The following is a 108886-nucleotide window of genomic DNA, read 5'->3' as shown; positions in this document are numbered from 1 at the left end:
TCGCAATAACACAGGTAAAGGATGGCAAAGCGGCAGGCCCTGATAATATACAAGCAGAACTACTCAAACTAATGGACAACGAATCAATAGCAATAATCGCAAAGATATTCAACAACATATTCAACTCTGGAGAAATACCAACAGAATGGCTAAAATCTGAGTTTGTTGCACATCCAAAGAGTGATATATCTCGTAGTTGTACCTTCTTCTCCAAACACCATTTTCACAGATGCCACCGAATATTCTTCTCAGGATCCTTTGTTCAAAATATAAGCAGGATATTTTCATCTGCCTTGGAAATGGTCCATGTCTCCGACCCATTTGTCAACACTGGTTGTATTGACTCAGTCTCATTCTGGGTTTAAAAATGGCAAAACGAATAAGTGGTGCAGCCACTTGCCGTTGGAATCTGCCCTTCTGTAAATGTTTACCAAACCAAGTTTTTCTTCTTCTTCTTCTTCTTCCCACTTTATAAATAGGCAAATGCCTGTTTTACTTCGGTATTTAGCCTCAATTAATGTTGTCTGACCATCTTTTCCTCGGTCGTCCCAATGATCTTCTTCCATTTGGCGATTTGTGTCTTGCTATTCGTACTATTCTATTTTCTGTAATTCTTTTGATGTGTTAATTCCATTCCACTTTTCTTCTTTTGGTCTACGCGTTTATTTCCTCTATACCACATCTCGCCCGAATTTCCTTATTTCTTACTCTGTATCTTAGTAGAGTTTGGTTTGTTATTTTTCGTAAGACTTTCATTTCTGTTGTTTCCAGTAGTCTTTGTGTTTTTGCCGTATCTGCTCTTGTTTCCGCTGTGTACGTTATTATCGGTCTTATTGTTGATTTATATATCCTGGTTTTCGTTTCCGTTGTGAGGTATTTGTTTCTCCAGATTGTGTTGTTGAGACATCCTGCTGCTCGTTTTTGTACTTCCTCTTCCACTTTTTCGTAGCTTGACAGTTTTATTTCCAAGTATTCAGTTTCCATCACTTGTTCTATTATTTTGTTATTTACGACTAGTTTATATCGTCTCGGTTCCTATGATATCACTATCGCTTCAATCGCCATGTGGTTCAAAAACCAAGTTTTTGAACCACATTTTTTGATGGACTTCAAATGACACCAACTTCTTCGGAGCAACGAATTAATTGAGTAAAGGCCGCGATATATATTTCAATGGGTTTGTCTGGAAGAACACAGAATATAAAAGACACGTAATGCCCATTTAATCAGCTACGGATGGTAAATAATTGCAAGAAAAGTTTTGAAGCATATTAAAATGTACCATCCATGTAATATGCCTCTGCTTTCGTCGAGTAACGTAAATTCTCAGGAATACCATAAATATTATTTTGTGGCGAATCGTTATGTAACACAAATGCAACACAGCAGAAGAGGAAATCTCGCTTCAGGGGTCAGGCAAGGATGCGTCTTATCTCCGACGCTTTTCAACGTGTACTCACAGGTCATATTCAGAAAAGCCTTATGAGAAAGACAATAGGGAATAAGAATTTATGGAGAAATCGTAGACACCATGAGATTTGCAGATGACACGGTAATTATGACTGAGAGTATAGAAGAACTACAAACTTTACTAGATGCAATAAATAGTGAATGCATTCAAATGGGACTTGACATCAACACAGATAAGACCAAATTTATGATAGTATCAAGGAATCCAATAAATAATGAACAACTAACCCTTGGTGGATACCAAATAGAGAGAGTGACAAAATATAAATATCTAGGAGCTTACATCAACACAGAATTAGATCTAGACCAAGAGATCACGGTACTAATAGAAATGGCAAGGGCAGCGTTCTTAAAATTCAAGCAATTGTTCTGTGACAAAAATCGGAATACTGCGCTGAGACTGAGGTTTTTGAATGTTACGTCTGGTTCCAACTATTGTACGGGGTAGAAACATGGAGATTAAAAGCGCAAACTTGAACTTTGGATATACCGGAGAATGTTGAGAATTCCATGGATTGCCAGGGTCACCAATGAGGAAGTGCTGAGAAGTGTGGGTTGAGACAAAAAATTGTTGAGAACAATAAAAGTACGCAAAATTGCATACCTTGGACACATACTGAGAAATGATAAATATAGTCATCTGCAGGTCACCATGCAGGGTAGAGTCGATGGCAAAAAGGGAATAGGTAGAAAGAGGAAGTCATGGCTGCGAAATATTCGAGACTGGACAAACATGACTGTAGACGAATTATTCCACGTTCCACTTTTCCACAAAAGACAGAGAAACTTTTAGAAATGTAGTAGCCAACCTCCGTTAATGGAGACGGCATGTAAGAAGAAGAAGATGAGTTTGTAAAAATGTACGGGGGTATTTATGCTAATTGGTGATGAGTTTACGTGTACAAACAATGATGAGGCACGTGTATTAAGACAAGACAGGCTATTTGCGTAATATCAAGAGATTGTTGGTTAAAATAATAATTTTAATTAACAATTTAGTATAAAACCAGCTTAAATGTAGCGTGTTTTTTGTTTTTTTTTAATCTTCTTCTATAATAATAGAGTATCTTAGAAAGAAATAGAGTTTCTTTCTGTAGTTTTCAATGAATTCATCTGACTCTTATATTAATCTACAAGATCTATTACAAACGTCTTTAGTTCATTATATTTTATATCATCTTAAACTGCTCTAAGGTAACCTTGGTAGCTATAGGAAAGAATAATTTCTATTTATAACTAAAACTTGAATATGCAAAATTTCTAATTCCCGACTATCTTATTATACAATTTATGACAAGAAATTCAGAAAATACCAAATAATTTTGTTAATAAATTATTTTATATTAATATTAATTTTCTAATAGTTTTTGGCTCTCAGTCTCGACGCATTCCATTGACCTTGTAAAAAACTATTGTTAACCCTGGATTGCTCGCATAGCGTGGAATACACGTGTGTCCCATGATAAATTAGGTCTAAAATATACATATATTCAATTGCCGTTTTAATATTAAACAAAGTTTGTTTTTATGAAATATTTATTACATAACCTTATATTTTGTTAAAAGAAGATAAATACATTTTAAAAATTAAAGTTGTAGCCAGATTCCCTCCCCTTTACCAGCGAAGACATATCAAAGGCTCTTAAAGACGTTAAGCCAGCAAAAGCACCAGGATTTGATAATATTCACCCTGAATTCCTAATAAATTGTGGCAAGTATACAAAAGTTTGGCTGGCTCGAAATATTCCACAAGAACTGAAGCGCTCTAAGATAATAGCCATACTAAAGCCAGGTAAACCCGCCGACAACCTAAAAAATTACAGACCAATTACGCTTCTCTCTGCCATCTACAAGCTATTAGAGAGGCTTGTATATAATAGAATCAGTACAGAACTGTTCCAGGTGATCCCAGTCGAACAAGCGGGTTTTCGACCAGAACGAAGCTGTGCAGACCAGGTAATGTCACTTACCACCTACATCGAAGCGGGTTTCCAAAGAAGACTTAAAACTTCAGCGGCATTTATTGATCTCTCGGCAGCTTACGATACAGTATGGAGAGAGGGCCTTATATACAAGATTCTCCATGCAATCCCCTGTAAACCAATAGCACGCCTAATAGATAGCAAGCTCAACGACCGAATGTTTCAAGTAGTGATGAGCACAGATATCAGCCCACCAAAGAAACTTAAGAATGGCCTACCACAGGGGTCAGTGCTCTCTTCACTACTATTTAGCTTATACCTAGCAGATATGCCGTAAACACAGTCAAGAAAGTTCAGATACGCCGATGACTGGGCCCTCACTACACGATGCAGAATATTAGAAACTTCTGAAGAAGTTCTAACGGCAGACTTATATAAATTGGGCAAGTTAGTTGCTTTCACCTGAACAATAAACTTGCTGGAAAGGAACTCAACATACGGTTTAAAAATACCACACTTACAACAAAACACCGAAGTACCTGGGCGTAATACTAGACAGAACGCTATCATTTAAAGAGCATTTAACAAAAACTGCCCAAAAGTTGAGTACAAGAAATAACATTATACAGAAGCTCTGCGGTACCACCTGGTTCACCTTGGTACCTGGTACCTCCGCTCTACTGCCTTAGCCCTTGTTTTATAGCCCAGCACTATAAGGATAATAGCTTGTACAATTAAATCAACTCCCACCTAATGGCTTCCAGTATTAAGTCACATTCTACCTCCACATTTACGACGAGTCGACGCACTTACACGTGAATACAAAAAGATCATGAACAATATAAACCTGCCTATCCACCAAGATACCGAGGATGCACGAAATACCCGTCTCCGTTCTAGAAAACCACGAATGAAAACAGCAAGAATGATACATGAGGAGTTCAACATCACGAATTCATAGTCCCAAGAATGGAACGATTGGCAAAATAACATGCCCTGCATTACCTACAAGCCACCAGGTTTTAATCTTCCACGCAAAACATGGTCCACTCTAAATAGGATCCGAACCAGACATGGCAGATGTGCATACATGCTACATAAATGGGGAAAGAACCCTTCTCCTCAATGTGACTGTGGGGAGAATCAAACCATCGACCACATTATTGAAGAGTGTCCCTCAAGATCCTACAATGGTAGCCCTGAAGACTGCCTGTTTGCAACTTCAGAGTCAATTGATTATATAAATACACTTGATGTTTGTTTGTAACTATTTAAAGTTTGTCAAATACCTATATTACTAGTGTTTGTGTATTTGTTCTAAATGTGTTGTAATTGCCATACGATAAATAAGTAGCTAGATCATTCTTCTGTTGCTCATTTTAAGCAGACGACCGGTGACTCTTTCTGATATTCTTTCCGGATCCAATGATTGCAGAGTAAACAACAATCCCGTGCCCTTTCGTCTCTTTTTCGAGGACATATGTAGCATTGACCATTTCCTCGTTGAGATGTAGTTGTTGGCCCTCTTTGGTTGAGATGTAGTTGTTTCTGTAAAAGTCAAAGCTTCATCCAGGTCTTTGTTTCCTCGAAACACAAGAAGTGCAAAATCTCTTTCTAATCTGTGGCTTCATCGGATCCAAAGGTAAGCTGCGTAAAAAATCGCGCCGTATAACATTCAGGTTTAACTTATTCATTCGGAATAGCACTAAGGCATTTATTCCTGCTATATTTATAATATCAAAGAAAATAGTTAAGGGTCATTTTCTACTGTTCTGGCAACATTGTAAGAACCACACATTTGATCATCAACATCGTCCATAAACTAGGAATGAATATAGTCCACTACCGGTTGTTGGTTTGTTGGCAGTATCCTTGTCTATGCTGCCATCTGTATGGCTTGTGGATAGGACAAGAATATTTTTCTTCTTCCTTGTGACCAAAGATACAAGCGTGCAGTCTTTATGAAATGCAAACTGACTACTGAAGCCTAGTCTTTTGGTGGTATTCATGAATTATATCGGTATCTACTGCTTGTTTTTCTTCACGGTTCTGAGCATAGTTATCTTAAGTTCATTCTTTATTTGTATTGCTAGGGAGAACCTAAAAAACCAATTGTCCATAGCTATATTACGGTATGTTCCTCCTATAGAACTTACGGGACACTTGACAACATTCGATGACCTATTCGATAGTCGAAATTGGCCTTCTGGTTGAGGTTCACAAGGTTCACAATAAACTTGTTATTTAAGTCAACTAATGCCAAGACATTGATGCAGTACTTAGCACAAAAAACCAAACAAAACAAAACAGGAACACACCCAATTTTTCTTTTTTGTCCCATAACTTTTTTTCACGGGGTACAGGTGTAGGTATTTCTTTACAGAAAAAAACCTTTATCCTTCTTCTTCTTAATGACGTTTAATAAAAGTATTTAGGATTTACAATATTCCAGATACCACTTTTTAAAATTAGTCACTCACACCATTGTTTTGCCATTTTTTCTATTTCTTTCGAAATTGTCGAGAATGAAGTTTACTGCACGACGCGTAGCGAAGTGCATTAATCAATCAATTGAGGAAAAGTCACTTTACTTTCATGCTATACAAATGATTTTTCCACCTCCCTCAAATAACAAGAAATTTTTAATTTAAATGATTTCTTTTTCTTTAAATTTAAAGCTTTCTCATCCGGATTATCTACAAGAAGATCTTCAATTGTTAAAAAATATTTTAATTGCAAACTCTTATCCTCCAGATATGCTACATAGGATGCTTTTTTCTAATAGTGTTAATATAAATAAATTAACACCATTTTTTGCTAAATCTCAGAACATTGTATCCAACAATCAGAACATCTATTATCATTCACTACCTTTTATACCATCATTAACACCTAAATTAATACAAACACTAAAGGTTATTGACAATATAAAAGTAGCAACAAAGAACTATTTTATCAAAACTATTTTATCTTTATATTCCAAAACTAAGTATCCTATAGACAAATTAGATAAAACAAATGTCGTATACATCATTAGTTGTACTTAGTGTGAAGCTGAGTATTTTGGTGAGACCGGAAGAAATCTTTCAAATCACATTATTTCTCATAAAAGTGATTGCAGAATTAAAAAACCATCTTGTGCTTTGGCAGAGCATGTAATCGATAAAGACCGTATTATGGATTTTGATAACATTAAAATCTTGTGTAGTGAATGTAATAAATTCAAAAGGACTTTTTTGGAAATGGTTTGTATTAGCAAAAGTGATTATAATTTAAACAAAAGATCAGAAATTCAAAATATAAGTAAAATTTATAATTATATTTTTTCTTTGTAGTTTATATATGAAACCTGTAAAATATCACATTTTGATTTAATTTTCCATATATTTGTTACATTTTTTCAGACATCTATCAATGGTGAATAAATCTTCTTCTTTTTTGTTATTAAACAAAAAAGAATTTATAAATAAAATTTTATTTTTGGCAATATAATTGTCAAATATTTTAAGTTGGCATTTATGACGTTGAGGCTTATTTGTAATTGGTCGCTATTCTAACTTATTTATAAATTCAATTGTTTTTGTGTTACGAAACTTTTTCATAAATTATATTAAAATTTCAGAGAAACATTTATTAGATAAGAACATTTTTATATTAATTCTTTTTAAAATATGTTAGCAGCAAATATAAATTAAGGATCACTCGAAGAGTGGTGGGTTTTTCGGTCAAAAGGTGGAGATAAAAGACAAAGAAGGTGGCTACTTCGTTATTATAAGTGTGTTACCTTAAAAAGACATGTAGCAGTCAATGATATTAAATATGTAAAGAAGCTTACGACAATGGACAATGTAAGATTATGTTGTATAAACAATTAGTTGAAACTAAATACAGTTTACAAATTAACTCAAACTTACCACAGCAAAAGACCATGTGGTAATTGTACATGTATATAAAAATTATGTAAAAGAAAACCTAAGTAAACAAAATTAAACCAAAAAAAAACATTAATTTGTAGAGAACTAAAAAGATCATAAGATGCACTTCCAACAGTCTATTATTAGTTAAATTTAATTTTAACTTTAGGTATCATTATTAAATTGATTAAGATTAAAATATTTAAAAATAGAATGAGGTTACAACTCTTCTTAGCTGCTGCCGGTTAAATGGAAGCAACAAGTAGAATCCACGCCAAACAACGAGAAAAGACAGTGACCTTGAGGTCAAAATATGACAGAACAGCAAGGCGAATTATCAACCCCTATTGCAATAGAGCGGTAAATTTAAAGAATATGATAGATTTGGGTGACAAACCTGTCAGTAAAAACCAAAAAATAAAAGAAAAAGGGGGTTAAGATCACCATTTTTCTCCCAGTGATTGGTCAAGAGAGACAATGAACAAACAAGTGAGGTCAATCCAAAATTTCATATATTAAAATAGTCTACGTTGTGGGTGGATAGCCAGCTACAGGTGAAGATTGATTCAGTGAAGATTGACTCAGTTCCAAATGTTATGAACCTTGGACTGTTGGAAGTTGGAAGTTGAAAGTAGAATCACCTCCATGTTAAAAATTTAATAGCTTTTGATCAGAGTCTCCTAGTGGCAAAATCTAAAACAGCTTTTAAATATGAAGAGTGCATCTTTCGTACGTAATTTTTGCATATTGCCGTAAATAACAAAAATCATTAAAAATAGAAAAATTTGGAGAAACGTATCTTAAAATTCGTCTTATAGTATTTTACAGTAGACCATTTTAACACTTTGGCTACTGGCTATAAATTTAAAGTTTTTTGTCAGAAACTGAAACTATGTTTTGGTGAAATTCACAATATTTAATACCAAAAACATGTAAACATGAATATTTATGTATTTTTTGGAAAAACAAAAACATGTGTAAAGACCCTGTCAAAAAATGGTAGACACAGTTTGTAACAGAAATAAACGCGTAATTATCTTATTAGAAACTGTGTGTAACATTTTTGCACACAATGTTCATTTTTTTGCTTGACAGTAAAAAAGCAGTTGGTATACAAGAACTTCTCATAGCATGCTAGACAAGATATTTTAACACGTTTTGTTTCTTTTATAGCAACGTTACGTCCATTTGTATCACTTTTAATTTTATAACATCTGGTACAACGACCTCTCTGTTCCACTTCGGAAAGGTTGTGATTTATTTCTTGATTAACAAGACGACCATCCAAATTTTTAATCTGAAGATTTTGACCACAACAAAATTTCTGAGACGATTTCTTCTCTGAATTTAGTGACTTATTTTTCTGTTTTTTATAGCCTTGTATGCAGTGTGTGCATTTATAATAGATGTGTAAGCATAACTTCTATTGAGACTATCCTATATCATTTAATACCACTCCTTTATGTTGGTACATCCCACGGTTCGTAGACTTACTACGGTTGCCTCTTCCGACTGGGGTGGGGATGCTTGAGTTACGTCACCAGAGTACACAAGAATACAAAACCCATTTATTCGCGATTGAAACTGAATGTAGAGGCAGGTCGATTGCAGTGTTGATTGGTTGAAGGGGAAGAATTACGTCACGAAAGTACAGTTTCGGTCTTAATCTTCATTGGTTAGGCGGAAGAGGCAACCGTAGTAAGTCTACGAACTGTGGGTACATCCACTATTTCAGGCACAGACTCTGTAGTGAGAAACATGACATCTCTTTTGTGTTTCCATTTTTCAATTATGACTTTACTGTTGCTCTGTCTCATAACTAATTAACCCCTTTTTAATTTAGCTTCACTTACTACTTTCGGATTATGCTTCCTGTTTTTCTTAGTGTGCCTATTAAATATGTACCTTTGTTCAGAAGTTCTTGTGCTAAATTCACGCTAGTGTAATAATTATCTATACAGAAAACGCAAACTGAATGTAAACGTGGTTCCATAAGCTGTAGCACCACTTTTTTACCAATTAGCTTTTCATTAGGTGTTTGCTCTTTTCCCGTATAAATTTTAAAATTGTATGTGTAACCTTTCACTCCACATAATTTAAATAATTTTATACCGTATTTGTGGCGCTATCTGAGGCCATTTCGTTGTTTTAGAAGTGCAAATTGGACAAAAGAAGCTCAAACTTTATCTTGGACATATATTGATGCAAAAATAATATTTTAAAGTGGGTTTACGATTCAACCCCATCCAAATTTAAAAAAAGATTAAAGAAAACAAAAGGTTCGGCTTGATTTGTGTTTCTCCATTGTCCCAATAATGTCGCTTTTGTTAATGTTTCATTTGTAACTCCTAATATTATTTTCTGTTCAGCATATCTGTTGGTTTCCTCGGCAATAATTGATAGTATTTCGTGTCAATAAATAATTTACAAAAATGAATCGGGTGATCTCCTTCCCTCTGTGCAAAAAAAACTTTGAGAGAATCCTGAATTTTCCGTTAAAGTAAATGTCTTCAAATTACCTACAAAATTGTAAACAAAACTCAAAACTATAAAAGTGAATACTAATTTATATATACCTTATATTACCTGCACAATCATTCCAAATGACATTAGGATAATTATTAGTATTATTTAAAAAATTATCAGGTTCAGAATTGTTGTTGAGAGATTCTAGAGAGATCAGATTTGAAATCTAACACTTGCCCATCACTGTTAATTTCTAAATTATGAGGAAGAAAAGCACGAATCATGATAATTTGGATCATCTATCGAATCATCATCATCTTCACTAATAAAGTCATACTCCATTTCACTCAAATTCTGCGCTATTTCAAGTACTTCAGCATCACTTAATTTTTTTTTTGTCATTTTACTAATTTTAGAAACGTAAACACACAAGAGTAATGTTGTACAAATTAATATAGTGATTCCCGCCTACAAGTTAGTAATTATGCCATCTGCTGAAGAAGTCTTAAACTGCTCCGCCAGAATTTAAAAAAATCGGTAGGAGCCTAGATGCGCATATAAAAGCATCAGAACTGTGTTGAACAAACGTACACAGAGCTTGAAACTTTACCACTTCATGTGACCAAATTTGGTACACGCAGTTTCTGGTAAATATCAACTGTGTACCAGAAATGGTACACGCAGTAGCCAAAGTGTTAAGGGTAATTATTTTTCGTTCTATTTAGTGTACCATCTAACGTATATCTAACACTGCCTAGAAACGAGTTATAGAACCATTTTTGCAAGAAATGAGAACAATTGCCCAATAGGATTTATAAATATATTAGTGATTTTGTTCATCACCCTAATATAAATTATAAGCAATTTAAATTTTTTTCTTAATAAGAATATTTTAATCATGAAAAAACACACGAAAGTTAGTGAAAAAGGATTATCAGATACATTATTTATTTTTTAAATAACTTATAACATTTATTAATAAAAATCCCTATAACAAAACTCAATTACAAGAAGTAAATTCAATTTGCTAAAATCTTTTAATCAGTTCGTTTTTAGATGAACATTTCTTTAATCATTCAAAGTACGTCGTTTATTTAAATTGGCTCTTCTAGGAATACCATAGGTCAATGAATATTTTTGAAGAAAAAAATACACGGATATTTTAAAATATTTTATTAAAAAACTAGTAGGACCTGTTAAATCAATATCAATAACATTAATATGCATACAGATATCGGACGAGTCTGTAATAATCAATTAAAATAATAAGAATACTTCAGTTTACTAATAAACACCAATCAGTGATGACGAATTTTCATACAATTGTGTTTTGTGCAGTTGTATATTGTTTTTTGAACTGTTTCGTAATAGAAGCGCGTAAGTTTGGTCTTGTGTTGTTTTATTATCAATAATATTGAGTTAAAGCTATTTTCTTGTGGCATTTTTAAGTAATTACTATTTTAATGGGAATACGACTTTACAATGATATTGCTTATATTGCTGTGTTGCGTTCCTGGGACGACTTTTTTGTAAGATAGTTCATTAATCGTAGCATATAATTTGTGTTTAAAAAGACAACCATATGACATAATTATAGTAAAATTCTTCTGTTAGTGATTCCATAGTGAATCATGGAGATAAAACAAAAAAAAAACCTCATAATACTATTCCGACGTAGTAAGTATTTGGTGTTACATTTAGTTTACTCTCAATAAACATAAAATTCTGAATTTCTAGATAGATCTATATATTTATTTTCTTAGATAGATCTATATAGATCCTAGAGCATACATAATAAGTAATACGAGAAAAATAACAATACTACTACTATCGGTTTACAGCGTTCTCCGACGCTTTCCGACTCCTAACCGTAATTCTTCTCTATTTAACCATAGGCCTGGAGGGATTTCTCTTTTCTCTAGTTCTTTTTCAATTCCCTCTCTCTAGTTTCTTCTCGGCCTTCCTCTTTTTCTTCTTCCTTGTGGTGTCCACGTCAAAATCTGTTTCGGAATTCTGTCAACTTGCATTCTCTGTACATGGCCGTACCATATTAACTGTTTTGCTTTTATGTTATCAACTATTGTATGCTTGACTTCCATCATTTCTCGTATTCTCTTATTTGGTATCCGATCTCTTCTTGATTTGCCTGCTGCTCTTCTCCAGAAGTCCATTTCTGTTGCTAGTAAAAGTTTCTCTGTTCTTTGTTTCATTGGCCAAACTTCACTGCCATATGTGATTACACTTTTAAGTATGGTGTTGTATATGATTTGTTTGTTCGCTTTAGATATTGTTTGGTCCCACAGAATGCCATTCATCATGGATATGGCTTGTCTACCCTGTATGTTTCTGTCTTTTATAGCAGCATCGAGTGTTCCATTTTGAGTTATCTTCATACCCAGGTACTTGTATTTATCACAGTGTCTAATTTCTACCCCATCGTCTAATATAATGGACTGCTTTATACCTCCAATACACATGGTTTCAGTTTTCTTAATGTTGACTTCGGGACTCCATTTGTTATATTCTTCTATTAGCTTCCGAGTCATGTTACTCAAGTCGTCATGATCCTGAGCAATCAGTATTTGATCATCAGCGAAACATAAGGTGTACCGTGTAGTCTCGTCATCGAGAGGGATTACATTTTCTTTTCCACAGCTTGAGTGCTTGTTCCAGATAAATTTTGAAAAGGGTAGGCGAAATTGAGCAACCCTGCTTTAGACCTTTCGTGACCTTAAATCTCTCAGATATCATTGATCCAGTTTTAATTTTTGCAGTCGTTCCATTATACAGACTTTGGACTGCTTTGATAAGACCATGCTTAATGTTGGTTTGCTGTAGGGTTGATCATAGTTTACTGAGGGGTACACTGGCATATGTTTTTTGTAAGTCTACGTACACCAGGTGAACTTCTTTATTAACGGCTGTTTTTTTCTCAATAACTTGCGTAATAGAGTACAAGCGGTCTACTGTGGATCGCCCAGCTCTAAAACCAGCTTGCTCCTCTGCTTCGTAATCTCTATAGTTATTTTCTATTTTGTTCTTAATAAGTTTCCTATACATCCTACTTATTGTGCCGTTTGCAGCAATTCCTCTGTAATTTTCACACTGATCCTTGCTGTCCTTTTTGTGGATAGTTGACATGATAGATAATTTCCATTCTTTTGGTAATTCGACCCCATTTAAGCAGTCTTGAAAGAGTTTTCTTAACTGTTCCCGGAGTTTGTCTGTGCCGGCTTTCACTAATTCTGCAGGGATGTCACCAGGACCAGGGGATTTTCCAATTTTGAGGATTTGGTTATTTCTTCCATCTCTGATTTACTTATTTGTAATGGTGATGAATTTATACGTATACCTATCGTGTTATCTATGTTAGTAAATTCTGGTTTTTGTTGTGTTAGTAATTTTTTGAAATATTCTTCCCATTTTTCTGTTGTTCTTGGTGATATAACGTCTTTTTTCTTATTATTTCTCATACTTTTAATCAATCTCCAACTCTCTGTGCTTCTTCTACCTCCTACGTAGGTGTTGATCTTTTGGCAGTTCTGTTCCCACAATTTGTTCTTTTTTTTAAATTATCTTTTTTCTTAGTTTGGCTTGTGCTTCTTTGTAAATTGTTTTAACGTTCTCTGCTTTTGATGTTAATAATGTTTGGTATTTCCCACGTTTATCTCTAATTTCCTTTTCTATTTCTTCATCCGACCAGTACGGTTTTATTCCTTTGTGGTTTTCGTCACATTTCCCCAGTGCTTCTTCTGTTGCTAAATGAATCGACCCTTTGATGTGTTCATAGTGTTCTTCGGTATTTTCAAAACCCATTTCTAATTTTTGGTCTAATTTTGGAAAAATAACAATACCATACATAAAAGGATTATCAGAAAAACTTAGAAGGATAGAAGTGGAAATTGAAATGTCAATAAACTTACTTTAACCTTTAATTGTGGCTTATTCCCATTAAAATAGTAGTTAATAATATTGAGCATAACAATTTAAAAAATATATATTTATTAAGCCTTTCTAGATCTAAATAATTTGCATAAAATCTCTTTATAAGCTTTATGCAAAACGAGCAAATTTTTAGGAAACAAATACATATCTGAGGAGTTATAGCTTTCCTTACTGAAACATACATCTGAATTTTGCAGTTAACAGATACTGCCGATACGAGAAATTTGTTTGGATTCTTCAGGTATACGAAATTAGGACTCTTTTTTTTCATTATCTCTTGTACTGGATGCCTAATTTTGTAACGATTGGCAAAATTTTGTGGTTCTTAGTTCGAGTATTTCCAAATCCTTTAACTTGAATTAATTTTATTTGATTACTTTTATTCGACACAGTATAAAGTTTTTAAACCCTGCAGGATCTTCTTACATATTTGATCATAACTTTATTATAAACATTGGAACTAAGAGATAATCGTTTATTTGTACATTTAAAGAGCACGTTGCTTCGTTTCAAATCGTTTCTTTGAATATCTGATAAGTTTAGCCGCGTTAGTAATAGAGTTTTGATTTTGAAAACAATCTGAGTTTTTTTTTATTTAAACAAATATACCCACACCAACCACTAAGGGTTATTAGCGGGGGGACATACACAAACAGCAAGATACATATTGTTACATAAAAAAATATTTTTTACAATCTGGTATATAGTTCAGTCATTTTAAGATAACTTATAAAGACTGTAAATTTGACGTTAGTATACTTTTTAAATTATCACTAAAGGCACACGCGATTCTTTCGTTCTGGTACACTGGACACTCAACAATTATATGTTTCACTGACAACTGAGTGTTGCACTTGGTACACATCGGAGCAGCCTCCTGGTTGAAGATATGCTTGTGTGTAAGGAAAGTATGTCCTATTCGGAGTCGGTTGATGATGACTTGGTCTTTTCTATTATTTGGTAAGATGAGTTTGGTTCCTACTTGACTTAGACATGGCCATTAACTCTTTATGTGTTAACTATTTATTGTTGAGAACTTGATTTTTAGTCAATTTCGTCAGTAGAAGAAGGACTGTTGAGAAGCAGTTTCTTCTTTAATCTGGTGATATTGTTTTTTAAAGTTTTATTTTGTATTTGAGAATATATAAATTTTAAAATTTCTTTTATTTCTTGTCTTTCATTTAAATAATTTTTAACAATGCGTTCAGGATGTTTTGAGTGAAGGGAATTTGCCAGAAAATCACATATTTCATGAAAAGTAAGTGTAAAGGAAGGGTTTCTATTTTCAATTTTTTGTTTAATTTGATTTAGAATAATTGGAATATCTTCTTGCGTTTTAGGCTTTTTCTTAAGTTTTTGAGTATCGGGAGGAGGTAGGTCATTTTTAAGAATTTCAGGAGAGGACATTTGTCTTTTAGTTGCAGGAGTAATTTCAGTGGTTTTTCTATCGCTTTCAATTACTAAAGAATTTTCTTGGAATATTTTTGGTTGATTCAAGATTTGTAATTCATTGTTTGTTTGTGAGGAAGTGGTTTGGTCCTTTGTAGCTGATGCGTGATTTTGTATGGTATTGGGTTCTGGTTCCATTCGAAAATATACCCTCACTAAGTGTTACAACAGTTAAAAATACTCTTAAACATTTTCAAACTTCGGGATGTGTAAACAGTTGTAAAAAGTGTCATGAAGGTAATGAACCACGTGTTAGACCTGTCGATGAGGATCGTCAAAACAGGGATATTAATATTTGTGCTTTTGTGAAAGCTAGTGAACCCTGCAATAGTGTACAAATTGCTAGGTAAGTTAACGTGAATACTCGAACTGTCCAGCGAGTTCTCAAAATGAAATGTTTAATAAACTTTCAAAAACAAACATGACTTGTAAAAAAATAAATATTAAACATTGTTTATTAAACTCAGTGTTTCTAGGTATACATGTTTTGAGCCACTAAGTATTTGGGTAAAAACCCGTTAAATGTTATTATTTTAAATTTTAAATTTAAACTAATAATGTCATATCAGTTTCACATCCGGAACAATCTATATGGCACCATTCTTTGCAGACAACGCACTGTATCCACTTCTCTTCTTTTCTGTCTTCCAAAAATTCTCCATCGCAATAGAAACAAGTAGCATCTTCTTCTTTAGAATTGTCTGCTGCAATATCTATCATGTCATCACCGGAAGAATCGTCTTTGAAACTTACTGATTCGGATTCTGAAGGGGAATCTTGAAATATTTTCCTCTTCTTTGTCTTACGTAGATGCTGGTAACTACAGGATGGTTGTTGGTGATCTAATGATTTCATTAGTACTTTCCGCTTTACTGTTTTGGCTTGTTTTGAAGAAGAATTTATTAAAGTTTCTAAAGCGTTTTTGTATGGAGACGAGGTAATAATCGCTGCTTTTCCAGGTGCCCTACCCCTTCGAAGTCCTGTCTGTTTTTGAAAGGTTGGCACCAGCGTAATATTTTCGGGTCCAACAAATTCATTTTCATCTACACTATTGTCGGCAATATTTTCAACTACTGCATATTGTTCTTTTTCAGTATTTTCTTGTTCTGCAGTAAGGAAATTGTTTTCGTTAAAGACATGGTGATTTATAGGAAATATTCCGGTCTTTCTGAAGCCATTAACGGCAATTGTCTCAGTTTGCACCTTAAGATACGCCTTTCCAAATAGTTCAGCAATGTCATAATGTGTAATTGGTCTTTGAGTTGACCTTAAAAATAATCTCAAAATCTCACTATAATGGGTTTTTAAGTATACCATTAACGTTTTAACTAAGGGCTACATGTAATGGGTAGAATGAGGGGGCAAGCACACTATGTCAACAAAATTCTCCCTTGCCAAATTTATCATTTTTAAATTTCGACAATGTGTATGGTGTCTGTCTAACACTAGCAATACTGGATCGTTTTGTGATGGTTTCACTTTTTCAATAAAATGTAAGAACCACTGTGTAAACATATGGGTTTGAATCCATCCACTTGGATGACACACAATTTTTGAACCAGGAGGAGCACCATTTTCCAATAAAAAATTGTGGTTTTTTCTGGTAAAAATCAGATGTGGTGGAACAAAAGTTCCTCCGGCACTCATACACGAGACTGCTGTAACTCAAGAACCTCCTTCTGCAGAAGTTAATGCTCCTACCTGCTTCGAACCTCTAAGAGCAAGAACGTATTGGACTTTAGACTGAACAATATTTATTACAGTCTCATCCACGTTGAATACTCTATCAGCTGAATAATTATGATTTTCAAATACTGCCTCCAAAATATCAAAAAAATGATTCACGTTTTCCTTATTCAAGCCTTTGGCTGAATGGACATTCTAGTTGGCTTTCTAATAGAAATTCTATCCTTGTGTCGTTTCAGGAATAAATTCATTTTCTTCTGGCACCTGTCTTTTCTTTTGAAACTAGATTGGGTTTTTTATTAACAGTAGCCAGCTGATAAGCCACACTTTTAACATCATTTTTTGTTAACCAGTAAAACTTTTTTTCTGTTAAAAGTAGATAGTCTACCAACTGATTTTCTAAGTTTTGTGGTAGGGCTGCAGATCGTCCTAATTTTGTTTCAACAACCTGAACTGGTATAGCATTCATCTTAGCTGATAGACGAAATAATGTAGTGCATGGAACATTGAATATATCTGCGGCTTTTTTGTATCCCATCTCCTGACTTCGCACAGCTTGGATGGCACGAACCATATCTTCTTTTCTCCAGTTTTTACGACCCATGGTATTACTCTAAAAAAATATTATTAATTAATTTGGGCAGTATTTATTAATAGAAATCCTATGTATATTTGCTTCTTAAAATCTTCAAAAATTAAGTTTACCTAATATGGAATATTCTATCATAGGGACAGTATAGTATTTCATATAAGGTACATGGCCATCTTTTTTTTCGTTGGCCAAATTAAAGTATTTGCAACAGGTTAATGTTCAGTATTGCAAATTGCAATATAGGAAAATTAAACTTTCTAAACATGCAAAACATAATCAGATATTTCTATGCTTATTTTAAGTATGTGTATCAAAATGTAGAATACATACCTTAAATAATTTTCGAGCTGGCGCTCGATAAAAACAAATTAATATAACTACGAAATTACACCTGTTACTTTCAACGGTTTAACGATGACTGTCTACCTATACTACCTATAGGCACGACAAGCACCGGCTACACGCTGGTGATGTCGTTCCAGTGTTGCCACTTTTAGTTTGTTCAACCTTAGGATATTCCATAATGTGGACATATTCCATATTTGGTACACTTCCCCTAAGTATTATTTTTTATTGTATAAATATTTTTCTACATCAAATTTCTTATTATTATATAGCTCTATGATGTCATTTATTATCAAACCATATATGGTTTCGTATGCATTCCGTCTACATTGGTATAAATCCATAAAATCCATAAATGCTCTCGGATGGATTCAATCTTATTTTAGTTATACCGTTTTTAGAAAAATTATTATTTGGCTCATCTAAATATGTTAACTGTATTTCTGGTGATGGAGAAGTAAGTGAAGACGAATTAGGTTCAGATTCAGATAATGAGTATATTTCTAATGAACAAAGGAATTTAGATGAAATAAACCTATTTGCTCTGATATACAGGGTGGTCCTTAAGTAATTGTACAAAAAGAAACAGTAGATTCTACACTTTAAAATATTACGATTTAAGCTAAATTGCTTTAATAAAATGTTGATATTAAGAAAGATACAGGGTGTTAAAGTGCAAATTAAAAATTTTATTTTTGGCTATAACTTTCATGTTTGTAAACATTTATGCATAAAAATTTACAACTGGGTACTTTTAAATATGAGAAATTATAATTTGATGCACACTTTGATGTAGCGGATAGAGGGAGCCACATATGCTACATATGTGGCATAAATTTGCACTTAACTTTTTTGCTCTTTGAGTGAACTGTATTTGTGATACAAAATATTAAAGATACATTATTTCAACAAAAAAAAGGTATACCTGTTAATAACTTTTAAACTCAATAGTTTTCGAGATAATCGCATTTTACAAATCAGCTGCATATTTCTGAGTTAAGGCAATTACCCCAGGCAACGAAGGAAAAATAGACAAAAACATTAATAAATCTAAATTTTGGTATAAAATACCAATAACTAAAGTTAATAGTTAACGAAATATTAAATAAAATAAATATATCTGCAGGATAATTAATAATAGGATATGACAAAAACAGAATAATAGGATTTTACATCAAACATTTTATATTTTATGTTAAATTAAAGTCGTAATCAAAACATTTTGTTTACAAACCAAATTAAGAAATAGTTAAACTAAATTACGAAACTTTTTGTTAAAGTAAGTGTTCGATATGTCTACCATTTTCATTAATTCATTTGTCAATATATTCCATAAAAATCATCTCATATTAAATAGCATCATTGGTTCTAAAGAAACTGTTGAAGTATTTATTTCTTCCCATATTTGGTTGCAAATGTTTATGGCATTCTTATAGACACGTTGTTTTAATACGCCCCATACACCAAAATCAAGCGGATTAAATTCTGGGCTACGTGGTGGCTATAATGTATAATGGACGAATCTATATCCAAATCTTATAGTATATTATGTCGCAAAGGTTAAATAATGTATTAAACTGTGATGTATCTCATTCATTGGTTACTTATATACACTCATATAAGCTTACGAGTAACTATAATTACATATCGAACAAATGGACTATTATGATAATGATGATAATATTATGAACTAACGAACTAATATTATGCTGAACTAAATTGCCTGTTTGTTTACTATATTTATAACAATATCGGTTATTAGGCCAACGATGATGTTTTTGTAAAAATGCTGAGTCTTTAAGGTAAGATTTGTAGCAAAAGTATTATGAAACAAGACACGTGTGTTATTTCATACCTGTGCTTTAGTTTCCATTTGTCATAATAAAAATGGGTAAACAACAATTTACGTAATGAATAATAAGTATTATTTTGGGTTTTTTTATAAATTAAATAATTATATCAATATCTCACCACATTGCCAAGGAATATGACTGCCACGTCCAATCCAACGTTTAGAAAAGGTATATTTAACTATGTTCTCAACGCCTTCTCTCTAGAATGTGGTGGTGTACCATCTTACATAAACCATATATTTTGGTTTTTCAGCATTTTACAATAGGGAAAAAGTAATACAACGCTAGTAGGTATAGAAATTTAAGAAGCGATAGAAAAGGGAAATTGTATACATGATGACGGCCAGCGTCTGAATACGGACACGGCACCTAAAGAAGAAGATGAAGAATATTTTCTCCAATAAGACATTTTTCAGCCATTTTGTAATGTTACATTATCATCTTTGAGTTGTTTTAATAAGAATAAACTATGAATTATGCTTATCTACAGGTATTGAGTGCTTTACCGCACATTTTATCACAACTAAGAATTATGAGGCAGCTGACTTATAAAATGCGATTATCTCGAAAACGGTTAAATTTTGAGGTTACTAACAAGTATACCTTTTCTTTGTAAAAATATCGTATGTTTAATATTTTTTAACACAAATAGAGGTAACTTTAAGAGCAAAAAAGTTAAGCGCAAATCTATGCCACACCTGTGGCATATGTGGCGCCATCTATCAGTAACATTAATTTATGTATAAAATTATAATTTATCCTACTTAAAAGCGTCCAATTATAAATTTTTGTCCAAAAATATTTACAAACGTAAAAGTTATAGCGAAAAATAGAATCTGTATCTTTCTTAATATCAACATTTTATTAAAGCAAGTTGGCTTAAATCGTAATATTTTAAAGTGCAGAATCTATGGTTTCTGTTTGTACAATTACTTTAGGACCACCCTGTATATAGAATTGTCAACAAAAAAAAAAGAAATCTGAAATTTTTTTTTGGAAATCAGGCCATTTGAAGCATTTTAATAAAAGTGATTAGGCATTTTAAGGCGTTGTAGAGCTGCCAGAATGGATCCTTGAGTTAGAAACTCCTGCAGATTTTTTCTTGCTTTTTTTTCCAAAACAATTAATATCCATGATTGTTAAACAACCAAACATAAAAACTCTGCAGCATAACATAAACAAACCTGCCAATATTACCGAAAACGAAATGGAGCAATTCATAGGAATTGTATATCTATGTCATTGACGAAATTACCATCATCGAGACTTTACTGAAATACAACTGTAGGTCAACCACGAGTATTTGAATCTATGACCTGCAATAGATGGAAAATTATAAAGAAATACCTTTATTTAGTAATAATAGTAACTCCGTTCCTATTAGTAATCCAGGCCATGATAAACTGTTCAAAATTCGACCTCTATTAGAAAAGATTAAACAACGCCTTTTACTGGTTCCCAAGGGGGAACATCTAGCTGTTGACGAACAAATTATCCCTACGAAATACCGACACCACCCCAAACAATATAATCCGGCAAAACCTCACAAGTAGGAATAAAAAATCAAGTACTTAGTAGTGTATCAAGTTTTAGTTATGACTTTGATATTTTTGCTGGTGAGCAAAGCAATACTTTTCCAAATGGAGCGCCTGATTTGGGAGTCACTAGACTGGCAGAGACAATGCCGAAGAACGTTAATGATAAAATATTTTTCGATAACAGGTCTAATCGCCCAAAATTACAGGTTTATCTTACAAAAAATGAATTGTTGTCTTTAGGTAGAGTTCGATTAAACCGTTTTTCAAATTCAGGAATACCATCCGAAAATGAACTAAAGAAAAAAGACGTGGTTTCATTGTAGAAGAAAAGGTTGCCCTTGTTGAAGACGTAAACATAAGTCTATTAACTTGGTTCGATAATAAGCTAATAAATATGTTATTAACTTACGTTGGTAGTGAACCTAGAACCACAAAATGTAGGTACTTCCGAAAAAAAAAACGTACAAAGAGATTCCATGCCCTCAAGCTGTTGAAGTTTATAATCAGCTAATGGGAGGAGTGGAGTTATTAGACTCGATACTGTAGCTTTACAAAATCCATCTAAGATCAAGAAAATGGTATAAACAAATATGTTTCCATATATTGGATCTATGTGTTGTGAACGTATGGATATTCTGGCGTAGAAAAAATAAACAAACTTGGTATATGCCATTATTTGACTTCAAACAAGCCGTTTCTGAACATTCATGGAAATCTGCGAAGTCACTACTAAGAAAGAGAGGTCGTTTAGTAGGATAAAATGGGACTCAATCGTCTAGTCATCAAGGAACTCCAACGTCTAGTCATCAAGGAACTCCACCTGCGCTATCCAATGGAACAACCCCAACACCAACAAAAAGAACAAGAAAAACTCCTGCGGGATATTAAGAGACACCGTTAAATTCTGTACATATGGACAACATTGGACACATGGCAGAATGGCAAAAATATCGCCAACAGTGTCAAATATGTATAAAAAAACTTACACCAAATGTAAAGTATTTTTATGTTATAATGAAAAACAAAAACGAATTATCTATCGCAATTTCATAACTAATGTATTTTTGTATGTCAACATTTTATTAAAATATGTTCGTATAATGCGTGCGAAATCACATCTGGGTTTTCAAAAAATGTTCCAGTTTATAGTTGTTGCGTATGAAACCATATATGGGTTTACAAAAAAAAAACTGTATATAGGACTAAACAAATATTTTAAATGTACTAATTCTTTTTGTATGTCTTAATAAAAATCATAATACATAAAAATATTTTTTATTTCATGTTTGCAATAATTCATGCAATAATTGCTATACATTGCAAATAATAAATGCTTCAACGATATAGTTTGGACTTTCTTGTTCATTAACGTGATAACCTTGAATTTTATATGATTTTGATGTAAAAGGTTTATAAAATACAATAATTCGTTTTGGCTTTATTTGTTTATAGAACGTGGAACAACATGTACTACGCCCAATGGAGAACCGGCGACGTGCACATCAGTTTATGAGTGTATTCATTTTTTGAGAGCAATAAGAAGTCGCAATCCATCACAATTAAACTTTGTGAAAAAGTCACAATGCGGTAACGATACAGAACCTTTGGTTTGCTGTGGTGCCGCTATCGATTTCTCAACTGCTAGAAATCCATATCCAGACCCAGATACGAGAATACTTCGGTCTGTTTTTACTAGAAGCTCAGCTATTCCTGATAGACAGAGCTGTGGTTTTCAGGTAAGTAATCATTAAATTTACTTGATAAAATAAAGGTTAATATCTTAAATGTATCGTTGACTATTTTTATTGGGAATTAACCTCAATTTTAGTTTCAAATATGTTTATTTTGACGTTTTGATTTCCACTTGGGAAATTCTTCTCGAAATCAATATTATAAATCTAGATTTTTAAACAAATCCATAGAAAACATCTAGGGGAGTTAGGTCGGGGAAACTTACTCGCAATAAATTCTTTTTCGTCCAATCCATTACCTAGGAAACCGTTCATTAAGGTATCGCCTTACGTTTATGCTATAACGCAGAAATGCGCCATCTTGTTGGAAAAACAAATCATTTTTTGAGTAATTGTTATCATTTTCGATTATATACCTCAAAATGAAATTATTTGTACCTGCCATTAACGTTACAACTGCTTCTCCGATCAAATTTTGTTTTAAAAAGATTGGCTCAACACTACGATCTCCATAAATTTCTGCAAGTATGTTTAATTTCAATGGCTATTGGGTATATCTTTCGTTGAAACCTTTTACGTAAAGGATTTTCGTCAGGTCAATAACAGTGATTGTGTCTATTTATAGAACCATTTTAAAAAAGAACATGGTATATAGAACAATCATGCAAAATTTCTTTGCGAAATAAATATTTTTCCTCTGAGGAAGATATAAATAAAGCACTGAAGAAATCCAAAAACAATAAAGCACCAGGACCAGGGAACATAAAAATGGAACTGCTGAAATATGGAGGCGCAAGGATAGTATCCTTTATACGAATGTTGTTCAATAAAATCGAAGCAGGAGAGAAGATTCCCGATGAGTGGAATTTATCATACATGTCCTCCATTTTCAGAAAAGGTGACAAAAGGTCACCAAATAACTACAGAGGGATCAGTGTAATACCTTCAATAGCAAGAATCTTTTCATCAGTTATAAACGAAAAACTAGAACAACACATGGACCATTATAGCGAAGAACAAGCCGGATTCCGAACAGCCAGATCATGTTTAGATAATATATTCATTATGAGACAGGTGATTGAAAAGAACAAAGAAAAAAACATTGAAACACATATGACCTTTATCGACTTAGAGAAAGCATACGATAGCGTGCCCAGGAAACAACTATGGGAAGCAATGAGAAGAATGCGCGTTAGAGAGTTTGTGACAGCAATAAGAAGTCGCAATCCATCACAAATAAGCTTTGTGAAAAGGTCACAATGCGGTTACGACACAGAACCTTTGGTTTGCTGCGGTTCTGCTACTGATTTCTCCACTACTAGAAATCCACCTCCGAAACGACCGAGACCAATGGGAAGAATACTTTCATCTGTTTTTAGCAGAAGCTCAGCTATTCCCGACAGAAAAGAGTGTCGTATGCAGGTAGGCAATTTATATATTTACTCGATAAACATGTCAACCATAGGCAAAAATTTTATTCCATATTCAGAACGCTGCATGTTGTTCCAGATAAGTGCGCACGCTCTAGATATAAATATAATTCAGGTTTATACTCCCACATCTGAGAGTACTGATGAAGAAGTTGAAGTGTTTTACGAACAATTAGACGAAATCATAAAAAACCTAAGACATAACCATAGTAATGGGGGATTTTAACTCCAAAGTAGGCAAAGGCGAAGTAAGTGAAGTAGTTGGCAAGTATGGGTTGGGAACAAGAAATGAGCGAGGTGATCGACTAATACAGTTTTGCCAGGAGAAAAACTTAATTATCACTAATACTTGGTTTAAGTTACCAATAAGAAGATTGTACACTTGGAGGTCATCACAGGACAGGACTGGGTACATCGTTAGAAATCAGATAAACTTTATAACAATTAACAAACGATTCCCTAACGCAATAATGTTAGCCAAAACATATCCTGGAGCTAATATAAACTCTGATTATAATCCTCTTGTAGCCCAATTACGAGTCAGATTAAAAACTTTAATCCAGAAACAGAATAACAATAGATTAAAGTCAAGCTTACAAATAGCATTAATAGTAATGTTGCTTTAACAATCAATACTAATGATATTGACAGAGACTGGATCAACTTAAGGGACGCTATATGCAACGGCGCGAAAGAAGTCATTGGTGACTACGAGCGGAAGAAGAAGAACGAATGGATAACAGATGAAATATTACACCTTATGGACAGAAGGAGGGAAAATAAGAATAATCCCGAACAATATAAAGAAATGGATAGAACTGTCAGCAGAAAGATAAAAGAATCCAAAGAGAAATGGTTACAAGAAAAATATCAAGAGATAGAAGAGCTAGGACGAAGACATGATAGTTTTAATATGCATAAAAAAATCAAGGAGTTTACTTATACTTACAAGAAAAAATAGTTTGGTAGGTTAGTAGACGAGAACAACAAACTTGTTGTAGATAAAGAAGAACAGTTACAGACTTGGGCAAATTACATAAAAGATTTGTTTACGGATTATCGTCATATTTCTATGAACACACTTGATCTGAATGGACCAAAAATATTAAAAAGTGAGATGATAAAAGCTATAGATCAAAAGAAAGATGGAAAAGCAACAGGATGCGATGAAATACCAGTCAAATTTTTAAAAGTTTCTAACGAGAACAACCTGAATGTAGTATTAGAACTGTTTAATAAGATATATGATACTTGTGAAATTCCATCGGACTGGTTGAAATCTAAATTTGTGCCCCTTCCCAAGAAATCGAATTCTAAGACGTGTAGTGAATATCGCCTTATAAGTTTAATGAGTCACACCCTCTTAAAGTATTTTTGCGGATTCCAATCCAGAATACGAGCAAAATTAGAACACAGCATAAGTACAACACAGTTTGGTTTTAGATGCGGTTTTGGAACTCGAGAGCCGCTCTTTGCAATACAAGTCTTGATTAAAAATGTCTGGATCAACACAAAGATGTTTACGCCTGTTTTATCGACTATGAGAAAGCATTCAATACTATCAAACATGACAAAGTCATAGAACTATTACATCTTACAGGACTTGACACTACTACGGACATCCAGATTAAAAAAAAACTATATTGGAATCAAACAGCCCACATGAAGAATGGACATATGATGAGTGAAAACGTAACCATTTCGAGAGGGGTTAGACAGGGCTGTATTCTTTCGCCACTGCTTTTCAACCTGTACACGGAACAAATATTTCTAGAGGCACTGGAAGAGTACAACGAGGGCATCAAGATTAATGGCGTACCAATAAGTAATTTTCGATATGCAGATGATACTGTTATACTGGCCGATAACATCGAAGATTTACAGATGATGCTAAATAGAGTAAATACTACCGGCAACCAATTTGGACTGAAGATCAATAGAAAGACAACTAAATTTATGGTGATCAGTAAAAAGAACATTCAACATATCGACCCGAATATTGAAGCCGAACACAGAGGTATTAAGACGAATGGGTAAAGAGGTGGAATTGTTAACAACTGTTAAAAGGAGGAAAGCGTCATACCTGGGCCATGTGTTCCGTAATGATAAGTACAGTCTGCTACAGCTTATCGTATAAGGCAAGATTGAAGGTAGAAGAGGTTTGGGCAGAAAGAAGAAATCCTGGCTGATAAACTTGCGAGAATGGTCTCAAATACCGATACTGTTATACTGGCCTATAACATCGAAGATTTACAGATGATGCTAAATAGAGTAAATACTACCGGCAACCAATTTGGATTGAAGATCAATAGAAAGACAACTAAATTTATGGTGATCAGTAAAAAGAACATTCAACATATCGACCTGAATATTGAAGCCGAACACAGAGGTATTAAGACGAATGGGTAAAGAGGTGGAATTGTTAACAACTGTTAAAAGGAGGAAAGCGTCATACCTGGGCCATGTGTTCCGTAATGATAAGTGCAGTCTGCTACAGCTTATCGTATAAGGCAAGATTGAAGGTAGAAGCGGTTTGGGCAGAAAGAAGAAATCCTGGCTGATAAACTTGCGAGAATGGTTTCAAATACCAGAAGCCGCGAACATAATACATGCGGCACAAAACAGAGAAACCTATCGTTTGATGGTCGCCAACCTTCGGTAGAAGGCAGCACATAAAGAAGAAGACTTGATAAACAAAAGTTTACAATTTTAAATGTAAAATTTACTCTTTTTATTGGGGATTAACCACAATTTTACACAATATCGTGTCGATAGCCGTAGAATACAGTTTTAATATTTCTTTTGGTGCGAATTTAACAGTGTAAGCTACTATGTCATTTTGAGAATTTGTCTAATAAGTGCAAATTTAGTGCTAATTAGGTCCATAATTTGATATTCCAAAAAATCTAGTTATGGAAGAAGTCGCTATGGTTGGCCAATAACCCATTAACCTGGCGTTACATATATGTAAGGTTTTTAGACCCATACAAATTTTTTTTGTGCGACCTTAGGCTATTAGCAGGAAGATGGTGTGACCGGTCAGTTGTCAAAATCTAGTTCTGTCGTTAGAAGTAAGCTGTGTGTAATAACTTTGAATATATTGTTTGTTTTATGTGATTTATTGTTGGTGCATATGGCTAATTCGATGGAAACTGAAGTACGATTTGAGTAAGTATTATAAAACCAATTTCTTTTTTACTTATGTAACATTATATACGTATTTGTTTAACTTCTAGTTCTGTTTACATGTGAGGTTAGGTATTTTCCAAAACGAATGTTAATATTCGCGCTACAAATATGTAACGCTAGGTTATTATGAAGCCAAAAATGTTTACAGTACCTATAGATTCTTTATTGACAATTCTGTTCTCATTTTTGTTTTAATTTTAGAAGGTATTAGGCCCTTCAGGAAACGTTAGAATTGGCATACGTTAATTATGCAGATATTCATAGAACTACCGGAAAGTCATGTTTTGACAGACGAAGATTCTACAAACAAGGATACTGAACGAACTGTAGATAAATTAATTATCAGGTCGGCAATTGAGAGCACAAGTCAAAATTAAATTCCCACATTCAACAAGAATTTTTTCCGCTTTACCTTAGATAAACCAACTTGCAGTATTTCTGATTGATAAACTGATCCATAACAAATCCCCGCCTTGTTTTGAGATACAAATTTTCTTTTTTTTTAACCAAAAAAAAAATATTATTTTCTCTCAACACAAAATTTTGCTTTTGTAGTCATTTTATCCTATCCTAAATTTTTATTACTCCATCTTAAAATCTATACTATTTTTATTCATGGTATTTGTACACATCCTGGATATTGTAAACTCCTCGTATCTTTTCTGATTCTACATGTCTAAGAACATAGCTGTTTATTCCATTTTCATTTTGTATGATGTATGGACCCTCGAAAATAGGCATTAGCTTTGCACACACGTCCCCCGTGAGATTTGATACTCGTAACGCCCTTACAAACACCTTTTCTCCCTTCTGGAAAGTCACTGGTCTTCGTTTTCTATTCTGGATTTGCCTTTGGAGATATTTTTCATTACTGCGCTGCAGCCGCCTTCGAACAGTTTCCAATACTATTTGATACTCTCTCTGCTCCGGTTCTTCCCATGGCCGTACTGGCATAATACCCTTCATGACATATTCCGGCGTCTCTTTTGTCACCGTACTTGGAGTGGTGTTCAAGTAGTTTTCGATTTCTGCCACTTTCCTATCCCATCGTCGATGTTGTCCAACGGCAGCAATGCGGAGGAATTTTGTAGTCTCTTGTATAAAACGTTCTGACGGATTACTTTTAGGATGTCGGATGCTGACAAAATTTGTCCCTATTCCCCTGTCTTGCAACTGTCTCTTGAATCGGTCACTCCGGAAATACGTAGCATTGTCTAAAAGAATTTTCCTTGGTGTTCCTACGGTGTCTATAAAATTGTCATCTTTCTCATAATTTCTTCCCCCTTTGTCGTACGACATGTGTATAGCTTTACATATTTCGAAAAAATATCTACCATCACCAAAATATGTTTGTTCCTCTGCGTGGTCATTATCAGATCACTTAACATATCTATTGCTACAATGTCTAATTTTTGGTGGGATACAATATTTTTAGCCACATTTTCATTTCGGAAATTTCTGCTTTTATATTTTTGACATGTTTCACATCTTTGGGTAACTTCTTTTGCAATCCGGTAATCTTTTCTTTTATAATTATAAAATAGGTGTTGAGGTCCTCAGAGTTCCACAGCAAACTCTGCAGCTATCTACTTAATTCAATAGCTACTTTACTGTGGACTGTCCAAGTTTCTCATTTTTTTTTTTTTTTTATTTATTTATTTTTTTTTTTTTTTTTTTTTTATTATTTATTTCTTATATTTTTTTATTTATTTTTTCATTTTCTTTTTTTTTTTTTATTATTTTTTTTTTTTTTTTTTTTTTTTTTTTCTAACAAATTACAAAGAATTACTTACTCTATATTTACATTTACAATTTGAGTTTAATATCTAAAACATGTTTATACAATAATCTATATAAAACCTCATTGTTTTCTAATGTTAATAAATAATTTAAATTAATGGGATGGTGGACATCGGTAAAAGAATACAGCGAATTTAAAAAATTATTAATCTTATTAGATATAAGAGAACAGTCCAAAATCTTATGTTGTAGGTTACCTATCTGACCACAAGTACATTGTGGACTATCAGCTAGGTTCATTTTAAACATATATGATGGTGTAAGACAGTGGTTAAATCTCATTCTGCATATAGTTCTTGTCATATCCTTTGTCGACTCCATTTTAGAAAACCAAGATTTATCCGTAATATAGTTTCTAATTGCTTTGTAATGGTTTCCTGTATTTATATTCTCATTAATATACCTTTCTTTCCATTCTTTCTTAAGCTCTTTGTATATGTCTGATTCTATATCTCTAGACGTACAAAGATAATGAGTTAATACTCCTTGTGTAACCGCGTTTTTTGCCAATTCATCTACTATTTCATTTCCAGTTATTCCACAGTGGCTTTTAATCCATGCCAACTTAACAGTTTTGCCTTGTTGCTGAAGTTCTTTAATTTTATTTATTATATATAATTCAATGTAATTTACTTTTGATTTAGGATTTTTATGGCACCAATTTTACTTAAAGAACTTTTGCTGTCACTATAAATTATAAACTTTGAATGATTTATATTAGATAAATATTTTAGTGCTTCCACTATAGCTATTAATTCAGCTGTGTATATACTCATGATGGAATTGAGTTTAAACATTTTACTGTTTTTATTATTGTTATCCCAGTATGCACATCCCACACCTTCGATACTTTTGGATGCATCTGTATATATCATATAATAACCTTTGAACAATTGTGAACTGTCAGATATAAACATTAATTTTCTTAAAGATAAAGGTAAATTGCTGTAATCCCTTAAGAAGTATACCTGAACTTGTTCCAGTGTATTAAAGTCAATATTGTAATTTGGGTTTAAGTCATATTTATATAGTTGTTTATCATATATTGTCATTTTTAAATAGAAATCTACTATATTTAGAGTTTTCTTTTTTATCCAATATTTTTCTGTTAAGTCTGCTAAGAACAGCTGGTGTATTTTGGATATTAAACTTGACTTTTTCTCGTACAATCTAACTAAAAGTCTGACGCCAAGTTTTTTTCGTCTTATATCCATTGGCATTTCACAGCATTCGACTTGTAGGTTACTAATGGGTGTACTTCTTAGGGCTCCTATACACAATCTAAGGCATTTATTAACGATTTTGTCTATTTTATTTAAATGACACTGTGATGCGTCACTGTATAATATTGATCCATAGTCGATAATAGCTCTTATATTATTTTTAAATAATAACAAAGAAATATTTGGATCTGCTCCCCACCGTAAGTGTGACACGAATCGAAGAAGATTTATTCCCTTTTCTGTTTTTTTAACTATGTTGTCTATATGTTCTTTCCAGAGAAGCTGTCTATCAAGAGTAATACCCAAATATTTAACATAACTTTGCACTGGATAGTAGACATTGTTTATTAAGATGTATTTGAGTATCTCTTTTCGTTTTCTTGTAAAAATACATAATTTAGTTTTGGAATCAGATATATTTAGTCCATGTAATTTACTCCATGTTTTAATATGTTTGACTCCTTCTTCAATGGATTTGACTGCATTTTCTATTTTAATATGTTCTTTATAAATGACTATATCATCGGCAAATTGTAAAATTCTTGTGGAGTTTAAATTTTTTGCTAGATCAGCAGTATAAATTAAATATAACAACGGGCTTAATATTCCTCCTTGAGGTAAACCATCCATCGCTAACCTTGTACCAATTGTGTACCATTTACCGATACATAAATTTTTCTACAGTCATATAGTTTTATTATTTTTTGACAGAAACATTCGGGAAGACCTATTTGTGTCATTTTGTTATATAGTATACTTAAATTAACGTTGTCGTATGCTGATTCAACATCTAATAAAAGAGCTGTTACTGAAGAATTTGACGTAAACGCTAAATTTATGTCTGTTACCAAGTGGCTCACTGCTTCCACAGTAGAATGATTTTTTCGAAATCCAAATTGTGTTTGTGATATTTTATTATTTTTTTCTAACCATCTTCCGAGTCTAAGTTTTATCATTCTTTCCAGTGTTTTTATTATGCAAGAGCTTAATGAAATACCTCTATAAGATTCTGCCGAATCAGAATTTCGATTTGGTTTAAGAATAGGAATCACCCGGTACTCTCTCCAACTATCTGGAATATCTTCTGATTGCCATATTTGATTAAAAATTTTTAATAGTGTTTCTTTTCCTTTTTGATGTAAATTTGCCAACATAATATAATGTATATTATCTATTCCCGGAGAAGTGTTTTTCTTGTTCTTAAGACTTATTTCTAATTCGTATAAACTAAATGGCACTGAAAGTGGATGATTAGAGTTTTTCCTTTCCATTACATTAATTTTTGAAAATATATTATCTGGACATAATTTTCTCAAAAACTCCTCAACCCATTCTCCTTCGGTCACTGGATTTATTTGTGGTTTAAAGATGTTATTTAAACGTTTGACTTGATTCCACATATTTTTTATTGGTGTATTTTTGTTTAAAGTTTCACAAAAATTTTTCCATGCATTACGCTTACTCCTTAATATAACTTTCTTGGTTTCTGCTACACATTTATTATAATTTATATAATTTTGTATATTGGACTGTAACTTAAACTTGCGCAAAGCAAGTTGTTGTTCTTGAATAACCTTTTTACAATTGTCATTCCACCAAGTTTTCCTAAATCGTGGACTAGTCCCTGTTCTTTTCTCCGGTATACATATTTTACAATATTCGTTTAATTTATTTAAAAATTGTTGGTAATTTAAATTATTATCGAGTTCCATGAAATTATCAGTGATAGAAGAGAAAAGAGACCAGTCGGCTTTATTTATATTCCATTGGAATTTTGTATTTACACATTCAGCTTTATTAACATCAATATTTGACTTTATAACAATAGCAAAATGATTGGATCCCAAAGTATTGTCCACAACATCCCAATCGAAACAATGACTAATATTTGCTGAGCATATTGTAAGGTCTATTGCCGATTTATTAATACTGTTAGGTCTACGCAGCAAAGTTTCTTTGCCATTATTTAAAAGTACGAGATTACAGTCCTCAATAGCTTCTAACAGATTTTTTCCTATAGTGTCTACAGTACTACAACCCCAAACATAATTGTGGCTATTAAAATCACCACCAATTATAAAAGGCTTCTCCATACTATTAAAAAACTTTTTCCATTCATTTACTGTAATTTTGAGATTTGGTTTTACATAAATAGAATAAATGTTAATCTTTTTACCGGTTTTAATTTTAATCGATATGCTATTACACATTACGTCATTGATTGGATGAAAAGTAGGACTATTATAAAAATTAATTTTTTTTTTCAATAGTATGGCCACACCACCATATCCATCATCCCTATCGTTCCTAAAGATATTATAACCCGTAAAGTTAATAAAGTTACTTTTTTTTAACCATGTTTCTGATATAAGTCCTATATCTATTTTATTGTCATACAAAATTTTTTCTAAATAACCCTTATTTGTTTTAATTGACCGCGCATTCCATTGAAGAAATGATATGTTAGCCATCACGATTTAATAATAATTGTGAAATATTGTTTTTCAGTAACAGCAATGTTTTTTCGTCTAAATTGTGATTAATCTGATTTAAAGTTGTTGAAATAAAGTTTACTATAATTTCTCCTATATTACTTTGATTATCGTTTTGTATCTGTGTTTTATTATAATAATTAGGGTTGTTAAAATTATAACAAGGTTGACTTTGTACTTTTGGTGTTTGCAAGATTTTTCTGTGCGCTTCCTTTATTTCTTTGTCTACATTACTAGAATCAATACTATTTGATCGTTTTCGTTTATAGATTGTATATTTATTGGAAGTACTTTCTTGTTCTTTACTTACTGTTGAATAATATTTTCTATATTTATTATTAGCTTCGTAATATGTTATATTTTCAGTATTCATAATCTTTTTAATATACTCCTGTTTTTCTCTTTCCATACAATTTGCTCCCTTGTCAGTAGGGCTATGTTTTCCTTTGCACAATACACAAAATAAATTATTCGGATTGGTACAATTTGATTTATTATGTTCTTCACCGCATCTTTCACACCTATCTTTTCCCTTACATTGAGCACGTATATGCCCAAATCTCAAGCACTTTAAACATTGTAACATTCTGGGTGTGTAATTTTCAACCTCGTATATCATTTTTTCTATTACTACGGTTGTAGGTATAGACTGACCTTTAAACGTTACTATTACAGTTCCAGTTTTTACATAAATGGTAGATCCATTTTCTTGTACCACTTTCCGCATTATTCTTTTTACATGTAAGACTTCAAACCTCATTCCAAACCTAGGTTGAATTAATGATAACAAATCATCCTCCTCTATCTCTTTATCTACAGACTTTATAACTCCTTTCCTTTGTGTAAAAAACGTTGGAATATATGCCTCGTACTGTTTGCTTTTTAAATTTTCAGATTCAATTAATTTATTAGCACTAGCAAAATTATTGAGTTCTACCTTAATTTTATTCCTACCAACTACCGTAATTTGTGTGATATTATTTTCAATTTCAGGTACTGAACGTAAAATTAATCGGGCCGTGCCTATCCTGTGTAATTTGCCGATATTACCGTTTTTATTTTCTATATGTACTATATATGGTGCATTATCTCCTAATTTATATCTATTATTTAATCTTAAATTTATAACTTTATTTAAATTTGGATTACCTGATCTATCTGTTACCTGATCTGTTGTTACCTTTACATCATTCACCCTAATATTTCTATTCCTTTTCAATTCCTCAATTTCCATCATCCTATCTTCCCCCAATTCTATATAAAACTTCCCTCCATCTGGAGGCTTCGGCGGAATCTCCTCCATGTCTATTTTTTACTTCCTTCTCTTCGAGTTGCTTCTGCTACGTTGCAGATTCAACCGTTGATCCTAGATGAATTTGATTCTAACACTGTTTTTGCCTAATAAAAACTAATTAACTCGAATAGGATGTTGATTTTACTACTATTAACTATTTACACTTTCAGAATTTAAGAAATAATCGTTTAAATATTTAAATTTTAAGGAGAAACTTTGAAATGCTTCTATACTTCTTCTTCTTCGTTTGTTTTTGGGTTTCGATTATATAATCATTTACCCAGTACATGTAAGGTTATGCTCGTCTTGCTCTAGGCAATGCACAACCAGGGATAAATTTCTACTTCTGTTTACTTTACTGCTAATTGACAACTGGGTGATACTGAAAGATCAGCTTTTTCATTTGTTTATCTTCTTCATTTAAGGTTACTTTTTACTGCTAATTGACAACTGGGTGATACTGAAAGATGAGCTTCTCCATTTATTTATTTTCTTCATTTAAGGTTACTGTTTACTGCTAATTGACAACTGGGTGATACTGACAGATCAGCTTTTCCATTATTTGTTTATCTTCTTCATTTAAGGTTACTGTTTACTGCTAATTGACAACTGGGTGATACTGAAAGATTAGCTTTTCCATTTGTTTATCTTCTTCATTTAAGGTTAGATTAGACTTTTCTCGTTTGGGGGTAGCTTCCAAACATTGTCACATTAGGTATATGGGTAATGCTACCTTCGGTTAGGATTAAGGATTTTAAGGACGTATATTTTTGTATGTTAGGATATTTCCAGTATTTTCTAGATTTATTTTGTTATTTTGACAAGTATAAAAAAAAATTTTTATAGATCGATTTGAAAAAATTTGATGAATTTAATAATTATTTTTATAACTTTCTCAGAGGGTTTATATAGAATACTATGTAAAGATATTGGACTCTCTATTCCTGCTTTTATTAGTTCTAAATACAGATCCATATTTTTGTGTTTGTTTATGGGACATTCAAAGAAGATATGGATCACTGTTCCAATGGTTCCGCATTCACATATCGGTGTTTCCGTTTTACCTATTTTGTAGAGATAGCAAGGAGTTTTGCAATGTCCACTACGTAAACGATTAATATTTGTTATGGTATTTCTGCCCATATACCCACATTTGGCATACCATGGTTTTATGGGGAAATCACACTGCAATCTGCAATAGTTTGGATCTTTATGTTTAATTTGGGAATGCCATTCATTGTAAAACTGTGTTAAAATGTCTTTTTTTGTAACGCAAAAGATATCTGTACTAACATTTTTTATATTATATGGTACTCTTAATTCTCTCCCAATATTCGCCAGCCTATCAGCTACCTCATTACCTTTAATCCCCTGATGTCCAGGTACCCATTCTATTCCTATCGAGAATCCCATATTATTAGCTTCTACCAATAGTTTTTTGGTCATTATGGTTACGTAATCCATTTGATCCCATTTGAGACTGGAAATTTTGGATAAAGCACTTTTTGAATCCGCAAAGATAACTGCTTTCATGATCCCCTTCTCAATGCACACAGAGATAGCTTTATATATAGCTATCATTTCAGTTGTACAGATTTGTGTGTAATTATGGAGCCTTGATGAAAATTTGTAATTAATCTGTGGTATATAAATTCCAAATCCAGATTGGTTTGTTTGTGGGTCGATAGATCCATCTGTATATACATAGGTATGATTACTATATATTCCACCATATTTTGCTAAAAACATTTCATTAGATTCAATTTCATATTTTTCATATTCTAGGCTATTAATTGTAATAGGATACAAAAGAATTTTTCTTTCTACTTCATATATGGGATTAATTTTGTATCGGATTATATTTTTTGATTTTTTGAGTATGTCCGTATATGCTAATGAGTAGTCTGGTATAGCTTTATTCTTCCAAAATTGGTTATTTGCGTTTATAGCTTCATTTAACTTATTTAAACTTCTTATTACTATGTTATTTTTTTCAGACATTTGTTTCAATATATACTTATGAGCCAATATTTCCCTTCTAACTTTTAGTGTGGATACTGAACATTCCGCTTGTAATATTAAAATTGGTGTAGAACGTAGACAACCTGTTATAATCCTTAAGGCCACATTTTGTACTTGTTCCAACTTCATCATCAGACTTTTACTGCAAGGATTTAAAAGATTGGCTGCATAATCTAAATGAGATCTTACTATCCCTTTGTATAAGCTTAAAAGAATGTTTGGGTCAGATCCCCATTTTGTACCACAAATTGCTCTCATAACATTAATTCCTTTGTTTGCTTTAGCTATCATATCATTTATTTGAATTGTCATATTCAAGTTACACTGTAGATGGAACCCCAGATACTTTATTTCATTTTTCCATGGGATTTCCATGTTTTGGTACATAAGGTGGGGGAAGTTATAAGCTTGAGCTCTTTTTCTAAATATTATTGCTTTTGATTTATGTGCTGAGATTTTAAAGTTGTGTGTTTCAAACCACTCCTGTAATTTTTGTAAGTAAGTATTTAAGCAATTAATTGATTTATATATATATCTGACCCTTGTACCAGAATTACAAAATCATCTGCATATTGGAAGCACTCCATTTCAGGTTTGATTAAATCATGTAAAGACTTAGAGTACAAATTAAACAATATTGGACTGAGAGGAGACCCTTGTGGCAATCCAGTTGATGCTTGGATTGGGCCTAGTATATTGTTTGATTTATCTTTAATATAAATATTTCTATTGAGCAAGAATTGCATAATTAGGTTTGTATAGGTTGTTGGAATACCATACTTTATTAGATATTTATATAGCAAAAACGTATTGACAGTATCATATGCCCTACTAATATCCAAAAAAATTGCGATTGTATTTAAATTTTTACTAAATCCTGTTCTAATATAATTTATTGTTAAAGCTAAATTATCGTTACACCCTTTATTTCTTCTAAATCCTAACTGTTTTGGATTCAATATACAATTTTTTTCAATTATTTGTTCAATTCTTAATTTAATTATATTTTGGAGTATTTTGCCCACACATGACTCTAGGGCAATATTTCTATAGTTGTCTGCACATAATGGATCTTTATAGGGTTTTAAGAAAGGAATAACAAGAGTGTTTTTCCATTCTTGTGGAAATCCAGCTTTTCTGTTCATTATTTGATTAAATATTATTGACAGTGATTCTAATGCTACCTGAGGAAGTCTGTCAATCATACTATATGTTATTAGATCTAAGCCAGTAGCCTTATCCTTTTTTTTAATGACACTTATTATTTCCTCTCTGGAAATGTCCTCCACATTGTCATTGGATTGGATAACAGTAAATTCTTCTATACACTTCTATACACTTTGCTTCTATACACTTTGACAGTTGTTTGACGTTTTTGTTGATTGTTTTGTATTTGCGACAAAACTCCCGCAAATTTTTGTATGGATGCATCAGTTCGTAGTATGAAAGGCAAATTGTATATGGGATGATATATTTTCGTTCCTTTCGAGAATTCCTCTTTTAAAATTTGAGAAGCTTTCTCTTGTTCTTCTTTCCAATTCCATTTAACACCCTCATTCAATAATTTGATCAGAGGAATTTCCTTCTGGCTTAAATCAGGAATTAGTTTTTTAAAATAGTTGATCGTCCCGAGAAAACCTCTCAATGTTTTTAAATTCGTTGGTCTTGGGTATTCATCTATGAGTTTTACCCGGTCATCGGCTAAACTAACTGTTTGTGTGTCCAATTTAAATCCCAAATATATTACTTCTTTTTGAAACAATTGACATTTTTCAATATTCAGTTTTAATCCGGCCTTGTCCAATTCTCCCAAAATAATCTTTGTGTTCCAAATGACTTGATGTATCTGGTGAAAAAATGAGTAAGTCGTCGATGTAGTGCACTATGAAATCTTCATATTTATTTAATATTGTATGGAGAGCTCTTACCAATGCTGTACACGCACTTACTACTTTAAATCGGTATACAATGCCATCGATTGAGAAAGCGGTGTAATTTCTACATCTTTCTGCTAACGGTATTAACCAAAAACTATGTTTCAAATCAATTTTAGAAAACATGTGTGTTCCCGTAATTCTCCCAAAAATAGCTTCGATGTTGAGAGGTGATTCATATTGAGATACCGTGTGTTGATTTATATTCCGGGCATCCAAACAGAGCCTCAATTCTCCACTGCTTTTTTTCACAATCACGATTGGGTTGATGTACGGCGAGTCACATCTCTCTATGATTTGATCTTTTAACATTTTGTTAATTTCTCCTTTCACCTCCTGTCGGTATTTATATGGGATCGGATAAGTCTTTAACCTCAAATAAATGTTCATACTTTTTGGCTACTCTGTTTTCTTCATTTATTAAATCTTCATACTTTCTCAATATTACACGCAATTCCTTTTCCTTTTCTTCTCCACATATCAATTTTCTTTCTTTTTCCTCAATTTCTTTACACATATTTATTTTGTATTCTGCCTCCTCCATTTCGCAGACTTCTTCAAATACCACCGTTTCAATTGTACCTTTTTCGTCTTCTTTTGTTAATCTTTCTTCTTTTTCTTCTTCTGGGCTCATCTCTTCTTTTGAGGAAACCCACTCTTCACTTTCTTTTGCCAATCTCCTCTTTCTTCTCTGTCCTTGCTTCATTGCCAAATTCATTTCCACCGTTTGTTCTTTGTCTAAATCATTTTTCCGTTTCTCATTTTCCTTTTCCATTTCCTTACTATCCTGTTCTTCTTCTTTTTCCTCTGTGATTTTCATCGTGTTATTTTTGAAATCTATCACCACATGTTTTTCTGCCAATTTATCCACTCCTACGATCATATCATGCGACATGTTTGGCATCACAACACATTGTAGTGCATAAAATTTCTTATCCAATTGTACTTTTATTCGTTTTCCTTCATTTATCGTTGCCAAAGTCCGTTTATTTGCGCCCACTAAATTTACCTTGGGAATTTTGTAAATCAAATTCGTTAAATTACCTTCCTCTATTAGTTTTCTGTTGATCAGTGTAATTTTCGATCCAGTATCAATCATAATTTTAATCGGTGTCTCGTTGATAAAACCATCTACAAATTTCAGATTTGCTCCACTTATTTTGTCCTTATTTTCTGCCAATTTAATAAATTCCTTCGGGTGACAAAAAATTCCTGTTTGTTTCTTTGTCTTTAGTGAGCGCCTTCGTGAAAATACGCTTGCTGTTCTTGTTCGCTTCTACTTCTGTCGCTTTGTCTCTCATCCTCATATTCCTCTATGTGTGTGTTGTTGACCGCTCTTCTATTTTCTCTTGGTCTCTCGGGCCCGTATCGGTTTCCGCGATTTTCTGGTTCATTCGTTCTATTATTATTTCGGTTTTCCTGATATGTGCGAGTGTTGTTTCTATTCTGGTTCTCTCGATATCTGTTTTCGTTCCATTGCCGATTTCTTTGTTCATAGTTTACTCTTCCCTTGTGTATACTTTCGTTTTCCCTCCTCGGGACAAATTCTCTTTTTGTGTACTCTCTCCTAAAGTTTTGTCCTCTATCTCTATAGTCTTGATTTTCTCGTTGTCTATAATTTTCTTGCGTTTTCCTCATTTTTCTTTCTCTTAATTTTGCTTCTCGTATTTGTAAGAATTGACATAAACTGTCAATATCTTTGCAAGTTTGTAGAGTTATGTAATCTTCTAAGGTATCTTCAAAATGTCTGGCTATTAGTTCCACTAGCTGTTCGGACGAATAGTTGTAATGTAAGTGTCTTGCATTGTTGTATAGTTGTAGGGCATATGTTTTTTCTGATATACTTATACTGTCCTGGTATCTCCCATTTTGTAATTCCTTGTTTATCTCTATCTGTTGTATTTTCCCCCAGAAATAATTCAGAAATTTTTGTTCAAATGTTTGCCAATTTTGCAATTCTTCTTCTTTGCTATCAAACCATAAACTTGCCTCATCTTTAAGATGGTTCCTTATCGTTTCCTTTGCTGTTTCAAAATTACCGATATGTCGTACTTTCTTTTTTAAATTGTTGATGAAAATTACTGGGTGTAATTTTTTTACGTCCCCGCCAAACTGTATTTTTATGTCACCCGGACTTTGGATGAGTACTTCTCTCCTGTCTCCCGTCTCTCGTTGTTTTCTGATATCCTCAATTTGTTTTTCTATTTCTTTCTTGTCTTCTTGTAACGCCATTTCAAATTTTGTTTCTAACTGTTCTAATTCCTTTTTCTGTACAGTCTTAATATCTTTCATTTTAGTTTCTATTTCTTCTCTCTGCATCTCTAGTTTCCTCTCTGTTTCTTCTCTGACTTTTTCTAAACAGACTTTTACCTCATTTTCATATTTGTCCAAACACTTTTCCATTTTCCTATCATTTTCTTCTAATTTTTGTTCATAGTTTTCCAAACGCTGCTTTATATTTCTGTTATTTAGTTCTATTACTTGCCTTGTTTCCCGTTGGTTTTCTTCCATTGTCTGTTTTGTTTCATCCATTTTTAGTGATGTTTCTTGTTGGTTTTTCTCTATTGTTTGTGTCTGTATTTGCATCATTGCTAATAATTTTTCCAGCATCCCTGTTTCTTTTCTTTCCTCCATTATTGTAGCATTTCCTTCATTATCCGATCCTTCATCAATAATTGTTTCCTCTTCTATCTTATCCTCTTTCCTTTCTTGCGTTTTGCTTTGACTCCTTGTGGTCGACATGTATTTAAGTTTTATCCCCGCCTGATATAAAATTCGAAAATACCCGGTCTGCTGTATATAAACAAATTTTTCTTTCCCCAAATATTATCAATTTTTCACATAAATTTTAAATTCATCAAAAATTAAATCAATCAAAAATAGAATAAATGTAAAATTGTACCTAGATAAAATAACTTAAATAATATTTCATAAATTTTCAAATAGATATATCAAATTCTTTCCGACGGGCAAATAAATTCTCTCAATCACCTGTTTTCCGTTTCTGATCCTTCAAATTCACAACTAGAGATACTTTTAAGCCCCACGTTGGCTCGCCATGTTGTTGTGATCTGCTTTATGATGTCTTATTATTGATTAAGACTAATTTAATTAATCCAATTATTTAATTAATTAATTCACTAATTTATGCAGAGTCATTCAAATCAATTACTATTAAAAATTCTCAGGGCGCCTTCTTAATTTTACTTTATATATCTCTTCTAGTGGGTTCAGTATCTCCTAGTTGCTCATAATCGGGATAGAACAGGAAACGGAACTAACATTAAAACAACATAAATATGCACACAAATTATTATTTATTTTCAATAAGCAATACGATGAATATTAATAAATAACTTTTGTGGGCAATTATCTTTTCCAACAAACTTCTATACTCTAAATTTAATTTTAATTACAAACTATCTATTGATCTGTTTTATAATAATATCTACAAAAAAAATGACCATATAAAAATATAATTTATTCACAAAAAATTAACTCTTTGAAACTTGGAATCTTAGTTCGTATGCTTATATTTGATTTTATCTTTAGAATATCTTAAAGTTTTCTTTCATTCAAATTATTTGACTGACCTTTATTTTTTTTACACCAATGATGTCTCCTCTCCATCAAACCACAGTTCCTTCCTTGATTGATTATGTCCGGCTACCATCAAATCTTTCCCGTTCTCAGCATCGATCCAAACCGCATACCAGCAAACTACTCCTCCGAAAACACAAGCCCAAGCCTCTTTTGACCGGTACTCTTTATTCACAAATTCTCCTTTCTTTCTCAATTATATCTCGTGGACTATGCAGACTCAAAAGAGGCATTAATCTTCTCGATTTTGATCTGCTCTCAGCTTCCACCTTTTTCACTAACAAACGAAAACACTGGTACTCAGATTGACTACACGAAAAACACGTCTTCTCTTCTGGTCTGCCAGTAACATAATAATCTTTTCAATCTCTTCAGACAACCTTCTTAACTCTCTCATTTCCACCATTCCTTTTTAACCAATCATAAGCATTCATCTTCCCCACTTATTTTCGATTTAGAAAATTTCCAACATGATATTTAAAACAAATAAACTACTTTCACTCAAATTACTTTTCAGAAACCATTAACAATTTTACCTTTTTCAACGGAAATAAGTTTCCAAATTCTTGTTATCTCATATCTAAATCTAATTCTTATTTACTTTCGAAAAATGTCCATCGCAAAATACAATTACAAAGTTTATTCCTTAAATATATAATTATACGGGTTCCATTGTCCTTTCACTATTCACTCAGTCTTTCAAGGAAAAACTCGTCCGGGTACCGTCACGGAACAATGTCTTCTCTTATTCTAACTATTACAAAATAACTACAGGGTTGTATTTTAACTTATATGCCCGCGGTATATTAAAATAATAAAAAAAACTCTTTATTCTATTTCTGATTGATAAACTGATCCATAACAATATATATATATATATATATATATATATATATATATATATATATATATATATATATATATATATATATATATATATATATATATATATATATATATATATATGTATATATATATATGTATATATATATATATATACATGGCTCTTAGATGCAGCTATAAAAAATTATTGGATTTTGTACAAAAACCACAAAACTAACTAAGTCAGAGTTTGGCAGAACTATAGTACAAGCTTACCTACAAATATACCAAAATCATCCTAAAGGAGGTGGAATGCTATCTATTTTAAGGTCCAGTATCTCCTAACTACCATTACTGACAAGAAGCAGAGCCGTTGTGATGGAGAAGATGTTCTTTAATTACGAGAACTATGTGCAAGAAATATGATATTGGCATTTGTTTTAAATGTACAGTAGTTTATATTTCATATAAACTGTCTTTAAGACTTTTATGACAAAAGACTATTTTATGACAGGCTGAACTAATTTCTTCCAACATTTTCTTTATTTGTCCCAAATCGTCTGCAATCAAGACGATATCGTCTGCGTAGCTTAGGTGGTGTAGCATCTCTCCGTCCACATTTATTCCTTTGTTACCCCATTCGAGGGTTTTGATCGCTTTTTCTAGAGTCGATATGAAAAGTTTAGGTGACAACTTATCACCTTGTCGGATACCTCTTTGGATTTTTGGAACAAAAAATCCTCTGTTTAATACCAGCGAAAAATAAAGTAAAGTTGATGCCGATTGAGCGTATGGGATGCTACTTGTAGTTGTTCTAAAAGCTGATGTTTGTAGAGTGAGATTTAATCTAGAAGGCTGTTTTTGGTATTTTTCTGAGCTTGATTGTTCATAAATCCAATATGCTTTCTGCACATATCGTGGTCTGATGTATATTCTTTCCCGCAGTTGCGGCATTTGACCTTATTTTGCATTTTGTTTGGAAGCGGATAGTTTATAGTGTAATGATTCTGAGCACATTTCATACATCGAGATGCTCTATAGCAATTGCTGGTGCTATGTCCAAATGCTTGACTGTGAAAGCGTTGAGTAGCTTTTGCAGGATTGCTATAGGCACCCCCACGTACCTACTCTTTTGTTTTATATTTCTGTTATCTTCCCAACTTCCTTGATATCCTGAGTTTTCGGAACTTGGAGAAGGTATAAAAATCCTATTTTATTGACTTCATTTTGTTTCATGGCTGTAATTTGTGCTGGAATTCTGGAGTATTTAAGTTCACTCTCCATTTTTTGAATATCCATTCCTGGAGGTGGTCGCATAACTATATTTTTTGTGACTTCTTCTTTCCTAGAACATGTCGCACTAATAATACAATAGTGTCGCAACTCAAAATGTTTCGGAATTGACATAACACTATATTTACACGTAAAATTCAATTCCCTATAAGTCAATAAAACTGTCGTTTTAATAGTGCAATAAATGAGTAAGAGACGGCGCCATAAGACGGTATTCATAACTGACCGACTGTCGTCACCCTCCTCACAATATCGCGCCATCTTTAGTAACGTCCAACAGTGATCGGGAACGCACGTGTTGTTTTGCTTATCATTTCGAGTTTCCACGGTATTGCTGAATCAGGTATGTAATTTTCATAGCTATATTTCGAGTTATTACACTATTACTGGTTTACACCAGCACTTTTTAAATTATTATTTTTACTAACGACACTATTATTGGTTCAATTCATTATTTTTGACATTCTACATTAGTGTTAAATTATCACTTTAAATCTGTTTTGTTGTTGTTTGTAAAATATTTATTAATCATTATCTATTTGTCGTTTACCGGATAGAGTAATAACTCATTTAAAATATGTAGCAGTGTTAATAAGAAAGTTTACCAACAACTTTATTTTATAAATTTAGAGTTACTACACTCTTTGTGACATTCTTGCATCAATTACCTTTATACTTGATCCATTTTTAGGTGTTTAATACCTGAGTCGTGGGCGATTACTTGTTGCTATGACAACAAATACTAAGGATTGCGAGCAGGAAACCTCTTCACCGTCGTTATTGTCACTGGAGAGTACAAATAATGAACCTGGTGCCCAAATAGAAAACAGAGACTTTGGGAAAGTACAACCATCACCTATACCTTCTCCATTTACGAGTCATCAATTACTTAAAGAAATTGACGTAAACAGTAAAACAGAGAATGATTGAGAGTTGTACTCTATAATATATAAAAAAAAAATTATACAGGCTAATTCTAGTAGAGAACTGGACTTTATATTTTATTCTAGTAATTGTTGTGGGCAGCAAAAAAATTAATACGTCCTTACAGCATATGCGTACGCAGTACAGAAAATGAATGTCAAAAGCATAATCCATAAATTTCTGATTTGCGGTCACTCTCAAAACGAGGGTGACAATGTACATAGCGTCATAGAAAAGCAAGTAAAGCTATTCATAAAATCTGGTCCAGTGTATAACCCACAACAATATATGGCATTAATTCAGACGGCTAAAAAGACAGGCAAACCGTATAACGTGACTGAAATGACTAATGAAAAATTTTACAATCAGAAATTACTTCAAGAAGAGTAGGGTAACAATTTTAATGTTAATGAGGAGAAAGACAAAATAAAATGGCATGCCATTAAGGTGTTTCGTGTTAAAAACGAACATCCATTTACTTTATTTTATAGGACTCTTACAAAGATGAATACTACCGAAAAGTTTTCGTACGTAGCTTACGACGAACTGAAAATCAGACTTCGTTATTTGCTAATGGTTTGACACGAGGGTACACAAGCGAGATACCTTTAACTCAAAATAAGAAAAGGAATTACTTGACAAAAATGTAATATCCAGGAGTTATCGTGAAAGTTGCTATAAGGCTTTGATCGATTAAACATTAAAATTGTATTTAATTGTAACCAGTAATAATTTATTTTTAGACTGATTCAAACTAAGTTAAAATAATTTGTTTTTTTACGTATGTCTTTTTAATTGACTACAAATTACTTAAATATGACTAGATTTCGTGTTCTTTTTTTGAAAGGTTTATTTTGTTAAATATATAGATTAAGTACAAAATGTTCAAGAATATTGTGTTTTGTTATCTGTATCTGAAATCATTTGATTATAATATAAACTTAATTGAAAACAGTCTTGATTTATTTATTAATATCAAAAACAAGAGCTCTAGGTAATTGTTATCGTGTAATACAATCTTTTTAGATCCAATGTTAACAAATACCAAGAATTAGTTCCCGAAAATTGTTGTTCAAGTCCAAAAACTAACGTAAACCCCAGAAAAAAATAATAATTCAAATTGTAGTAACACAAAATATTTCATAAATAATGTCATAACTAAAAATAATATTTCATTTCGTTTTGCTTAGAGCAATACAGTGTTATAAAATTTTTTTAAATTACTTCACTGTCAGCATTTTTATTTAGCTAAGAATACAAAGAAACTTCCTTTAATATTAATTAGAAACATATTACGCAATAATTTTTTTTACCTGCAATGGAAAATGATAAATAAGTTTTTTGTTGATTCTGAAAAATCATCTTTTTTGAGTTACGACACTATTTTATTATTAGTGCGATGTATGAAAATTAGCTATTTGCTTACTTAAATCATCATTAAGTGTGTAATCCTCCATCGTTTTGTAAATATTCTGGTTTGGTTTCTACCGTAGGGACAGTTTGGAAGTTGTGTGTGTGTGTGTGTGTGTGTGTGTGTGTGTGTGTGTGTGTGTGTGTGTGTGTGTGTGTGTGTGTGTGTGTGTGTGTGTGTGTGTGTGTGTGTGTGTGTGTGTGTGTGTGTGTGTGTGTGTGTGTGTGTGTGTGTGTGTGTGTGTGTGTGTGTGTGTGTGTGTGTGTGTGTGTGTGTGTGTGTGTGTGTGTGTGTGTGTGTGTGTGTGTGTGTGTGTGTGTGTGTGTGTGTGTGTGTGTGTGTGTGTGTGTGTGTGTGTGTGTGTGTGTGTGTGTGTGTGTGTGTGTGTGTGTGTGTGTGTGTGTGTGTGTGTGTGTGTGTGTGTGTGTGTGTGTGTGTGTGTGTGTGTGTGTGTGTGTGTGTGTGTGTGTGTGTGTGTGTGTGTGTGTGTGTGTGTGTGTGTGTGTGTGTGTGTGTGTGTGTGTGTGTGTGTGTGTGTGTGTGTGTGTGTGTGTGTGTGTGTGTGTGTGTGTGTGTGTGTGTGTGTGTGTGTGTGTGTGTGTGTGTGTGTGTGTGTGTGTGTGTGTGTGTGTGTGTGTGTGTGTGTGTGTGTGTGTGTGTGTGTGTGTGTGTGTGTGTGTGTGTGTGTGTGTGTGTGTGTGTGTGTGTGTGTGTGTGTGTGTGTGTGTGTGTGTGTGTGTGTGTGTGTGTGTGTGTGTGTGTGTGTGTGTGTGTGTGTGTGTGTGTGTGTGTGTGTGTGTGTGTGTGTGTGTGTGTGTGTGTGTGTGTGTGTGTGTGTGTGTGTGTGTGTGTGTGTGTGTGTGTGTGTGTGTGTGTGTGTGTGTGTGTGTGTGTGTGTGTGTGTGTGTGTGTGTGTGTGTGTGTGTGTGTGTGTGTGTGTGTGTGTGTGTGTGTGTGTGTGTGTGTGTGTGTGTGTGTGTGTGTGTGTGTGTGTGTGTGTGTGTGTGTGTGTGTGTGTGTGTGTGTGTGTGTGTGTGTGTGTGTGTGTGTGTGTGTGTGTGTGTGTGTGTGTGTGTGTGTGTGTGTGTGTGTGTGTGTGTGTGTGTGTGTGTGTGTGTGTGTGTGTGTGTGTGTGTGTGTGTGTGTGTGTGTGTGTGTGTGTGTGTGTGTGTGTGTGTGTGTGTGTGTGTGTGTGTGTGTGTGTGTGTGTGTGTGTGTGTGTGTGTGTGTGTGTGTGTGTGTGTGTGTGTGTGTGTGTGTGTGTGTGTGTGTGTGTGTGTGTGTGTGTGTGTGTGTGTGTGTGTGTGTGTGTGTGTGTGTGTGTGTGTGTGTGTGTGTGTGTGTGTGTGTGTGTGTGTGTGTGTGTGTGTGTGTGTGTGTGTGTGTGTGTGTGTGTGTGTGTGTGTGTGTGTGTGTGTGTGTGTGTGTGTGTGTGTGTGTGTGTGTGTGTGTGTGTGTGTGTGTGTGTGTGTGTGTGTGTGTGTGTGTGTGTGTGTGTGTGTGTGTGTGTGTGTGTGTGTGTGTGTGTGTGTGTGTGTGTGTGTGTAGATAGTGGATGGCATTAGAACTTGTCTATTTGCCACAGAATAAGAGTTTGGAAGTTATTATGCTCTAGTACGTATCTGATAATTCTTATTAGATTATCATATTGTCCAATTTGTTCCTGCATAGGAGGAACTCTTTCCTTCTTATTTTCAGTTCTTGAGCTTCTTTCCTCAGTTGGCATGTTTGTTAGTACCTGGTAACGGACACTTGTAACTCTCTAGGAGCTGTTTTCCGCTCTTTCTCTGGTGTCAATAATATTTTTCTTAAAATTGCGTCTGCTGCACTTCATTGGCTGACAAAGTTGTTCCACCATCTCTACTATGCGATGTTGGTACATGATTTCTCTTATTACTTGAAGTTCATTATGTTCTTATGTATTTTCGTCCCCTGAGATGGTTTCCTTGTCTTGTGTGGGTCTACCTCTAGACGAGGTGGGTTTAATTCATCTTTGTTCATTGTAAACTAGCTTCCTAAGTATGGAAAAATCTTTTCTAATTTGGTTGGAACCGGAATTTCTTCTGCTTTCGTGTTTAATATTACAAATATCATAAATATACAACTTTAATCACCAAATTTAAAATCTTAAATCACGTTAATAAGCAAAAATTTTTTTGAATTCAATTACAAATCACAGTTGGTTTATTTTATTTAATGACGCATACACGTAAATATTAACATGTAAGTATATACAATAAAACTATAATTTTTTTAAGAGTGAGATTTGATTCCAATCACTAGACGAAATTAGCAGTATTAAGAAGCGTCCACAGGCCACATTAGTCCACATCCTACGCATCGGATTTTACCTGAGTTGATCCTATTGTGTATACAAGAGTCTCTCAATAAACTACCGAAGTACACAGGGTCGCACTTCAGAAAGTTTTTTATTTAATATATTTCATTGGTAGCTGTGTAATACACGATTATAAAAATTTATTAAATTATTTCGTATGGTATTTTCAGGTTGTTCAAGTGAATATACTTGATAATTGAACAATTTTTAACATGAAGAAAGTGGTTTTTTTGTTCTACGTGAATAATTGTAGTATATGGATATAAATTTAGAAAGGTACTTTCCTTCACACTTTTTACAGGCTTAGGACTGTCAGCAAAAAACTGGCGTGTTTAAAAGTTTTTGCTCTTCCTAATCGGATATCGTTAAAAATGTACAGTAATAATAGTTCTATTTACAGTATATACATACAAACGAAAAATATATACAAGTTAAGATTTACAAAAAAAAAATATCCAAAATAACCAAAATATATTTATGAATTCCTAAATACCTAATTTTGTTTCGCTGTCGCTATCCTCTTCAAGATTAATAACAATTGGTTTAATTATGTGATTGAAAGTAACATATGAATTTTCTACGTTCATTACATGGCGTACTGAATTTTTCCAACTTTCTGGGGAGATAATCATCAACACATTTCCTTATTAATTCGACTACACTACCACTTAAAGTCGGAGAAACATTTTGTGACCTAACATTTGACTTTAGTTGGTGCCACATATGCTCTATGGGAGTAAATAAACAATAGTAGGGCGGCAGCCGTAACACTGTATGCCCCATGTCCTCGGACAATGGGTCACAAACATATACTTTTTTAATAGAAAATGATTTTAACACTTCTAACAGTTCATTTTTTAAATTCAAAATATATATCGTTTTCTAACAGGTAGTTTAGAATTTCAATTTTCGTGTTATTTGCACTTGGAGACTTATATAATTGACGACTGTGGCAACTTGCATCAATTTTTACACCACACATTTCCAATGTTCCAACATTTATAATATCCATTATCTTATACTTATTTATCCGTAGGCCTAAAAATATAGCTACACCTCCAAATCTACGATCTTGACGATATTTTCTAATAATTTGGTATCCCTTATAAACAATGTTGTGTTTTGTCTTATAACATGTTTCAGATAAAATTGCAATGTCAATAGCATTCGAATACAGAAATTGTTTAAAAGATTGTGCATTAGATACAGTAGAACGACTATTCCATTGAATTATATTTAAATTATTTGAACTGTTATGATCCATTGGATGTGGATAAATTTTCCAATAGATTTGAAATATGTTTTTTAATTAAATTTTGATCAGTGTCTATATAATCTTTGCAATTTAAAACATCAGAGAGAAAGCTGAATATTATATTAGTAGAATTACCTTCTATTTATCTTCCTTCTACTTATTCTAATACCTTCAACTATTTTTTCTTTATGTCTCATGAACTGTAAGGATTTGGTAAGATTGACGAACTGGCTGTACTTTTCTCAACTCTTTCATTATCAATATAATCGCTCTCATTCAGTTTTCTTTTTTTAAAAGATTCAGAACTGCTACTTGATGTGGAATTTCTTCTCACAACTCTCGGTTTAGAGATACTGCACACTGAAGGTACATTAACATTTTTGGAAGGTAGCGGAGGAAAACTACTAGAATCATTAGCTAGCAACGAAAATCTATTATTAGTTAATATGTTTGAATAGTAATTTGGATTGCTTTGAACTTTTTCAGCTTCCTGAAACGAGATATTTTTTGTTGCCATAATTTCCTTAATTTTACGTTGTTTAATATATTCTGAGCATTCTCTTGATAGTGCCGAATATTGCTGACCACAGTATAAACATTTAGTTCCCACAGAGCAGTCCTTATTATTATGATTTTCACCATAGTTTTTACAACGCTCTTTCCCATTACATTGTTGTGTCATATGTCCATATCTTAAGCATTTCTGACACTGTATAACAGGATATATGTACGGTTCCACTGGAAAAATGCAACTATTAATTATGACTTCTTTTGGTAAAGAAGCTCCGATAAATGTTATACATACAAATTGTCTAGGTACTAGTTTTGTTTCATTTGTTTCTGTAGTGACTCTACGATTTAGTCGTTTTATTTCTTTAATATTACTATTTGGATTCTCACTTTTAAGTTTTTCCAGTAGATATGTTTCGGTAAACCCTGTATCAATTGAACGTATTAAACCTCGACGTTCCACAAAAAACCGTGGTATATAAGCAATTAAATTGTTGGCTTCTAAAAAGTCGCCACTTACAATGTTATTAGCGGAAGAAACATTATTTAAAATTACCTTAATTTTATTCCTACCAATAGATTTAATTTCAGTAATAATATTTTTAAAATTATTTGTATGTAAATAATGTCCAACTCTTATCGGATGTAATTTACCGATATCGATAGACTCTACATACACAACGTATTGGCATTGTTTAAATAGGACTAGTTAGACAATCCTTATGGAACAAACGTTTGATTTTTATTCTGCCGTCATATGGCGGCCTCTAGTCATAAATTTAAAAAACTATTAACAGAAACTTAATTCTCAGCAGGATTCTATTCGAGTATATTTTTACCTGTCTAGTAACTGATGCAAACCTGTACACGGGTGTCAGATTGTGAAGAAAATATAAGACTTTAATAAAATGCTTATTGTTATTATTAGACTTCGGCAAATATGCATATTGCATATTTTGCATATTGTGCATATTTTATGCAAATATTTCATATTTTGGCATATTTGTATAAAAGTTTGCATAAAGTGCATAAAAGTTCAGATTTTTATACTGTATTTGAAAATTTTTAAACATACCAATTTATTTCAATTCTTGTATAAAATTTTGTAGTCATTTTAATCAAGAAATGATCTAAGTACGTAATCTCTACAGGTACAAAACATTTACAATTTCAAAGAAGATCAATTTAAGTAGCCCTCAACATTCTTAGAAAGTCTCGGCCACTGAGGCATTCAGTTATTGGATAATCGCTAAGGGTTCGCTCATTTGCATTTTATGATCTAATCCCCAAATCTATCTACAATTTATTTATTGTATCTTAACAGCAGGTAAACGGCTAATAGTTTTGTTCCTAATTTAGGGATTTTCCAAAATCTCCCAGTTTATTGAATTAGGTACCTAAACATTTCTAATTTGATGCTCAGATTTGTAAATCATTTTTGTTTTGATATTCAAAGCGTAAACACTCGTTGTGCGTAACAAAAAGGAAGATTGTGATTTTATAATGCCTAAAACAACCAGTGCTTCAACTTGGATTAAACATTATAAAGAGCTGTCTATGGATATGGGAAAAATCTACTGTTCAGTCTGTGGCAAAATTGTAAGTATCTAATATTTTCTATTAAATATCTAATATTTCATACATACAGGGTGTTTCCAAATGACACTTACAACGTTTGACTGTAGATACTTCTCGAAAAATTGAACAAAACGATATAGTTAATGAGGGGTCAAACTTATTTACTTTTCGAGATACAGGGTGTTAAAATTAAAAAAAAAATAAATTCTTTTAGTTAATAACAACAATAATAAACGTATTTACTTGAAATTTAGTACTCGTAGGTTGTTTTTAAATGAAAAATAGCTTCCTTTAGTGGGAAAAAATTGTCCATGGTACAATACAATGGTGTGTATTTAGAAAAATTTTTCACCTTTACTTTTTTTTATGAAGTCAGCTATTCTAAAACACAATTATTTTTATTGTAATTGAATTAACAAAAAAAAAACTTTTGTTGAATTTTAAAATAAGTTATATGATGTACTAATGGTTAGTAACAAAAACTAATTTGTGGATTAATATTGCATTTAAAACACTTAGCGAGTGTTTTTTTTCCAAACCAGTTATTTGATTAACCAAAAACACCTTGTATATTTTTATATTTTAAAGGTTGGGTTAAAATAAAGGTTTCTATTTTTATTTATAGATAGCATGTGAGAAGAAATTTCAGATAGACCAACATGTGAGAACTGCTTCACACATTGCAAAAAAAGGAAAAATAGGAGGAAAACATCAAACTTCAATGGCTAAATGTTTCCAATCTACTTCAAAAAAATTAGATGAGCAAGAAACTTTTAATGAAGACTTGTGTCGCGCATTAGTGTCTGCAAACATACCGCTTTCAAAATTAGCAAATGTAAATTTTAGTTCGTTTCTAAAAAAATTTTGCAAACTTAATGTTCCAAGTGATCGGTCTCTAAGAAGAAATAATGTGAACGGGCTATACTCGTCGGTGTTAATTAATATTAAGAAAGAAATTGCAGATAATTATTTTTACATATCTGTAGACGAAACCACTGATTCCTCAGGAAAGTATATTGCACATTTATTGATTGGTGTTCTTAAAGAAGCCTTCGGCAAGCTGAACCATATTTTCAAATCGTCTGATATACCAATATGCCTTAAAAGAAAAACGTTTAATCAGTGTGTTTTGCCAGTGTTAACTTACGGTGCCGAAACGTTGACCATGACAAGGAGAACAGTTCAAAAGATCCGTGTGTGTCAAAGGGCGATGGAGCGTGCTATGTTGGGCGTTTCACTACGAGACAAGATCCCAAATCGCCAGCTACGACAAAGAACAGGAGTGGCTGATGCAGTAGAGAGAGTAGCAACACTGAAATGGAACTGGGCAGGTCACGTGGCTCGAATGACAGATAATAGATGGACAAAGCGGATACTGGAATGGAGACCAAGAGATGATGCCTACCGAAGCAGAGGTCGTCCACCAACACGTTGGACTGACGATCTAAAACGTTGTCATAGGAATTGGATGCAAGAGGCACAAGATCGAAATATATGGAAAATTATGAGGGAGATCTATGTCCAGCAGTGGATAAGCGAAGATTGAATGATGATGATGATGTTCTTAAAGAAGATACCTTACCAAAATCTCATCTTATTTCATGCCAGCAACTTGAGAAAACAAATGCTTTAACAATTTCGCGTTTTATATAAGAAACATTAGCAACTTTTTTTCTTCCGACAACTATTCCTTCTAATAAATTACTGCTTATTTTATCGGATGGTGCTCCTTATATGGTGAAAGCAGGACAAAATTTAAAAATATTTTTCCCAGATTTAATACATGTTACTTGTGTAGCGCATGGATTAAACAGAGTTGCAGAGGAAATACGAAAAAAGTTTCCTCTTGTAAATACCATGATATCCAGTGTCAAAAAAGTATTTCTTAAATCTCCTATAAGAATTCAACTTTATAAAGAAATGCTACCTAACATTCCTCTTCCACCACAACCTATTTTAACGCGATGGGGAACATGGTTAGAAGCAGCTAATTTTTATGCAGATCATTTTGTTAAAATAAAGAACATAATTGATACGTTAACAGATGAAAGTTCCCAATCTCTTTTGGATTCTAAACAAACTTTTCAGAGTAACTTGCTTCAACAAGAACTTTCATTTATAAAATCAAATTTTAGTTTTGTTCAAAAAACAATTACTCAGTTAGAATCACCAAAACTGTCATTGTTCGAAAGTACAGCATTAATAAAAGAATTTGCGTCATGTTGTCGGAACGTTAGAGGTAATATTGGAAAAGATATTTTAAAAAAATTTGAAGCTACTATGGAAAAAAATAAAGGTTACCATATTCTTTCTGAAGTAGTCAGTGTTCTAGCTGGAAATATTTCGGAAACAATTAATTTAGAACCAAATGTTTTGGTTAGTTTGAAAAATGCTCCCGTTACATCAGTTGATGTTGAACGAAGTTTTTCCATATATAAATATATGTACTCAGACAGAAGCCACAAGTTTTTGTTAGAAAATTTTGAACACCACTTGGTCATTTATTGTTACCATAATTCTAAATAAGTTTATTCATACTTAAAAATGATGTAGTTACTTAAAATAAATGTAAATCTTAATGAATAGTAGGAAATATTTAGTTATGTACACTTTTTTTTTTAAATAAAATTGTTACTATTTTACGATTTTTTTATTTATTTGTATGCATATTTTGTAAAATATTTGCATATTTTTGGGTAAACACGTGCATATTTATGCGCATATTTTCTACATTTTTATTTGCATATTTGCCGAAGTCTAGTTATTATCGTTGTATGCGTCTTGTGAAAGATAACTTGACTATTTCGAGCGAATATTTCAAATTGTTTTTCTACTTTGAGACTTGATAAATCTAAACCGGTTAGTAATCTATTTAAATGAAGCAGTTAAATGCTGCCTTTTTTTTAATTTTTATTAGTTTACCAGATATTTAATTTGGTTATACGATTTGTTAGAAAAGGATTAAATATTTAATTGAAATAGACTCGACTGCTATCGTCTTAGAACACTCATGCGGAGGTTTATTTTTTAGTCAAGACTTGAGTTTTATCATTGTTTAAAAAAATTCTTTTTAAACAATGGTTTTATGTATGTTTTGAGAAAATTAAATTTTCAATCTTTTATTCTTTAAAATGACGTTTGAAAATATAGTAAATTTATGGGTATGGTTTTTTGATAATGATTTTGAAACAAATAAACAGATCGATATGCCACAACAAGAGGCACCACATATTTAGGGACAAATTAATCTATGTGTTGGGATAAAAGGAATAATAATTAACAAAACTTTAATAAATGGTACCCTTTATTTTATTTATTTATGTATTTTATAATATACACACCATTTTTGTATTTCTGTTTACATAAATGAGAATGTTTTTTTCAATCAACTCGCCCGATCTGACTGTTTATGCAAAAATTAAATTCGCTTTATTTTAATAGTTAGATAACACTTATCAAAATTCTAATATCTACACCATAGACAATATTAACAAAATAATAATTCAAGGTAAAAAAACAAAACAAAATTGTTTACATTAATAGTTATAGAAATTGATTGTAACATTGTTTTCATGAACTAAAATAAGCAATGTATGAGTTGGATCTATGTATGAACCAGCAATACTAGTTTAAAAATATTAGATCGATGTTTGTGGCTTTGGTGCAGTTTGTACAGATTTTGTCCTAATCTTAACCAGTCTCATTTTTTAGTGCTGTTATGCGAGTTTTCAGAAGATTAATCCGTATTCGAGATGCATGTAATCTCCTTTAAAGTGTGTGATAATTATGAAATCTTTTTTTCTTGACCAATGGTGATAACGGCATATCTAAAAAGCTCATCAACAAAATCGTCAAGTTCAGAATTATCACTGTGCGAAACAGTATTGGCACTGGTTGATGGTTGTTTTTCTATTGAATACGTATGAAAAACGCGTGGTGTCGTTAACGAACCTTCCTCTTCTACCTCACTATATTTTTTTGGTATAGCAGTATTGGGTAAATATTTTGCATTTAGATATTTTTTTGCATTTGCATTTGGTCAAAATGCTTACTGCATAGATTTTTTTTTAAATCGAGTAGCTCCAGACTTTCCAATGCAGCATTACCTACAACAATATTATTATTAACACAACTGAAAAAAAGCAATTTAAGTTCTGTATTCAAAATATAGATAACTTGGCAGTTATGCCAATATATGTTTATATCTATATATATATATATATATATATATATATATATATATATATATATATATATATATATATATATATATATTATATAAGAGTAAGAAAAAAAATTTTTAGATAGGAAAAAAAAAGAAATTAATTACTATTTAAATGGGAATAAGCCACAATTAAAGGTTAAAATACGTTTATTGACGTTTCAATTTCCACTTCGGAAATCGTTTTCAAACATGTTTGTTTTTTAGAACGATTTCCGAAGTGGAAATTGAAACGTCAATAAACGTATTTTAACCTTTAATTGTGGCTTATTCCCATTTAAATAGTAATTAATTTAAAATGCCACAAGAAAATAGCTTCAGAACAATATTAGGAAAAAAAAGATTCCATATCACTACCAAAAACAAATTTTTGATAGTCCTATGGGATTTAGTCATGGATGATGTTATCAGTGATTGTTTCAACAATTACACTTTTTTCATTCCTTTTATTAAAAGATATGTAGATGATTTAGTTTTGGCACTTCCTAAACACAAAATTAATGAAATAGTCAACATTTTCAACAATAATAATCAACATATACAATTTACAGTTGAGGAAGAGGTAGATGATTCTCTAGTTCCTTAGAGAAGGTTTTAAGTCCAGTGCTTTATACAGGTTGGTGAATTGTTTGCAGTCGGTAAGTTTGGTATGGTTGATTCGTGGTCTTCTAATAGTCGATGCTTCTCTTCTAGTTATGAAGTCTAGGGAGAGATGACCAATAAAAGATTGAAGTTTATGAAAAGTTGTTTTGCTCTTTTGCTATAAGTTTTGTCAAGTATCCTCTACTGACTTTTTAAAAACGAATTTCGAGATTCGTTAGCTAGTTGAATTGGGGTGACTTCAGTCACCCCATGGTTGGTAGCTTCTTTGGCAAAATTATATGCTGTTTTATTACCAGTAGTTCCGGTGTGAGAAGGCAGCCATATGAGAGAGACTTACATCGTAAGCAGAGAGATTTTGGTATATGTCATGAATGTTTTGAACTAATAGGTGGTCAGTGAAAATTGTATTGACTAAATGGATATATGAAAGTTAATCTGAACAAATGGCAATATATCTGTTTTGATGGGAGATGCATTTAAAAGCCAACAGAATACTATATAGTTCACCTGTGCAAACGTTGCATATTAAGTGTAACCGAGATGATCTTACAAGTTCATGTTTAGTGGTTACTGCGCAACCAATACCAGTGGTAGTTTTAGAAGCATCTGTATAGAGAATTAAAGTCTAAAAATGCTTTTTTTATAAGAAGGTTAGAAGATTCAAGTTTGTTAAAAATGGTGAGTGAGGTATATATTCAAGGGAGATCTTTAGCCCAGAGGGGAAGTAAAGTTAGAGGAAATGAACTAGTCTGAAAAAGGTCAATATTTTGTGGACAAATTAATTGAGGTATAGGTTTTATGATAAGGTGTTGGTTATTGTTAGTGGACGAAGACGCCATTGTGGCAATTAGGGAATGAACGGGATTAATTGGATTTGCGGATGTTGATGCAGCATACGAAAGTAGAAGTGATTATCGTCTTAGGGTAGGAGAAAGTTCATTAGATTCACGGTATACACTCTCAATAGGACTAAAGCGAAAAGCGCTCAGACCTAGAAGTAGTTTTATCGGCACCCCATTAAAGATGACTGAGGGTTTTAAAAATGTTCAACCTTTTAAAACAATTGATTTTAAGTTCAGAGATTTGATTCTTTCAATTTAATCTGGAGTCAAACCTAAAACCGAGAATTTTACATTAATTAACAACAGAAAGTAGAGAATTGTTAAATAAAATTTTGGTTAAGGGAGTGAAAATTCTTCTGGAAAATTTTACTAATTTGGTTTTGTTCTCAGTGAGTGATAATCCTAGTTCGTTAGATCTATCTTGAAGTAGATTTACTACACTTTGTATAAGTTTATATGAGGTTGGGACCTCACCAGGGTTGAGTTACCAGTGGATATGATAACATTTGCCATGTTATTATATCCACTGGTAGCTTTAACATCCTAATATATAAGACTAAATAATGTAAACTAAATTGTAACATATAACTTTTAACGGGTTTTTACTAATGTTCACCTAGATACTGATGATGGAATATAGATTCCGAAAACCTTTTGTCTTCATGACATAGCCCATTTGGGTTTTTTAATTTATATACCTTTTATAATGGATTTTAACAAAAAATTTTTTTTATAATGATTTTTCTTTTATATTAGTATAGATTAGGGCAAGATCTTTCATTAACGATTGTCCGCGGGATGTCAGTGGTAAATTTACTGGCTTCATTTAGAGGGTCGCTGGTGCCTAAGGAATTTTCGAGAAATTTTTCAAGATAATTCTAGAAAACCCTAATTTTTGTGTTTTTATAGGATTTGAGTGCAGCTTTTAGTTCGAAATAGTTTATAGAAGAGTTCGGATAATTGGTATCTTGTGAAACTAAGGATGAATAAGGAAAGGGTGAAGGAAGAAAAGAGTATATATGGTTAGGTCCAGATTTGTTCCAAAACTTTTATTTTATCAAGTATAACCTTTTGATTAAAAAAGGGATTGGATATTTTAAGGTTATTTTTTATTAACAATTTTTTTTCAAACTAGACTTGGGCTAGTATTTGAAGTACATAAAGTTTTCTTACTTAATTAAATATCGTATCTAAATTTGGCAAAAGATGAAGTAAAAATATACATAGAGTAGGAAACTCATGATATATGCCTATTGATCATCTGATGTTCCGTATTTCTTAGGGACTGTTCGATTAGTGAATGCGGGATGGAAGGAGATACATTTTAAATAAGGATTCTTTTGGTCGCAGAAAGAAGCCTGCAGATAAAGATGACGGTGAAATTAATTATGACGTTCGGTGTATTAGTTGATCAACGATGTCGGTAGAAGTGAGGAAAATGTAGATTCGATTATTCGAAATGCGAGATTTAAAAGTAATATTTTTTGGATAAACTATTTTACCAATTTCTTTAATATATTCAAATAAAACAGTATTCAAAATGCAGTGCATGACAATAACTTGTCCCCTCTTAGAAAACGAACGGGAAGGAGGTCTAGAGACTGCGGCAACGACATATGATTTTGGGTTGAAACTGGAGTTGTTTTGTGTAAATGTAAATATTTAATTGCTGTTCATGATGTGTAGTTCTGGTTACCCAGACCGTAACACAATACCTAAACGTGAGTACCTAAAGGACCCTCTCCCAAACTGGAAAGAAAGAAAAAAAGGATCTCACCTATTTCTTGGGATTTTCACTGGTTTTCTTTAATTAAACCAATATAGCCACAATTAAATTCGACTATTGAAATATAAAACCAAATTTAATACTCGTTTTCTTATCACATTGTGATTAAAGAACTTTGCTTCGTATTGTTAACTCGTCGATGAATTAATTTATCTGTTTTACACTGTTTAAATCTTTAAAATCCATTAGGAACTTTAAAAAGGGTGTTTAACCTTTGACAGTTATTTGATGTTTTTTGAATCGATTATTTGAAGCTTTATTTATAAACTTCAACATTTTATTAAACTTATTATTAAAAAAACGGTTTGCAAAAGTGCTTTTTAGCTTCTAAACATTTATACTACTTTTGATATTTTTCATGTCATACGGCTGTACGTAGGTTCAACGAAAAGCTGGCATAAAAACACAATTAAAAAAAAACAGAACTTTCTATAACCACTAACAAGAAACAAGCTGAGATATTGCAGCGGACAGATCTCCCTTGCATTTTTCTGTGGCGATATTTTACGAGTACCATTATTTTAATGTTTCAAAACTAATTTACTTCTTCACTGTGTATGCTATTGATAAATCGAATTATAAAAATTAGATATTCTTTTACAATGTTCAATTTTCAGCTCTTAATGTTAATAAACAATGAAAATATTTGCAATTTCTTAAACAAGAAAAAAAAAATGCTATTTGATTTCCTCTGGGCTATAGAAGGTTTTGGTTTTTTTTTAATGTTTTTTTATTAGCTTTATATTGAGCCTACATACAAGTGTATGACATAAAGAAGTCAAACTTATTAGAAATTTTTATGTGCTAAAAATTTGTTACTCTTCAAACTGATTTTTAAAAACAAATTTATTATATTCTTGATGTTTTTTTTTTAATAATTTAAAACGAAGCCATAAAAAATCGATTGCTATTTACAAAATATCCCTAGAGTGACTATTTGGACAAGTACAGTTGTTTAAATAATCGGTCTCCTGGATAAACAAATTGAATAACTCATAAACTGTATGGTTGTTCTATATGACATTTAGCACACTTTAAAAACTCATTAACTGCCATAATTTTAAATAGTTGTATTACATATCGTTATGCAAAAAGAAAGTTATTAACATTTATAAATTATACTTTAAAAATCAGGGTTTTTAAATTATCTCGGCCAATTCTTTATGTATTTTAATTATAAAAATATCAATATTAGAGAACATTTTATGATCTATAACTTTTATTTTAACGTTTTATGCGCATAAACTTTTTTCACTTTTTACGATTGTTAAAAAAAAAGCAAAGCAAAATTAGCTAAAGTCTTCACATAATTGTCATCAGCTACCCCTCATATACCTTTTAGAGACTTTAAATATCTGTTTAAGATTTTTTCAGCTTTTTTAGATTTGTAGATCATAAAAAGTAATGTAACTTTTGAGAGTATCCAAATTAAAATACAAGAAACTATTAATCGAAATAGTTGCAAAAAACCTTATTTTTGCAGTTATTTATAAATTAAAATAACTCTTTTTTGTGCGAAAACATATAACATAGCTCCTTGAAATTATGGAAATTAATAAGTTATTACAGTGCGCTAAATATCAATCAGAGCAAATAGTTTATAGGTTATTTAATCTGTTTATAAACATTTCTATCTTTGATATTGTTTATGCCACAAACTTATATATAGGCTAATGAAAAACTGATGAAAAACACACTTTCTAAAAAAAAAAGAATCTTCTATGACCATTACGAGGCAAGAGAGCATTTTATATTTAAAACCAAAGCATTTTATTCTTAAAATCATACTTCCATTGTCTATTAACAGTAAGAGCTGAAAATTGAAGGGACTCTTAATGAAGATCTGAATTGTGCGATGAAGCTTACAGATGGCATATGCGGTAAAGAAGTAAAAATTGATAACCCGTTAAAATGATGGTATTCGTAAAATACCTCTTCGGAAAAGTAGAATGGAGAACCATCTGAGCTCCGTTTTTTTTAGATTATGAACTTTTTTAAAATAAATCGCGCTTGTAAAATTTGCAATATCTTGGCTTCTGTGGCACGTAAAACATAATTTTTTTTTAACTGGGGTAGCTCAACAAAAAGTTGTTTAAATAATCCCTTTTCATGATAAACAAATAGTCACTATTTTTATTAGTTACATTATGTACCATTATGCAAAAACAAAGTTATTAAAATTTATAAATTTCTGCAAAATCAAGGGTTTTTTGCAACTATTTTGGTGAATTCTTTATATATTTTAATTTAGAAACTCACAAAAGGAAGAACATTTTGAGATCTACAATTTTTATTTTAACTGTTTTTCTCTAAACTGGATAAAAAACGTTTTATAAGCAAAAGAATGACCTCTCACTTTTTAAAATTGTTTAAACAAAAACAAACCAAAATACCTGTATGTCTTCACAGATTTATTATTAACTAACCCTCGTATATCTTTTAGAACCTTCAAATATCTTTATAAGATTTTTACGTGTAATCAATGATTTTTTTACAGATGGACTGGTGTATAAATTAGTTCTCCGATAAAGATGAACTCATTTCTACTTTTCAATACAATAACTAAAAATAGGTAGCTAAAGAAATACATATTTAAATATCTAATACTTTGTTTATGTTTATTAACTTGATATTTATTCACTAATTTGTTTTTCCGAAGTTTATTATATCATAATTATAATACCAACGAAAACGTAAAATTCAAATGATGAATGAAAAAAAAAACATTTTTTTAAGTTAATTACGTAACGGAAACGGTGTAAAATAAAAGAATATAAAAAAAGTTTCTATTTACTTACCAGAGTGTAATATCCATGTTTGACAAGCCGAAAGATTTTTTGTCGGAAATCTGAACATTCTTAAACCATGAATTTTATATGGTGATATACCACATTTGTAATAACAACAAATATTTCCAGCCATCTGTAAAAAACCATTTATTTATTATGGAAGTAACATTATTTTAATTTAAAATCACTTTTTTCAAATATTATCGAATGTATGTATTATCCGCTAAAATTTATTTCTAAATACCTAATTTGTTCATTTCTCATACAAATGTTTTTTGTTTTAAACACATAGAATTAAAATGTTTTACTTACCTCCGACCAAATTTTTGTAATACACTTCCAAATAAAATAAAATATTTAAATTCTTTAAACTTATTTAGATATAGGAAGATTTAGAAGCCACAGTACGTTTACGTATAATTTTAGTTGACACGATATTTACTAGTTGATAGTAATACATCTATTTTAAATCAATACCTTAACTGATTCGTGGTCTGTTTTTTATAACATTTTTATTTGTAAGCAAACCTGTTGCTACTATGTCAGTGAAGTATTGCAACGCTGGTGAATTTCAGTGTATCAAAAGTGGACGTTTAGTTTAGTCCTTAACTTTTTCACATAGCACCATCTAGTATAATGTATATCAAACAAACAATGGTATATTAAAATCTATTGAGACAGAAAGAGTGGTGACATCTAGTGACTGTCTCAATTAGAATCAAACAAATTTATACATTGCGTTGGCTAACTAGTTCTATTTAAACAATGGTATTGGCCAGTATCACATAACCAGTATCGTATGTTTTTATCGTAATGTTTTCTGATAAGACTCGGATCATTATCATTTTTATAATCGTTTGTTATTGGAAACGACTCACCAGATAATGATATAGTTATTCCACCAGGATCATCAACCTCCTTTCTAACTACTTCTATTTCACAAAATAAACTTTGTCTTCACCACTATACTTATCGTAAATACGTCTACTCTCGTTAAAAGCTTAGACGGAACTGCTATGTGAATTTTATTAAAGAATTTTCTACGTATATCTCTGCTATTTTAGTTGATTTCCATCCTCCGTGTCTTTTCAAGTTGGTTATAGTACCACCACTATCAGCTAGTAAAGTGGCTGAGCTCCTTCGTCGATAGTGCCCGGTGCATTCTTTTTGATGCGGCAATTTAAGAAATTCAGCAATAGTGCAGGCGATTTTTCCAAAATTGTGAATATCAGTAGGTTGTACACCTTCCAATTTTGTAATATACAAATAATCTACGATGCGGTATGTTTGCTTGACGTAATGACAAATATTTTCTGTATAAAGAAATGTTATTTTCTCCAATAACAAAAAGGTTTCATGTTCGTTTTAGAATTAGGAATTTTACTCACTAACATGGTTATCTTATCATCTAAACTCATCTCATCTCAACTCACTGCAAAGACCAATTATTAATGCAACCTAAAATTTACAAAAATTTTTAGAAGATTTTATGTTCATTTATATTTTATTTTGAAGATTTTATTTTCAGTTTCTGATAAAAATTTATCTATTTCTTCTTTATTCAATATTTTAGATTTTTTTGGTTTGTAGCCGATGAATATTTATTTAAGGAAAGCAATAACTTTTGGATAGCGGCTTATATCTATATTATTATTAATGTTAAGGTTGATCTGCATTCTCGATTAATTTGTTTCTGATCCTAGAGATGGCTCTACTGCAGCATGCTGCTGTGGTAAATTTTTCAATTTAATTGTAAATTTCTACATGTTGACTCTGTAATATTTTCAAACCCTAACATAAATTGCAGTTTTCTATCATTATATCCATTAGCTAAGTTTTCAAGTTGTGTAAACAGTAATTTTATCAAATACGCTATAACATAAATGCTTACTAGTAGACCAAGTAAGCAAAGATATCTTTAACAACATCTTTATGTATAATACATTACTGCTCTGCTGTGTCAGTCGGAATATAATATACCAAATAAATCATATTATCTAACCAATTTTATCAACAAAGAAATTATGTAGGTACTTGCGGCTATATCTGTGAATATCGTATTACCATTAAATTCGTACATCATATTATATTACATTTTTGTTGATAGTTAAAAATTAAATGATCTGGTATTATGTAATATTTTAGTGGGAAATATCAGAAATGTTATGCGAACATGTCTTCCTTTTGGTCTGTTTATTGTTGTCTATTACTATCTCAGTCTTTATGGGTTAATAAATTTTGCTATGTCTTCCTCTTCGTTAATATTTCTATTTCTTATTTCGTGCTTCATTAGTCTTTTATATTCTCCTTGTTCTGGTTTTATTGGTCTGTTTATTGTTATAATTTTTCTTCTAATACTACTTACTTTTTCTTCATCTTTTTTCGTAAGACACATTACTTCCGCTCCGTATGCTATCATCGGTCTAATTGCTGCTCTATATATTTTTGTCTTTACTCCTTTAAATTAAACTAAAACCCAAATTTTGGGGACTCAAAATGGAGGTAGCATAAAAAAATTCAAAACCACCCCTCAGACAAATTCTGGGTACGCCACTGGTTATGCAAGGAACACTATTGTTTATAAATACTAAAATAAGTAACTAAAAATGCCTAAGTAGGTTTTTAAAACTAAATAGGTTTTTTATAGGTATATTACTTATAGACAGTAAATTTTATGATATCGTACATTCAAAATAAAAGTTGCAGTATCTACTATTCTGTAACTCTGTAAGTTTCAGCATGACCGGTTCAAAATTCAAACCGACAACATTCCTATTAAATTTTGTTATAATCTGCCAAAGCGTTGTACAAAGTAATTGATATGGCAACCCTGTTAGTATGACGTTTCGTTTGAAGCGTTTGGAAGCCAGACGTAATGCTATCTATCGATGATAATTACTACCATTGCTTCAGATGGAGCCATCTCCTACATTACAATTTGAAGGCGGCAGTTCAAGACATAATTCTTGTTTAACGAGATTTTTCATATGTTTAGGAAAAAATATTTAACGTTTTATTGCAAATATTTTTCACTTTTACTGTTTTATATTTGTTATTAAAAATTTTTTCAGTTTCTTACCGGTAACTTTATTATAAGCCAAAACATATTATTTTTTCCTATTTGGACAAAACCGTAAATTCAAAAATTTTCAAAAAATTCGTAAGTATTTCTTATAATTATATCTTGATGCTGTAAAAAAATTCACAAAATCCTATGTTTGGTTTTCCCGCTTTATACTTGGAAAAAAGTAGTTTTTTTGAGTTTTTTCAAAAACGAAAACATGAAGTTTGCTTAAAAGTTGTCAAAATACTTCTAGTTATCACATATACCTTCTCAAATTTTTTTAAATTTTTTGAATTTAGGGTTTGTCTTTTGGGGGGTGCAGATCAACCTTAAGTCTGGACTTAGGTATCGAGTAATTGCTCCAAAGACTTAATGGCTTCAAGATATTAGATTTTTCCATTAGATATGCAAAAACGACTTCTTCATTTATAGTATGTACATTTTATCATTGCTCCATTTTTGAAATAAATCGTAGACCAATTCATAGACTTTACCGGCAATAATTCACGAATAGCGGCTTTAGCAGTTTTCATAATCTCATCTGGAATCATTTTGGCTTCACTTTCACTGCTGATTTTCACTTCTTGGAATTGAAAAACGAAAAACAGTGAAAACACAGGACTCTTAAATGACAAGCGTTGTCATAATAAATTACAAGGTTGATGATATTGTCAAAGACCTTACCTAGCTATCCAAAATCGTCCCGAAAGTAGCTACTTTCGGTACGAGTTGTGTAAAATGGTCCATCGATTTAATAAATCATACCGATAGTTTTATTTTCGGAACGGGTGCAGAAAAATATGAATTATCCATTTATATAAAATATTTTTTAAATATTTCATTTAAATTACTTAGATAATACCATTGATTATAAACCACCCATATCATTGTGGGTGGTTTATATACAATGATAATACTTTATGTTCTGAAATAATTTATTATTCAGATCTATTCAATTTTTTTTATTTTTAAAGCCTGGTAATTTATTTGTATCACAATAGTACGTATAATTTTAGGAATCTGATCAAAATAAAAAGCTACAAGGCTTTATTCATGGAGGGCAAGAGACAGAGATAAATGAATTTCCTTGGATGGTGTTACTGGGTTACAGAAACAAATATGGAAGAACAAACTGGAATTGTGGAAGTACACTTATTAGTCACAGATATGTCTTGACAGCAGCACATTGTGTATCTGTCAACGCTGAAAGAATTGTTGGAAAACTGTAAGTATAACTTTATGTAGCTTATGGATCATTTATCATACGATATTAAAAGATAACATACATAAAAAATATAACAATAGGTAAAAAACAAAAAAATTGTTCATTCCACTATCCAATTAGTGGATGCTGGCGACAATTCTGGCATATTCCTTTCGGTCTTGTGTGGCTCTAAAGAGTGCATGGGCATCGAGGTTTGTCCAATCCCTTATGTTTTTAAGCCATGAGTATTTCTTTCTTCCGATGCCCCGTTTTCCTTCTATCCTCCCTTCCATAATAAGCTTTAAGAACTAGTACTTGGAATTTCGAAATATATGACTCAGATAAGCAGTTTTTGTTCTTTTTATTATTGGCAGCAATAAATACTCACACTCCAAAGGCCTCCAATCGGTTCATCACATTGTCCTTTATGGTCCAGGTTTCTACACCATATAGCAGTATGGAGTAAATGTAACATTTTACAAAGCGCTATCGAAGCGTTAAGTTAAGGCTGCTGTTGATTAGCAAAGTTCTCATATTATTAAATGCTGTTCTGGCTTGCTGAATCCTGCTACGTATTTCTATCTCTGGATCTAGATCTTCAGTTATCCAACTACCGAGATATCTGAACTTGGGGACCTTTTGGATGTTCTTATTGTTTACTCTTATATTTAATTGGTACAAATCTAAATGGCAGACGAGAAAAAGAAAATGGCCCTCAGTCCGGGGCACCCCTTAAATGGGGAGAGGGTGCGAAGAATCCCCCCGTCAACTACCCAAGAAAGTGCACAGAGAATACAAATATACGACCGAATAGTACGCATTGCTACCTGGAACGTACGCAGCTTATTTATGTCCGGGAAACTGGCAAACACTGAAGCCGAGATGGTAAGACTGAAGACTGAAGACCGAGACATCTTGGGTATGAGTGAAGTAAGATGGCCTGGATCAGGAATACAAAAAACAAAACATGGATACATATACTATTCAGGTGGAACCGACCCAGAACATTAATATGGAACTGCTATATTAGTGTCGAACAAAATTGCTCAATCAGTCATAGACTTCATCCCCCTAAATGATAGAGTAGCAATGTTGAAATTACAAACAACTCACAGAAAACTAAATATTATTCAGGTCTATGCTCCAACAAGTGACAAGTCAGACGAAGAAATCGAAAAATTTTATAACAACATAGATGAAATAATGAGACTGACAAAAAGAGGTGAGATAACGATGATCATGGGTGACTTTAACGCTAAAATTGGTCGTGGTGCGGAAGGAGACCACATAGGAGCATACGGTCTAGGTACCAGAAATAATAGAGGAGATAGACTTGTACAATTCTGCGTAGAAAACAATCTGTTAATTGCCAATACCTTCTTCAAACAACATCCTAGAAGGCTATACACATGGAAATCACCTGCAGACAGAAAAGACAGAATTGTTAGAAATCAAATTGACTTCATTTTGCTCAATAACACCTTTAAGAAGTACATACAATCTACGAAAACATACCCTGGAGCTGATATACATAGCGATCACAATCCAGTTATAATGGATTTTAGATTAAAAAGATTTCTCAAAGTCAAAAAGAAAACAGTGACAAAAAAATAGACATCTCACAACTGAAGAACCCTGAACAGAAAAAAGAAATAAGTATCAAGCTTGAGGAAGAAATAAAAACGATCGAAAACTTGGTACAGACAGACATTGAAGTAACATGGACTGCTCTAAAAACAAAAATAACAAAGATACAAGAAGAAGACATTGGGTTCACAAAACACAACAAAAAACAAGAATGGATAACGCAAGAGATCATGGACCTCAAAGACGTAAGACGAAAACATAAAACAAGCCCAATAGAATACAAGCGAATCAACAAAATCATTAGAAAAAAGTGCAGGGAGGCGAAAGAAAACTGGATGTCAACAAAATGCCTAGAAATCGAACAACTTCAGGAAAAATACGACACCTTTAATATCCATAAAAAAGTAAAAGAAATGACAGGTAGACACAAAAAGAGACAAGCAACAATATTAAAAAATGATAATAACGAAATAATTATGGGTACAGAAGACAAACTAGAGAGATGGAAAGAATACATACAAACTCTTTTTGACGACGATAGACCTTGTTCTCCACCATCCACAGACAATCTAATAAATGAAAAAGGCCCAGAAATAACCAAAGAAGAAGTGATTCATGCAGTAAGATGGAATCTTACTTACAGTTAAGATGGATATCTCAGAAAGATGGAAAAGTCACTGGTCCAGACAATATCAATGTCGAAATACTTAAACTAATTGCAGATAACGAAAGTAAAAGCCTAGATTTAATAACAGCACTATTCAATAAGATATATGACACAGGTAAAATACCAACAGACTGGCTAAAATTAACATTCGTAGCATTGCTAACATGCGTAACATGCGATGATTATCGAATATTAAGCTTGATGTCTCATGTCCTTAAAACTTTTCTCAGAATTATCCATACACGAATTTACAAGAAGTGCGAGTTCCAGATGAGTGACACTCAATTCGGATTTCGAAACAAATTGGGAACACGAGAGGCTCTTTTTGCTTTAAATGTGTTAACGCAACGATGCAGAGACATGAATGTAGATGTATATGCATGTTTTATTGACTATCGAAAAGCATTTGACTGCGTTAACCATCAAAAGATGATCGAAATTCTGAGAACAACTGGAGTTGACGAACAAGACTTGCGAATTATCTCAGAACTATACTGGCACCAAACGGCAACAATTGAAATAGAGCACACAACATCCGAAGACATACAAATCCGACGAGGAGTGAGACAGGGTTGCGTCTTATCACCGCTACTCTTTAATTTGTATTCGGAGTCTATATTCAGAGAAGCATTAGACGAGGTCCAAGGCGGAATTAAGATTAACGGAATCAGCATAGACAACATCAGATATGCTGATGATACCGTCTTAATAGCAAGCAACGCACAAGAACTACAAAATATAATAAATGCGGTAGTTCACCACAGCGAAATGTTCGGTTTACATCTAAACGTTTCCAAAACTAAAACTTTAGTATTTTCAAAGACACCAATAAACGTACAGGTGTATGCCAAGGGTCAAATAATAGAACAGGTAAATTCCATAAAATATTTGGGAACAAATATCAATAGTCAGTGTAATCCAAAAAAAGAAATCCTATCAAGAATCGAACAAGCAAGGAAAACATTCATGAGCATTAAAACATTTTTTACAAGATCAGACCTTAGTCTACAGCTTAGAATCCGAATGATCAGATGTTACGTTTTTTCTGTCTTACTGTATGGCTGTGAAAGTTGGACAATGGACTCTGAAATAGAAAAAAGAATAGATGCCTTTGAGATGTATATATACAGACGAATGTTGAGGATTCCATGGGTACAAAGAGTTACTAATGTTGAGGTACTTCGTCGCATGTGTAAACAAAAAGAATTACTAAAAATAATCAAAGAGAGGAAAATGCAATACTTGGGTCATGTGCTGAGAGGCGAAAGATATGAATTACTTCAAGTTATACTGGAAGGAAAAGTACAGGGCAAAAGATCAGTAGGAAGACGCCAGAACTCGTGGCTGAAAGACCTTAGGAGATGGTTCGACCGCTCATCCGCAGAGATCTTTCGCGCAGCAGTTTCCAAAACTACAATTGCCATTTGGATCGCCAACCTTCGAAAGGAGACGGCGCAATGAGAAGAAGAAGAATTTAATTGCATATTTCGTGTTCTGCCATTACCTTCGTCTTGACTATATTAATCTTCAAGCCCAGTCGTTCTCCTTCAGTGTTTATTCTATCTATTAGTGGTTGTAGCACTTCTTGGCTATCAGCTATTATGACTGTATCATCAGCATAGCGAAGATTACTAATAGTATATCCGTTAATTTTGATTCCATCTTTAGTGTCACTTAAGGCTCTCTCGAAAATCGTTTAAGAGTAAAGATTAAAAAGCAGGGGTGACAGAACACAACCCTGTCGCTCAAATAGTGTCCCCAACGTTTAGAGTTTTTTGTAAACCGATAGCATCACTGTAAGTCGTTTATGTATTTTGTTATTATTATTTGTATTTGTAACTATTTATGGCGAAATAATAATAAATATGTAATGTTTCTCCCTAAACCAAGTGGTAGTATAATTTCCTTTAAAAAGATTCTAACCTAATTCTTTTAATGTATTTTTTAGGAAAGAAAAGCCTATCTTTTTATCCAGCAGGAAGATTCTTGTAAGCGGCGTCCAATTTAAATAGCTTAGGAACCTTCTTGTGTTGTTTTGTCCAGAAAATTCATGTAAGTACTTTTTGATATCTCTTTTTGTAGTTACACCTTTCCAGTCCCTTTTTTATTCACTCACTCATGACCCAGCTCTCCAACCAAACCAAGAGTAGGCGTTCGTAAACGTTCGGGATTGTTTTGCTTACCCTTTCTCGAGCCCAGCAATTTCTGTCTCTAGTTTTCAACCCTCTATACTTAATACCCTATTTGGTAGGCAATATAACTGCTACACGTTTGTTACCAGATTTGTCATGTCATGTCTTTTCTTGAAAAAGTTCTTTGACTTCCCACTCCAATTTTTGAATATCATGTTCCGGAACTGCTGTAAAGAGTTTGGGAAATAAAGTGTCTCCTTGTCAGATTCCTCTTTTAATTTTTATACATTTTGTATCTTGGTGTAGTCTTACAATCATGGATGTAATATTGTATATATTTGCGATCAGTTTGGAGTATTGATAATACATGTGACTTTCCTCCAACTCTCTAATTACGCTGTTTATTTCTATCGTATCGAAAGCTTTCCGAAAGTCTACACAGACCAGGAGCAACAGTCGGTTGTATTCGATGGATTTTTCTATAATTTATTTTATACAGTATTTTACATTATTTTATACAGGTTGTTAGTGCCAAAGTTTTTCGTAAAACCTGCCTGCTCCCTAGGTTGGTAAAAATCTAATTTCATTTCCAGTCTATTTATTATTATTCTTGTGAAAAAGTTCTAGAGGTGGTCTAACAGGCTTATGGGTCGGTGATTTGCGAGGTATGTTGTGTGGCTCTTTTTGTGTAATAAAATAGTAAGTCTACTGTGCCATCTTGTAGGTTCATGAGGATAAATATTATAATATGATAATTAATTAGATCCTGTTCTGAAGCTATTTTCTTGTGGCATTTTAAAGTAATTACTATTTAAATGGGAATAAGCCACAATTAAAGGTTAAAGTACGTTTACTGATGTCAATAAACTTACTTCAACCTTTAATTGCGGCTTATTTCCATTTAAATAGTAATTAATTAAATCCTATAACTACAACCAATATTTTTTTTTAATTTTAAATACAAACAGAATAAGGACTTCAGTAAAGAAATAATTGATTGTTAACACATAAACTAATTTTTTAGTATATATATCAAGTTAGGTGCACACCACAAAACTAAAGAAGGAGAACACTGCGATACAAATAGATATTGTAATAATGGACCAGTAATTACTGGGATTAGCGGCATAGCGATACATGAACGTTATGACCCTAATAATGCTAGTAGTCCCAATGATATAGCTGTTATAAGGCTAAGTGATAGGATTAAATATACAGGTAAGAAAACTTTTCTTTATACAGATTTAATATATTTTATTTTACTATGAATGTCGTTAAGTTCCCCACGTGATATTTTAAAATTTGTCCAAAATTTAAATGACGGTTCTTTTCAAAATTCTTTTATAATGTTAGTCTATTAATGTTCCATTTATTTCGTCGTTCGTTCTTAATCCCATTCTCCCCAAAGTCCATAATCTATATCTTTCTTATATATTTTACCTTTCTTAAAATTTTTCATTTCCTTCCCTTTAGAATTTTTTAAACTGGCATGCTTTGGCTTTTATACAGGCGTTGTAGTACTTTTTCTACATAGGAAAATGCTGAGACCAACCGAAAAGATGTTACCGGGACCTCACGGGTAGCATCAGAAAATAGCGGTTCTTCACATCGATTCACTAGTCTCGATCAATTATTTTCTAGTCATCGTATATTTACTCTAAGTATGTTAAAATTAAAACTGCATGAAAAGTATCTAATTATTTAAATATAGATATTAAATAAGAAGTGAAAAAGTTAAAACAATATCTATCAATAAAAGATTATATTTTTTATTTGAATTACCGTATCTCGACGACGAGGTCATTGGCAGTAATGATAATATTATACAATACTATCATCATAGACGGCTATTCACAGACGCTCTGAACGTGGAAATAAATCTTTCCTGTCTTGGGAAGCAACTCTAACATGGCTTCGTATGGACGCAAATAACGACATCTGATAATACATCCGTAAACCAATTTTTCGAAACCAAATTCAGATTTATGCTTTAATCTGTACCTTCTAAGAATTGCAAGGCAAAACAGACGTTGATAAAGATGTTATTAGAGACATGAGGAATCTAAAATTGCATTCCACTACATATCTCCTCAAATTGGTTTCTAGTACTCATATAGAGTATACCGGAATAAAAGGAAAAAGCCAGTTAAGATTTGATTTCACGTATAGTGCGTCTGTATATCCGCTTATACGTATTTCACCCTAAAAAGGATCACCAGAGACTGCTATTCATATATGAGTACTATACTTTGTCTCAAAGTGACTAGTCTGTACAGGGTAAGATATGCAATGCTAACCTTATGGAAATTTCGCCAAGACGTTGCCAGTTTTATGCAGTGAGCGATGGCGTTCTCTATTGTCTATCTTTCAAAATAAATGGAATAAACCAGGAGTTCTCAACAAGTCCTCACATACAATTTTATGTAATTTACAAATATCGTTTGCTAATAATTTTACATAATACTATACATTATTTGTTTCTAATAGTAATTTATCAACTATTATCTTTTATTAGTAGCAGTAGTATAATAAAATGTGCTTTAAATAAACATTTGTGTCAAAGTTTAAAATAATACCGGTAATTTCTACTAAATGCCAAATTTAAAATGTTATTTATGTCACTGCGGTGCTAATTACTGCCATAATGTGTAAGGAATTTGTAATTTTGGTTGATATCAACTGCAAATACTTCCTTCTAAGTTATTCAGTAATTAAGAAGTAATAAGAGTAATTCTTGTACAGAATATGATTAAAAGCTTGATACATCCAGGGCCTTAATTAGTCTTTATTTGTTCTGTACCATCTTGGATGTACTGTTACTGTTTTGTTATTGTTATTATTTGTTGGTGGCTGTTGTTATATATGAGACCGAATTTTTACCGCAAAATGGAGGAAATTGATCATTGGAAACGTGGAAAAGCTCTGAAACTTCCAGAGAAGCAGATACTAATGAAAATGATTAATTATCATCTTAATCAGGATAACAACGATTCTGTATCAAGTGTAATTAGGAAAGTGTCAGAAAAGAGTGGTGTTTGCGAAAAGACTGTTTCGCATAAGACAGGAATATTCATCACCTGCTGGATTACAATCTTCAAAGAGTAGGCCCAAGAAGCGAAAGACTACCTAAAATGCGAGTTACTTGATGTAGTCAAGGCCTTCAAAGCAAGGTATGACAGGTACATAATGAATATATTGCCAAAAATCACAATCTAAAGATTCTGAGTCTCCCACCCTATCACTGTGAACTCTATTCTATCGAAATGGTTTGGAGTAAAGTGAAACGGTATAAAGCTGGACGCAACGCGAATTTTAAAGAAGCTGAAATGCGAAATTTAATCACAGCAGCCTACCAGGTCATTACGCCAGAGAAATAGAAAACTACGTAAACCACGTAATAGCAACAGAAAAAAAAAATGTGGAAAATTGACAATTTGTTGGATGATATCGAACCAATTATTATAAATATAAATAACGGAGATAGTGATGACAGTGACGATAATAATGATAATGATGATAGTGAAGCAGCAACTAAATGTGACAACGATTGTCAGAAAAAGGAATTAAATATAATGGTGTAATTTTGGCGGTAAAATGTGTATATAAAAAACTATGATCGTTTGAAAATATATTCGAAACTCTGAAAGAGGCAAGAATTATTCCAAGGAAACTCTTCTTCAGACTATAGAAGATGTTAAAAGTAGAAGGTACTCTGCATATGCGGCTAGTAAATTTCTCTAAATACTCTACTCGATCACATTAACTGAAGAATAGGTAAAAAGTCAGCGTCATATGGCCGTGATACAGCACTTTCTGGGACGAAAATAAATTGGTTCATTGTTTAACTGCTATGAAAAAGTATGGGTTTGGTCTCTCACGAATGGTAGTAATACATTTAGTGGGCAAATACGTTGTAACCTCTGAAACCTTTTTTGGATGGTGCTAGATAGGTCACCAATTGAGACACTGCAGACGGCAGCCAGATGGTTGGTGGAGAGCGAGTCGTGGGTTCGAAACTAGCTTTTGGAACCAGGAATGGGTCCAACGGACGAAATAAGTAAAGATAGGATAAGAGATATTGGAAAAGATACAAAAATAAACAAAAAGATAGATGGGTAAAATTACCAAAGATAAGATAAGATAGGGAACAGGGCGCCACTTAATTTTTTGGGGTTTAAGGAGAAAATTAAGAAACCTTAGAAAAGAAAAGAAATAAAGAAAGATATTTTGGTTCTGAGACCAAATATAAGGAAAGATCTCAACAGTTAGTTATTTAATAAACTTGGTTAACACTCTGCATAAACAAATAATAAGTATATTAGGTATTATACCTACTTACCTACGAAACTTAATCAGCCTAATCTTTCTTCTCGTCGAAAGTATAATAATAATTTAATATAATAAGTAAATATACAGAGTTATGGTTATATCAGGAAATTTGTTAGGAGTCGACAAATAAAATTCATTCATAAAAAAAAAACAATATATTCAACGACAAAATGATATCGGTAGCTGAATGTACACACAAGATAAAAATACACCATCAACTATGAAATGGGGTTATATATATAAAAATAAGCAGTAATATAATTAGAAAATACCTTTACAAAGATATATAATACAATTATGCACAAATAAAGTTTTGGCGCATCTCGAGATATTACAGCAAAAAAAATTAATAAAAATTATAACAAACACAAAAGATAACAAAAATTAACCAAATCTAAATTTACAAAAATACAAAAAGGTTACTGAAATGAAAACATAAAAATTTAACCAAACCGCACTTGGTTAAATCGATTAGCTATCTCGCACTATTATTTAATGATAAACTGAGACTTAAATGTTCATAATTATTACTTATTGAAATTTCTTAGTAGCTGATGGAATTTGGTTCGTAACAAAAAAATATAGAATGTTTTTTTAAATTGAATGCAAAATTCAGTAGCTACTCTCAACTACAGGTGAAGACATGAATGAACTTTGAATCGCCCAGATGATTGCAGATAATATGATACCATACCATATTACTCGCCCAGATAAGTGGAGATACTAAGATTATGGTAACTTACAGTAATTCCTGACGACTGCTGCATTAATTCACTGAAGTTAATACTATACTTGTATTAAACACTGAATTTAATTAACATTAAAGGTACTTTATAACTATATTTAATCTAATCTATTGTAAGATAAAAAAACTCAAATAAACAAAAGTGTATACACACTTATAAAGAAAATGCACAGATATGGTAAGGTATCAGATACGATAATATGAGCGAAGAGTCTCACGAGAAATAACTCTTTACTTAACGAGTGCCCACCCAGAAGTAACTTGGTTTCTCTCAAACTTTACCAAACTACCTCTAAAAAAGAAGAAGAGATATCTCCTACTCAGAAATCATGGGACAGTATCCATTTCTTAAAAGATAGAATTCTAACGACATCGGAAAGTTCGAGATAATTAACGGTAATAGTAATTGGACGTGATAAAATATAAATCTTCTAGATTGGGTCTTTACAGAAAAATTACTATTCGAGCCTTCGGAATATGTACAAATCTATCATAAAGGACCCGCCTTCACCGAAAAGCATTAGTTCCTTTCATACTCCGGATTAGGACGGAAAGGATTAAAAACCTTTCGGACGCAGGGAAATTCCGTGCACTCAATAAAATTTTGAAGATGGTAAACCGAACATGAGCGTATCATCACGGGGGTAAAAGGAATAAAAGCAATTAATATTTTAATTATATAAAAAAATATTACAACGTTAAAGAGGATCAACTGAATACTCCGTTTCAAAATGGACTTCCTGAAAAAGACTGGCTTTTTTCTTTGTGAAACGTTATAATCTATCCGTTAAAAAGCCGGAAAATGTTGAGATAGCAAGAAGAAAGAGTGTTGACTGTTTTATAATATATAATATAGGCAACGATAATAAATAATTATCGTTGCCTTAAATAAAAACCCTCGTATATCACAAAAACTAAACTTTACAGGAGAGAGTAAAACTGGTCAGCCACCTTGAAATAGAATGCTTAATAAAATTTTATAAAACACTAAAGTAATATTACATTTAGCATAAATATACTAAAATTTCATGTGTAAATTGTTATTATCACTTTAAACCAGTGAAAGACAAGGTTATCCATTTAAGTCCATTTATATTTACGTGGTTTCCTTACAATTGGTATTTTATATGCAAGATTTTCTTTCATATGCATAGGCATCAAAGAAGAAAATTAATAATTGTCGCTAAATAGATTGTTAAAAATAAATAATAATTAATTATTGATTATTATTGAATCAGTTATTCATTTGATAGTGATATGTGTATTATAAGTATCAACATTATAACAATAAATGTTTTTGAAAGAAAGATTTAGGAAAATAGAAATAAACAATATAGAAACGCAAAGATTTATTTATATCAAGATACAATATTTTAAAATACATGAGGCACGGAAGGTACTACTACATACGGAAGGTACTAAAATAGCCCTAATAACTGATTACCAACCTCTAAATTGGTTGCAAAGCTTAAAATCTTCTACAAAAAGGTTGACAAGATGAGCACTATTGGTCCAAGGCTATGACTTAACCAACGATTATCTGCCCGGCAAACGTAACATAGTAGCCGATACATTTTCCAGAACACTATGTGAACACAATGATGTAGTGTCCTGTGTGATATGTGAAGTGCAAATTTCCATCGGTCCGCAGATGAGACCAGGGTAAAACAATTGAATGACCCAGATGTTGCAAATATACTCCAATCATGCGAAGACTCAACTTTGAATGAATATGTAAAATAAACAGATCGTGGATACTTTCTCACACAAGGAATATTCTAACGTTACTTGTCGGAAGAAGACGAAGAAGAGGCTCAGTTATTAGTACCCACACATAATCGTAAAGCCATTATAAAGGAATATCATTATGAGACAACTACTGACTATTATGGCATTGAACGTACTTTGAGAAGAATTGCCCAAAAATTCTTCTTTCCAGGCATGCGCCGTTTTGTTGCTGAATATATTAATAAATGCCCAGATTGTCAATGATATAAGGCCTCTAGCCAGAAACTAGGTATACTATTACAACTCTCTATGCGCAACGTTTCGATATGCTTGCCATCGACTTATTTGGACCATTACCTGAAGGATCAAGAGATGAACGTTGGATTTTGGTAGTCGAAGACACATGTACGAAGTGGATGAAGATAATTGTCACACAGCTAAATTCTACCCGTAGAGGACCCTATAGAATTAAGCAGGAGGGAGTGGACACCCCTAATGCTCTTCGTGTGATTCACGTATCTGCTCTGAAATCCGTTAACCTCAATTATGTTGAAGCTGTCAAGCTTGTAGCGCCAAGACGAAGACGAGGACGCCTATGAAAGTATGAGGGATAAAATATCCATTTGCATCTAGTAGATGTCAAGTGGTCAAATGTGTTTATTTGATCCAAGAAATGCTTCGTATCTGATACAAAAACTTAGATAAAATACATACGGTATTGTATTTGTTAGTTAGTTTTAAGAGAGTTGAGTTTTAACCTTCAATAAAGAAACACACATATTTATCAACGATTATAAATTTCTTGTAACAAAAGCCCTAGAGATTACTGAGAAAAAGTTAATTTATGATATAACATTTATTTGTCCATCGTTATGATTTTCTTTTAAAACTCAAAAATCCCCGAGAGAAATACATGCTTTAATATATTTTTGTCACTCAACTTGTGGCAGGAAATTCGAGTATTTTAGAGGTTAATTAACGACAGTTTATTAGTATAACACAGTGATCGATTTTGTTTGCGAAATTTCTGAGTCGCAAAAGGTTCACGTAGTAAAAAAGTGCTTTGGTAATTCGGAACCTTCTCGCTGGTGTAACTTTATTAACTGCTTCGATATTTAATTACTGGGCAGATCGTTTTCTAACACGAAGAAGGAATAACACAGTTTTCAGCAATTATATTTTATTAAATAATAAACTAGCTTTGGAATAATTACTGGACTACATACCGTAATAGGTTCAGTATTAATTACTCGACTACAGTTAACTATTTTACTCAAATCTGGACATATCAGCAATTTGGCAAGTACTTTCCAATTTTACTGCAGGCAAAATCATTTAAAATCGTGTAATTTGCATTCCACGCAAAAGAGAGACCTTAATTAATATTTAATTTTATAGACACCCCTATTGCCCTTGGCGTGTTTCACATATCCGCGTTTACACACCATAACCATTATGTTAAAGCTCCAACACCTGCAGTGCCAAGACGAAGGCAAAGACGCCCTAGCAAAAAAACCTGCATATTCTGCTGGTACCTACAGTCTCCCCCTGGCATCTAACGAGCTCGATGTCAGGGTAACGCCTATGGAGTATACGATGATCTATAGAAAATGTCACACCGAGAGTGCAGTACGGCTAATATAGGAATGCACAATTGCCGGATTTCACGCCTTGTGCTTGGCCATACAAACAGGTCCAAGTGGTAGTCACAGAACCGTACCCAGATCTCTACGCCGGGCTCTGTTATTTATTATAAAATAATATATTGATAAAATAATTGCCTTCAAGTAGCCAAATAAGAAGCATGAATTTGAATAAAAAGACCTTAAGTTTTTAGCGAGAATTTTATTATAAAAATGTATACTTTATTAAACTAACAAATGTATTTTAAATTACATTTCTTGATAGCTATAAATATACCGGGTGGAACCTCCGGTAACTCGATTTCCGTGCACCCAGCCCAATATCCAAGAAAAACTTTTTCTTTTGTAAATAGGTGAAAAATTATCAGGAACGGGAATATCGAAAAAGCTTTGCACATTTTTTAATCCCGGCGATGTTATTAAAAAAACAAGTTGCGCACTTGAATTACTGCGAAATTTTAACACCTACTATGAAATTTTTTTTTGTGGAAATCTGAAGTGCAGTTTTTGTCCTTGTTAAAACATAATGCATTCTCGCATTTTTTACACACAACATAAGTTTACCTAGTTCCTTGGCATAGCAACCTGGTAGTTTTCAGCGAAACCTTGTGTTATTCCATATGGGATAATGGTTTTCCTTGTCCACACTTGACCAGATGAGCAGGTATAAGGTTTATAGTGTAAGTTATTTAAAATTATATTATATTTATACTTTATTAAACTAACAAATATATTTTAAATTACATTTCTTGATAGCTATAAATATACAGAGTGGAACCTCCGGGAACTCGATTTCCGTGCACCCAGCCCAAAATCCGAAAAGCCCATACTCTAATTGGACTGGTAAATGCATTTTATTGGTTATACAGTGTAAAATAATTAAGGTTACTCACAGATATTCAATTAATTATACTAAAGTCGTCCTCTACATCCGAGATGTCGGATTCGCTTTCGCTACTCTCCCCTGCGTTCGCGTGTATTATCAATTGGTCTACGTCATCTTGCAGGTTGTCCGCAGTCCACATCTCAGTTTCTGTTTTCTTAACAACATGAGTGACATAATTGCGCCAATTTTGCTCTGTGATGCGTGCGAAACCGTCGTCGATAAACTGGCGTACCTCGTCGTTTTTAAAAGTGGTATTATGGGTACCTACCTATCGCTTAACTTGGCTCCACACCATTTCTATAGGATTCAATTCGCAGTGATATGGAGGAAGCCTTAAAATATAAACATTATGTTGTGAAGCATACTGATCAAGATAATACTTATCGTATTGATCTTTAAAAGCACGCGCTACTTCTAATAGCTCGGATTTCAAATAACACGCCTCGAAAAAAATGTCTTTTTCCACTAGCCATTCCTTGATTGCAGCTTTATTACAGGAATTGTTAGGGAATCTCTCTTTACGGGAGTGGTACGATGCATTGTCCATTACAATGACATTCCTGCGACCATTATTTGGTAAATTTGATATTAATGTCTCCTTAAACCACGACTCAAAATATGCGGCATCCATTTCATCGTGATAGTCGCCATCATTTTTCTTTGCCAGAAAAACACGCTGTGTGCCAGGAAGAAAACCTCCTGAAAAACCTGCATGCAATAAAACATATCATGGACCTCGTTTAGTAGGTGCTTTTAAGCCAGTACTTAAACCTTTGAGAAAAGCATCACGACTGTTTTGTATCGTAGTATCGCACCATTCGTAATTTATAGATTGGCCAACATTAATCCACGATTCGTCCAAATATATGATATTGCAATGGTCTTTTCGCAAACGTCGTATAGTTCTCAAATAATTATGGCGCCAATGAATAATATCCTCTCGCTCCACCATGATGCTTCTTCGGCCACGTTTCTTATAAACAAATCCAATATCTTTCAGAAGTCTGTATAAAGTAAAAAAAGACAACGGCTGTATATTCTTATTACCTTGTATGAAGTTATGTATATGCTTTAAGAATGGCGGCAAATTTTTCATGAAAAATTCACAATGAACAATTCTCCGTAGAATACTTCTTACACCCTCGTCATATGTGAATATTCTAGAATTTGATTGACACACTCGTTTTTTATGTTTTTTTGGCGATTTCAACGTTCCACTCTGTTCTTTTTCTTTTTTGAAATTGTAAATGCTTCTTTTGCTAACACCAGTCATCAACGAAGTACGTCTTACAGCGGCACTTACATTAAGTTGTTCCGTATTTTGTAAAAAACACAACACATTTAACACTACGAGTTTAGCGCAACCGTTAAATAATTCACCGGATTTAAACTTATGGGACTCCATTCTCTCTGTTGAAACTCGGACTAAATTTTGAAGTTTAGTTTCGTTTTCCAAAAGCACTTTCACCCCCTATCCATCCTTAGGATATGTAGGGGGTGAAATAGGGCAAGCTTGGAGTTTATCAAATACTAATTATGACAAACAAGTTTATGGCCATATTTAGGTAATTATGTTAATGATGGTAATTTGTAGCAGAAGTTTTACAAAAGAAATGAAGACCTATTTATAGAAACAACATAACTACTGTATTTTTAATATTTTACATACAATAGAAAAAATCTAATTTCTATGAAAGAATTGGAAATTTGAATATTATATATAATATCTATAAATAATATCATTTCCAAGTTTCCAAATTCTTTCCTAGAAATTATGTAGGTTTTTTCTATTTTATGTCAAACATTAAAACTACAGTTATTGTATTTTGTTCTTGTAAAGAGGTGTTCAAATGTTACTCTTATGAATATGATTCAATTGTATATCTTATGTTGACGTTTTAGATGCAAAATTCATAGTTTTTGTTGTCAATAACTCATCAATGCCTTTTTATTCTACTGTATACGTATACATGATACAAAATATTTTACTCGTACTGCCGGTAGATGCATTTTATCCAAGCTGGTCCTGTGAGACAATGAGCAATCAACAGCTGGAGAAAACCGACAACCCTGCGCGTTTATTCTCCATAAGAAAAGCATTGCCGTATCTTACCCGTACTGCACTCTCAGTGTGACATTTTCTTTATCGTCAAACCTCTACCTTGAAGAAAGGGAAGTGTGTGTATACATTTTTTAATGTATACAGACTGCGGTAAACACAAACAGTATCAATTAGTTAGTCTTAAGAAATTGTCGTTTTAGCATCAATAAATGCACATCTATTTGTCCATCGTTATGATTTTTTTGTAAAACCCGAAAATCACTAAGAATTAACTAAGTGCATGCTATAGTTGAGTTTTTATTTCTAGAATTTATTAGACCAATTTGTCTTCCTGAACCAAACGAAGGCTCTTCTATAAACGAAGAACTTACAGTTGCTGGTTGGGGTGCAACGGAATACGGCTCGGATTATCCAGATGTCAAACTCAAGGTTAAAATTCCTTTCGTCAAGAGAGATGACTGTCTAAATGGTTATAAATCAGCAAGAATTAACATACCAGGGCTAAGTGACTCTCAAATATGCGTCGGTGGAAATAAAGGAAAGGATTCTTGTAGTGGTAAATATATACAAATAATAATAAAAAAATATAAATAAAAATAATATTTTATAGAAAATTTCTAAATATTTTATATTATTAAATTAGTCGCTTGTATTATTTTTTTGTTATAAATCTCACTGCTATTTCTTGTGTTTCTTTAAAGTTGGTTAAGCCTAGCTTGCCTTTTTTCCTCTACTGCAGTTCTGCATTCATCATCATACCATTCCGCATTTCTTTGCCTTTTGGATTTTCCGACAGTTTCCTCTTCTGACTCCGTTATAATTGTTTTTAATTGTCTCCATTCCTTCTTTGCAGTATCTTCCTCTCTAGTTCGGTTGAGTTTTATTTGGAGAGCATTTCTGTATTCTTGTCTCTTTGTTGCGCTTTTAAATCCTTCGACATTCCATTTTTTTATTTGAATATTTTTCCTTTTTGCTACTGTCGCTATTTTCTGCCGTAATTTTGCCCCTACAAGATAGTGATCTGAGTCAGAGTTCGCCCCGCGATACGTTCTGACATTAGTTATGTCTGTTGCCCATCTTTTTGAGATGAGTATATGGTCAATTTGATTGGCTTCGTTAGTTCCTGGTATTTTCCATGTTCCTTTATGGATATCTTTTCTCTGGATTCTGGAAATTAGTACTGACAACTACGTTATTATTTACTGCTGCGAACTGTGCCACCCTGAGTCCATTTTGACTGGTTTCAGTGTGCAAACTGTGTTTCCCAAATATATTTGCTAAAGTTTCTTCTTTCCCCAGTTTAGCATTAAAATCGCCTAACGTTATAACAGCATCGTGTCTTTGGATTTTATCACATACATCCTGTAGTTCTCCGTAGAATCTTTCAACGTCTTCTTCATCAGCCTCTTCCGTCGGTGCATATACATTAACCATTGTCACGTTATGAAATTTACCTTTAAATCTTATGGTGCAAATTCTATCTGATATTGGTGTAAATGCGATAATGACTTTCCGCAGTTTTTTAGTTACCATAAACCCTACTCTTCTTTCACCTTGTCTCATTTAATTTCCGGAGTAGTATAGTGAGAATTTATTCTTATGAATTTCTCCCTGGCTCTTCCATCTGATTTCCTGCAGTGCCAATATTTCAACTCCGTATTTTTCAAGTTCTTCTGCCATACTTATCATAGCTCCTGCCTTTAAGAAAGTTGGCACGTTCCAGGTTCCAAATTTTAAATCCATAATCATGTCCATTTTTCTGTGCTGAGTTCGTCGTTGTGAGATCCGTCCGTTTGTTTCATTAGCCATTGTATTCGCAACAATTGAGTTCTACAAGGAAGGGTTGTTAACCCTTCGCTCAACCCCCTTTTCATCGGAGGACCAAGGCTCCCTTCTTCGTCTGCCCTGACCCCACCATCCACTGGGGTTGGTTACCCAGTCTCCAGTGGGGTTGCTCAGGTTACCGGTGTGTACCAGCTTGGAGGTGAAGATAGGAATTGAGTAGGAGAGGCTAAGTGATGCCAACAGAATACGACATCATGTATTGCGCTTCACTACCCCTTTACACACCAACTCGTTACAGTAGTATAACTTAATGTCATTTGGGAAATGCACAATGTTTTTAAAAAAATTGTTGGCATACTGCGACTTTTGTTCCATCCCATTCAATAAAATATTTAAATGTTTAATTTCTTCTTTTTTCAGTGCCTGTTCGCCTTCTTTTAATTGTTTGTTCTTTTGAACACAGTAAAAGATAATCCCTTTGTTTTTGATAGCTACCCAATCCCCATTAAGATTCAAAGATCTCATGACGTTGTTGTTCAGTGAAATTTTTGGCACATGACTTTTGACATGCTTTGTTTTTGAATGGGTTTTCCTGAACAGATTTTGTGGCACCTTTTTAGCAGACTTGACATGTTTTTTATTGTTATGTTTTAGCTTTTTTACACCAGCATCGCCTACCTTATCTAAAAATTTAGCAGAAATGTCGTGATCAGAATCAGAGCTTAAAAAGAAAAAATCAGAATCCTTGTTTTCTTGGAAAGAATAATCGGATTCAAACCTTTTAATTTTCTTTTGATTTCTGGGAATTATTGGCAAAAGGCCAGAGATGTTTTCGAATCAGGACTCGAATAATTTACCAAACGTCTTTGTTTGGTGTTTTTACAAGTTTCTTGATCTTGATTTAGTTCAATTTGATTCAACTGGTAAATATCAGATTTTTCAGGTAGAGAATTATCATAATCATCTTTATCAGATTGTATTTCAGGAACGATGGCATTAATACTATCCCCTTCAAGAATAATCGGAATGTTAGCAATGTCAACCAACTCTTGATACACTTTATACACGTGGTTATTACCCACTACTAACCGTTTTATTTCGACGAGAACTATTATCAGCCATCCAGAGTCGAGTATCGTAAACGCCTTCTACTTCATCGTATCCGACACAAATTTATGTCGCATAAGATGTTTTGTAGGGATCAACTGGTACTTACGATAATTTTCGGTTACAATTTCTTAGTTACATTTTATACTTTATTGTCGCTTACGATATTCTGTCATAACCCCATCGAATTGCACTTTACTTTACTTTGAGTATTTGTATTTTCTTCTTGGAAAAAATGATTCCATACCTCACTTTTTTTTCGACATAACATCACTGAGGTGTATAAGTAAACTAATGTGTATCACTGCAAATTTTAAAAATAACCAAACAATGTTACAGATTATTCAAATGAAAGCCAATTGAAACTAAATCCAGAAAATAATGTAGTTACATTGGGTTTTTCGGTTAAGCTTGGGTAAACCTTTGCGTTTTAAGTTCAAAGCTACCATACATTTCCAACGTTAAAAAAAAACAACTTTTTTTGCACATAGTAACAAAAAACACCACTATGTTGTTACTAGCTAAGTTTTTTAACATTCTAACTCTACAATTCTAAGTTATGGTAAGATCAATAATGTTTTTAATAGATAATATATGGTAGCTAATTATAATCTATTCTCTTTCAGCCCTGAAGAAGCCAAATTAATTTTCTTTGGCGAAAACGTTTACTATATATATATATATATATATATATATATATATATATATATATATATATATATATATATATATATATGTATATATTTATATACGGGATACTATACAAAATGCATTGTTAATCCATGATCTTATTTTTACAGGTGACAGTGGAGGTCCCTTGATGAGAAGGACGCGTAAAAATGATTCTCAGTGGTACCAAGAGGGAATCTTTTCATTTGGACCTAAATATTGTGGTACACAAGGAGTGCCTGAAATCTACACGAAGGTTTCAAGCTTTTTATCATGGATTCATAGCAAAGTTAAAGAGTAGTAATTATAAAGTGTACCATCTAATTTAAATAATGTATTCTTACCAATGATTGGGCTTTTAATAATATTAATCATAAAGAGCGGACCATTTTTTAAATTGATTTTTTTTATATTTATTGTTATTAAAAATATAATTTACAAAAAATAATATAATTAAAATTATATAATATAATATAATTGAATATATAATATAATTTATACCCAAGATAATTGAATTTTCGGACATCTCAATCGAACCTTTCCTATCCTACAACGAAAAAGACTTACAGGAACTCATAGTAGACAGAACACGGATAATTAAAGAACAACTAACAATTGACCATCTATAGTATTTTTCGTATAAAAATGCGTGCACGTCATTCAAGATTTACCACGTCAGAACCCCACAGCGTTGCCAAAACATCAGAATAGTTAGTAAGTGAGGAATTTTTAAAATGTCAACTATTTGTCAAACTATTATATTAACAGTAAATACACTTAGTTTTAAGACCACTGCAACACACTAGAATATATGAGAAAACATTTAAACACAAAATTATATATTCTAAATCTTACCTCTATTTAGAGTATTAATAGTAAAAACGTCTCGCCATTATTTCTTGTTCAAAATAATCTATCTTATATGAAAGCTTATCAGCTTTCTACAGACTATTTAGTTGTTTTGGCATAGCACAATCACAATCATCATCAGCCTCTCAATTCACTGCTAGACATAGGCCTCCCCTGTTTGTCTCCATAATGTTCTATCTTGTGCTTGCTGTATACAGTTTTTTGTAGTCTTTCGTAAGTCGTCTTGCCATCGTGTTGGTGGTCTTCCTCTGCTACGTTTATCGGCTCTTGGTCTCCATTTAACTAGTTTACGAGTCCATCTTCCGTCCTTCATTTTGGCAACGTGTCCACCCATTTCCATTTTAAGTTACAGCTTTTTTCAATGACGTCTATGACTTTGGTCTTACCTCGTAGATCTTCGTTTCTAATTATGTCTCGCAGAGTGGCACCTATCATTAATCGCTCCATTCTTCTCTCCTAGTTTCTACTCCTAGTTTTTGTGCGTTTTTCTTTGTGAGCGATAATGTTTCTGCACCATAGGTCATCACCGGTAGCACGCATTGGTTGAAAACTTTTTTCTTCATATTAGTTGGGATATCACTCTTAAAAACGTTCCTAAGAGCTCCGTATGCTGCCCATCCTTGTATTATTCTTCTGGATACTTCGGTTGTTTGATTGTCCTTACTTATCTTAATTTCGTGACCCAGGTATATATATATATATATATATATATATATATATATATATATATATATATATATATATATATTGTCTACCAGTTCTATTTCTTCATTTTGTATTTCAAGGTGTTTACTTGGTACTAAGTTCGTCATAAATTTTGTTTTTGCTATGTTCATTTTTAAACCTATTTTATGACAGGCTGTACTAAGTTCTTCAAACATTTTCTTTGTTTGTTCCAAATCGTCTGCAATCAGAAATATATCGTCTGCGTAGCTTAGGTGGTGTAGCATCTCTCCGTCCACATTTATTCCTTTGTCACCCCATTCGAGGGTTTTGTTTGCTTTTTCGAGCAATGAAAAAAAAAAGCGATCAAAACAATCACAATACGCAACAATAATTACTTTTAAAGCTATTAACCTAAATTTAATATGTATTTATAAATACAATTTATTAATAAGATAAAACCGGGTGAGATGCCGCGGCGGGTGAGATGCCGCACCCCCTCTCTAGAAGTACCTTGAAGTGTCATCAACGAAATGTGCCTACAGTACATTAGTCACTAGCAAAGCTGTATGTTGTGCGGATGTGTGGTTAGAGTTACTGAATCAGTGTATTCGAAAATTTCATTTTACCATATTGTAAGTATCTAAACATTTTATTGATTTTTACTTAAATATGCAAAACTAAAGAAATGTAAATAATAGATAGCTGCAAGATTATTATGTATCTAGTACTTGTCCTGTAGAATAACTTCGTTAAGTTACGACAATAATAAGCAATTTTGAAACACAAAAATAGCGTGCGGCATCTCTCCCATTGTTGTAGAAAGAGATGCCGCTAGTAAGCCTGGGTGAAATGCTGCATATCTTTTTTGAATGTTTTTGGTTAATACCAAACTATAATTATTTTAAAAAGAAGCAGCAGCTAAAAGTAATTAAATTAATTTATTTATTATTATTATTATTATTTATTAAAGTTTTAAATACCATTAATATATACCATACCATATATATATATATATATATATATATATGTATATATATATATATATATATATATATATATATATATATATATATATATTTGTTTTGTTGCAGAAAATGCCAACTAATTATAAAAGAGTATCAAATAGAGGTTCGTCGACCCAAACTAATTTGGATGCTGCCATAAATCTTATATAGAACCAAAATGTCAGTATCCGATCAGCTGCAAAGTCGACCGGTGTTCCAGAAAAAACCTTAAGAAACAGAATAGCAAAAAACAATTTTTTAAAGCAAGCAATGGGTCCTGTACCATTGCTTGGTTATGACGCTGAGCGAAAATTGGTCCAACACATTAATGCATTACAAATTCGTGGATTTGCGCCTACAAGAAGAGCTGTAAGGAAAATAGCCTTTAACCTTGCTGAGGCGATGGGTATAAAGCACAACTTTAATAAAGCAAAAAGAATTGCTGGTGCAGATTGGTTTAAGTCGTTTATGAGAAGGAATGGTACTCTTTCGGTTCGCAAAGCTCAAGGATTATCCAATGCTCGAGCAGAAGGCATGAACAAGAAGGAATGCAAGGAATACTTCGAGCTCTTACATGAAACGTTAACTGAACACCACCTCATCAACAAACCTGGTAGCATCTGGAACGTAGACGAATCAGGCCTACAACTAAATAATGAACCTGGCATTGTTGTGGCTAAAAAAGGCAGCGATGTACATGTCAGACAATCAACGGAAAGAGGAGAGACGGTAACAGTGGTAGCTTGCGCGAATGCTGAAGGTGCCTTCTTCTTCCTTTCTGTATTTTTAAAGGTGTCAAAAAACAACAAATTTGGAAAGAATTAATCCCCGCAGGAGCGGCTATCGAAATGAGAAAGGAATCAGCCTACATTGATGAAAATATATTCATGAAGTGGTTTCGAGATCACTTTTTACCACGAAAACCACCGGGCAAGTGTCTGTTACTTTTAGATGGTCATGGCTCACATACGAACATTGTACTTCTATGTCTACCAAGCCACACCACGCAATATTTACTACCACTCGACAGGTCCTTTTTTAAGCCCTTAAAGGCCCACTACAGACACGCAGCAAGCGAGTGGGGAAACGCTAAAACTGGAAAGAAATTGGAGAGGCGTCATTTCGGAGAACTGCTTGCTCAAGCTTGGTCAAAATCTGCAACTGTGCAGACAGGTATTTCAGGATTCAGGGCATGTGGAGTCTACCCTTTTAAACCTTCAGCTATTCCCGAAGACGCATTTCTCGCAAGGACAGAATATGATTCCGCACCATCTGACCAAGAATCAAATGATGAAGACGAAATTCCTGTCCCATCAACCAGTTCTGATCCTTCTCCTGTCACTGATCCTTCCACTGTCACTGATCTTTCCGCTGTCACTGATGCAACACTTGAAGAAGCATTTGCAAACCAAGACGTAGCCACTGAGAATTTTTTAATGGGTAAAGAAGATTTGACCACACCATCGTCACTACAATCATCGTCACGCCCATAAAAGATAACTTGCCGTGTTTGCGGGGGAAGTCAACTCCGACAAAACTCCTTCTCGAGGTTTCCCCAATTCCCACACCTATTTCAAGGAAGCCATCTTCAAGAAAACAGTCAGCTCAGGTATTAACCTCGCCAGAAGTAATAGCTAACAAAACCAAGAAACGCTTGGCTCTTGTTGCGAGAAAAAAAAGATAAAGAAAAGAAATTAACTAAAGGGAAGAAAACTGAAAATAGTAATAAAAAAAGGATGCTAATGTAAGAGGCTATGAAAAGAAAAAAAATATGCTCGAAAAGAAGACAGTTCTTCATCTGAGTCTGACTTTGTTTTAAGTTCAAGTGAGGACAAGTCGGTGCACGACAGTAATGTTTGTGTAGAGTGTTATGAAAATTATAACACAACGAAATCTAACGCAGATTGGCTTGAGTGCATCAAGTGTGATAGATGGATGCATAAAACCTGCACATTGTATGAAGTAAGGTGTAGTATGTGTGGCCGTGCAGAATTGAAAAACAAATTAAAACTAACAAATAAATTGTAAGTGTTTTATTTTTGTAAAAAATAACGTGTAGACTGTTTTTTTATGTTAATTTCCATAAACCATCTATCCCTACTCTTGTGCGGCATCTTACCCACCCAGGTGGGTAAGATGGCCAGAATAAGTTTCTTTAGTTTTCCGATAATACACAAAAAACCCTTTTACACAACATTTATTAATATGGGATATGCGTTGAAGTAATGATCAACCAGTAACCTGGAGATTAGAATCTTTTTTTAGGTTAAACCTATGTTCATTTTTTTAATGTGAGAAGAAAGGTGCGGCATCTCACCTGGTTTTACCTTATATAATATATTATGATCAAATTGTGTAAGAAATCAAAACATAAACAAAATTCTTACTCTAAAAAAGCGGCAATACTTTAAATAATGTTGCCACATGCTGAACTGTCAAAAAATTTGAATTATTCCCATATCAGTTGCGTACAATTGTCTAATATATTTAATTAAAATTATTATTTTATGGACTTAAAGTGTAATTTCATAAAATTTATATTATTAATAATAAATGTTTTTGGTCGTTTAATCCCAAATTCCCAATATAATGATGATTGCATTTTTCTGATTATTGTACCATGTTGACGCCTATTAAAGATCGAGCAGTTCCGTATGGGTTTCGTATTATTAGCTGTGTTAGGAAAATTTGAACTCTAAGGTTGGCGTTCTGGAAATTTTAAATATAGGTGACGTCACTTTCTATAAATTGTGACATGCACGCATTTTTATATGAAAAATGCTATAAATTACGAAGGACAAGAACTAGTTCTAGACATTTATACTGAATATGCAGATATATTTTATTTAGAAAGCGACAAATTGATGTTTACAAACGAAATTAAACACAAAATCGAAACAAACAACGCTAAACCTATATTTAATAAATCTTACAGATATCCTTATATCATCCTTTAATACATAAGAAAGAGGTAAAGACACAAATTAATAAAATGTTACAAGAAGGAATAATTCAGCCATCTACTTCCCCCTGGTCATCCCCAATTTGGGTTGTACCGAAAAAAATAGACGTAGCAGGAAAACAAAAATGGCGAGCTATTATTAACTATCGCAAGCACAACGAACTTACCGTATAAGACCGGTATTCACCACCACAAATTTCAGAACTATTGGACCAACCAGGAAAATGCCAATATTTACAACCCTAGATTTAGCGTCTGTATTTCACCAGATTGAAATTGACCCAAAATACATCCAGAAAACAGCCTTTTCCGTTAAAAATGGACATTACGAATTTGTTCGCATACCATTCGGACTAATGACTGCTCCATCTACTTTCCAACGAGTAATGGACAACATCCTCTTAGGAATCCAAAACGAAAGATGCTTAGTATATATGGATGACATAATAATCTATTCATCAACTATTCATGACCATATGACACGACTAACAGATGTATTTAAAAGGTTACGAAAAGCAAATTTGAAAATACAGCCAGATAAATGTGATTTTTTGGAAAAAGAAGTAGCATATTTCTTCTATGCTACTATCTTGTAACAAAGAATCCTTTAATTACCTCAAAAATATTTTAATATCACACCCAATTCTTATACATCCAAATTTTTAAGAATCATTTTTTACTTACTACTGATGCTAATGCATTCACAATTGGAGCCGTTCTATCGCAGTGCCCTATAAGAAAAGATTTACCAATCGCATATGCCTCCAGAACACTATGCAGTGCCGAAACAAAATACTCTACTATAGAGAGATAATTATTCGCTATTGTATAAGCAGTCAAACACTTTAGACCATATTTTTTGGCCGTAAACTCACTCTTATTACCGATTATCGACCACTTCATGGCTTTGCTCGATAAAAGATCCCGGAAGCCGCTTAGGGCGTTGGCGAATAAAACTCGAAGAATACAATTATAAAACAGAACACCGCCCAGGAAAAATAAACAGAAATGAAGATGTCCTCTCAATAATAAAGATTAACCATTTCAAGGATTGTGCAAAACTTTCAATCAAAAATATCATTACGTGCATCGAATAGAGACGAAACGGAGACAGATCAAAACGAGGAAGACGATAATAAAAAAAATAAAGAAAGGATTTTCAAAGAACTTGACAACTTTATCAAATTGTATAGAATCAAATCAATAACGATTTTTCTAAAATTGAAACGTCAAATACGGAATTACTAGATAAATCTCACAAAAATATCGTTACCTTTTTTTTGGCAAAATAAACTTGAGGAACTTCACGAAAAAATAATGAACGATATATTTGAGAAAAATGTAGAAAATAGTAACCAAAGAATTAATATTGTATCCAGTAAAACTGAAAAAGACCGCAATAATTTTATTATGCCATTACCTTTTGATCTTGAACCAGTAATGTCACATCTATTATCGTACTTTTCGCAAATAGAGACCAATTCGACAAATCAAAAACTTATTGTGTCAAAAATAATCTTAAACTACCTATTCAGAGATATTTTCTTATATTTTTGCTTACAAAGAATTAAAATTTTTCCCTCACAAAGAACAATACAAATACACTTTTGAAAACAGTAGAGGACAAATATCCATGTTAGACTATATTTTGTTGAATAGAGAGTTACAGACCCCTCAAATCTTGGATTAATTGGTAAGAGCACTAAGATCAGCAGAAATAGGAAGCGATTATAAATTTGTATTGTGCAAAATCCGAAAGAAAACATATATGTGATAAAAAAACATCAGAATACAGCACAAAGATAAAAGTCGAAAGCTTACAGGATGACTCCACCAGATACCTATTCCAAAAAAGAATAACCAAAAAAAAACCAGAAATACATATGTCACAGAAAATAATGGAGAATAACCAAAAAGCAGAAATACATATATCACAGAAAATGATAGAATCTGGGCAAAAATTAGGTCTAATATATTAACCTCGTCCAAAGAAGTTCTTGGTGAAAGAAATATAAATAAAAATAAATCGTTCCCAAGTCGAAGAACTCCATGGTTTTGTACATAAAGGAAAAATGTAAAGAGAAGATAAAAGCTTACCTGAAATACATGTCAACCAAAACACAAGAGGCATACCTTAATGACAAGACAATTAGAAACGAAACACATGCACTTGTAAGAAAAATAAAAAATTATCACTGGGAAAACTTTTCGAAAGAAATGGAACATGATTTTTACGGTCTGCAAAAGGAAATATGGCGCCTCATAAGGGGTCAAACAACGGGGGTAAAAGAACTAATAGAACCAAAACACATACAAAGGGATACGTGGATTCTTCTTCTTAAAGTGCCTATCCGTTCCGGACGTTGGCGATCATCACGGCTATCTTCACTTTGCTTATTGCAGCGCGGAACAGTTCAGTGGTAGTCGTGTTATACCACTTTCGCAAATTTTGAAGCCAGGAAATGCGTCTTCTTCCCGGTCCTCTCTTACCATTTACTTTCCCTTGGAGAATCAGCTGGAGAAGGCGTTCTTGATTTCTCATTACATGACCTAATACGTGGATTAACTACCTAAAAAAGCTATATGCAGAGGAAGAACAAACGACACTAGAACCTGAAACACCAGAAATTACCACAAATAAAGAACTTAATATAAATGTACAGGAAGTTCCGAAGATACTTGAAAACCTAAAGAACAGAAAAGCAGCAGGTAAAAATGGGATACCAAACGAGTTACTAAAATATTGTGGAGCAGCAATGACAGAACTATTAACAATATTAATTAATAAAATTATACAACACAACGAATCAATAGCAATAATCGCAAATATATCCAATAACATATACAACTCTGGAAAATAACAACAGAATGGCTAAAATCTGAGTTTATTGCACTTCCAAAAAATCAGGAGGCAAAAAATGCGAAGATTGCCGTACTAAAAGCGTCATGAGTCATCTCCTAAAATGAATTACTATTTAAATGGGAATAAGCCACAATGAAAGGTTAAAGTACATTTTTTGACGTTTCAATTTCCACTTCGGAAATCTTTCTCAAAATACAAACATTAGTTTAAAAATTTAAAACTCCTAAAATTGTTCCCAAAGATAATTCATAAGAGAATCTACAAGCTGTGTGAAAGTCAAATTTCCACCAACCAGTTCGGGTTCACAAATGCTGTTGGCGCTAGAGAGGCTTTGTTCTCAGTACAAGTCTTATTCCAGAGATGCAGAGACGTCAACTGCGACGTATACGCATGTCTGGTTGATAAGAAAAGCGTTTGATCGAGTACAGCACGCCAAGATGATGCAAATACTAAAAGAAACAACTAAGATCTGAAAATAATTAGAAGTCTCTACTGGAATCAGACAGCAAATTTCAGAGTTGAAGGTGAACACACTGACTATGTGAAAATCATGCTTGGAGTGAGGCAAGTCAATATTGTCTCTTCTCTAATCTTCAATCTGTACTCTGAAAGAATATTTATCGAAGCTTTGCACGAAACTGAAAAAGGTATTCAACTAAATGGTTACCGATTAAACAACATCAGATATGCAGATGACACCATAGTATTTTCGGACAACTTAGAAGACCTACAAGTTCTTATGAACAAAATCACGTATTACAGTCAACAATATGGACTCAATATAAACGTTAAGAAGACAAAGCTTATAATAATTAGCAAGAAAAGAATAACAGAAGGTCAGCTCTACGTCAACCAATCCCCTGTAGAAAGAGTGATGCACTACAACTACCTCGGCACCATAATAATTAAAGAATGGACCAACAACCAGGAGATTAAAACACGCATCGGAAAAGCTAGATCCACCTTCAATCATATGGGGGCCTTCTTCAAGAGTCACAACCTCTCTCTTGATACAAAAAGTAAGAATGCTGCGATGCTACGTCTTCTCTGTCCTTTTTTATGGTGTTGAATCGCGGACCTTGAACGAAGATATGTGCAGAAAACTGGAAGCATTTGAGATGTGGCTATATCGGAGAATGCTTAAGATCCCGTGGACTGATTGAGTCACAAATGAGGAGGTCCTCAGAAGAATGAATAAGAATCGAGAAGTACTGACCACCATCAAATCTCGAAAGTTACAGTTTTTCGGACATATTATGCGAATTGAATCCAGATATGCTCTCCTTCAAGCCATCCTGCAAGGAAAAATATTTGGAAAACGAGGTCCAGGAAGAAGAACATCTTGGTTTAAGAACCTCATAATCTGGTTCAATACAACATCTGTGCAGCTTTTCTGCGCTGCTGCAGATAAGATAAAGATTGCCATGATGATCACCAACATTCGTAACAGATAGGCACATCAAGAAGAAGAATACACCAAAATCGAGCGGATTAAATTCTGGGCTACGTGGTGGCCAAAAAAAATCACTACCACGATCAATTCAACGTTAAGGAAAGTTGGTCCTTAAGTATATTCTCACTGCCCTCGTATAATGTGGTAGTGCACCATCTTGCATAAGCCATGTATTTTGCCTTCAGTTTAATGGCAATTCTTCTAACAAATCAATAAAATCATTTTGTAAAAAATAAATAGTTTTTACCATTCAAATTACTAGGTAACTCGCATTGCCCTAAAAAATGATTACCAATTATTCCACACGATATGTTTATTTGAAATTCATGTTGAAAATCCCTGTTTCTCCTTACATGAGGATATTCAATATCCCAGAAATGATTTTTGCTTAAATTAACCATGGCCTGTAAATGTAGCTTCGTCCGTAAATATTATTCTATTACGAAAGAGTGGTTAAGATTTTGTCTGTTTCGGATATCAATTATGCTTATCCACAGGTATTCACTGTGCTGTACCGCACAAATATCACAAATAAGAATTATTATGCAGATGATTTATAAAATGCAATTATCTCGAAAACTGTTGAGTTTTGAAGTTATTAAAAAGTATACCTTTTTTTTTGTTAAAATAATGTATCTCTAATAGTTTTTTTACAAAAGTAGCGCTAACATGAAGAGCAAAAAAGTTAATCCAAAATGTATGCCATATAGGTAGCATATGTGGCGCACTCTATCAGCTACATTAAAGATTGCATTCAATTATAATTCCTTGTACTAAAAAACACCCAGTTATAAATTTGTATATATAAATGGTTATAAACATAAAAGTTATAACGAAAAATAAAATTTGAAATTTCTACTTCAACACCCTGTATCTTTCTTAATATCAACATTTTGTTAAATCAAGTTGGCTTAAATCGTAATATTTAAAAGTGTAGAGTCTACTGTTTCTTTTGTACAATTACTTAAGGACCACCCTGTATTTACTAATTTTTTAAGGTGAGAAATTAAAAAAAAATGAGTTTTGAATTTCATAATAATAATAATATTAGCGTAGAATTTTAAAAAAGAAACATTTTATTTACAGTATAAATATTTATGTTAACTGTATGACACAAATTTTACAAATTCGTCTTCAGCCTGCTTGACCTTCCTAATATGTGTACATGTAATCTCTGCAGTTTGATGTACACTATTGTTTAGTACTGTCGAAGCATAAATACAAAAGTGAGGGGATGAGAATGGTAAAAACCTTTGGAAAATGGGGATGAAAGGATTCGCATGGATTTGTGGTTAAATGTATATGGCTAGACTGGGATGCCCAAACAGTTAGAGGGAAAATAGACTCATTACTTATGTAGTTCGCCACCATATTAATCGGCAATTTTCATAAATGAAGGCAGGATAGGGATATCCGCATGAAATCGTGGACAAAACAATCGCCGACTCATTCATCATCATCATTGGTGCTACAGCCCTATATAAGAGTCTCGACCTTTCCAAGTCTATTACGCCAGTCAGTTCTATCCATTGCCAACTGTTGCCAGTTTGCTGGGCCTATTTGTCTACCATCCTCATCTACACCATCCCTCCATCTGAGTTTTGACCTACCCCTACTTCTACTTCCCACAGGTTGTGACATAAGGATTCTTCTAGGAGGGTTGTTCTGCTGTGATCTTGCCAGATGTCCTGCCGATCTTAGTGTTCCTATTTTTATAAAGGATACTACGTCTGTACCACCAAACATATGTTTATATCTGTGATATATCTCGTAGTTGTACCTCCTTCTCCAAACACCATTTTCACAGATGCCACCAAATATTCTTCTCAGGATCCTTCGTTTAAATATAAGCAGGAGATTTTCCTTGGATCTGCCTTGGAAATGGTCCATGTCTCTGACCTATATGTCAACACTGGTTGTATTGACTCAGTCTCATTCTGGGTTTAAAAATGGCAAACCGAATAAGTGGTGCAGCCACTTGCCGTTGGAATCTGCCCTTCTGTAAATGTTTACCAAACCAAGTTTTTCTTCTTCTTCTTCTTCTCCTTCTTCCCACTTTATAAATAGGCAAAATGCCTGTTTTACTTCGGTTTTTAGCCTCAATTGATGTTTTCTGACCATATTTTCCTCGGTCATCCCAATGATCTTCTTCCATTTGGCGATTTGTCTCTTGCTATTCGTACTATTCTATTTTCTGTAATTCTTTCGATGTGTTAATTCCATTCCATTTTTCTTCTTTTGGTCCACGCGTTTATTTCCTCTATACCACATCTCGCCCGTATTTTCTCATTTGTTATTCTGTCTCTAGAGTTTGGTTTGTTATTTTTCGTAAGACTTTCATTTCTGTTGTTTCCAGTAGTCTTTGTGTTTTTGCCGTATCTGCTCTTGTTTCCGCTGTGTACGTCATTATCGGTCTTATTGTTGATTTATATATCCTGGTTTTCGTTTCCGTTGTGAGGTATTTGTTTCTCCAGATTGTGTTGTTGAGACATCCTGCTGCTCGTTTTTGTACTTCCTCTTCCACTTTTTCGTAGCTTGACAGTTTTGTTCCCAGGTATTCAGTTTCCATCACTTGTTCTATTATTTTGTTATTTACGACGAGTTTACATCGTCTCGGTTCCTATGATATCACTATCGCTTCAATCGCCATGTGGTTCAAAAACCAAGTTTTTGAACCACATTTTTTGATGGACTTAAAATGACACCAACTTCTTCGAAGCAACGAATTAATTGAGTAAAAACCGCGATATAGATTTCAATGGGTGTGTCGGGAAGAACACAGAATATAAAAGACACGTAATGCCCATTTAATCAGCTACGGATGGTAAATAATTGCAAGAAAAATTTTGAAGCATATTAAAATGTACCATCCATGTAATATGCCTCTGCTTTCGTCGAGTAACGTAAATTCTCAGGAATACCAAAAATATTATTTTGTGGCGAATCGTTATGTAACACAAATGCAACACAGCAGGAGAGGAAATCTCGCTTCAGGGGTCAGGCAAGGATGCGTCTTATCTCCGACGCTTTTCAACGTGTACTCACAGGTCATATTCAGAAAAGCCTTATGGGAAAGAAAACAGGGAATAAGAATTGGTGTAGCAATCGTTAACACCATGAGATTTGGAGATGATACGGTAATTATGGCTGAGAGTATAGAAAAACTACAAACTTTACTAGATGCAATAAATAGTGAATGCATTTAAATGGGACTTGACATCAACACAGATAAGACCAAATTTATGATAGTATCAAGGAGTCCAGTAAATAATGAACAACTAATGTGGACAACACCCTTGGTGGACAGCAATAAGAGAGAGTGACAAAATATAAATATCTGGGAGCTCACATCAACACAGAATTAGATTCAGACCAAGAGATCACGGTACGAATAATAGAAATGGCAAGGGCAGCGTTCTTAAAATTCAAGCAATTGACAACAATCGGAATACTGCGCCGAGACTGAGGTTTTTGAATGTTACGTCTGGTCCCAACTGTTGTACGGGGTAGAAATATGGACGTTAAAAGTGCAAACAGTTAAGAAGCTTGAAGCCTTTAAGCTTTGGATATACCGGAGAATGTTGAGAATTCCATGGACTACCAGGATCACTAATGAGTAAGTGCTGAAAAGGATGGGCCGAGACAAAAAATTGTTGAGAACAATAAAAGTAAGCAGGACTGCATACCTTGGACACATACTGAGGAATGATAAATATAGTCTTCTGCAGGTCACCATGCAGGATATAGTCGATGGCAAAAAGGGAATAAGTCATGGCTGCGAAATATTAGAGACTGGATAAACATGACTGTAGACGAATTATTCCACGTTGCAAAAGACAGAGAAACTTTTAGAAATGTAGTCGCCAACCTCCATTAATGGAGACGGCATAGAAAGAAGTAGAAGATGAGTTTGTAAAAATGTAAGGGGGTATTACAACGATGAGACACGTGTATTAAGACAAGACAGGCAATTTGCGTAATATTAAGAGATTGTTAGTTAAAATAATAACTTTAATTAATAATTTAGTATAAAACCAGCTTAAATGTAGCGTGTTTTTTGTTTTCTTTTAATCTTTTATATTTGTTTTATTAGTTTCTTTCTGTAGTTTTCAATAAATTCATCTGACTCTTATATTAATCTACGAGATCTATCACGAACGTCTTTAGTTCATTATATTTTCTATCGTCTTAAACTGTTTTAAGGTAACCTTGGTAGCTATAGGAAAGAATAATTTCTATTTATAACTAAAACTTGAATATGCAAAATTTCTAAATCCCGACTATCTTATTATACAATTTATGACAAGAAATTCAAAAAATACCAAATATTTTTATTAATATATTATTTTATATTAATATTAATTTTCTAATAGTTTTTGGCTCTCAGTCTCGACGCACTCCATTGACCTTGTAAAAAACTATTGTTAACCCTGGATTACTCGCATAGCGTGGAATACACGTGTGTCCCATGATAAATTAGGTCTAAAATATACATATATTCAATTGCCGTTTTAATATTAAACAAAGTTTGTTTTTATGAAATATTTATTACATAACCTTATATTTTGTTAAAAGAAGATAAATACATTTTAAAAATTAAAGTTGTAGCCAGATTCCCTCCCCTTTACCAGCGAAGATATATCAAAGGCTCTTAAAGACGTTAAGCCAGCAAAAGCACCAGGATTTGATAATATTCACCCTGAATTCCTAATAAATTGTGGCAAGAATACAAAAGTTTGGCTGGCTCGATTTTTCACAGACATCATGGAAACTGGAAATATTCCACAAAAACTAAAGCGCTCTACTAAAGCCAGGCAAACCCGCCGACAACCTAAAAAACTACAGACCAATTGCGCTTCTCTCTGCCATCTACAAACTATTAGAGAGGCTTATATATAATAGAATCAGTACAGAACTGTTCCAGGTGATCCCAGTCGAACAAGCGGGTTTTCGACCAGAACGAAGCTGTGCAGACCAGGTAATGTCACTCACCACCTACATCGAAGCGGGTTTCCAAAGAAGACTTAAAACTTCAGCGGCATTTATTGATCTCTCGGCAGCTTACGATACAGTATGGAGAGAGGGCCTTATATACAAGATTCTCCATGCAATCCCCTGTAAATCAATAGCACGCCTAATAGATAGCAAGCTCAACGACCGAATGTTTCAAGTAGTGATGGTCACAGATATCAGCCCACTAAAGAAACTTAAGAATGGCCTACCACAAGGGTCAGTGAACTCTCCACTACTATTTAGCTTATACCTAGCAGATATGCCGGAAACACAGTCAAGAAAGTTCGGATACGCCGATGACTGGGCCCTCACTACACGATGCAGAATACTAGAAACTTCTGAAGAAGTTCTGACGGAGGACTTATATAAATTGGGCAAATATTTTCGCAAGTGGCGACTTCAACCAAATGCATCCAAAATAGAAGTTAGTTGCTTTCACCTGAACAATAAACTTGCTGGAAAGGAACTCAACATACGGTTTGAAAATACCACACTTACAACAAAACACCGAAGTATCTGGGCGTAACACTAGACAGAACGCTATCATTTAAAGAGCATTTAACAAAAACTGCCCAAAAGTTGAGTACAAGAAATAACATTATACAGAAGCTCTGCGGTACCACCTGAGGAGCATCGGTTTCCACTCTCCGCTCTACTACCTTAGCCCTTGTTTTCTCGACCGCTGAATATTGTGCTCCAGTCTGGCTACACAGTCCACACGTAAAAAAAGGTCGACAATCAGCTGCATAGCACTATGAGGATGATAGCTGGTACAATTAAATCAACTCCCACCCAATGGCTTCCAGTATTAAGTCACATTCCACCTCCACATTTACGACGAGTCGACGCACTTACACGTGAATACAAAAAAATCATGAACAATATAAACCTGCCCATCCACCAAGATAGCGAGGATGCACGAAATACCAGTCTCTGTTCTAGAAAACCACCAATGAAAACGGCAAGAATGATACATGAGGAGTTAAACATCACGAATGCATGGTCCCAAGAATGGAACGAATGGCAAAATAGCATGCCCTGCATTACCTACAAGCCACCAGGTTTTGATCTTCCACGCAAAACATGGTCCACTCTAAATAGCATCCGAACCAGACATGGCAGATGTGCATAGATGCTACATAAATGGGGAAAGAACCCGTCTCCTCAATGTGACTGTGGGGAGAACCAAACCATCGACCACATTATTGAAGAGTGTCCCTCAAGATCCTACAATGGTAGCCCTGAAGACTTCCTGTTTGCAACTTCAGAGTCAATTGATCTTATAAATACATTTGATGTTTGTTTGTAACTATTTAAAGTTTGTCAAATACCTATATTACTAGTGTTTGTGTATTTGTTCTAAATGTGTTGTAATTGCCATACGATAAATAAATAAATAAGTAGCCAGATCATTCTTCTTCTTCTGTTGCTCATTTTAAGCAGACGACCGGTGACTCTTTCTGATATTCTTTGCAGATCCAATGATTGCAGAGTAAACAACAATCCCGTGTCCTTTCGTCTCTTTTTCAAGGACATATGTAGCATTGACCATTTCCTCGTTGAGATGTAGTTGTTGGCCCTCTTTGGTTGAGATGTAGTTGTTTCAGTAAAAGTCAAATCTTCATCCAAGTGGTCTTTGTTTTCTTATTTTGTTTTGAAACACAAGAAGTGCAAAATCTCTTTCTAATCTGTGGCTTCATCGGATCCAAAGGTAAGCTGCGTAAAAAATCGCGCCGTATAACACTTAGGTTTAACTTATTCATTCGGAATAGCACTAAGGCATTTATTCTTGCTATATTTATAATATCAAAGACAATAGTTAAGGGTCATCTCCTACTGTTCTGGCAACATTGTGAGAACCACACATTTGATCATCAACATCGTCCATGAACTAGGAATGATTGTAGTCTACTACCATTGTTGGTTTGGCAGTATCCTTGTCTATGCTGCGATCTGTATGGCTTGTGGATAGGACAAGGATATTTTTCTTCTTCCTTCTGACAAAAGATACAAGCGTGCAGTCTTTATGAAATACAAACTGACGACTGAAGTCTAGTCTTTTGGTGGTGTTTATGAAATATATAGTATCTACTGCTTGTTTTTCTTCACTGTTCCGAGCATAGGTATCTTATGTTTATTCTTTAGTTGTATTGCTAGTGGGAAGCTAAAAAACCAATTGTACATAGCTATATTACGGTATGTTCCTCCTATAGAACTTACAGGTTACTTGACAACATTCGATGGCCTATTCGATAGTCGAAATGGGCCTTTTGGTTGAGTTCCTGCGTATATTTTGAGGTTCACAATAAACTTGTTATTTAAGTCAACTAATGCCAAGACCTTGATGCCGTACTTAGCACAAAAAACGAAGCAAAAAAAAACAGGAACACACGCAATTTTTCTTTTTTGTCATCATCATCATAAGTGGCTCGACAATCCGTTGTGGATCTTGGCCTGCTCACAAAGAAGTCGCCACTCCTGTCGATTCCTGGCAACTTCCCTCCATCTTCTAACCCCTAGAATCTGTAGGTCTTCTTCCACATCATCAATCCATCTCATTCGTGGTCGTCCTCTGCTTCTTGTGCCCTCTGGTTGTGAAAATGTTAATCTCTTCGTGTATTCGTGATCTGACATCCTAGCAATGTGTCCAGCCCATCTAAGTCTCTGCACTTTAACGAATTTCACAATATCTGGATCGGTGTATAACTGATACAGTTCAAAGTTGTATCTTCGACGCCATAGCCCATTTTCATTTACGGCCCCAAAAATCTTTCTAAGAATTTTTCTCTCAAAAATACCAAGAAGTCTTTTATCATTTTGAGATAAGATTCACGTTTCAGCCCCATATATCAAAACTGGTCTTATTAAGGTCCTGTATATATTAAGCTTTAGTGCACGTTTTATATTTTTATTTTTTAAATGTCTCTGGAGGCCGTGAACAGTTCTGTTTGCTATTGCTATGCGTCTTTTTATTTCGTCGCTTGTCGTGTTTGTTGCGTTTACTAGCGATCCAAGATATGTAAATTCGTTGACTTGCTCAAAGGTCTTTCTTTTTTGTCCCATAACTTTTTTTCACGGGGTACAGGTGTAGGTATTTCTTTACAGAAAAAAACCTTTATCTTCTTCTTCTTCTTCAGTGCCTTATCCGGTCCGGATGTTGGCGATCATCAAGGCTATCATGGTTTTGTTGACTGCTCTGCGAAACAGCTCCGCTGAGGTCATCCCAAACCATTGTCGGAGATTTTTCAACCACGAGATACGACGGCGTCCCGGTCCTCTTCTGCCAAATACTTTACCCTGCATAACAAGTTGAAGAATTCGATATTTTTCTTCGTTCCGCATCACGTGGCCGAGGTACTCAAGCTTGCGTTGTTTAATTAAATTAAGCACTTCTTTTTCTTTTGTCATGCGCTGTAGGACCTCAACGTTGGTGACATGGTCCACATAAGATATCTTTATCTTCCTTCTTCTAAATGACGTTTAGTAAAAGTATTTATGATTTACAATATTCCAGATACCACTTTTTAAAATTAGTCACTCACACCATTGTTTTGCCATTTTTTCTATTTCTTTCGAAAGTGTCGAGAATGAAGTTTACTGCACGACGCGTAGCGAAGTGCATTAATCAATCAATTGAGGAAAAGGCACTTTACTTTCATGCTATACAAATGATTTTTCCACCTCCCTCAAATAGCAAGAAATTTTTAATTAAAATGATTTCTTTATATAACCCAATAGCCAAATTTATTGCAGAACTAAAACTAACAAGTAGGTACAGTACAACTGTATTTTCATAATTGAATCCCAAATATGTTTAATTTGTGGTTAAGCAATTATTTATATTATTGTTAAATGTGCAATTTTTAGCAGTAGGTATTTAAATAGCACTAGTATGAGAGCTAGAGCTAAGGTAGTTTTCATGATATTTTCACTAACACCTTTATTATATACGTGGTGTCCTATGAAGGTACTCGTATTTGCTTATAACAATCTACTTCTTAACTTCAGTGACTCCCATAGCGAATTTTTTTGCTTTTGTGCTAGAGAATGCTCTACATACTCTTTAGTGATATTCGTAGACTTCCAACTTCTGAGTTGCTTTAAAACAAGAACATCTGCTTCAAAATTTTCAAGTAAACATGCTGATGTTCTTCTAATACTATGCCCGGTATAATTTATGGCGTTAGGCAGTTTTAAAAATTCTGCAGAAAATATAGCGATAGAATTTTTTCCAACCAGTTGTTTGATCCATTTTTCTGCTCTATAACAGATAAATACACGTGACTGATCTATTTTAGGACGTAACGATATATATTACCCATAAATGTCAATCTATTTATGGCCATTCGCCGTTGAAGCATTCATAATAAACGTTCTTTACCAATGTACCTTTTTGGTAGTCCTATGGGATTATCAGTGATTTTATCAACAATTGCACTTTTTTCATTATTTTTATTAAAAGATACGTATATAATTTAGTTTTGGCACTTCCTAAACACAAAATTCATGAAACAGTCAACATTTTCAACAATCATAATCAACATATACAATTTACAGTTGAAGAAGAGGTAGATAATTCTCTACCATTCCTTGACATGAGAATTGTAAGAAATACAGACAATATGTTGAAAACCAGATGATTCAGAAAACCCATATGTAGTAATAGATTTATAAGCTATTAGTCTCATCATCCAAATAAAATGAAAATGAACCTTATAACAGGATTAAAAGAACGTGTTTTAAAGCTTTCTCATCCAGATTATCTACAAGAAGATCTTCAGTTGTTAAAAAATATTTTAATTGAAAACTCTTATCCTCCAGATATGCTACATAGGATGCTTTTTTTTAATATTGTTAATATAAATAACTTAACACCATTTTTTGCTAAATCTCAGAACATTGTATTCAACAATCAGAACATCTATTATCTACTTTTCACTACCTTTTATACCATCATTAACACCTAAATTAATACAAACACTAAAGGTTATTGACAATATAAAAATAGCAACAAAGAACATCAAAACTATTTTATCTTTATATTCCAAAACTAAGTATCCTATAGACAAATTAGATAAAACAAATGTCGTATACAGCATTAGTTGTACTTAGTGTGAAGCTGAGTATGTTGGTGAGACCGAAAGAAATCTTTCAAATCACATTATTTCTCACAAAAGTGATTACAGAATTAAAAAACCACCTTGTGCTTTGGCAGAGCATGTAATCGATAAAGACCATAATATGGATTTTTATAACATTCAAATTTTGTGTAGTGAATGTAATAAATTCAAAAGGACTTTTTTGGAAATGGTTTGTATTAGCAAAAGTACTTATAATTTAAACAAAAGATCAGAAATTCAAAATATAAGTAAAATTTATAATTATATTATTTCTTTGTAGTTTATATATGAAACCTGTAAAATATCACATTTTGATTTAATTTTCCATATATTTGTTACATTTTTTCAGACATCTATCAATGGTGAATAAATCTTCTTCTTTTTTGTTATTAAACAAAAAAGAATTTTTAACAAAATTTTATTTTTGGCAATATAATTGTCAAAAATTTTAAGTTGGCATTTATGACATTGAAGCTTATTTGTAATTGGTCGCTATTCTAACTTATTTATAAATTCAATTGTTTTTGTGTTATGAAACTTTTTCATTAATTATATTAAAATGTCAGAGAAACATTTATTAGATAAGAACATTTTTATATTAATTCTTTTTGAAATATGTTAAATATAAATAAGCAAATATAAATTAAGGATCACTCGAAGAGTGGTGGGTTTTTTTTTGTCAAAAGGTGGAGATAAAAGACAAAGAAGGTGGCTACTTCGTTATTATAAGTGTGTTACCTTAAAAAGACATGTAGCAGTCAATGATATTAAATATGTAAAGAAGCTTACGACAATGGACATTATAAGATTATGTTGTATAAACAATTAGTTGAAACTAAATACAGTTTACAAATTAACTCAAACTTACCACAGCAAAAGACCATGTGGTAATTGTACATGTATATAAAAATTATGCAAAAAAAAACATAAGTAAAAAACATTAATTTGCAGAGAACTAAAAAGATCATAAGATGCACTTCTAACAGTCTATTATTAGTTAAATTTAATTTTAACTTTAGGTATCATTATTAAATTGATTAAGATTGAAATATTTAAAAATAGAATGAGGTTACCACTCTTAGCTTCTTAGCTGCTGCCGGTTAAATGGAAGCAACAAGTAGAATCCACGCCAAACAACGAGAAAGACAGTGACCTTGAGGTCAAAATATGACAGAACAGCAAGGCGAATTATCAACCCCTAGTGCAATAGACCGGTAAATTTAAAGAATATGATAGATTTGGGTGACAAACCTGTCAGTAAAAACCAAAAAATAAAAGAAAAAGGTGGTTAAGATCACCATTTTTCTCCCAGTGATTGGTCAAGAGAGACAATGAACAAACAAGTGAGGTCAATCCAAAATTTTATATATTAAAATAGTCTACGTTGTGGGTGGATAGCCAGCTACAGGTGAAGATTGATTCAGTGAAGATTGACTCAGTTCCAAATGTTATGAACCTTGGACTGTTGGAAGTTGGAAGTTGAAAGTAGAATCACCTCCATGTTAAAAATTTAATAGCTTTTGATTAGAGTGTCCTATTGGCAAAATCTAAAACAGTTTTTAAATATGAAGAGTGCAGTTTTCGTACGTAATTTTTGCATATTGCCGTAAATAACAAAAATCATTAAAAATAGAAAATTTTGAAGAAACGTATCTTAAAATTCGTTTTATAGTATTTTACAGTAGACCATTTTGAGGGTAATTATTTTCGTTCTGTTTAGTGTACCATCTAACGTATATCTATTCTAACACTGCCTAGAAACGAGTTATAGAACAATTTTTGCAAAAAATGAGAAAAATTGCCCATAAGGATTTATAAATATATTAGTGATTTTGCTGAATTATTGCTGAATAAAGTGAATTAATTGCATGTACAATGCACTTAATTTTTTCTGTCTATAATTTCTATAATAAATTAATTTTTAATTATGGAATGACCCTAATTTTATGCTCGATAGTATATTTTGCAGTATTGGTTCGATAAGGACAGATAAGGCCACTTTTGTATAAATAATAAATAATTGAAATTTTTTTCTTAATAGGAATATTTTAATCATGAAAAAATACACGAAAGTTAGTGAAAGAGGATTATCAGATACATTATTTATTTTTTAAATAACTTATAACATTTATTGGCGATCTAGTGGCGATCACCTAGTAGGACAAATGTGCTCATGAACAAGATTTGGAATGATGAAAAGATCCCTAATGATTGGAAAATCGGGATTATATGCCCAATCTATAAAAAAGGGGATAAACTGAAATCCGAAAATTATCGCGGCATAACCCTCTTGTGCACGGCATACAAAATTTTTACTTACATACTAAACAAACGACTCCAACAACTAACTGAAAATATTGTCGGGAAATATCAAACCGGTTTCCGACAAGGAAGATCTACAACTAACTAACTATTCACAGTTAAACAAATCTTAAACAAATCGTGGGAATACGACATTGACGTCCACAACATATTCATAGATTTCAAACAAGCCTACGACTCAATTAATAGGAACAAGTTATATCAAATATTGCAGAGCTTTAATATCCCCCAAAAATACATCCGACTGGTAAAAACAATAATGGATTCGTCAACAGCAACTGTCAGAGTCCAAAATGAGCTCACTGAAAACTTTACGGTAGCCCAAGGATTAAAGCAAGGAGACGGGCTGGCACCGACACTATTCAACCTCACCTTGGAATATGTGATAAGACAGCTAAATATAGGAAGAGGTAATCTCCTAACAAATAAATTAATACAGATTGCCACCTATGCCGATGATATCAGCATCATGTCTCGCAGAACAAAAGAGGCGGCAGAAATATATTCACAATTAAAATTAACGGCAAAAGAGACCGGACTAGAAATAAATATTCAAAAGACGAAAAGTTAACACAGGCAAGAGCTAAACAGACGCACAGTTGAATTAGAGGACGATATTGAAACGGTAGAAAGTTTCACATATTTAGGAGTTACATTAAACACGGATGGAACAGAAGAACCAGAAATCCAAAGAAGAATAGTAAAGGGAAACAAAGCTTATTTTTAACTCAATCATGTGTTTCGCTCCAAAAACACACACTGGAGATCGAAAATCAG

The 108886-nt window shown here is 33.0% G+C and overlaps 2 protein-coding genes across 2 annotated transcripts; both read left to right on the top strand.

Moving 5' to 3' along the window:
• Positions 1-10990: 10990 nt before the first annotated feature.
• LOC140446035 (phenoloxidase-activating factor 1-like) lies at positions 10991-86338 on the top strand. Its single transcript, XM_072538538.1, has 6 exons — positions 10991-11149; positions 22633-22916; positions 66309-66517; positions 71907-72100; positions 82583-82831; positions 85968-86338. The coding sequence occupies exons 1-6, from the start codon at positions 11077-11079 to the stop codon at positions 86135-86137; spliced, it is 1179 nt and encodes a 392-aa protein (XP_072394639.1). The 5' UTR covers positions 10991-11076; the 3' UTR covers positions 86138-86338.
• A 2308-nt stretch (positions 86339-88646) lies between these two features.
• LOC140446677 (uncharacterized) lies at positions 88647-89201 on the top strand. Its single transcript, XM_072539271.1, has one exon. It carries the CDS (start codon positions 88647-88649, stop codon positions 89199-89201), a length of 555 nt encoding a protein of 184 aa, XP_072395372.1.
• The last annotated feature ends 19685 nt before the right edge of the window (positions 89202-108886 follow it).

The sequence above is a fragment of the Diabrotica undecimpunctata genome, chromosome 7, assembly GCF_040954645.1.
Source record: "Diabrotica undecimpunctata isolate CICGRU chromosome 7, icDiaUnde3, whole genome shotgun sequence".
Classification (NCBI taxonomy): domain Eukaryota; kingdom Metazoa; phylum Arthropoda; class Insecta; order Coleoptera; family Chrysomelidae; genus Diabrotica; species Diabrotica undecimpunctata.
This window is presented reverse-complemented; position numbering and strand designations above follow the sequence as displayed.

Excerpts from the sequence above, each read along its gene's own strand:
- LOC140446677 (XM_072539271.1), top strand. The coding sequence starts at position 88,647 with ATGGGTCCTGTACCATTGCTTGGTTATGACGCTGAGCGAAAATTGGTC.
- LOC140446035 (XM_072538538.1), top strand. The coding sequence starts at position 11,077 with ATGACGAATTTTCATACAATTGTGTTTTGTGCAGTTGTATATTGTTTT. Across the intron at positions 66,518-71,906 it reads GAAAGAATTGTTGGAAAACT|TATATATATCAAGTTAGGTG; the intron begins GTAAGTATAACT and ends CTAATTTTTTAG. Across the intron at positions 72,101-82,582 it reads TGATAGGATTAAATATACAG|AATTTATTAGACCAATTTGT; the intron begins GTAAGAAAACTT and ends TTTTATTTCTAG.